This window comes from Microcaecilia unicolor, chromosome 11, assembly GCF_901765095.1.
Source record: "Microcaecilia unicolor chromosome 11, aMicUni1.1, whole genome shotgun sequence".
NCBI lineage: Eukaryota > Metazoa > Chordata > Amphibia > Gymnophiona > Siphonopidae > Microcaecilia > Microcaecilia unicolor.
Genome location: NC_044041.1, coordinates 76,309,249 through 76,445,444, shown reverse-complemented (window position 1 = coordinate 76,445,444; position 136,196 = coordinate 76,309,249). Strand labels below are relative to the sequence as shown.

The 136,196-nt window shown below is 45.5% G+C and overlaps 2 protein-coding genes across 6 annotated transcripts; one reads left to right on the top strand and one right to left on the bottom strand.

Moving 5' to 3' along the window:
* Positions 1–17,380: 17,380 nt before the first annotated feature.
* On the bottom strand, positions 17,381–93,900 carry SUGP2 (SURP and G-patch domain containing 2). 3 transcript variants are annotated; one of them, XM_030220103.1, is made up of 11 exons: positions 93,823–93,900; positions 93,125–93,257; positions 85,780–87,111; positions 85,111–85,219; positions 77,478–77,977; positions 60,126–60,237; positions 45,230–45,573; positions 44,748–44,815; positions 44,405–44,541; positions 42,881–42,996; positions 17,381–17,674 (listed from the first exon to the last, which is right to left on the bottom strand). In XM_030220103.1, the coding sequence occupies exons 2-10, from the start codon at positions 93,255–93,257 to the stop codon at positions 42,885–42,887; spliced, it is 2,847 nt and encodes a 948-aa protein (XP_030075963.1). In that variant the 5' UTR covers positions 93,823–93,900; the 3' UTR covers positions 17,381–17,674; positions 42,881–42,884. The 3 variants fall into 3 exon arrangements, with proteins under 3 accessions (XP_030075963.1, XP_030075964.1, XP_030075965.1); XM_030220104.1 differs by lacking the exon at positions 93,823–93,900 and adding an exon at positions 93,732–93,819; XM_030220105.1 differs by lacking the exon at positions 42,881–42,996.
* Positions 93,199–126,922, top strand: ARMC6 (armadillo repeat containing 6). 3 transcript variants are annotated; one of them, XM_030220107.1, is made up of 8 exons: positions 93,199–93,278; positions 109,238–109,388; positions 113,023–113,102; positions 115,812–116,382; positions 118,930–119,075; positions 119,628–119,759; positions 120,640–120,777; positions 125,648–126,922. In XM_030220107.1, exons 2-8 carry the CDS (start codon positions 109,268–109,270, stop codon positions 125,858–125,860), a joined length of 1,401 nt encoding a protein of 466 aa, XP_030075967.1. In that variant the 5' UTR covers positions 93,199–93,278; positions 109,238–109,267; the 3' UTR covers positions 125,861–126,922. The 3 variants fall into 3 exon arrangements, with proteins under 3 accessions (XP_030075967.1, XP_030075968.1, XP_030075966.1); XM_030220108.1 differs by lacking the exon at positions 93,199–93,278 and adding an exon at positions 93,931–94,131 and having other exon boundaries at positions 120,640–120,750; XM_030220106.1 differs by lacking the exon at positions 93,199–93,278 and adding an exon at positions 93,931–94,131.
* Positions 126,923–136,196: the final 9,274 nt, after the last annotated feature.

The following is a 136,196-nucleotide window of genomic DNA, read 5'->3' as shown; positions in this document are numbered from 1 at the left end:
TGGGTGTTGCGCCAAGGGGGGGGCACTGACAGCTGTTTCCCAGGCAGGGGACTCCTCCCCTTGCCTTGGAATCAGCTGTCAGTGACATCACTGACGTCAGTGCATTCTAAACTACCTAGCAGACCACCTCCGAGGGAGCCACAGTCCCAGGCACATTAGAATGTTGGCGGTGAGAATTATTATATAGGATATGCCATAGACAATCTGGACATGGTGGCACCCACAATTATCACTATCATCCGCCATGCAGTTTTCACCACTTCAACACCCTGATCTTGGAATACTGTACTGACTCACATAAATCTATCATTATGGGTGATTTTAACATCCATTTGAAAGCTCCTACTACTCCTAAGGATTTCTTTACGATGGCCAAAGACCTGTTCCATTCTCTGCCCCCCACACATATCTTAGACACAATCTTGTATAACTCTTCTGAAATTAGGTCCGACTGTTTTATCATCCAACCCATAATGTGGTCCAATCATGCACTTATTGGACTTGGCTGTCCTGTACCTCCTCCCAAAGATAAGCCCCCCCCCCCCCCGGAAACTTCTATTCAGAGACCTTAGCAAGATTACCCCTCAGTCAGTGCAGACTACTATAGCCCCACTGACTGCCCACTTTACCCCTCTCCCTGTGGACGAACAGGCCCATCTCTGGGATGATTCCCTCAGTCAGGTGCACAACACATTAGGACCTCTAACCACCCGCATTACCCAGGCCACACAGATTAAGAACCTTGGTATATAGTAGACCTTCACTTGCTCAGGAGTCAATTGAGACGCTCAGAGCAGCACTGGAGAAAGATTTGTACAGATCAGGCACTTTTTTTTTTAATTACAAGTATGTTTGTAAATATAAGGCAGCTACTATACTAGCTAAGTGTCAGTATTACTCCAAGCAAATTTCTATAGCATCTCATTCCTCAGCCCTTTACAAAATTCTACACTTGCTGACTGCACCATCAGGTGCCTTAAAAGACTATAAATCTCCATCAGCTCAGGCTCTTGTCAGTACCTTCCATGATAAAATAACCATGCTTCAGACTGCAGTCAGCCTCCCTATTGCAAACCCACCTTTTCCCCTTACTGGCACAATTAGGCAAGACCAGATTACAGATCCTTTTAATGTTTCTATTCCAGATATTGTGGTCATCTCTGAAACTGTCTACTGTGAACACCACCACTGACCCCCATGATCCCATTCCTTCACTTTTGGCCAAATGCTATCTAGCCCATTCCATGGTTGCAGCAAGCCTTCAAACAAGTCAAGCACCTACCTTATGGAAGATCACCCACATTATGCCAAACATTAAACATTTAAAGGACCACACCTACCTGCCAATTATCGGCCTATTGCAAATCTTCTTTGTTTCCAAGATTACAGAAAGAATTGTTTTTTTCTCAACTGCAAGCCTTTGCTGAGAACTGTTGTTCTTCTTTCGCACCAAACAGGTTTCTGACCATATCATAACATAGAAACTACTTTACTAGGAATTGCTACCTTCGTTCTCCACAATCTACATCAGGGCCACACAGTTCTCGTTCTTTCCCTGGATCTCACATCAGCATTTGATTTAGTCGATCATCCTCTTCTTTTGCATCATTTTAGTGCCATAGGGTGCCAGGGAAAAGCAGTGACCTGGTTTCACTCCTATCTTGAGAATAGAATTCGTGTAGTGGATTGATACGATAACCTTCCTTAGAAAGCTGTATTGTCCCTGTGACAAAACAGTGGGTTTTAAGCCTGTAAAATGTATTATTTCTTGAAGTGTATTTCCCTAGTTTGGCCAGCAGGTGGTGTATATTTATGTTTAAAGCTGTTACAGAGAAATGACTGTTTTTTCTTTAGTCGAACACAGATAAGAAGTAAGATAAAGTATACTATTGAAAACTTGCAGTTCTGGGTTCTGATTGGCCCAGGAACTCAATTCATCTAGGCCGTACTGGCTTTTTCCTCCAGTCTTAGCCAGGGAGATGAGAGAGAAAGATCTTTGTAGGGCCCTGTGAACAGTTATATTTGATATCCTGTGGGCAGATATTATGTCCTGATCTTCCCAGGTACTATTTGGATAGTAAACAATACTTAGGTTTATAAGTAATCCTATTTAAGTTACTTGTTACTGTTTGCAGGAAGGGGGGGGGGGGGGGGCGGTCCGCCCCAGGTACACGCGCTCAGGGCGTGCCGGCCCCGCTGGTTCCCTGCTCCCTCTGCCCCAGAACAGGTTACTTCCTGTTCCAAGGCAGAGAGAGCAGGGAACCAGCAGGCCCGACGCAGCTCCGAGTGACGTGCACTCGGGGCGGATCGGCCCTCCCGCAGGTAAGAATGCGGTCCGGGGGGGGGGGGGTTGTGCCGTGCTGCACCGGGGGGGGGGGGGGTGCGCAGTGGCAACCCGCCCCGGGTGTCATTAGCCCTCGCTACGGCACTGGTTTGCACCTTTTCTGTTCATTCTAATTTTTCATGACAATAAACATTTTTAGCATTGCCTCTGCTTGTCTGTACTGAATAAGAATCCTGGTGGTTTCTGTGTTGGGTCTGTGAGTGCTTTCTAGGAACTGTTGGACCACTGGGAGTGTGGCCCCAGAAACCTAGAAATCACTGGGGATTCACCCAGAAGTGGTTAGGATCCAGTCAGTGGGTTGAGGGTGCTAGTGTAGACTACAAGTGGCTGGTGCAGGCGAACCTGAGCTGTGCTGGGGATAGACCCTCTAAGTGGCCACAGGGTAGCCCCAGGCAGGTGGATAGGCATTTCATGACAGACCTCACTTCTTTTTAGTATGTTCTTGGCGCCGTTACTGATCCTAATACAGTTTCAAGGTCTGACATCATTTGTATATGCTGACATTCAGATAGTTACTAGTTTTGATCCTACCAGCATTACTGCAGTCCAAGCTATTAACAATAAGCTTGATCTCATAGCCTCGTAGTTATCTGCCAATAAAATGGCCCTGAACCCATCAAAAAGTAAGGATCTTCTGATTTCTCACCATGGTCCTTCCACCTTAAGCTCACAATTTCCACTCTAAATATATTAGGTGCCATCCTCGATAATCACTTCAATTTTCAGGCACAAATCACAGCTGTAGTTCAGCGTTGTTTTTATAGATTAAGTCAAATTAGATCTGTAAGACATTTATTGTCAGCTCTGGAAAACGTGTCCATGCTTTCATAATTAGCAACCTTGATTATTGTAGCATCCTCTATTAGGGCCTTAGGATCACAGACATTCGCTGCCTTCAAACTTTCAATATGTAGCTATTAAGCTCATCAGGGGCGCACGGAAATATGACAATGTAACTGCTTACCACTCATGCATCAGATTTCTTTCAAAATTCTGCTTCTGGTCCATAAGATCTTACATGCTAATCTTTCCCTCTTTCTATCTCAATTACTTCAATTTTATTCCCATTGCAAGCTCTTCGGTTTAGTTCTCAGAACCTTCTTGCAGTGCCAACCTTTAGACATAAAATTTTAGTACATCAGAAAACAGATTTTCAGTGAGGCCGGCCTCAGTCTTTGGAATGCCCTGCCCTTATCCCTATAATTACAAGAATCTTTACCTATATGTAAAGCAGAACTGAAAGCTTACCCTATTCAAGGAAGTTTTCCCATAAGTCCTCCCTATGGTGGTGGTAGTGCGATGTGGGGTGCCCTGGAGGGCACTGCAGCTCTGATATACTATTCTCTTCTTTTCTATCTGAATGAAATTCTATTTCATATTCCTTTTGTCTGATTATTTATATTATTATACTTGTAAACTGCTCAGATAATTTGATGGGCACATATAAAGTAATAAATAAACTTGAATGAAGCCCCTACATTTATTGCTGCACTACTAAAAAGTAATTGGTTCATCCTGAATGCTAAGATCACAGAATCAGTTTTATTGGACATACCATTTTGATTGGTTAGCAACTCAGTCTTGTGTATTCAGCCTTATGAAATCCTTTGCTAGTAGAATTGAGATTGAGTAATGTTGCAATATTCTGGAAACAGCTTACTGCATACTTATTTAGACAGTCCTTTTCATAGTGTAGACATTATACAGGAACTCTCTACACAGCAGTATGTTTAAACTTGCTTTTATTTTAGGGCTGCATTTTGATTAAAATTCTTAATCGTGATTAATTGCGCAAATATAGCCCCTCCCCCCACGTCAGTGCCTGAGGGCCTCTCTCAATTTCCTCCCCGTGCACAGTGTCCGAGGTCCTCTCTCAATCCCCCCCCCCCACCCATGCACGGTGCCTGTAGTTCTCTCTGTTCCCCCCTCCGACTGCCTCTCCATGCATGGTCTGTCATCTCTACCTCCCCTTTTCGCCCTGGCTATAACAATTGCCATACTGGGCCAGACCAATGGTCCATCCAGCCCAGTACCCTGCTTCCAGCAGTGGCCAATCCAAGTCATAAGCACATGGCAGAAATCCAATTAGTAGCAACATTCCACGTTACCAATTCCAGGGAACGCTGTGGCTTCCTCCACGTCCATCTCAATAACAGACTATGAATTTTTCTCCAAGAACTTGTCCAAGCCTTTTTTAAACCCAGATGTTTACCACTTCCTCCCACGAGTTCCAGAGCTTAACTATTCTTTGACTGCTCGCAGTTCTCTCTCAATTCCCTCCACCCACATGGTGTCGGTGGTTCTCTCTCAATTCTCTCCTTTCCTCCCCCCCCCCCCCCGCATGGTCCTGCATTTCTCCTTCCCCTTTTGGCCTTGCCCACGGTTCTCTCAATCCCCCCCCCCCTCCACAGGTGGACGTGGTTCTCGCTCAATTTCCTCTGCCACATGATGCCTGAGCTTCTCTCAATGCCCTCTCCCTCCATGATGTCTGCAATTAAGTTCATAAGTATTGCCATACTGGGATAGACTGAAGGTCCATGAAGCCTAGCATCCCGTTTCCAACAGTGGCCAATCCAGGTCACACATACCTGGCAATATCCCAGAAAACTCAATACATTTTATGCTGCTTATCCCAGAAATAAGCAGTGGTTTTTTCCCAAGTCCATTTTAATAATGGCATCCAAACCTTTTTTAAACCCCGCTAACTGCTTTTACTACATTTTCTGGCAATGAATTCCAGAGTTTAATTACACGTTGAGTGAATAAAACATTTTTCAGATTTGTTTAAAATTTACTACTTTGTAGCTTCATCGCATGCCCCCTACTCCTAGTAATTTTGGAAAGAGTAAACAAGCGATTTACGTCTACCCGTTCCACGTCACTCGTTATTTTATAGACCTCTATCATATCTCTCCTCAGTTGTCTTTTCTCCAAGCTGAAGAGCCCTAGTCACTTCAGCCTTTCCTCAAAGAGAAGTCGTCCCATCCCCTTTATCATTTTCATTGCCCTTCTCTGTACCTTTTCTAATTCCATTATATCTTTTTTGAGATGCGGAGACTAGAATTGAACACAATATTCGAGGTGCGGTTGCACCATGGAGTGATACAAAGGCATTATAACATCCTCATTTTTGTTTTCCATTCCTTTCCTAATAATAGCTAACATTCTACTTGCTTTCTTAGCTGCTGCCTCACACTGAGCAGAGGGTTTCAACGTATCATCAATAGGGCCGCCTAGATCCCTTTCCTGGTCGGTGACTCCTAACGTGGAACCTTGCATGAAATAGCTATAATTCAGGTTCCTCTTTCCCACATGCATCACTTTGCACTTGCTCACATTAAACATCATCAGCCATTTAAATGCCCAGTCTCGCAAGGTCCTCTTGTAATTTTTCACAATCCTCTTGCGATTTAACAACTTTGAATAACTGTGTCGTCAGCACATTTAATTACCTCACTAGTTAGTCCCATCTCTAGATCATTTATAAATGTTAAAAAGCAGCGGTCCCAGCACAGACCCCTGGGGAACCCCACTATCTACCTTTCTCCATTGAGAATACTGACCATTTAACCGTACTCTAGGTTTTCTATCTTTTAACCAGTTTTTAATCCATAATAGGACAATACCTCCTATCCCATGACTTTTCAGTTTTCTCTGGAGTCTCTTTCCTGAGGTACTTTGTGAAATGCCTTTTGAAAATCCAGATACACAATATCGACCTGCTGCGGACTGCACTGGGCCTTTCCCTCTGACCCGGCTTGCCCTTTCTGAAAACAGGAAATTGTGTCAAGAACGGGCAGGCCGGGACAGAGAGAAAGGTCCTGTGTAGGCTGCAGGCAGCCTTTGAGTATAGCTACTGCTGGGCCAAAACTTTGCTGTTTAAAAAGGTACACCAGGTGTTGGTGGGGAAGGGAGCAATGCCGGACCATGCACAGTGGGGGGAGATACAGGAAGGAGGCACAAGGCAGGCAGCACACAATTATTAATCACAATTTTTAATCCTGATTAATAATTAACATGTTAATCACAGCATTAACCACAATTAACATGCAGCCCTATTTTGTAGGCAGAATAGTCTAGCAATGGAACTACAAGAGATGTTGGAGGGTGTATCTGGGAACACCTTGTTGTGAATGTATTTTAAATTATAAAGTTATATTATAAATTGTAACCGGCCTAAATGTTTAGACAGGGCAGGCTAGAAATTCTTTACATAAATAGAACGGTTAGAACTATCCCCGTACTATGAATGAAAGCACCAGAATCCTGACCGACAAAAATCCTAAATAAAGTATACGTGGTAGATCAGAGTGAATTACATCAAATCCCCTTTCTCTATCAGTTTTGAAAGAAATGGCACATTTGTGCCAGCAACAATTCTCCAGCCAGTGTTATCCAAACTTGATTTTTTTCAACAGATGCCAACTGTCACATTTCTTAAAGGTAGAAAACCCCCAAAAGTATTTACTAGTTAATATTCGGCCTGTGGCAGTCACTGACCCAATAAGCTGAATACTGACTAGTAAATGCCTGACTGACTTGTGGTGTTTTCCTACTTCATGTAGAAGCAGGTTTCCTCACCCTGATTCCCCCCACCCCCCCAAAAGGCAATAAGCCCCAGATGAGGCACCCCTCCCACCTCCAAGGTCTACCTTTTCTCATCTAAGGGGCTCCTACAGGCAGGAGCGATACCCACTCACTCCTGCCTGTCATAGCTCCTTTTTCAAAGTGGCCACCACAACCTTTAGCAAGTACTGTGAGGATTGCTGCTAAGGGTTGCAATTGACATTTTGAGAAAGGAGCCACAATAGGCTGGAGTGAGCAGGCATCACTCCTGCTTGTAGGATCCCCCTAGATCACCAGGGACAGAAAAGGTAGGCTCTTTTTTTTTTTTTTGGGGGGGGGGGGGGTCCTGGTTTGGAGCTTGCTATCTTGGGATGAGGGGCACCAGGTATCTCTTAGACCTCTACCTGGGAGTAAACTGGGCAACAGCTGATATCCAGACCAGTACCCAATTAGCTCTATGGTTAAAATTAGCCTTTTTGCTCACCTAAATTTAAAGTAGCAGTGTGAATATCATCACTAACGGTTTAGTACCAGCTCTGCCCACAGACCCACCCTAACACTAACATGGACAGTACAGTTGTGGTTAGAGCTGATATTCAGTGGTTACGGTCCAGTTAAGCGCCACTGAGTATCAGCAGATAGGAAGGTTCAGGTGTTTTTAACTGGGCAGGAAGCTCTCCCACACGGTTTAAATCACTTTGAATATTGGGCATATTGAAGTGTCAGAGGATAATGATGCCAGCAAATCAAAATCAATCATGAATGGCAGGAGTCTAATACTGAAATTATAGACTGCAATGCAGCCATAATCTCCACCTCTTCTAAAGATTTCCCTAAATCCAGTAAACAGGAGTTTTTTCCCCAAATGAACAGCCTAACCCTGGGTTGCAACCCAGGGTCATCTGATCCAAAGTTCCCCATTAATCTTGAGTTTTCTCATAAAAATACTTAGCCAGAAATCATGAATCTTATCTCAAACTATCTGTAATAACTTATGAGCCACCCTAAAAACCCCTACACAGTGGTTTCCCATCCCTGTTTGTTTAAAATTCACTCAGGAACCTATGCCAGGTTGGTGCAGCAAGATGGAAGGTGCAACCTTGGGAGCTGGTGATGAAACAAAACAGTATAGATAAGAACAAAACTTGGAAACAGCCAAGGGAATAAATAATGGCACTGGAGCCACACAGGTTAATAATTTATTAATTACCTGACACAGCCAAACCAGTTCCAGTTGAGTCATCAATGAATTCATATTTCCTTAGATTATACCAGAGACTGTCACCTATCAATTGAGAGAGGCCCACCTCCTGAGAATGTATATGTTGGACATATTTAAATGTTTATCATGTATAAATATTTCTTCTTGGGTGTATATAAAGACCACTCACCATTATAGTAGCTGCCCTCTGGCCCAATTCCAGCCTGTTTATTTCTTTTTGAAGGTGCAGACTCCAGAATAAAGGTGTGAACATACCCAATGAAATGCCTTACAGCAGTAATTCTAAAGAACTGTGGTGGAAGAGGAGGGGACCTTGCAAGGTGAGGGTCATGGTAATGTTTAATAGTCTATTAGCACCTCTTTTCTTTTTGTATTTTGTTTCTTATAGTATTTACACGTGTGTTGAAGGCTTCTTAAAGAAGTTTCATGTGGTCTGCTGACGGTAGTGGCAACAGGCACATGCTTGGAGAGAGGGGTTGGTAGGGTAGGATGGATTTCTCTGCTCCCGCTGCCTCAATGACATTCATAGTATGAAGCAAGATGGAATATCTTATATACTGATAAAGTACCATGCAATTAACAAGGGTGCTCAGCAAGGTGACAAAGAGGCAGATGCCACAAGAAGGTAAAATTATGTCTTACCTGATAATTTTCTTTTCTTGAACGCAGCAGATGAATCCAGGAACTTAGTGGGTTAAGTCCGCCTACCAGCAGGTGGAGATAGAGATAGACAAACAAAAGGCAGTGATGCCAGACGGCCACCTCCTTCCTCAGTTAGTATGTCATTCGTAAGCATTTGCTAAGGCCAAAAATATGAAACCAATAACAACCAGAAACAATCCTCACTATGAAAAATAGAGAACCAAATAAGAACTTTGAAATAACTGCAACTTGATCCAGAAATTGGAATCCTTTCTGTGTTCCCATATCTGTCTGAACTCTGTAAAGAGAACCCGGAAGGAAAAATAGCCACACTGCGTGGAAAATGAAAAAAACATCGGCTGAACTAGGGTGGGATCCTGGATTCATCTGCTGCGTTAAAGGAAAGAAAATTATCAGGTAAGACATAATTTTACCTTCCTTGTCACTTGCAGCAGATGAATCCAGGAATTAATGGGATGTACCAAAGCATTCCTTAATTAGGGTGGGAAGCCGACGCTCCCCGCACCAACACTCCCGCCCCAAAACTCGCAACCTCCCGAGCAGACACGTCTAGCTTCACAAAAGTATGACGGGACACCCAAGTAGCTGCTCAACAAATCTCTTCCAGAGATAAGGCCGACGCCTCCGCCCAAGTAGAATGCACCTTCAGGGCCACTGGAGACGCTCGCCCTTGTAGCAGATACGCTGCTCCAATGGATTCCCTAATCCAGTGAGCAATGGAAGCCTTAGAAGCCGCCTCACCTCTTTTCGATCCCCGACAAGAGCACAAAGAGATGATCTGAGCGTCGAAACTCGTTAGAGATCTGCAAGTACCGAAACAAGGCTCTCTGCACGCCCAGGAAACGTAGTGAGGCAAATTCCCCCGATAATCCTCTCTTCGAAAGACGGAAGATAAACCTGCCTGATTGACATGGAAAGCTGAACCAGATTAGGTAGAAATGACGGCACCGTCTGAATCGACACCCCTGCTTCAGAAAACTGCAAAAAAAGCATCTCAGGAAGTAACGCCTGCATTTGAGAAATCCTCCTACCTGAAGCAATGGCCCACCAAAACACACTGTCTTAAGTGTTAGATCCTTCTCAGAAACCTTATTCAACTGCTCAAATGGTGGGGACTGGAGGGCTCGCAGTACCACATTCAATGCCACGCCGGGCACGGCTGCCGAAGAGGAGGCTGAAGCCGAAGAGCCCCGCACAGGAAACGGACCACATCAGAGTGAGCTGCTAAAGAGGAACCGTCCAGTTTGCCCCTAAACAATCTAGTGCGGCCACCTGCACTATAAGGAAATTATATGCCAATCCCTTTTGAAGACCATCCTGAAGGAACTCCAGAATAACCGGAATGTCCGCCTGAAAGGGCGATTCATCACGCAAAGCACACCACGCCGAGAAAAACTTTACACACTCGTGCGTACGCTGCTAAAGTAGACTGCTTCCGGCCCCCAAAAGGAGTGGTAATGACTGGTCCTGAAAATCCCTTCTTCCTCAGCTGCTGCCTCTCAATAGCCAGGCCGTAAGACCAAAGCGGGAGGGATTTTCCATCTGAACTGGCCATTGATGCAGCAGATTGGGAGTCACCGGAAGTCGCAAGGGTGGCTCTGAGACTGCTCGAACGAGATCCGCATACCACGGCCATTGGGGCCAGTAGAACAACCGGCCCCCGATGCCGCCCTATGCGGCAAAGAACTCTCCCTATCAGAGGCCACGGAGGAAAAACATACAGTAGCTGTTGTTCCGGCCATGGCTGGAGAAGAGTGTCCAATCCTGCAGATCCTGGCTGCCGTTTGCGGCTGAAGAAATGGGGAACTTTGGCATTGCAAGCCATGGCCATGAGATCCATTACTGCTCTTCCCCAACGTTGACAGATCAGCCGAAAAGCCAACAGCGTCCATCCGCTGCGTCCAAAAGAGTCCAACTGAGAAAATCAGCTTGAACATTGTCTTGACCTGCAATGTGCGCTGCCGACAGACTCCAACATGTGCTTCCGCCCATACTAGAAGACGAGATGCTTCCACTGCCAAGGGAAAGACTGCGAGTGCCCCCTGCCGATTGATGTAGGCCACAGTCCCGTGGTGTTGTCTGAGAATACACGAACCGCCTGCCCCTGCAGAAGGTCCTGAAAACTCCACAGCTCATTCACGACTGCTCGCAACTCCATCGAATTTATCGGCCAAGGTGCTTCGAGAGGGGGTCCACGATCCCTGGGCTACTCGATGAAGACAATGGGTCCCCGGCATGCAAGGCTGGCATCCGTTCGACTACCACCCCAATTGGGAGACGCCAGTAGAAACACCCTTCTGCAAATTGGCAGGACCAGAGCCACCACGCGAAGGACTGTCCCCGGCCCGGCTTGACCAAGAAAGGCGTCTGTTGATAATCCAGCGACGTCGGCAACCATCTGCTCAAAGAAAATTCTGAAGAGGCCGCATGTGAGCCCTTGCCCATTGAATGACCTCCAAGGTCGCCGTCATGGAACCAAGGAGCTGAACATAGTCCCAAACTCGGGGAGCGCGACGACTCAATAAGGTCCATACCTGAGAAAGCAATTTGATCCTTCACCCCTCGGGGAGAAACACCTTCCCCCGCTTCGTATCGAATTGCACTCCAAGATACTCCAGACTCTGAGTAGGAACCAGATGACTCTTGTCCAACAGCGCAATCACTCGGTCGATGACCACTCGACTCTCCTCTGCTTTCGTCGCCCCGAATCGCTAGTCATCGAGATATGAATGCACTTGAATCCCCTCCTTCCGCCCACCACCACCATGACCTTGGAAAAGTGCATGGGCAGTGGCCATGTCCGAAATGAAGGGCCCGAAACGGGAAGTGCTGACCCAAATCTGAGAAATCACCTTTTTGATGCTGCTTTTAACTCCTAACTCTTGTTCACTTGTTCAGAACCCTTATTTTATCATCCTCACTTTAATATTCCCTTATCTCGTTTGTCCTGTTTGTCTGTCCTAATTAGATTGTAAGCTCTGTTGAGCAGGGACTGTCTCTTCATGCTCAAGTGTACAGCGCTGCGTACGTCTAGTAGCGCTACAGAAATGATTAGTAGTAGTAGTATGGGGCTGCCAAATGGGAATGTGCAGGTAAGTTCCCTCAAATTGAGAGCCGTCAAAAACTTGCCTGGTTGAACAGCAGCAATAACTGCCCTTAATGTCTCCATGCGGAAGGTGACGAACCCGCAAAAAACTGGTTTACGAGATCAAGAATAGGCCAAAAAGCCCCTCCCTTCTTTGGAACCACAAAGAAGATGGAGTACTGACCTGTGCGCCTTTCGAGAGGAGGAAGAGGCACGATAGCCCCTATCCTTAGCAGGTCTCGCAAACACTGCAGAACCGCTGTCCTCTTGGCCCACGATCCACAGCGGGACTCCAGAAAAAGTCTGTGACGGGAGAGAAGAATTCTAGCTTGTAACCTTCTCGCACCACATCAAGGACCCACTGATCCAAAGTAATTCCTGGCCCACTCTGAAGAAACAGAGAAAGCCGACCACCGATCTGCTCTCCTCCCGAGTGGACCTGCACCCCATCATTGGGAGGCCCAAGAAGGAGCCCCCTGACGAGAGGGGGGTCCAGCCGGACGCTTCTCGTTGCGAAAGGAAGAACGCTGCCCAAAACAAGGACGCTGAAAGGCTGCGTTGGACCACCCTGGGCGACACCGGTGCGACTCTCTGAAACGTGACCTCGAAGCTCCTTTCTAGGTCTTCCCCAAAAAGCAATTTCCCTCGGAAAGGCAATTTAATGAGCCGTTGCTTAAAGATCATATCTGCGGCACAATGACAGAGCCACAGAAGACGCCGAGAGGAAACGGTCAAGGCCATGAGTTTGGCCGAAGCACGGACCAAATCATACAAGGCATCCGCCAAGTACGCCAGCCCAATATCCACCAGCGCCATCTGAGGAGTTCCCGGCATATCAGACTCTGAAATCGAATCCATGACAGAATGTAGCCAACTGAGAAGCTCTAGCCGCATAAGAACTACAAACAGAAGCTTGAAGTGTTGTGATAAGGAAGAGGCTATCCTACCCTGGTTAGGCCCCTAGAGGGCGCTGTTCCCCTAAAATGTCCAGGGAGAAGGGCTGGGTGAGTCACTAAAGGAGCCAGTAAGGGGATGTATAGCTGGAGGTAGCTAGGACTGAGGAGAGTCCTGGGGATAGAAACAGGTGCAGCAGGTTATGGGCTGGGTCCTGTTTGGTCATTAACCACTTAATACCCCTCCTGAGTGTGAGGGAGGAGGAGAGCTAGCAGCTGAAGAAGAGAGCTGGTAACTGAAGCAGGAGGATCCCCATGAGAAGTACTGGCTGAGCCCTTTGGACTGGTGGTGAACTGTGTGCAAAGCAAGGAAGCTGGCTGGGGTAAGAAGGCCCTAGAGATTGTCAGGTATAAGAACTGTGTGTTACAAGGAAGGGCTGTGTGTCCAGGTTACAAGGAAGGACTGGGTGTCCATGTTACAAGGAAGGACTGAGTGTCCAGGGTCTTAAGCTGGAAGATTGAACTGACTAGGAAGAAATGTTTAAGCTGGAAGGACTGTTTAAGCTTGTAAAAGTGTTTTAAGCTGGAAGAAGTGTGCCCCAGGAAGGGGGAATAAAAGATTTGTATGAGAAATATCCTGTTGGTGAGACCTGACTGTGTTTGCCTTTTGAGAAGCAGGTCACCCTGAGCAGAAAGGGGTAGTAGAATAATTTGCATAAAATCTGCATACTGTGAACCAGCTCACCCTGAGTGAAAGAGGGACCTGGGATCCTGAGGTGGGAGCTTCACTTCACAATAGCCTCATCTTCACAGTGTCAAAGTGGTCACCTCAAAGGCACGTTTTAAAGAGGCCTCTAGCCGTCCGTCTTGCATATCCTTAAATGCCACACCACCTTCCACTGGAAGAGTAGTCTTCTAAGTGACCGCTGTCACCAGGGCATCCACCCTAGGTAGAGCAAACTGCTCTAAATGGTCCGCTGAAACCAGATACAGCCTGGCCATAGCCATGGCCATTTTCAGCCCCCCATCAGGATCCCCCCACTGGGCCGAAATCTTCAATAGCTTCATGCACCGGAAAGGCCTTAGAAGGTCGTCTGGTACTAGCCATCTTGGGGTTGACTGCCTGAGAAGCCGCAACCTCAGGGTCCTCTATATTCAGGGCTTCCAGCGCCTGAGAGATAAAGGAGGACAACTCCACCTTATGGAAAATCCTCATGGCGGAAGAGTCCTCTGGTTGGTCAGTGAGGACACAGTCCTCCACGTCTTCTATCCCCGACTGCTCCGAGAGAGCCACCACGGAGGGAGCTGCAGGTGACTGTATGCAGGACCCCTCCTCAGACCCCCCAAAAAGCCTAGGCTTTTTAAGGGAGGAGAAATCCTCTGGGGAAAACCCCAAAATCTCTTGGTTACCCCCAGATCCCCTGAGAGGATCAAAGGCTGAAGCTGTCGCAGCCGCATGAGGGAGGGGGGGCAAGGCCCTTTTCAACAAAAACGCCTGATGGAGTAGCAAAATAAACTCTGGCAAAAATCCCTGCCCCGCAATGGAGGAGGTTGCAGCCATGGCACCTGCACCACCGCCCACAGTGCTTGACCCCCCCCGACTCCCCTACCAGAAGCAGCAGCTTTGCCCAAAACCGCTACTGGAGCCGGCTCCGTGACCTATCGTAAAATGGTGCAAGAATCACCAGGCTCCGGGCACGAAAGCACACTCTCGGGAGGCCACTGGTCCGTCGAGTCCCACCAAATCAGTGCACCCCGCACTGCAAAAGCCCGCCGCAGAATGTCATTTCCCGCACTGGGAACAGCGTTTTACCGCCTCCGCTGTCATCGCCCGCCCCCGAAGAGGAACCCAGCGGGACTTACCCCGGACCAGGAAAATGCGGGAACTGACAGCTGAGCCGAAGAAAAAAACTCCACTTCGAGGCAGGCTCAGACAAGTAGGCAACAGAAAACAGGACTCGGACAGCAGGAACACAAACCTGCTCTCAGCAAAAACACACTTCCCTGTGCTTCTGTTTCTCTTTTAAACAAATTCTATGGTTCTCTTTTTTTTTTTTTTTTTTAGTAAGAAGGCAGAAACAAATAGGGAAGGAAAGGAACAGGAAAAGCCTGTTCAGAGGGAATTTGAGGTGCAGCAGGGACCCAGCAACTGCATATGCTGCCAAAGGGGACACCACCAGTCCGCCACCCCCGGCTCAAACTGGCCACCGGCCCAGGCGCACCCTCAGAGGTTTAGGGCCCAGGAGCTGAAGAAAAAGCCGTCCACCACCTGCTGAGATAGAGACATACTAACTGAGGAAGGAGCTGGCCGTCTGACATCACTGCCTTTAGTTTATCTCTATCTCCACCTGCTGGTAGGCGGACTTAACCCACTAGTTCCTGGATTCATCTGCTGCAAGTGACATGGGGAGGGGGGGTTAGAAGAAAGTTGAGGGAACCAAAACTGACTATACTACTGAAATATTTGAACTGTAAACTTGTATCATTCTTCATGGACACTCTCTGCCTATCTTAGGAATGGTTCAACATTGTGCCAGTCACTTATTTCTGAAATTATTAAAAATAGCACGCAACCCTCTTTTTTCATGGAAATAACATTTATCAATTGCTTTTCTACCTAAGTCATTTTTTTTTGCACCTTCACACTTAGAATCCCACTAAGGAACTGCTGAGGAGCACTAGGATAAGAGGGGTGTACCTTCTCTTCATAGTGGCACTTTTTCACAAATACCATGCAGTCTGAGTGAGAGCATCCTATCAAATTCATGATGGCATTCAAGTTCCTTGTGTTCTGAATGTGGCAGGTCCACACTGAATGCATGGTGTTTGTAAGAAAGTGCTGTCAGGACAGAAGAGATGATGCCCTTTTCAATACAGTGCAGCTTTGGAGAAAACAACACCAATAGCTTCTGCAGAAAGTCCTCCACAATTTTTTTTTTTAAAGAAGAGATGTTTCCCGAACCCAATTCCTGCACTTAATTTTGCTGTTTATTTTTTATAGTACTGGATGTATGCAGCACTTTATATGTGTCTGCCTCTCCTTTGGCAAATCACTCTCTCATTGTCAAGTATCACAAACGGCACTCTCGTCTCTCCATTACCTTCATTTAGATTCCTTTGCTCCAAATTTCTAACCTTGTCTTCCAATATGCTAATTTGTTATTTGACTTCATCTAGTTTTTCACCAAATCTTTTTGAGTTCTACCAGCCCAGCCCCATGGGTTTTGTTCCTTTACTAGCAGATGCAGATAAAGGAAACTGGTGTCATTATCCCCTATAAATTGGGCACCATGCAGTTTGCAACTCCTCAGTATATCTATATCTAAAACCCTCCCTGATATATCCCCCCCAAAAAGAGTGGAATTATGATCCCATCAGCCAAGAACCAGACCAGCAAGCCAACCAACCAGCAAGACATCATCAACCTCAAAGAGAAAGATGATCAAAGGTAGTATGCTGGACCTCTCATTTTGAAGTATATGTTTCATAAGAGTGTGCAGAAACAATGTAGCCCTCCCTTTGACAAAAATGCCCACCCAATTGGACCACAGGAACTGTGGCCATCTGACTTTCTGAGTCAGACTTCACTCTGATGAACCAATCATCCAAATCTGCTGGTAAGAGTGCATAATCCATCTGTGATGGTCTAGAGGGGCGCTATGGAATTTGCTTTTTATTGTTGTTGTTGCTGCTGTTTTTACATAGAACAAAGATAAGGCTCACCTCCCAGGCACTCAAGCCCACAAAACAGCACCAGGAGCCAAGGTACAAAAAGGATTTCCAGAAAGAACCCCTCAGGGCCAAGGAACTAGAAGGTATAGGAAGGGAAGGGGGAGGGACCGGGCCACTGGGGTTCGACACCCCCGAGGCACAATGTGATCTCCATGAGCCATAGCTCCAGCCAAAAGCCAAGGAGCCTTCGGAGAGAAGCAGAAAAATTAGGAACCAGAATGAATTACAAAAACACCGCTGACACCAGTAACTCCCCCCCTCTCCGGGCTCAGAATCCTCATATCTACCAGACCAGTCGAGATTGCACAGGCTCGCAACTCAATCACCTGCTGAGAGACTGAGAAATACTGACTCTGGAAGGCACTGCACAACTAACTTATAGGCTCTACCAGAATGCTGTCCCATCTATCTAGGCCAGTCTGCAGGGACACTAAGGAATACAGTATTGCTTTTATATGCTGTCCCTCAAATCTTTGCACTTTATACATACAGCTTTGCATATCAAAATAGTGATACTTGAATTTTATGTTTTTATTTAAAGTATGGGATGTTGAGGATAAGAGAGGGAAAACAATGGAGTTAGATGAAGAGTAACATCCTACAAGTGGGCAAGCTTATGTCTGACAGCTGGGAGAAAGTGCAAGGTACAAATGTAATAATAATAATAATAGATGGAAACTAGGCAGACTGGATGGGCCCATAGGTCCTTATGTATTCTCATGTGATAGGAATGTGGAATAACCTATTTTACAAACTGTACTATTTGTGATATTTTTAAGCTCTTATATTTCATAAGATAACAAATTATAGAACTTGGAATTTTCTCCAACTCAAGGACAAATAAATTGTTTCAATTAAGAAATAAAACTTGTGTGTTTCCATTGATCAGTTTATTAGAGGATATTAAAGATTACAACAACTTGTACAGTTCTACATGTTTACATTTAAAAAAAAAAAAAAAGCAGCAGTGCACTAAGCAACAATACCAGATTGAACAGCAACCATCTGGGATTATTTCTAACGGTATTGCCAAGTTATGCTAAACAAAGGAATAAAACTCACACTAAAAGTTTTGATCATAAAATGAAGCAATTGTAAAGCACGAGCACGGAAGTAACGTTTACATTTTTCATGGATGCCTGTAGTCTTCATGGAACAGATCCTGCAAACTAAAATGACAGAAAAGAAGCTAGTGACTCGGTTACAAAGGCAGCGCACTGGCATAATGTTTCACGTATGTACAGGCACTTCATTTTCAAAGTACAGTCCCTGTGCTGCCAAGCAGACGACCAGGGAACATCTTCATACTAACATGAGCAAAGTCATGTGTTAAATCCACTTGAAAATCAGAATGGTCTCAGCACCAGAAAAGTAACTGTGCAGGTGCCTTGTCCCAAATTAAAAGCTGGGTACAAGGAAGCTCAGTCACACTATTAACTGCCCAATGCAGCACCTTAAGGATCCTTCAGGGATCTTGCAGGGGAAGTTGTGTGTCTTAAAAACTGCTTTCAAATTTCCTATCACCTCCTGGGGAACTTTAAAGCTTTTTCTTTCTGCTTAAGCAGGTTTAATGAGCCCTGATGTGGCACAGAGTCCAACACCACCCAAGCAAAACCAAATGCAGGTCCAGCAGCCAGTGGCTGAGTATGGAAATTCCAAGACTAAAGTTGGAAGCCACACCTCCTGCCATGTTTTACTTTAAAAAATTGCTATCACAGTACGCCTACAAAATGGCAAGAGAAGAGCTAAGGAAGGAAGGACATGAACAAGTAACATTGTCACAATGACTGTTTCATGAAATTCCTTTCAAAGTAAATCTTTAACACCCTGGTTAATGGGCAGTAGAACTAAGTCCCCATGCTCAGCCCTAGCAAAATTTTCATTTCATGGCATGTCACAGAACAATAAGCCATGGATTTCAAACTACTAAGTTTAAAGGAAATTTTAAGCATTCATCCAACAGCATGGGATGCCAGGCAAGTGAACAGAGTGTATATGCAAAGAACAGAATACGTACTAATACGGGCACTGAAAACTAACTTTACTGAGGCAGAAAATGTTGGGCATAAGCAACTTTGAACCCCCTCATATGCAGATTAGGCATTTGCACTAGAACATAAGAACTGTTAAACTGGGTCAGAACAAAAGTCCATCTAACCTGGCATCCTATCTGACTATATAAAAAGCACAGGCTTACAGGAAGTAGCTAAGAAAACAGGGCATGTGTAACATGGTCCATCCCCTCATATACCTTCCACTTTCCAGCAGTCATGCTTTAGGGATGTACTGGATTCACAGCAACATCCCCGTTACTGTACATTCAATAGCCTGTGACTTGTCTTGCATAAACATGCCTAGTCCTTTCTGATTCTAGTTATGCTATTAACCTCCACAAAGCCCTGTCTCATCGAGATTGGAACTTGGCGATATCAATATCAAGAAAAATAGAACTAGTGTGTTAAGACTAGCTTGTTGTCATAGGAAACAACATTACAGAACATAAAACTGTCCAATTGGAAAGGGAACTACTATCCTTGAGACAAATATTAGAATTCTGATCATTCTCTACAAAATGTTATTTGTGTAAAAAATTGTCTTTCCTGGCTAAAAAAAAATTAGTATATCCAAAAGAAAACTGCTTTACAAAGAAATGCAAAAGCATACACAGAATGTACACTATAACACAAAGGAGGTTATGGTATGGCATTAAAAAGACAGCCCATCTAACCTAGAAAGTTAGGTTGTAAGCTTGCTGAAGATAAGGGAATCCCTACTTGACCCGTATATAAATGGCCTTGAGTTACCACATGAACTAAATCTAAAGAAAGAGATCTGTTCCTACTGCAGAACTATGTGCCAGGAAAGCAAGATCGCCAAACAATGTGTGACAAATTCTAGCAGGAGCGAGGATGCATGAGAAAATTCATCTTACTAGAGAATGTGTGTTTTTTAATGGATTATTTCTTCATCTAACAAAAGGGTAAACATTTTTCAAATAGTATGTGAAACAGAGGAAATAGGGTTTCCTTCACATTTTTTATTTCTGGTGCTAGGATGAACAAAAGTTTTCTGCTGAAGCAATGGTGGAGAAGAAAGGTGCTCTGTGGTTATATGAAATGGAGCTGCTCTATCCTCCATCTCACAACTGAAATGCAGTCCCACCCTATCCCTCTCCTCTTAATAGAACGATTCTTAAATGTGCCCCTTGACAAAAAACCAACTATATTCAGAGGCAAGATGACAGTGTGAGAGAAAAGTCCCTGAAATATAGGGAAGGAGGAAGATACTCGGATTTGTGTTCAGAGCTTCATCTTTCCCTTATAAAGCAGTTGTATTAGCTTAGAAGTAATACCAAGGCCATGGAATAAGGACATAGCAAGACTACATCAAGACAATGCACTTTGCAGAGGAACACTAAATTTAAACATGCAAGGAAGATTGAGGCAAGAGGAAGAAATTCCTAGTCAGAGCCCAAAATTAGAAAACTGTTGCTTTTCACTGAAGCTTCATGTTTTTAAAACATTTTCTTGTGTAGAAAAAAAAATATAGAATATTTCTTCCCTTTCCTTTCTCCAGTGTAAAACTGTTTAGTGCAAGTGTTTGGATGGATGACAGCTACATGAATGACTTATATCCAGGAAATGAGGGTGGGATGGGGCAACATCAGGCACGCTGAAGAATTATACCCCCCCCCCTTGTTTCTTTGTGGGAACAAGAAAAAAAAAAAAACTACTAAAACTCCTACTTCATAATTATCTGGTCAGGTTTCCTACCCCTAGACTGTATTTCAGAAATGTGAACAGTGGACTACAACAGATACAATATACTGGAAATGACTGTTCTACTGAAACAGACCGAACGCCCATCCTCTGAATCCTGTGTTGCAAAACTAAAAGCACCCCACTTATGGAGCTTAAGGGATCAAAGAATTAATTATCGGTGGATGGAAATAAAGGAACAATTGCTATGAATTAACTGGACTAGCACTCGTTTCTTTTTCAATTAATAATGTTATTACATTTTCATTTGATAACTTTACAAGCAAGCCCCATCTGGGGGAGAAAAAGTCTTAGGAAAGCAGAGGTGAAAGGATGTAGCGGAAACACATTTCAGAAGAATGTATCCGAAGACACCTCTAACTCCCTTCTGAAATGCCATGACTGTACATCTCTCCACAGTTTAAAAAAAAAAAATTAACAAAAAAAAAAACGACATCATAAATTCTTCACCTTGAATGTACTAGGTTTGACAAACATTTTATATCTTAGAACCTGGCTGCCAAAAGGTCAGAGATTATTTTTGTTTTATTGGGATAAAATAATGGATCTGTCTGAAGGAGAAATTATGGCTGATAATTTTTCCTTTAATCTCAAAAGGTCAGTCCAGACTAGTGGGAATGTTGTGTATGCCGACCAACAAATGGAAACAAAGAAATAAAACAGATCCTGTGATTCACCTCTTTAAGGGCTTCGTGCAAGCAACGATGTTTAGTATTTGAACTGATAAAGCAGTGTACCACCATCACCAGAGGAAATATCACCATGAATGTATAAGTAGCCATTGCTGATCAAATCCTATAGCAGGACACGTTAGAAGTTAACAGCAGATCCACAGAGCACTGCAATCAAAGTCTTCAAGCAGGCGCAAGAAAATGTTGGAAGGAATACAGCAGGAGCAACATCCTCCACGGAAGCAATGACGACAAAGATCCTGTTGTGTGAAAAATTCCCAGGACACCATGAAGAAATCCTTCAAAAGGACAAAGGTAGGATTTACAGTATATATTCGAATATTGATCTCATATATAAGTTGAGGGCAGTTTGGGGACTAAAAATGGCCCAAATTGGTGTGACCCGTGTATAAGTTGAGTATGTACAGTAACCATTTGATTACCTATTTTGACCTTCCTCCCCAGCCAACAGGTCTTTTCTCCTTCAAACACATACACAAATTTGCCCCCCTCCCCACATCCAACAGGTCTTTCTCCCTGACTCACACACACACACACACACTCCTCCCTGACTCACACACACACACAAACTCCTCCCTGACTCACACACACACACTTTTCCCTGACTCACACACACATACACACTTCTCCCCGACTCACACACATACACACTTCTCCCCGACTCACACACATACACACTTCTCCCCGACTCACACACATACACACTTCTCCCCGACTCACTCACATACACACTTCTCCCTCACTCACATTCCACCATCCAGATCCAGCATGGTCTCTCTGCTGCACCCCCATCAAGATCTAGCATGGTCTCTTTGCTGTCCCCACCCCACCACCGCCTCTGCTTTTTTGGTAACTCCCAAGCCCCACCGTCACCATGTACTTTCAATGCTCAAAAGTCTTCAATACAGCACTGGCACTGCAGCATACACTGTCCAGCTCCAGAGTGCACCCTCTGACTCATCCCACCCCCTTTGACTCAACTTCCTGTTTCAGAAGGATCAGAGGATACGCTTTGGAGCAGAACCAGGGCAGTTTATGCTGCAGTGCTGGTGCTGTATATAAGACTTTTGAGCACAGGAGATACATGGCCAGCCAGCAAGTGAATGAGAAGGGAGGGGTGCAATTACTGCTTTTTTTTTTTTTTTAAGTATCTATGGGTATTACCTGTAGAAAAGACAAACCGTCTTTTTGCGGGAATTTTTGTCTAAATTTCTCAACTTATGTCGAGTACATACAGTACCTGAAATCCTCTAATGCAACCCTTAAGTAAAAATAGAGTAAGAGTAACACACATGAAACGGCAGACATCTGTTGGGATTATAGGGAATTGGGATTATAGCAGGGGCGTAGCCACAGGTGGGCCTGGACGGGCCCAGGCCCAGTCACTTTTGCTCCAGGCCCGCCCAGTCTCTTCAGCCCGCTCTCCTTCCAGCACCGGCGATTCCCATAGCCAGACTTCTGCCAGCACGCGTCGTCGGGGCCTCTTCTCAGGCACGTCTCGCCTACGCTGCAACTTCCTGCGTCCCACCTTTGCGGAAAACAGGAAGTTGCAGAGTAGGCGGGACACACCCGAGAAGAGGCTCCGACGTGTCGACACGCGCTGGCAGAAGGCTGGCTATGGGAATCGCCGGTGCTGGAGGGAGAACAGCGCTTCAGGTCCGTAAAAATGACCAGAACTGACCATGTGCCGGGGGGGGGGGGGGGGGGGGTAGCAGGTGGAGAGGAAATGCGAGGCCTATGCTCACCCAGTCCACCTCCAGGCCCATCTAAAAATTAAACTCTGGCTACAAAAAAAAATATCAGATAAGATAATTTCTCCTTCCTTTTCATCCCACATCAGTCCAGACTATCCCACTAGTCTAGTAGCAAAGCAGTACCCCTTGAGGGTGGGATTTAAGGTCTATAACCACAGAGGCTGAACTGCAACACAGAGAGGAGCTGTGTGCATTAGAGAAACAAATTAAGGTAAAAAAAATACTGCTTACAAAAAAGCAGATACAGTGAATAAGCAAATTCCCTAGAAGACCAGACTCTCTGAGGAAAGAGTAGTCAACCATAGAACCACCTCAGGGGCACATGGAGAGCAACCAATCTCGGTATACCCATGAGAAGACACACCAATGAATGTTCAGAAATTGCCCATGCCATCCAACTGCGAAGGAACAGAAAGGCCAATTGTCTCACTCTACCCACAGTAACAAAGACTGTGGAAAGAGAATGTCGAAGGCTGAAAGCCAATAAATAGGAGAAACGCTGTGGTCCACATGCACAGGGATCTGGCATGTGTTTCACATGCAACTGCCATGTTCACAGTAACAAAAAGGACCTGGCGACCTACCATGCAGGGATAACTGGCCCCAGGCTTTGTTAGATGTGCAAACCAAAGCTAGCCTCAAAGTTAGTTGCCGAATGTCTCACCCCAGGATCACCTACACAGTAAAAGGCAGGAACAGAAAAGGATTATAAAGTCCCCAGCTATACTAAAATAACAAAGAGGCTGGATTGGCATGACATACCATGAGAGTGGGAGCTGCTGAAATCACAGAAAGTTTGTCAAAAGGTCAAGTGAAGTAGAATGCACTGAATTTTACCCATCCTTCTGCCCTTAGATCCAGTGAATACAACAGCACTCTGAAGATGAAGGACATGTGCAATGCGAGACGGAAGCAGAGCTCTCAAACCGCTGTATCCTTTCCCAGGTAAAGAAACTATGATGGAGAACCACCTGTGGCCCACTAGGGAAGTCAAACACCTTCCAGGCGAAGCCATCTCCATAGTCATAGAGCAGAAATAAGAGGAAGAAGGGGGAGGACCTAGAACGCCCTGCAAAGGTGCCAGTAAAATTACATCAAAAAGACTACTACTACTACTCACAAAGAGCCTGACGCTAGACAATGACTTCACAATAAAATGCTCAAGTGAGATGCAGAAAAGCAACATGGGAAGGAGGAACCTGAGAGCTCCCAGGAAAAGAAACTGTAGAGAGAAGTGGAATGTTAGAATGGGAAAAAAATCCATTCTGGAAAACAGACAGCAGCAAAGTATGTTTTATGAGAAAGAATAAGACGGCAGCATGGGAAGAACAAATAGTGGACACCCCAAGGGATGAGGTCTATAGGGCTGCAGAGACAAGAAAAGTAAGGGAGACCAAGAAGAGGAGGAAAGTTCTTCCAAAGCCAAACCCCCAGCTACATAGATATTGCGAAAAGCAGCAGGGTACACCAGAGAGAGAGGACAGGTATTTAAAGAAACCCTGTGTTCAACAGAAAGAACACTAGCCATGTAGGCAGACTCTACTGACAGCGGTGAAGCAGAGCAGTGATGAAGAAAAGCTTCAGAACCAAGATTCCAAAGAAACAATCACTAACTATAGGGAGATCATTCCACATTGTCAGAAAAAGCTGAAGGTAGTGGAGTTTATCTGAAAAGGCCTACAGCTATTAGCACTGTGACCCTAGATTTAAAAAGCTATCCAGGCAGAAGACAAAGCAGAACTTTAATAGAGAAAGATAATAAGCAAGCAAGCATACTATGCACTTTGTCATACATTGGCACAAAAGAATTTCTTCATAAAGCTGGTTAATGACACTCAATAAATCAAGATTTAAGATACTCTCCAGACAGAGAACTCACTGGCCATTGAGGCAGATACTTGAACTGGCATAATTCAGAGACAGAACAGCTAACTTTACTGTGCTTCCACATGAAAAGTCAGCGTTTAAGGAGGCTGCTTGGGAGGAAGGGAAACCCATCACAAAATGAACCTTCAGGCAGCCACCGATAAAAGTAGTGGGGAGCAGCATAAAATACTACAAATGTTAAACTACTCTGGGAGCTAATGCTAACCACATTGAAAAACGAGCAATATAAAGGAGAAATTAGGCGTTACCTGCTAATTTGCTTTCCTTTAGTCTCTCTGGACCTCCCCAGCAAGTGACTGATGGGTTGTGAACCTTCCAGCAGGTGGAGACTGAGAATTCTGACTCATAGAGAGAGCCAACAAGAACCCTTGCCAGGAATAGAAAGATTCAGTATCTCTTAACAAAGCAGAAAAAGAAAACCTCATTCTCTGCACTCGGGAGTTCGAGAAGCCATCAACACAGAATAAAACCAAGCCTGTGACTTTTCAGCAATGTACCTTCCCCAAACAGGCACACAGATAAAGCATAAGATGCTCAAAGGTATATCTAACCTTTCGTGAGCGACTTTTTCTTTTTTGTATAAACCGGTAACCAGGAACCATAAACAGACAACGCAGCTCTCCTGAAAAAAACTCCACGGAACAAACCAACCGATAGAGAATACCGGGGGGGGGGGGGGGGGGGGGGGGGTTCTAGGCCGGTCCGGAGGGACTAAAGGAAAGCAAATTAGCAGGTAAGGCCTAATTTCGCCTTCCTTAACATCCTTCTGGACCAGCCCAGCAAGTAACTAATGGGAAGTAACAAAGCAGTAAAATCACAGGCAGGACCCCAGCTAAACCTGCTGTGAGAACACCCCCCCCCCCCCCCCCAAAAAAAAAAAAAACCACATCCTGACGACTCTGCATATCCAATCTGTAATGTTTCAAAAAGGAATGCAAAGAAGACCCAGTTGCTGCCCTGCAGATCTCCAAAAGCGGGACCAAACACCGCTCAGCCCATGAAGCCACTTGCCCTCCGGTAGAGTGAGCTTTCACCTCGGGAATCGGTTTGCCTGTCAGGAGGTAAGCGGATGCAATCATCTCTTTTTAAGGGTTTTTTTTCTTTGTTTTACTTCTACCTCGAGAGTTCCAAAGATTATCCGGCCAGGAATGGCCACTGACCGGTTAACTTTTGTATGCGGCTATCTGGTCATTTTTAACGGTGCTGAAAATGACCAGTTAGCATTGAAGTGGACTAAGGGGCGTTCCACGGACATTTCAGGGGCGGAGTTCGGTTATCTCCCAATATTCACAGATAAGCAGTCTTGTTTGTTTGTCTCATTTCTATCCCACATTTTCCCACCTATTTGCCGGCTCAATGTGGCTTACATAATACCGTAAAGGTATTCGCCTAGTCCGGTAGAGAAACAAATGCAAGGTGATAAAGTCAATTAAAGATACATCCTGTTCAGAAGAAATGGATCCTCAGGAGCTTAGCCGAGATTGGATAACAGAACCGGTAGTGGGAGGCGGGGCTGGTGGTTGGGAGGCGGGGATAGTGCTGGGCAGACTTATACAGTCTGTGCCAGAGCCGATGGTGGGAGGCAAGGATAGTGCTGGGCACACTTGTACGGTCTGTGCCCTGAAAAAGACAGGTACAAATCAAGGTAAGGTATACACAAAAAAGTGGCACATTTCTTGGGCAGACTGGATGGACCATGCAGGTCTTTTTCTGCCGTCATCTACTATGTTACTATGTTAAACCACCTAGACAAAGTGGGCTTAGACGCCGCCAATCCTTTCTAAGGTCCCCTGATGAGCAAAAACTCTCTGCCTGCCTAAAGTCTGCCAAAGCCTTAAAATATTTAAGTGTCCACTTAATATCCAGACACTTGAGACGATGTTGTTCATTGACCCGAGAACTGGCAAAATGATGGACTGAGACACATGAAAACAAGACAAGACTTTAGGGAGAAAGGATGGAACTGGCCGCAACACTGCACGGTCGTTTGCAAACTCCAAAAATGGCAGCTTACACGATAGCACCTGCAACTCCAAGACTCTCCTGGCCAAAGCAATAGTGACTACAAACAGTATCTTGAGAGTCAGATCTTTCAAAGTACAGGATGTCAAAGGCTCAAATGGAGAATGAGACAGGGCCACTAGAACCAGATTAAGATCCCACAAGGGAAAAATTACCCGAGTGGGTGGCTGCCTAAGCCCCGCTCCTCGTATAAACCTACGCACACAGGGATGAGAAGCCAGGAACTTGCCCTGCACCCGACCCCTAAAGCAGGAGGGCCGCCAGCTGTACCTTAAGAGAGAATAAAGCTAAACCTTTTTCCAAGCCCTGTTATAAAAATTCCAGAATGTGCGCTACAGAGGCCCAAAAAGGAAAGATATTGAAATCATACCACGCCTCAAACTCTCTCCAGGTCCTAACATAATTGAGAGAAGCGGAACGACGCTGAGACCGCAGCACAGAAGACACTACATTGGCCGAGTACCCTCTCTTAGACAACCTCGCCCGCTCAACAGCAAGGTTGTAAGTCAAAACCGAACGGGTTCCGGATGTGCCACTAGATCCTGGACCAACAGCCTGGGATCCTCCTGAAATTTGAGAGAGGGCTTGAGAAGATGACTTTGAAGATCAGCGTACCAAAGCCTGCGAGGCCAGTCCAGAGCAATCACAATCACTCGACCCCTGTGAGTCTCTATCTTTTAAATTAGATGGCCCAACAGGGGCCACGGAGAAAAGGCATACAGCAGACCTTCTGGCCAAGGTTGAAGAAGGGCATCGATTCCTACAGCTTTTGAGCATTCCGGTGACTGAAAAACCTAGGTACCTTTGTGCTGGACGCCAAGGTGAACAGATCCATGACTGGAAACACCCAGCGATGCACCACTGACTGGAACGCAGAGTCACCGAGAGCCCACTCCCCAAAATCTAGAGTGGTGTGACTGAGGAAAACTGCCTGAACATTTTCTACTCCCGCTACATGAGCCGCCGAGAGGGCCTCAAGATGCAACTCTGCCCAGCTCATGAGCTGTGCTGTCTCCTGCTCCAACCTGAGACTTCTTGTTCCCCCTTGATGTATGCCATTGCCATAGCATTGTCTGACATTATGCGCACTGATCGGACTTCTAATAGAGGGCGAAACACTAGGAGTGCCAAACGAATAGCTATGGTCTCCAATACATTGAATAGACCGTCTCCTCCCACTACCACAGGCCCTGTGCATACTTTCCCTGACAGTGGGCCCCCCAGCCCTTCAGAATGGCATCCGTCATGAGTACTAGCCATTGCAGAGCATCTAGAGGTATTCCCTTGGTCAGGTTGGGCATCCAAAGCCACCACCAAAGACCACTGCGCTCCTGCGCCTAAAGTGGCAACCTCCGCAGAAGAGGATCCCTCTGCGGTGACCATCTGGAGAGAAGGACCCTCTCTAACAACCTCATGTGAGCCCTGGCCCAAGGAACTGCCTCTATCGTCACAGCCATGGAACCCAGGACTTGGAGATGGTGCTTTGCCGACAATACAGAGGTCTGGAGGAACTGACGGATCAGAGTCTGCAACTTGAGGATACAAGCCTGAGTAAGAAACACCCGGCCCTTCCGAGTGTCGAAGCACACTCCTAGATAGTCCAAGGCTGAGATGGTTGCAGATGACTCTTTAGTGCACTGACCACCCAAGCAAGGGACTCTAGAAACTGGACCACGCGCTTCATATTCTATACGCTCTCCTGGAAGGACTTTGCTCGGATGAGCCAATCGTCCAGATACGAGTGGACCAAGATCCCTTTCTCTTCAAAGAACCGCCACCACTACCACCATTATCTCGGTGAAGGTCCGAGGAGCCATTGCCAGGCCAAAGGGAAGCGCTTCGAAAATGGAAATGCTGACCCAGAATTGCAAAGCAGAAAAATCACTGATGCAGAGGATGAATCGGTATACGCAGGTAGGCTTCCATAAGATCTAGGGGCGTCAAAAATTCCCCCGGGCCATATCACCACTATGACCGATCGAAGGGTCGCCATACGGAAGGTAGAGACTTTGAGGGCCTGATTGACAGCTTAGAGGCCCAGAATTGACCTGAAAGAACCTTCTTTCTTGGGAACAACAAAGTAAATGACATGGAGAGACAGAAGCCTTTCCAGAGTATCCCTGATGATAGTTGCCTTGACGCGAGACTGGCAGGGAGACTCCAGAAATGTATCCGGAAGTAGACGTGCGAATTCTAAGGTGTATCCATCTCGAATAACCTCTACTACCCATTGGTCAGAGATAATCTGGGTCCACCTCTGGAAAACCTGCGCCAAACGCGCTCCCACGGGAACCAGAGGTTGGGCCCCGACACCCTCATTGAGAGGGGGACTGGAACAAGGCTCCAGTGTCTTTGTTTCCTCCACAGGCCCCACGAAAGGGCTAATCCTTTGGAAAACAAAACCACGAGAACATTGCTCCGGAGTCACCTTACCCGACCAGAAGCGACGAAAATCGTAATCACAACCCCGGTTTGATGACGCTCCACGGCCCAAAGCTCTAGGCCGATCTTCTGGAAGCCTGGGAACCTTGGTTTCCCCAAGACTGCGAACCAGCTTTTCCAGGTCCTCGCCAAACAGCAGTGAGCCCTGAAAAGGAAGCTGGCTGAGCCTCGACTTAGAAGCAGCATCTGCAGACCAATCTCTAAGCCAAAGAGATCTCCTAGCAGCCACCCCCAAGGCCATAGATTTGACCGAGGCCTGTAGCAAATCTTATAATGCGTCTGCTATAAAGGCAGAACCCATCTCCAGTTTAGCCACCTCAGCATCCTCGGAGGCCAGATCGTCTGAAGACCTATCCATAACTCTTTCCAACCATCTAAAGCAAGTCCTAGCCACGAGAGAACCACAAATGGCTGCCTGCACTGCCAAGGCGGAAACATCAAAGCTACTCTTCAGCAATCACTCCAAACGGCGATCATAAACATTCTTAAGAGCAGTGCCTCCATCTACCAGCACTGTATTGCGCTTTGTGACTGCCGAGACCACTGCATCCACTACAGGGGGCTTCAGAAGGATTCTTATCAGCCTCCAGAACCGGATAAAGTCGAATCATTGACATGGTGAGTCTAAAAACTGAATCCAGAGCATCCCACTGCGCATGGATAACGTCCCTGATATCTTGATGCATGGGAGAAGTCTTACCCGATTTACAGACTTCCTTGAAATGAAAGACCCACCTTGCAAGGAACCTCTGCAACTGTAGATTCTTCCTCCTAGAAAAGCAATGTAGATGATACCAAGGAACCTTAAAAAAAAGTTTTGGACGGGATCTGGGAAATTATAGACCGGTGAGCTTGATGTCGGTGCTGGGCAAAATGGTAGAGACTATCATAAAGAACAAGATTACAGACTTTATTCAAAAGCATGAATTAATGAGGGAAATCTTGCCTCACCAATCTATTACATTTCTTTGAAGGGGTGAACAAATATGTAGATAAAGACGAGCCATTTTCAAAAGGCGTTTGACAAAGTACCTCATGAAAGACTCCAGAAGAAACTGGAGAGTCATGGGAGGTAGTGTCCTATTGTGGATTCAAAACTGGCTAAAGGATAGAAAACAGAGAGTAGGGTTAAATGGTCAGTATTCTCAATGGAGAAGGGTAGATAGTGGGATTCCTCAGAAGTCTGTGCTGGGACCACTGCTTTTTAACATGTTTATAAATGATCTAGAGATGGGAGTAACTAGTGAGGTAATTAAATTTGCTGACAATACAAAGTTATTCAAAGTTGTTAAATCGCGAGAGGATTGTGAAAAATTACAAAAGGACCTTACAAGATTGGGAGACCGGGTGTCTAAATGGCAGATTACGTTTAATGTGAACAAGTGCAAAGTGATGCATGTGGGAAAGAGGAACACGAACTATAGCTACGTAATGCAAAGATCCACGTTAGGAGTCACTGACCAAGAAAGGAATCTCGGCGTTGTTGTTGATGATACGTTGAAACCCTCTGCTCAGTGTGTTGCGGTGGCTAAGAAAGCAAAGGAGAAATTAGATCTTACCTGCTAATTTGCTTTCCTTTAGTCCCTCCGGACTGGACCAGGATTGGACTGATGGGTTGTGTACGCCTACCAGCAGGTGGCGACTGAGAAAATTCTAAGACTAGAGAGCCAATGATTGCCCTGGCCATATGACCAGTATTTGACTAACAAAGCAGGGAAGAAATGAAGAAAGACCACCCTTCTGTGCCTCATGGAATCAAAGCAGCCACAAAGCACTCATTAAATGTGCTTAAACAACGGCAATGCCGTGTATAAGAGCTCACCAGCAACTCTCACCATTGAAGTGGTATGGCCCACGTAAAGTTTTATATATATATATATATATATATATATATACCAGTATCTGAGCTCACCAGCGACTCTCACCAGAGAAGTGGTATGGCCCACGTAAAGTTTAATATATATATATATATATATATATATATATATATATATATATATATATATATATATATATATATATACCAGTATCTGAGCTCACCAGCGACTCTCACCAGAGACGTGGTATGGCCCACCTAAATTTTTATATACATATAGCAGCATTTATTTTTTTTATTAATTTATTTTTTTTAATTTTATTTATTTAATTACTCCGTGTGTGGAAAAGAAAGGAACTCACTTCCAAACCTAAGAAAGAAATCTGAATAGTTAAGCAAACATGGGAGGGGCCTGGTCCGGTCCGGAGGGACTAAAGGAAAGCAAATTAGCAGGTAAGCTCTAATTTCTCCTTCCTTAGCGTCCCTCCAGACTGGACCAGGATTGGACTGATGGGAAGTACCAAAGCAGTAATCTTAAGGGAGAGACCCGATGAAACCTGCTGAGAATACTTGAGTTGCAAAGACCGCATCCTGGCGACAATGAACATGTAGTCTGTATTAATCAGACAACAAATGAAGCTAAGCCCATGATACCACTTTACAAATGTGCGTCGAGGGCACTAAAAATAGGTCAGCCAAAGAACAAAACACTTCTCAAGATGTGCAATATGGTTTAAAAGACTCTGGAACTGCTCTCCCGGAGAGAAGACCAATAGAAGATCTCATTTCCTTAATCCATGGAGATATAGTGGGTCAGAAATGAGCAAACCCTTACGCCGACTAGCTAGAAGGACAAAAAGAGTATCAGAGCGCCGAAAATGCTCAATAGCTGCCAACTAGCATGTAACAGCTCTCTTAACATGTAAGAGCTCTCTTAATATTTAAAGAATTAATTTCCAGTGATCTTCCACGCCCGAAGACCGTAGACCCGGAAGAAAAAACTGATTAGGAAAGATGAAAACGTGAAATTACGGTAGACAGAAAAGAAAGAACCAGATGTAGAAGTACTCCAGACATAGACCTACTTGCTCCTTGGAAAAAATTCCAAAAAGAAAAAACAGAGACCTGCATGAAAGAAACTTGCAGCTCCGAAGCAATGGCTACTAAAAACACTGTGTCAAGAGAGAAAACCTTAATGGAAGAGAATAGCCCAAAAGGAGAATAAGATTGAGATTTCAAGATGAAAAAAGTTTCGCTCGGAATGTCAGGAGAAAGAGACTAAGTCCCTTGAGGAAAACGAGAGACCTCTAAAAAGACGGGACAAAAAGTTTCCCGTATCCGACCTGAGAAACAGGAAAGAACTGCAACCTGCAGGAGAAGACAAAAGAGAGAAATGCTTTATGAAAACCAGCATGTGAACAACAAGCTTCAAAAAAACAAAAAAAAAACACCAAGAACAAATATGAGAGAGAGAGAGAGAGAGATGGCTTGACGACGGAACTGCAGCATAGTAACAATTAGTGAAGCGGAAAATGCTCTCTTAGTTAATAAAGCCCTTAGAAGAGCTAAACCATAAGACAAAAAGAAGCCTGGTAAGGATGAAAGATCGGACCTATGGATAGAAGGTCCCTGCGAACAGTAAGATGTAGAGGAGACGCTGAGGAAGACGCTGAAGATCTGCGTACCACGGCAGTCAGGGCCCATTTGAAGCTACCAGGACTACCAGACCCCCATGTTTCTCGATCTTATGTAAAAAATGACCCAAGAGAAGCTATGGAGGAAACACCTAGAGAAGCAGGGAAAACCACTGCTTTAAGAGGACATCTACCTCTGCCACTGTCGAGTCTTTTCAGCAACAGAAGAAGCGAGGAACCTGTGAGGAGAGAGAGAGCAAAAAAGTTCTAGAACTGGAGTGCCCCAGAGTCAAATCCCCCAGATCTAGGGAGATAAGAGAGAAAAATGCGCTTTGGAAAGCTGAAAATGGCAGTAGGGTGAATGTTTACCCATGCCAAGAAACTCGCCGTCTGTCGTCTGAAGAGAAGACTCTTCATCTCTGTTTGACGGACGACATAGGCCTCTGCCATGGAACTGTCCGAGAGAACTCTTACCTCCTAGCTAGCTCCTAGGGAACGAAACTCCTCCAGAGCTAAACAAATTGCTCTGAATTCCAAGAAATCGAAGGAGTGGAAAGTTGCCCAAGGACATCACAGAACATGCGGTAGCCTGCCTAAATAAAACTGTCTCCTATACATAACCTAAGAGTATACCTGCAGTGAGATTTGCCAACCTTAACCACCAGAAGAGACTGCTGTGCTGCTGGGAATGCAGAAACCACCTCCACTGAAGGGATTCCGTCCAAGAAGAATATCTGGATAGGAGAGAAAATTTGAAAGACCTCCGGAAAGGTGTGGCCCAGGAAATTACCTCTATAGTCGCTGCCATGAGACCGAAGCTGAATATAATGTGGGACAAAGAATGCGACCTAGAAGTAATCCTTGAAACTGAGATCGCAGCTGGAGAACAGTGCCCTGGGGAAGAAAAGACCCACGACCGCACTCCATGTGAAAGGTAACCCCTAAATAATCTAGAGACTGCAAAGTAATCAGATGGCTCTTGACCACTTTTACTAGCCAACAGGGTGCCACTTGGTCTGAGACCTGCCAAGTCTCTTGATAAGAAGTTTCCCTGAATAGCCAGTCCTCTAGATACGGGAAACTAAAATTCCCTCTTTCCTGAGAACTACTGCCCCCAGTACCAAAACTTTGGTGAAAGTGGGAGGGGCTGCTGCGAAACCAAACGGTAGAGGCTGAAACCGAAAAGTGGTGTCCCAGAACCGCAAACCGCACAAGAGATTTGGAGACCAGTCCTATGCAGATAAACTGCCTTCAGATCGAAGACCGTTAAAACAGTGTCCTGCACGAACCGCCTCTACGACCCTTGAGACTTTGAAAGCATGATTGACGGCCTTGCTATCTAAAATAAGACAAAGGAACCTTCTCCTTCCTGGGAACTACAAGACCCAAGGCATAACGTCCGTGCCCGAACTGTAAAGAAGAGAGTGGGCAAATAGCTTGAAAATCGAAGAGCCTATGTCAATTGTCTCCTACTGTGTCTGCAGTGCCGTGATAGCGACAGGTAGCCTGTAAACAGACGTGTGAATGAAACTTGACAAAGTGTAAGGCATAGCCTCCCCACTGGACAGAGGAAACAGAGCCCTTCCTGAGCTGCAGAAAGCGTAAAAACAGGAGTCCTAAACTACAAAAACCTCACATGATCCAGATAGGTCCTAGGCCATTGGCCACATATGGGCAGACAGCGAAGTATGCAAAGGGTGCCATCCACATATTACTTCCTCCCCTGAAGCCAGAGAGGTGAGAACAGAAAATTAAACATGAACCCAAAGAAAACATGTCATACCCGAGAAGGAATAGAATTGTCAGAAATGGCTATAGTCCCTTGATAAAATACCAGCCGCTGTAGTTGCACAATATAGTTATTTATACTATTGAAACAACTATGTTATGAGAAGAAATATATAACCAAAGCACAGACAAAAAAGAGAAAGAGCATAGGTGTGCAGCTCATAAGACTGCAAAAAGCAATTCCCAAGGGAAAACCTTGCAACTAGGTTTAAAGAAAAAAAAACAATCGTTCTGTCCCTGAGATGTGACCCAGTCAAAAATGAAGTCACATCCTTACAGACAAAGGATAATCAGATGAAAGAACCTGCAGAGGGTATTGTAATGCAGAAAGGATGCAAGATCACTCAGTACGATGAAAGACTACAGTGGAATGTGAAACCGGAGAAAGCCAGCAAACCGGCATGTCTGCAGGAGAAAAACACGTTAATGAGGGCATCGAAAATTTAATGCAAATGTCCCAATGAGATTCAGAACTCATCCAGAATGCTAAAATAAAATGTGAATGGTAACCAGAAAAACTAGCTCTCCCGGAGGCAACAAGAAGCAAATAAGCAATACTGACACTAGTCTGGCCATGCACAAAGCAGAATGCAGGAAACAGCAGAAAGCTAGCTCTCCCGGAGACAAGAAGAAACAAATCGCCACTTCCGACACTAGTCTGGGCAAGCCTGGTCATGCACGAACCAGAACGCAAGAAATAGCAAAACTGCAAGATAGAACGACTACCACAAGTGTTGCCTTGAACTCGGAAATACAAAACCCAGTTTGCTACTGCTCCGGTACAAAAACCTGAGATGCAGATAATAGAGAAAACGCAGGCAGACTCAGAAAGGACCTGCTAGAATGTGTGCTCTGGTTTTTTTTTTTACAAAACAGTGTGAAGAGCGGATCTCACCCGACGCCTGCTAAGGCAAGCAAGGCACTGAAAGAAAATTGTAATGGCGGCTGCCCACAAAGTTTCCCGCCTAAGAGAATTTGCTGAGTAAGCAGCAAAACGGGACTCCAACAAAAAAAGAAATCCATAGAAATGAAATTCAAAATTAAGGGAAGCAACACCCCCAAAAGTGCAAAAACGAGTAACAGAAGCTTAATTAATCTCTGCACAACAATAATTGTACCTGACATCCAGGATTAACTGTGTTAACAAAACTATGTAAGCCACTTTGAGCCTGCAAATAGGTGGGAAAATGTGGGATACAAATGCAATAAATAAATAGGGTAGTGACGCTCCAGCGCTAAGAAAAAAACCAACAGGTAAGTCTAACCGCCATAGCGGAGCTCCTTCTGCCCTGAAAAAAAACAAAAACAAAAAAAATCACGGCTTCGTGCCTTTTTTTTTTAAACTACCCCCGCTGCCAAAACGCGAGGAAACAGATCAAATGTGAAACCGCTCACTGGAACCATGGACACTGAAATAATTAATTACTTCTGTTCTTGCAGTCCACAAGAGATCGTTAAAACTGTGGGGAAAGCAAAAAGGGGCATTTCCATTTAATGCTCTTTATTTCCTATATTACTTTTTAAGTAAGAATGGCTGCCTCTCCCAAAGGCAGTACACCTTTCCAACTAAGCAAGGGAGATGGGGAGGAAAGGGGAGGGACTCGGGACACCAGAGTTTAACACCCCAGAGGCTGTGAAAGAACAGAAAAGAAAAGAAACCCTATCTGCCAAGCCTCTAATTGAGATTCCCCAGGCACAGAAGAAATATTCTGAATATCTCTAATATCTTAAAGAGAGAGAGAGAGAGAGAGAGAGAGACTGACTGACTAATGGGCTCACCTCCTGCCTGCTGGAGACTGAGAAAATACTGGGGCTAGGGTCATATGGCCAAGGCTCTCATCGGCTCTCTAGTCTTAGAACTTTCTCAGTCTCCACCTGGGACATACCAAAGCAGTAAACACATCTAAGGGTGGGACCTGTGAAGCCCAGAGGACAGGACTGCAGCTCCAAAACTGGCATCCTCCCTTGCCTGTACATCCACTCTGTAATGTTTGACAAAAGAATGCAAGGAGGACCACACCGCCGCTCTACAAATGTCCACCGGTGGAACAAAACTACTGTCTGCCCAAGAAGCTGCTATCCCCCTAGTGTAATGTGCCTTGAGCCCCACCGGCACCGTACGGCCAAGCAATATGTAAGCCGAAGAGATGGCATCCTTCAACCACCGAGCTATAGATGCCTTAGAAGCAGCCGCTCCCTTCTTGGGTCCCCCATGAAGGACAAATAACCTGTCCGAAGACCTGAATTCCTCCGACCTGCGCAAGTAAACCTTCAACACTCTGCGCACATCCAATTTCGCCAAACGACGCTGAGAAGCGTCCCCCGTCCGGTCCCCCAAGACCGGCAATGAAATCACCTGATTGACATGAAAGGAGGATACCACCTTAGGCAAAACGAAGGGACTGGATGTAGCGAAACCTTTTCCTTAGAAAACCACAGGAACGGATGCCTACATGAAAGAGCCTGAAGTTCCGAAATCCTGCGAGCCGACGATATAGCTACCAAAAAGACCACCTTCATAGTAAGGTCTTTTATCGAACAAGACTCCAAAGGCTCAAAAGGAGAACCCGCCAAAGAGTCAAGAACTATATTAAGATCCCACTGAGGAACTACCGGCTACTGAGGAGGACGAAGCAACTTCACCCCCCCCTCAAAAAACAGACCACATCCGGGGAAGACGCAACCGACCTGCCCTGCACCTTACCCCGAAAACACGCCAAAGCAGCCAGCTGCACCTTCAAAGATGACAATGAAAGGCCCTTCTCAAAACCATCCTGCAAGAAATCTAAAATGCACGACACAGAAGCTGTCGAAGGGATACACGCCCAGGCCCCACACACGCACATAGGCCAAAGACGTCGAACGTTTGCGAGACTGCAGCATCGTCTGAATCACCTGAGGAGAAAACCCTTTCCTTCTCAACCGTTCCCTCTCAAGGGCCACACCGTAAGAGAGAACCGAGCCGGATCCGGCAAGACAATTGGACCCTGACACAACAGCACCAAGCCCCCCAGCCGCAGAGGCTCGCCTTCTAACAGGCGCATCAGATCCCCGAACCACGGCCGACGTGGCCAATTCGGAGCCACCAACAACACCGGACCCGCATGACATTCTACCCTCTGTAGGACTCGACCTATCAAGGGCCACGGGGGAAACACGTACAGCAACACCCGCTGAGGCCACGGAAGGACCAACGCATCGATCCCTTCTGCTCGCGGATCCCGACGCCGACAAATACCGAGGAACCTGAGCATTTTGTGCCGACGCCATGAGATCCACTACTGGCATTCCCCACTTTAGAACTATCTGGTCGAACACCGACCGGTGCAGAGACCATTCTCCGGGGTCCAACATGTGTCTGCTTAGAAAATCCGCGTTCACCCTGGCCATGTGCGCCGCCGAAATCTGCACTAGATGCCTTTCCGCCCAACTCATGAGCAGAGCCGACTCGATTGCCAACTGCGGACTCTTTGAACCGCCCTGCCGGTTGACATACGCTACCGCTGTCGTGTTGTCGGACATGACTCTTACCGCTTTTCCGACCACACTCGAGCAAAACACCAACAGCGCTAGCTGAATCACCCTAGTTTCCAAACGGTTGATAGACCACTGAGCTTCCTCAGTCGACCACCGCCCCTGCATGGACCGACCGAGACACTGAGCTCCCCAGCCCAGCAGACTGGCATCCGTTACCAGAATCACCCACTGAGGAGGTTCCAACGGCATGCCCTTTTTCAGATGGGCCAAGCACAGCCACCACTGGAGACTGCGCCGAGGAGCCCCCCTCAATGGCAACCGGAACTCCAAACTGTGTACCTGGGGAGACCACCGGGACAACAGAGCCGACAGAAGCTGACTCATATGCGCCCTGGCCCATGGTACTACCTCTATTGTCGCTGCCATGAGGCCCGAAGGTACATTCAAACCGTCGGACTCTGAACGGACATTAACAGCCGGACCTGCTGCTGAAGACAGGCGATCCGAGAATCCGGCAGAAAAACACTACCCACTGCCGTGTCGAACCGCACTCCCAAGCACTCCAGACTCTGCGATGGGACCAACTGACTTTTGACTACATTCTCTACCCATCCGAGCGATTCCAGAAACGCGACCACCTGAGCCATCGCCGCAACACTGTGAGCCAAAGACTTCGCCTGGATCAACCAGTCGTCCACATAAGGATGCACCAGAATTCCCTGCCTCCGCAAAGCCGCTGCTACCACCACCATTATCTTGGAGAAGGTGCATGGAGCCGTTGCCAGACCAAAAGGCAGAGCACAGAACTGAAAGTGCCTCCCTAAAACAGCAAAACGAAGGAAACGCTGATGGGCCTTTCAAATCGGCACGTGCAGATACGCTTCCGTGAGATCCAGTGACGTGAGAAATTCTCCCTGACGAACAGCCACTATGACCGAGCGCAGAGTCTCCATGCGGAAGGATGGCACCTTGAGTGCCCCATTGACCCTCTTGAGATCTAAAATGGGTCGAAACTGGTCCTCCTTCTTCGGCACCAGAAAGTAAGTGGAATAATAACCCATTCTCTGCTCGTGCCAAGGAATGGGTACCACAGCTCCCAACTGGATTAAGCGACCCAGAGTCTCTTGAATAGCCTTTAACTTGACTCGAGAGTGACAAGGAAAGGGAAGAAAAAGATCCGGCAGCAGGTGCTCGACCTCCAGCACCCACTGATCTGAAGTAATTTGGGTTCACCCCTGATAAAACAGACTAAGTCGCGCCCCGACCTTCACCAGAGGCTGGACCCGTACACCTTCATAAGGAGGACTTATTACCATTTCTGGCACCTCCGGAGGAGTCCCGACCTCGACGACCCCCTCGAAAGGACTGCGTCCGCCGGAAAAACCGGCTTTTAGAAGGAGATACAAATCTGCCCGGCCTGTACCGCCTCGCGTCCTTAAACTGACCTCTAGCCGAACCACCTCGACTAGCCGACTTAGGCCGTAACTCCGGCAACCGTGAGACCTTGGTATCCCCAAGACCACTCATCAGATTATCCAAGTCCTCTCCAAACAACATAGAACCTTTCAAAGGTAGAGAACACAACTTTGCTTTAGAGGCCGCATCTGCCACCCAGCCCCTAAGCCAAAGAGCCCTGCGAGCCGTCACCGCCAGAGCAATATTCTTAGCTGAAGCCCTTAGCAAATCATAAAGGGTGTCCTCCAAAAACAAAGACCCCATCTACAATTTGGCCAGCTCCTGAACCAAACCATTCCTATCTAACGCAGGATCATCCAAGAGCTTCTCCGCCCGGCTACCAAGCCCCCACACACAGAGGCTTGCAAGGCCAAAGCCAACAAATCAAAAAAAAATAAAAAAAAGGTCACCTATTGAAAAGGTAGAGCTCTATATGTTTGGTTCTTGCAAAAATTATTCTTGTGCCACTATTAGCCGAAAAGGCAATGTTTTTCAATAAGCAGGGGGATTCAGACTTCAAAACCAGCACTGGATGGTTTAGAAATTTCAAGCACAGCCATAGAATAAGGCAAATTGAAATCCATGGTGAGAAACTTTCTGCAAATTCTTCAATTTAATGACATTATCAAGAACTATGACCCTGATTGTGCTTACAATGCAAACGAAACAGATCTGAATTGGAAATCACTCCCCAGTAAATCACTGGTCTTAGTCATAAGTTGGAGTTATTGGAGTTGCGAGGTTTTCCTTGACTGGTACGACATTTGCTTCATACCGGAGGTGAAAATATTTCAGCTTTGTACAGGAATACAAGGAGATGTCATTTTATTGTTGGACAATGCACCTTCACATCCTACAGCTGAAAGCTTAGAGCGAGTGGAAGGTAGATTCAAAGTGCTTTTTTTTTTGCCACCAAATGTGACATCTTTAATGCAGCCAATGGATCAAGGAGTTATTGTTTCACTGAAACAACTATACAGGAAACAACTGCTAAAAAAAACTTATTCCAGCTGACAGAGAAACTGAAAGTGGCATGATCCAATTCATAAGAGAACTGAACATAAAAGATTGTTCCTACATGGTTGTTGACACTTGGAATCATGTTAAAAAAGAAACCCTGAAAAACACGTGGAACATAATTCTAAACAATAAAGAAACACCTGAGAGGGAGAAGTTGATGATGTCCTTGAAAACATTGCCAGAGATCTAGAGGTTCCTGGTTGCTCTGATTGTGATGTTGAGAATGTCAGCAAATGGATATGCAGTGATGAAAATGATACAGGGTATCTATCGGATTAGAACAGATAATGAAATTGTGGAATCAGTACAGGACAAGAAACATGAAGAATCAGAAACTGATAATGATCACCAGGTTGATGATAATGCAAGACCGACACATGCAGAAGCCTTTGAATGTTTAAATACAGCGATGGCTTGGCAGGAAGAAAGCAGTGCAATCCAGCTCCTTTTTTTGAAAATACTATGTGATCTTGCGGCACAGAAAGGAAAATTGGCCTTGAAGCAATTAATTGCTTCCTTTTTTAGTATACAGTGGTGTATATACTGTATGTACAAGAAATAAAGCACTGCACTTTACTTTTAAAAACAGTACTTTTTGATTAGAACTACTTTTTTCTGCAAACATATTGATGAAAATGAAACTAATGCTTAATATGCAATGCTTGTTGTAATCTTGTTTTCTTTACATAAATTTGATATGTTCACTTATCCAGATTTATGATTATCCGGACCACCCTCTGCAGAGAATAGTCTGGATAATCAATGTTCTACAGTATATATAGCCACAGTGTATTAAAATTTGTTGTATCACACATTGTGCGGCTGTACTGGGCTCTGTGTTGTACATAAAGCCACTAGTTTTTAGCAAACCGTGGAGTAAAAGACAGAGAATATGCAGTAATATACCAGTCTCTAACACACACATAAACCCATTGAGGCAATAAGTTGTTAGCTAACTGGGAAGAAGAGAGAGCTCAGCAGAGAACACTCATTCTTCCAAAACCACTAACAGGGCTAAGAATTCAAAGTGATGCTTACTTCTGAAAACTGAGAGGCAACTTGGAGTGCAATCCCTTTCACAGAGTCCGGGAATGCAGGAATGCTTCAAAAGTTACCCAACTGGCAGATGCATTTCTAAGTGCTGTAAAATTCAGTAATGCCACTTCCCAGGCTGTTGCAGGATTGTTATGCAAAATCCACATGACAGCCTCAACTGGGAAGAATAACAGAGTAGAAAGGACACCTCCAAGTGTGTCTCTGAATGCCTTTGCTTACATACAGAGACACTCTGCTCTGGAATCAGTCTCTCTTCCATTAAAAGCTCTTAACTTCTGCTTCAGAAACACTGAAACAAAGTCCCAAGGAGGTAGCACAGTATCCAGTCTGCCTTATCTGAAAATAGTAATGCTGCAGGTCACAGAACACTACCATTGCTCAAAGGCACCTCAACCCCAAAGCACCTCTGTTGGGGCGAACAAGGGAGAGACACAGGGAAGGGATATGCCACCACAAAGTATTCTCTAAGAAGTTTCCTGACATCAGCTTCTTCCAGAAATAAGAAAGGAAATAAACCAGAAAAGAGTGGCTAAGGAGCCTGAATGCCCTGTCCTGTACATAACTTGCACGGTGAAGCGCTATCCAATAGAGATAAAAATACTAAACATCACTGCCTGCACGGTGTTCTTAAAGAGGTAAATCACAGGAACTATTTTATTTCTTTGTCTCCATCTGCTAGTTGGTTTACACAACATTCCCACTAGTCTGGACTAATCTGTGGTATGAAAAAGAATGAATGAATCCTAATACCCTGGAACATGAATAGCGTAAGTGACCAAAACCTTTGTTCAAGTTACAGGGAAGAAAGAAGTTTCTAAAAGAGAAACCTAAAGGAAGCCCTTCCTCTTCCAGTCTGCAAATATTTAACTAATTCCTGGCTCTATTATAGACAAGTAAAAAAAAAATGAAAAGAAAAAGTAGAATCCTAGGACCATTGTCAAATTATTCTCCTTGTTTTTCCAATGTGTTTTTTGCTTCTTAAAAGAAAACACTGAGATCCCTTCTTAGCAACCCCTGCCACTAGATTGATAATCAGAAATTTCTTGCAATTCACAGTATAGAAAACATCATGAGCAACTGAGGGATAACCTCAAGGAGTCTTGCTTCTTTCACATAGAGGGTTCTAGAAACCTCAAAGACATTTGGAGGGGGGGAAAGGAACGAATAGGACTAAGGGGACACATTTTTATGTGCAGGAACTTAGGCAGCACTGCTCTGCCAATGCAGTGTCAGGCAAAGAAGACATTCTCTTTTCTGAAACCCGAGAAACGGTGGCAGATCACTGTAAGATCCTTCTGCTCTCTTACGTTTTCAAGAGTAAGGCGTTTTATTATACAAAAACCTACAGGGCCCATAGTTGATCCCCCCCTCCCCCCTGTTTCAGATGTATTTGCTAGCAAGTAGCTTCTTCTTTCAGGATACCTGGAGAATAAAAAATTTGATTTCACAATAAAACAAACATGACAATAAAAGGAGAGAGAGAGACCATGAAAAAATGCTTTGTGTGTCAGAATGTCCAGAAAGCCATAGGGCAAGCTGTCCCATGAACCTACCTACTTATTTGGGCTTTTTTTGTTTGTACATTTGCATCATCCACTGACGGAAAACGTCAAACGTATCTTCCTTATTCTGTTCAACACCTAAGCCCTCCCCTCCAGAGGTTGCACCCCTGCGAAGTAAAATCCAGAATTAGCATGGAAAAAAAAAAACAAAAACAAAAAAAACCTGGAAGGAATAGATGAAAGATGAACACGCAACTGAAAAGGTTTATAAAAAATCAATGTAAAACACACGGTGAAGTCTAATTAGAAAAGGTACTGTAAGTTAAAAAGCAAAATACAGCCTCAGTGAAAATAAGGAAACAAAAATAACCTTACCTTTTGATATAGCTTAGTAGAAAAAAAAAAAAAAAGAATAGTGTCAAAATGGTAGCATTAATGATGTAGAAAAACTGATCAGTAAAGATGAGCTTGAAGCAGAATACTGGTAGTATTGCTAGCTCACATTCTTCAGCCAGATGTAGGTAGCCAAGTCTAAAATATCAGTATTGAACTTGGATGGGCACACAGGGATGCAACACCCTTCTTGGATAGTCAACTGCAGTCAATACTAAGGAAGGGCATTCTTGGGAACTGATACCACCAACCACAATGATCCTAACTACCATATTTGGCACAGATGAGGATGGGCGTAGGGGGGAGGCCAGGGAGGACCTTTAACCCATCAGTCTCTTCTTTCAGCTCGGTTAGAACAAACCTTTATTGGACAATGGCACTATGAGCATTTTCTCCTATTTTATACCCCTCCTCCTCCCCAACCCAGCTCAGCTACTGTGGCTGCTGTGCCAAATCTGCACCCTAAGTCCAGCTAGTAGGTATCTCTGCTGTGAAATATCACACTCTCACCTAGGAGAGGTTCTGAATGCCAACTCTGCAGAATCTCAGCCAGCTAAGGATGGGACAGTAGCGGCTAGATCTGAGAAATGAAACCAGGTGCTGTGCATGGCAGAACATAGTGCTACCACCGAATCAACAACTTGGACAGGGATGGGTTACCAGTGGCCCAAAGGCCAAATGCAGCCCCAAGACCATAGGAAGTATACACAGAAAAGTCATTAACCAGAGTTTTGGCAATTTTAAATACTGTATTTTGCAAATATTTTCAGAATAGCTGCTCTAGTAATTTGTTTCTGTCATTTTTAGTCAAGTTTTTGCTTAACTATTACAGAAGGTCTATGGAGCTTTGTGCATTTCTGGTTCTGACATTATGTAATGTTGTGGCCCACTAGGGGTAATACTGACATTCATGCAGCCCCTCTGTGTATAAAGGCTGCCTCTCCTGGGCTAGGACACAAGTTCAAGCAACTGCTGGGAAGTCATTAGGTATAACTGCAGCTGAATTGCCTCAAACACTAGTATGGTGTTCATCAGTATAGACACCATTAATAACAGCTGGCAATATACAAAGGGGTCAGGGAAAACAAATCAAAAACATCAAAACAAATTCATAAGCATTTATGCCCACGAGGAATAATAAGAGAAGGGTCAGCATTATAGAAAGAAGGTGCTGTTACATACACTTTCACTGGATCTTTAATTCCTGCCCCTGAAGAGCCAAGACCTTGTCCTTCCTTCCAGCCCATCTTCCTGAGCATCTGAAACCCCACATTCTGGTCTGTCAGCTTTTTATTAGCAAATTCTAAATCCTTTGGTTTCTGTAAGGAGGTGGAAGATGAAAATAGCATAGCAGCATTAGTCTGAATCACCTGATTTTAGTGGTTATCAAGCATAGCCTATAATGTGCAGGACCCTGTTAATCAGTAATTAAAAGGCCCGAGTTCATTTTGCATAAATGCCTCCTGTAAGTTGATGCATACCCAAATTACCAAATACACCAAACAGGCTGTGCTTCTCTACTTACTTGTTTGACCTTTCTAACCGCTGGTCTTCCACGTGGTCTGTCATAACCAATTCTGACAGGGTCATGAACTGAAAAGATTTTTCAAAAAATCCACAAATTAATTGTTCACATATTTTCACTTTTTAAAATACTTCCTACCCAATCTACAAAGCTATATACAACTATTAATGCAGGGTTATTTGAGGGAATGTTAAAAAAAAATAGAATAAATTGGTGTTTCTGCACTGCAGGTATTATTGGTTGCTACCTTTTAGAGTGGAATCAAATATGCACATATGTGTCACTTAGGTATCATCTGCACAGAAAAGGCAAAAAAACTGAGCAAAGGATACAAGACAAGACAAGTTGGGAAGGGATGAAAGAGTACTAGAAGAGGTGTTTTTCTGGTTTATCCAATACATGCCTTTTTTTTTTTTGTACTGGTCTTTTAAGCGTTCAATGATTAAAATGTAACACCAGAAACTCTGCATATAACTACTGACCTTTTGGTTCCTCTACAAGACACACTCTCTTCTTGGGGAGTATGCCAACTTTCAGAGAAGTAACTCTCTTCCGTGGAAGGGGAGCCCGGGCAGGAGGAGCAACTCCACCTGGCAAGCCACCCTCATTAGGGGCCTCTGCTGCTTCACACTCCATATCTGTTTCAGTCTTGTCTGGTGAAGATGCCCCTGCTTTGACCTCAGCCTTTACACGCCCCACTGCAGAAGCTTCAGGGGCTCCTTGTTTGGAAGTGCCCAAATCTTTAGATTTGTCCATGGTTTGACGAAATTCAGCTACTTTCATCCGATAGAATCTGTAAGCTGGGCTTTTCGGCTCATGCAAAAACCTAAAAATTGAAAGTTTACTCAGTCTTCTCAATTGTGCTGCAAAACCAATCAGCAGCTACAGATAAAACAACAAAAACACAAAACAAGAATTCCCCAGGTTTTGGAATAAACCTGCTTTTTTATTTTTTAATGTAAAAGCTTTGTCTAAGGACAAGCAGGTGCCAATACTATGACGAGTGAAGTCACCAATAGAGCCCTGGCACGGAAACACTCCCCAGCATTCTTCATTTTCTAGCAGCCTTTTGAAGCAGCTTGCCACGCATATACACATTTTTCTGCCTGGTGTCGTGTGGGGCCAGGTCGGTCTATCTTTTTCCACAGAGCACTGAAGACACGTTTTTCCTCTAGTCTCCCCTCAGCTCACTTCTGTTGGTGATTCGCCCTCCTATTACATTTATGGTTCAATAATTTTTATTGATGATATTATACGGATAACAGTACCCAGAAAAACATAATGGAAACTCTGATAATAAACACATTCACAGCTCAAAAACCTAACATAGAACATTATCATCAATGTTTTGGTTTAGAACCCCCCTCCCCCCCCCCTGCCAGCACATTAAAACAGTCTACTTTGAACTCATATGTTCCCCCAACCCATATCAACTTCCACCACTCTCGAAATCTAGTAAGGAACAAAAATATTATCAAAAATTAGAACAGTAAAAACAAACAGTAGAATCCTTCCCTCCCCCCGCTAAGAGATATCCAGACTCCCAACTTCTTACAACAAAGGATGGCCCCACCTCAATGTGTATCTAAAGCGAGTTCACCACTAAACTTCGCCCTTTAGGAGACAGGCTGTGAATATATGGCCCCCAAATATCTAGAAACCGCCTCCACCGCCCAGGGGAGCTGCCCACACCTCTCCTCTCAAACAACATAAACTCATGTAATTTGTTTCGCCAGTGCCACCTCCTATTACATTTAATTTCTGTTAAGTTTTGTGCAGGGCTACAGCCCTTTCTCCTTTACCTTCTTAGGTTTTTGGCAATTTTTTTTTTTTTTACAGTTTCCCTTCTTTCTCATGGCTCACCGAGCCCTTAGACTTACAGCTCCCCAGCTGGGTTTATCCTTCTTTTTCAAGATGCAAGCTGCTATTTCACCTCAGCCATTTATTTTAGACATGTCCTGTAGGGGTATTTCCCTGTGATCTAGCCTGAGCTGGTCTTGGCCTATACAAGCCTATGACATCTTGGTATAATAAGATGGCTGCTGCAACCCTCTGACCTGCTCATCTCTGTGTCAGCAAGATCCAGCTCCAGCTTGTGGAAAATCACTGACAGGCTTGCTGAAGCCAAGGCCCTTCTATCTCTGAGACACTGGGAAGGGAGTCATACTCATGGCACCAGAAGTTACCATCTCCAAGGTCACAAAACAAAGAACTCTTCTTGCCCATGCACTGGACTGTACGAGAGATGAATTGGTCCAGGCTATCACCCGAGAGAGAGGTCTGGAAGAACGCGGGGAGAGGGGGAAGAAGTTAGTCGGAGACCCTCAGAGGAGGAGTACCTGTGAAGGACCTGAGAAATCCAGCAAGGCTCGGGGTGAGCTAGAGACTGTATGATACCAACCTTGTGACCTGCAAAACTGGTGCAAATACCTGTGGCAGAGATTTTGGCTCTGATAACCAACAGAGAGATGGGAACCTGCTTGTTTGCTGAGAAAGACCTGCACTACATAAGACACAGACAGCTGAGTTAGCGTCTGGGGAGATTCTGCTCCGGTCTTATCTGAAGCCATATCAGGACAGCGTGGTAAGATCACAGTGATATATTTCCTAGTCTGGGGTTAGGCAGTGGTTTTATCTAAGTACGACTGGTTTATGTCAGCTCTCAGTCAGGGACAGCTGCTAATGTGTATTTTGCATAAGATGTGATAAGTTTTCATAAGGATCATTAGGATATCATTTGTACTGTTCTAATCATTACTGTACGTAGTCTCAGGATAATCAGAGTGTAGTTAGACAATATATTTTGTTAGTGTGCATATCAGTAAGAGATATTATATTGCATATAAGCTATTGCAGAGTGTCTATTTTTCTACCTGTAATAAAATAGAATAATTATCATCTGTGACGTGGCTTTGGTTCTTTGGCGGGGAACAAAACACTGGCAGGGTGCCAGCAACAAGGTTCCTTTATAATATTTCCCCTAGGCTGAGCGGGAACCTTGTAATAAGTATTATCAGAGAATAATTATTGCCCTAATTACTTATTTTCATCCTACAGTCCCTTAAAACTCCGTGTGGTTCCTCACAGATACGGATAGTTTGTGCCTGAAATGTCTGGTGCCTGCCTGTATTCCCCTTTTTTTGTCAACTCTATTCACAGATGTCAAAGAAAGGGATTAGTGGTGAAGAGAAACAGCATAAAGGAGAAATTTTTTTATTTTTTGTTACATTTGTACCCCGCGCTTTCCCACTCATGGCAGGCTCAATGCGACTTACATGGGGCAATGGAGGGTTAAGTGACTTGCCCAGAGTCACAAGGAGCTGCCTGTGCCGGGAATTGAACTCAGTTCCTCAGTTTCCCAGGACCAAAGTCCACCACCCTAACCACTAGGCCACTCCAAATTAGATCTTACCTGCTAATTTGCTTTCCTTTAGTCCCTCCGGACCGGACCAGGATTGGACTGATGGGTTGTGCTCGCCTACCAGCAGGTGGAGACTGAGAAAAACTCTGACTCTAGAGAGCCAATAGGAGCCCTGGCCATGTGACCTTAGCCTCAGGATTTGAATAACAAAGCAGGAAAGAAAGAAAGAAAGAAAGAAAGACCTTCTGTGCCGTATGGAATCCTAGCAGCCACAAAGCACTCGGCAATGCCAAGTATCAGAGCTCACCAGCAACTCTCACCAGAGAAATGGTATGGCTCGATTTGTATTACAGCTCACCAGCAACTCTCACCAGAGAAGTGGTATGGCTCGATTTGTATTACAGCTCACCAGCAACTCTCACCAGAGAAGTGGTATGGCTCACTTGTACTATAGCTCACCAGCAACTCTCACCAGAGAAGTGGTATGGCCACTTAAGATTTTATATATATTCCATCAACTGAGCTCACCAGCAACTCTCACCAGAAAAGTGGTAAGTCATATTTAAGGTTTTATAGATATTCAAGCAACTGAGCTCAGCCACAACTCTCACCAGAGAAGTGGTATGGCGTATTTAAGGTTTTATATATAGATTCCAGCAACTGAGCTCACCAGCAACCACCAGAGAAGTGGTATGGACCACGTAAAGTTTTGTATATATATAGTATTGTTCCACGAATCGTAAAGGAATGAATACACTTCTTACTTAATAAAAAAAGCTAAAAAGTTGAGAGGGGCCTGGTCCGGTCCGGAGGGACTAAAGGAAAGCAAATTAGCAGGTAAGATCTAATTTCTCCTTCCTTAGCGTCCCTCCGGACCGGACCAGGATTGGAGTAATCTGAAGGGAGGGACCCTATGAAAACTGCAGAGAAATGTTCATGCTGCATAGGCCACCTGGCGACAACTAACATGTAGTGTGTCCCAATGAGCAAAATAAAATGAAACTAAGACTAAGTTGCCACCTTACCAATGTGCACCGAGAGCACCAAAAATCGCTGTAGTAAGAATGAGCCCGCTTCTGAAGTTGTGGAATATGTTGTAATATGCTGTGGAACTGCCCTCTCAGTGAGAAGAGAAGGGAAAATTAGGTTCTTACCTTGGTAATTTTCTTTCCTTTAGTCATAGCAGATGAAGCCATTACGTACGGGTTATGTCCATCAACCAGCAGGGGAGATAGAGAGCACTCAAACTTTCACAGTGCCCTCTTGGCCAGCTAGCTCCACTGCCTCTTCAGTATTTGAAGCTTCCAAAGCAGTATGGCAAACCGCAATGGGAATCACAAGAGCTTTCCTCACAGCGAACGATGGCCCATCACAAGGGCATGAACTCAAAGGAGGGAATGCACATCCTCCTGGAGGGAATAAACTCATCCTCCTTATTGTATAAGTGGAGGGGAACACACGCGCCTCCTGGAGGAATCACACATCCTCCCAACACACTGGAGGGAATGAACTCATCCTCCTATTTATAGAACTGGAGGGGAACACACGCGCCTCCTGGAGAGAATCAACACATCCTCCAAAAAAACATGCTGGAGGGAATGAACACATCCTCCTAAATTTAAACTGAACATGAATCCTGAAGATTGTTTTCCAACTTTCTCCCAAGGAAGGAACTTCAGGAAATTAGAACAGAACCTGAAAAACAGATTCACAGCATACAGACAATCATACAGGGAGGGCTCATGGCTTCATCTGTTATGACTAAAGGAAAGAAAATTACCGAGGTAAGAACCTAATTTTCCCTTCCTTGTCATCAAGCAGATGAAGCCATTATGTATGGGATGTAACAAAGCAATCCCTAGATAGGGTGGGAACAAGCCACACCACGCGCTAGCACTTGTGCACCAAAACGCGCATCCCTTCTGGCAGCCACATCCAGCCTGTAATGTCGGGCAAAGGAGAGCTTAGAAGCCCATGTTGCTGCACTGCATATCTCTTGAAGAGAGAGTGCTCCAGTTTCAGCCCAAGAGGAAGAAATCGCTCTAGTACAATGTGCCTTAAAGGCTACAAGCGGAACCCTGCCGGCCAGCAGATAAGCTGAAAAGATAGTTTCTTTGAGCCAGCGGGCAATAGTGGCTTTAGACACTGGAGACCCTCTGCGAGAACCGGATAGCAAAACAAACAGATGATCAGAAGTCCTGAAAGAGTTAGTAACTCGCAGATACTGCAGCAGAGTCCTGCGCACATCCAAAAGGTGCAGCTGCCCAAAAGATTCTGGAAACTCTTCCTCTGAAAAAGAGTGCAAGAAAATAGGCTGGTTTAGGTGAAAGGCTGAAACCACCTTAGGCATAAAGGAAGGCACGGTCCGAACCGTGACTCCGGACTCTGAAAATTGCAGAAATGGGTCTCTACAGGACAGCGCCTGGAGCTCTGACACCCGTCTCGCCGAGGTAATGGCCACCAGAAAAACGGCCTTCAGTGTCAAATCTTTCTCCGATGCTCGCTGAAGCGGCTCAAAAGGAGATGCCTGCAGGGTTTTCAAAACTAGCCCCAGGTTCCAAGCTGGACAGGGTGCTCGCACTGGAGGTCGGAGCCGAAGCACCCCTCTAAGAAACCGTGCCACATCTGGGTGAGCAGCCAAAGACACGTCTTCCACCTTACCACGAAGGGAGGCCAACGCTGCCACCTGCACCCGCAGGGAATTATAGGCCAAGCCTTTTTGTACACCTTCCTGCAAAAAGTCCAGAATCGGCGAGACAGGAGCCCGCATTGGAACAATGGCTCTGGAAGCACACCAAGACTCAAACAGGCACCAAATCCTGGCATAAGCCACGGAAGTGGACCGCTTGCGGGCTTGCAGGAGAGTGGAAATAACTTTATTGGAATAACCTTTATCCTTCAATTGCGCCCTCTCAATAGCCATGCCGTAAGACCAAAGCGGCCGGCGTCCTCCATGGCTACCGGTCCCTGAGTCAACAGGTTCGGTACCAGAGGTAACGGCAGAGGAGCCTCCAGGAGCATCTGTCGGAGGTCTGCATACCAAGGTCTCCTTGGCCAATCCGGGGCGATGAGGACCACTTCTCCTGGGTGCAGCCGAATCCGCAAGAGCAGGCGCCCTATCAAGGGCCATGGGGGAAACACAAAGTAGACCCGGAGGCCAGGGTTGAGCCAAGGCATCCAACCCCGCCGAGCGAGGATCTCTCCGTCTGCTGAAGCACGGGACTTTGGTATTGGCACTTGTCGCCATTAGATCCATCACGGGCTTGCCCCATTTGGCACAGATCTGCAGGAATACTTCGTCTGCCAGATTCCATTCTGCTGGATCGATCTGATGCCTGCTCAGATAATCGGCCTGCACATTCCTCTGACCTGCAATATGAGCTGCCGACAGACACTAAAGATGCAGCTCGGCCCAGTGGCAAATCAGTTCGGCCTGCGCGGCTAGTGCTCTGCACCTTGTTCCGCCTTGTCAATTTATATAGGCCACCGTTGTCGTGTTGTCCGACATCACTCTGACAGCCAATCCTTCCAGGGTCACTTGAAAGGCCAGAAGCGCCTGAAACACCGCTTTCAACTCTAGGTGGTTGATGGACCACTCCGACTCCTCGGGTGTCCATAGACCCTGGGCATGCTTCCCCTTGCAGTGTGCGCCCCAGCCCTTCAGGCTGGCATCTGTTACCACTAGGCACCAAACGGGGAGCGTCAGCGGCATTCCTCGCCGCAGCATGCTGTCAGAGAGCCACCACTCCATGCTGAGACGGGCCGCAGGGAGCCAAGTAAGTCTGCATTGGTAATCCTGAGAAATAGGAGACCATCTCCGGAGTAGGGAATACTGTAGAGGTCTCAGGTGCGCTCTCGCCCAGGGTACCACTTCCATCGTGGCTGTCATCGATCCCAGCAGCTGGACAATGTCCCAAGCTCGCGGGTGGGGCATCCTCAGGAGCAGACGGACCTGATTCTGAAGCTTGCACCGCCTTAGCTCGGGTAGGAACACATAGCCCGAGACTGTGTCGAACCTGGCCCCCAAAAACTCTAGAGATTGTGAAGGGGACAGGTGACTTTTGGCCATATTGACGACCCAGCCTAGAGATTGCAGTACTGAGACCACTCTGGCTGTAGCTTGTAAGCTCTCTGTTGCAGAGTCTGCTCTGATGAGCCAGTCGTCTAGGTACGGGTGAACCCTGATACCTTCTCGCCTGAGAAAAGCAGCTACTACCACCATTACCTTCGAAAAGGTTCGGGGAGCTGTGGCGAGGCCAAAAGGCAAGGCCCTGAACTGGAAATGTTTTCCCAACACCGCAAACCTCAGAAACTTCTGGTGCGGGGGCCAAATCGGTATGTGCAAGTAAGCTTCTTTCAGGTCTAGAGACGTGAGAAACTCTCCTGGCTGTACCGCCGCAATGACGGAGCGCAGGGATTCCATGTGGAAATGCCGCACTCTCAGGGACTTGTTCACTTCTTTTAAGTCCAGAATAGGGCGAAAGGACCCACCTTTTCGCGGCACCACAAAGTAGATGGAGTATCGGCCGCAGCCTTGCTCGGCGGGAGGCACCGGGGTCACTGCCCCTAACTGAAATCAGATCTTGTAAAGTCTCCTCCACCGCCGCCCGTTTGACGGCAGAACCGCATCGGGACTCCACAAACACGTCTCTTACTGGGGCGTTGAATTCTATTCTGTATCCATCTCTGAAATTGGGTGGCGGACCAGTTGGGGGGAAGAGGGGGTGGTGGTTGGGAGGCAAGGATAGGGGAGGGCAGACTTATACGGTCTGTACCAGAGCCGGTGTTGGGAGGCGGGACTGGTGGTTGGGAGGCGAGAAATACTGCTGGGCAGACTTATGTGGTCTGTGCCCTGAAAAGGACAGGTACAAATTCAAGGTAAGGTAAACACATATGAGTTTGTCATGGGCAGACTGGATGGACCATGCAGGTCTTTATCTGCCGTCATCTACTATGTTACTATGTTACTATGATCAGGTCCAGAACCCACTGATCTGAGGAAATCTTGGCCCACTCCTCGACAAAGAGGGAAAGCCGTCCTCCGATGACAGGCATCGAGGAGAGGGCCGGCGCACCATCATTGAGAGGGTCGCCCCTGAACTCCTGGTCTTGAGCCACCGGCTGCGGAACGCTTGTCCGAGCGAAAGGAGTTCCTCTGCTGACCACGGGCACGTGAAGTGAACCCAGCAGAACGCCCCGGGCGGTACCTTCTAGCTTCACGGAAGCGAGGTCTGTACGAGGAGTGGACCGCCTGGCCCTTAGAGGAAGGCCTCTGCCTATCTTCGGGCAAGCGCTGGGGTTTTGGATCACTCAGGCCTTTCACAATTTTCTCTAACTCCTCACCAAATAGGAGAAGTCCTTGAAAAGGCAACTTCACCAACCTTTGCTTAGAGGCCACGTCCGCTGCCCAGTGTCGTAGCCACAGACGACGGCGAGCTGCCACTGCTACTGCCATTTGTTTAGCCGAAGCTCTGACAAGGTCATAAAGGGCATCAGCCAGAAAGGACAAGGCCACCTCCATCCGCGGAGCCACATCCAAGAAGGGCTCCGCTCCATCTCCGGGCTGAGCCACTGCCTGTTGCAGCCAAGCTAGGCAGGCTCTCACAGCATAACAGCTGCATGCAGATGCCTGAACAGTGAGACCTGCAATTTCAAAGGACCGTTTCAACGCTGTTTCCAGCCTACGGTCTTGAACATCCTTCAGGGCAACATCTCCTTCAACAGGGAAGGTAGTTCTCTTTGTCACCGCAGTGACTAGGGCATCCACTGTAGGCATTTGAAAACGAGCCATATGTCCCTCACGCAGAGGGTATATGCCCCATAGCCCTGGAAACTCTCAAAGGTCCCTCGGGGTCAGCCAACTGAGCCGAAACAAGCTCTAGGATGGAGTCATGCAAAGGGAAGGCCCGAGCAGCTTTCTTGGTACTAGCCATCCTGGGATTACCCGAGGAGGCCATGCCACTGTCAGGATCTTCAATCGAGAGGGCCTGCAGGGTATCTGAAATAAGCGCTGGCAGCTCATCACGGTGGAAAATCCTAACCGCGGAGGGATCATCCAGATCCTGTGGTAAATCCGCACCTTACTCTGGTTCCTCAGACCAAGAACGTCTGTCAGAGTTCTCCGAATCCTCACACCCCGACCACGGGGGGGGGGGGGGGGGGGGGGGGGGGGGGGGGAAGGTGCACCACAATCTGAAGGGGAATTAACCCTTCTGCGCTTATCTTTAGGCCAAGCATCCGGGAAAAAAGCCTCACTGGGCAGTCCCAGGCCAGAATCCATCGGGGGGGGGGGGGGGGGGGGGGGGCAATCAGAGGAGCCTCAGGCGACCCTTGAGGAAGGGCTCTTTTCATCATGTATGCTTTATGCAGCAAAAGCACAAAATCCGGGGAGAAAATCTCACCCTGGGCACCCAAATCCTGTCCAGTGCTAGCCACTCCTGAAATAACCTCATCTCGAGGTGCCCCACCCGGCTCAGGTCTCTCCGTGTCCACGGAGGCCGCGCCATGCGGTGTAAGCAAAATGGCGCCCGCTGCCAGCTCAGAGCGGGAAGAAACATCGCTCGCCATGCTCGGGCCGGCTCCTACGCCAACACAGCACGATTTACAGAGCCCTGCTGCTGATTTGCGCTTGCCACAAGTGGAACAGCGCTTTACATTGTCCGCAGCCATCGCCGAAAAACGGCAGTAAAATCCAAAATGGCGGTTTCGCGCCAAAATCGCCCCGATCGCAGGCCCACCCCGGAGGAGTTGGAAAACACTCTTACCTCAAAGGATCTAGTGTACAACTACGATCCTGCTGAAAATCAGGTCAAAAACCTCTGTTCCAGCGTCTCTGCGTTTAAAAACGCGATGCGACTTTTTTTTTTTTTTAACCTGTGAGGAAAGCAGAGGTATTGAAGACTCCGGAGGCTCAGATGAGTGGGAAAGGCAGGGAAAGGGCGAACCTATATGCCTGCATCTACTGTTGGTGGGTAAGGACAGGGAAAGCAAGGCAATATGTCCACATCCACAGAGGTATGGGTAAGGCAGGGAAAGGGCTAACCTATGTGTGCCTTTAAAGTGAAGCTGCTATAGCCTCCAACACCCCGGTTAACAACTGGCAAGCCAGGAACCACCTCCCGGCAGATTTTTCTGGAGCTCGAACAAGCTGCAGCCACTCTGCTAGGGGAGATAGAGAATACTGAAAAGGCAGTGGAGCTAGCTGGCCAAGAGGGCACTGTGAAAGTTTGAGTGCTCTCTATCTCCCCTGCTGGTTGATGGACATAACCCATACGTAATGGCTTCATCTGCTTGATGACAAGGAATTCCTTCTTGGGAACTAGAAAGTAAAATTGCATTCTGCAGAATAGAGCGAGGAAATGGCCGAAGGCCCAAGGTCACCAAGAAAAATATAAACTGGGATGTTTGCAGAGGAGACAAAAGACTCTGTGCCAACCTGACTAAACAAAGAGAAAATTAGAGATATCTGATGAGAGATCAAATGAGAGGCCTGGCTACAATCACCACCCAACCTAGAGACTGTAAGAAATGCAACACCCGGTGCGTGACCTGAGAACTCTGCTGATAAGACTTTCTCCAATTAGGCAGTCGTCTAGGTAAGGATGAAATGACCCTGAGAGTGCAATGAACATCCTCTTAGATCTATAATAGAACGGAAGAGAGAGTACTGCTGAAAATGACCGGTTAATGCATAAGCAAAAAACTAGCCATTCTCTGGGTCCTGAGGAGAAGAGGAAGGGTGACCAAGGACACCAGTTAAATAGGGCTACAAACCCCAGCCCTATCTCTGTGGCGTTCCATAGTTGGGTAAGTTCCGAATACAGGAGTCCACCAGCTATGGTAGTACGCTCTGGACAGAAACAAATTGTCCCAGCATAAACGTCTGATTCACCGGCCTGTAATTTCTTGGATCTCCCTAATCCACATACCACGGTCATGCCTCCTCCCTCACTGAGATGTACCAGACTCACACCCAATAGATATGAATGTTGAGCTTGTTTCAGGTTAAAACACAGAACCTAGGCCCAGGGTCCCCGGTGTTCCTAGTGGTGATCAGCCATGGCAAATATTGTATGTGTTAGTTTGCAGAATTACTGCAAAGCCTTGCTTTTGGAGCAGAGGTTTTTGTTCGACACTCTCGTGAGAGTTTTTTTTTTTTTTTAAATGCTGTTCTGATTGTAGAAAGGTGGACATTTGAGCTTTCCCAGTATGGCAAAACTTATGTACCTATGCCCATTAGATATGAATGCTGGACTTGATGGACTTTAGGCCTTTCCCAGCATAAACATACTTATGTACCTATGGCATAAATACACAGGAAGTGAGTGAATCCCCTTCCAATTGAAAGAAAACTCTGGAGTGAAGGCGCATAGAATGAAAATGAAAAAAAGGACAAACTTGGAAAATACCTGTAACGAAAAAAGTGAAGTTGTGCCACAGCCACTTGGTGAAGGCAGTGTAGACAAGACTGTATCTGAATTCAAGAAAGCTTGAGACAACATAAGGTCTCTAAGGAAGAGGAAGAGATAGCAGATGGTATGTATAGGCATACTGGACCAAACCAGGATGTTTATAATCTGCCAATGCTGAACTGATAGAGTAGAGACAAATACAAGTAGATGGTTTGAGGACCTTCCACTATCTTTAAGTGGGAAATATGCAAAATGAAAGGATGACCTTATTCTCTAAGTGACCATATGTCCTGTAAGTACCAGAAGAAAGCTAAAATGAAATATGAGAGGCTTCAAGGCAGTTGGAAAAGAAGGGAAGACATGAATAAAGCATGCCTGCTAAGGCAGCTGAGTGATTGGGAGCTTGGTAGACAGGACTGTCCCTCAGAGAATATGAGAGAGCTGATATATCCCCATGGCATCTGAACAATCTACTGTATGCCTATAGAGAAGGCTTCTTAAAGTCTGAAAAAGAAAACACTGTATAACACTACAGCCATTGAGAGTGATTGTTGAAAGGAATGAAGTTGTTATGGCAAGATTTGTAGAGTCCCAGTCAATTGACTATTAAAGACAATGCTGCACTTTGCACCAGGTAATGAAAAGGACACAAAAAACGAAACAACCTTAAAATTGTGTACTAAGAATACCAGAGCTAATAGCCAAGTTATAAATCTAAAACCTAAAGCCAGAAAACCGTGAGAGATATCTATATATGAAAGGGACCCTTTAATCCAAATATTGCCTGCTTATATGATGTGGGTGTTAGAGTCCTGTTTACCTCACACACATGTAGAGACAGATGATTAGGAAAAACAGTTTGAAGGTGAGCTACACTTTGATGTGCAGCATAGCCTGCAACAGAGATCAAAGTTCTGGACTGAGAAAAAAAAAATGGAGGGTGAATAAAAATGGGCGCCATTCGCGCCACTTACACAGTGGCGGTTCCCGACACCTCCACAACAAGCGGAGTAGGGCGGAACGTCAAGAAAGGAAAAATAAAAAACAGCCAGCAAACTATGCCGCGAAAAACCGGAGAAAACAGAGAATCCGAATAAAACAGAACTCCGTAATAGAGAAACTGCAGCTGCAGCCTAAAAAGGCGGCCTTCCGCGCCAAAACTAAAAGAACAAAATTGCTGACAGCGCCAAATGAAGAAACTCGAAAGACACAGGTATCCGCAGAAAACTTGAAGGAGTCGAGAGCGTTTACAGTCCGGCGCTGCGAAAAAACCGGCTGCAGCCTACCAACTGGCGATACTCTCACCACCCGAAAAAAATCAACTTGTCGCGCCCCAATTTTTTTTTTTAAGCCTGCGCCCGCTGTCCAAACGCGAGGGAACGGAGGGAGAAATTCTGAGAAAGTGGCTCGTTAAAGGCCCAGTCAACATTATTTTCTTCCATTTCCTCCCCCTCTTGTTGTTTTTTTTTTTTACACAGCTAAATTAGCAAAGAAAAAACACTCAAGAACAAAAGAATAACCCAGCGCTGTCTGCCCAGTAGAAAACTGGGGATTGTCTTTTTTTTTTTGTTTGTTTGTTTAAACAGCTAAGCCTGCTCGTTAAAAAGCTGGGGAAGAAAATACTTGAAACCTCCTAAAATGGCTGCCTCTCCCAAAGACCATACACCTTGCTAACCAAAGGGTAGTCCTTCCCAGCTAAGTATGGGAGATGGGGAGGATAGGGGGGAGGGACTCGGGGCACCCGAGTGTAACACCCCCAGAGGCTGTAAAAGAAAAGAAAACCTTATCTGTCCAGCGTCTAATAGAGAATTCCTAGGCACAGAAGGAGAAGTAGCAATATTGTTTTTATTATTAGCCTCTAAAAGAGAGAAAGAGAAAAAAAGAGACTAAAGGGCTCGCTTCCTACCTGCTGGGAGACTGAGAAAATACTGAGGCTAAGGTCACATGGCCAGGGCTCCTATTGGCTCTCTCGAGTCAGAGTTTTTCTCAGTCTCCACCTGCTGGTAGGCGAGCACAACCCATCAGTCCAATCCTGGTCCGGTCCGGAGGGACGCTAAGGAAAGGATTTTTGGCAAAGACAAATCCAGTTCACCGATTTCAGTATCGGAGCCATAGGTCTCAATGGCTCCGAGAGCTGCATCGGACACGGGGAACACAGCATCAAGGAGGTCTCCGTCTCCATCTCCCTCAACACTGAATATCAGTAACGACCAGTGGGATCAGCCATTCTCTGATCCAACCCCAAGAAAGGATTCACCTTAGTTCTTGGTCGACACTGAGGGACCCCAATGCCATGTGGAGGCCAAGAGGCACTGGTCCCCCTCAACACAAGGTGTCAAGACACCGAGGCATTAAAATCATCAATGCCCCCTAAGTGCCCCTGACACAAGCTCATCTTTCCGGAATCACAAAAGGCACAACAGACTCCACTGAGCCAAGACCAGGTCAGTAATTTGACCCCAATGTCTAATGACGTGACCGAACTGGCTCTACCCCTTTACCGATGGTGGTCTTTGATCAGCCTCCATAGAGGAGAAGATTTCCAAAGTTGCTATGTGGGCTTCTGTCCACACATTCACATCTTATTGAACAGAATTCCCGACACAATAGCCGAATTGATTTGAAATCTAGAATCCAGCTCCACACCCTAGGCCCATTTGTTTCAATTTTAGGCTGTCCTAAATAAAATAAAAAATTAAAAAAAAAAAAACACCAGCAATTTTATAAAAATTAGATATACTTCCTGTTATTGTTAGGAATTGCCTGTTGCGGGCCATCTCTCCTTCTCCATTGACAGCAGCATGCTTATTCTGCCTGCCCCATCCATCTCCCCTTGAAGGGAATGCACCAAAAAGGCAAGAGTTTGACATGCTGAGAATTTAAAAAATGAAACACACCCAACAAACCTCTGTGCTCCACAGAAAATGATACTGTTGGTCATGCACTTGAGTGTCAGGCGGGAAGGCACCGCCTCAAAGTTTAAAAGTTAGAGTGCACTTGGCAATGTGAGCACTGGGCTCCATGGATTATGTCATTCACATGTGAGAATATTATGCCTGCTTGTCCTCAGAAAATCCATTGTTTACTTTTTCAAAAAGGACAGACTAGTAGGCATGCCAGGAAGTTACACAGTAATACATTTCTAACAAACAAAATATCTTTGCACAACACATAACTAAGCTTTTGAATTAATTATTGGAGTATGTAGTAAAGTAGTTAGTGTAGCTGGGTTAAAAAACTTTAGACTGATTCCTGAAGGAAAAGCACATACTGCTAATAAAAACTTGGGGAGAAAGCCACATGAAATGTAACTATTTTGGGGGATTGGGCAGGAACTTGTTATCTGGATTACCAAACTGTTGGAAACCAGATTCTGGGCCTGAAGTGTTTCATATGTTCATATGGCTACAACTGGATGGAAACCTTCACCGTTAACTGGGAGACATAAATAACCTAAAACAATATTACTAAAATTTCTCCTGTAGCTATTTATACTGGGGAAACACTCAGACCTGTATAAATCAAGGGTTTTTTAAATTTTTCAAAAGACTGTGAAAGCTTTTTAGCACAACAAGTCCCTCAATATTTGAGTAGCAACAGACTCACCCAAACTCAGGATTTGATGCACTATTTTCCATGCTGAATTTTTCTATTTCTGGTCCCACCTGTGCAACAAACTGAGCCAGTTTTTCAGCAGTATCCTTTGTTTTAGCATCAACTAGGAACAATAAAAACAAGAACCATGCTCACACCAGTCACCTATTTGCAATGTTTATAGTTAAACATATTCACATAACTATGAAGACACTTGCAAAGCAGCTACAAATTGTAGAACATAATTAAGGAAAGAAAAAAAAACACAACCCCAAACAGAATCAAAACACCATTAATACATTGGAGCTTCTGACACCAACATTCACCTATTAAGCAAGGAATGGGATAAATACTGTAAAAACAGCTATGATTCCATACTAAGTGTGTACAGTTTAGTAAATACATTTCTGTGCCCTCTGAAGAAGCCCTCGGATGGATGGACAGAAAAATCAAGCTCCAGAAAGGGGATATAAATGTCTAATGATTTTAACATCAGCATGCATGCAAAACAGACAAATTAACTCCCTGGATTCTACTGCTCATTGTTTTTTTTTTTTTGTTTTTTTTTTTTTTGGGGGGGGGGGGGGGGGGGGGTTCTGTGGCTGCTGCTAAAGCAAATCTTTTCAATTTTAGGAAATAGGTAAGGAAGTGGTCCACAACAGTCCATAACATGTAGTTTTATTTTTGTCAACCAGTAGATGGAGACAGAGACTGAAGAACTGTGCAACCCGTCCTATATTAACTAGTGCATAGTCCCAGCTCTCCAGTATAACTTCAAAGCAAACAAGAACCTGCTTATCTAGCTACTTATGATGAGGAATTTCCAGTCTCCAATAGAATACCTCCTCTAAAGATGATGGGTGGGGGAAGGTATATGAATTGGTCTGATTGGGCTCAAAGAAAATTTACAGGTACAACCAAAATTCTTCCATCCATCCTACCAGATCAGTCATAACACGTGGGACCTAGCATGATTTAAGAAGAAAATACTCCTACAGTGAGAATGCCTACCCCAAAGGCTGCATCTGCTCTGGCCTAAATTTTAACCTGTAGTACTTTGCAAAGGAATATAAGGTCGACCAGGTGGAAGCCCTGAAAGTCTCCAAGACCAAGATATCCTGAAGTTCTGTCCAAGAGGGTGCCATCCTCTGGTCAAATGGGCCTGAAGGCCCTGTGGTAGATTTTGTTCCTTAATCACATAAACTGACACAATCCCTTCCTTTAGTCATCTAGCTATAGAAACCTTGGTGGCTGCTTCATCTTTTCTAACACCAGCAAACAGCATGAAAGGTCAATCTGACCTACGAAACTGTTACCTGCAAATAACACTTAAGGACCCATGAGACATCCAGGCACCTCTCGAACAGTGAAACTCTTCCTGCCAATCCTCTCATCAAGAAGATAAGAAAATTGACTATGAGGAGAAAGTGATGTCACTTGGAAAAGCCATCAAGCTCCTCCAAGCCCTGCTATAATATACTATGATTTGCACACCTGAAAACCGTAACGATCGAGAAAGCAGGATAAGAAATACCTAACTTGAAAGTTTATGCTTATGACCCAGCAGAACTGACAGAGCAGACAGGCTCCAAGATGCTTTATGTACTTAAAGTCTGGGGAACACTCTAGCAAACAGCTTAAACATGTGAACGCCGATAATTGGCAGACTTGAAATCAGCAATTGTAAGCATTAAACAGGAGTTACATGCTGATGTAGAAGGCTTTTTCTTAACAATGGAGAAGATGGAAGAGTGTCTAAATCAGTGCTCCCCAATCTTTTTGTGGCCGTAATCCGATGATTGTGACCAAATAAAGTTGTGACCACTTGGAGATGCAGAATAATCATGCACCTATGGAGAGCCCACCTAGATCATGACCCCAAAATGCAGGCTTTGTGATCCAATTTGGGGTCCCAACCTATAGTTTGGGAAGCTCTGGTCTAAATGATTTTGAAGAGAAAGAAATTGAGCATGATATGGATGTGGTTGGTCTACAAAAGAGATGCATGGATTTGGAAAATAAAACAAAAGAATTTCCCCTGAGATTGGATGATGGTGAAAATCAGGCACACAGAAATAATTTAAGGGTTTGAGGTGTTCCAGAGGTGCTGAAAGAGCAGAATACTGCACAACTGATGCAAAATATACACCAATTTTTATTTTCTGGAAGTCAGCAGATCCTTGGAAACAACTCCAGGGTTGCTGAAAGGATGCAAATTCTATACTCTCAACATCCAAGCCATGAGGGCCAGGGATTGCAGGTTGGGATGTAGAAGAATCCTTGTTTTGTGTGAAGGTTGGAAAGCACTCCAATCTTGAAGGCTCTTTGGAGGCCAACTTCACAATAAGAGGTAAGCATATTTGTCTCAGCAAGAAGGCATGAGGAGAATCATGGCTTCTCGGTCTTGCTTGAGTTTCGTCTTCCTGACCAGAGAAATGGGCGGATAAGCATACAGTAGATCCCTTCTCAATCAATGCTGACCATATGACCTGAGTCTGGAGCAATATTGAGGGACTTTTTTGTTGAGATGGATGGCAAAAAAGTCCGAGGGAGTGCCCCACTCTTGGAGATCTTGCAGGCAATACCACAGAGATCCCACATGTGTGGTTGCATCACCCTGCTCAGTCTGTCCGCTAGACTTTGTCTTTGCCCGCTGGGTATGTGGCCTTGAGTACCATGCCATGGCTGGAGGCCCACTGCCCCATTTTGACTGTTTCCTGAAAAATAGGTAGAATCCCGTACCTCCCCACTTGTTTACATAGTATATGACAACCTGATCTATTTGATTAGTGTAATTTGGTTCGATAGTCTATCTCTGAAAGCATTTACAGAGTTCCAAATTGCCCACAGTTCCAGGAGATTGATGTGGAGCTGGGTCTCCTGACTGAACCAGTATCCCTGGGTATGAAGACCATGAACATGAGCACCCCATTCCAGGTTGGATGCAACTGTGGTCAGAATTTTTGGGGAAGAAGAATTTGGAACGAAATTCCAATAGTCAAATTGCTCCCAATTGTGCACCAGAGAAGCGAGTAACTCTGGAGTGATCAAGATGACATCCGATAGATTCCCTGTAGCTTGAACCAATGAGAAGCTAGGGTCTACCGGGCACTTCGCACATGGAGGTGTGCCATAGGCACGATGTACCATGGAAGATATGTGGCTTACCTCAACATCTGTAGAGCTGTGACCTGCTGACTGTGCTAATCCTAGAGAACAATGCAAACGAGGGCATCTGCTCTTACCTAAGACTGAACTGTGTCTAGCAGGGCTCCAATGAATTTCAAATGTTGAGCTGGGCGGTGTGACTTCAGGTAGTTGATAACAAACCTTAGTAACTCCAACACCCAAATAGTTCTACAAACCTTAGTAACTCCAACACCCAAATAGTTCTCCACATTGATTCCTGAGCACCTCCCCTTGATATGCTCTTTTAACAGCCAATCCACACGCAATCTCTGGGAGCGAACACGAGACTAAATTGCAGAAAGTGGTACTGGTGTTTCCCTACTCAAATCTGAGACATGCCCCAGTCACAGGCGGTATCTGTATGTGGGCATAAATATCCTTTAAATACAGAGTCATTTGCCTGAATCATGGAAAGAAGGGTGCCTAGGGAGCCCATTCTGAACTTTTCTGACCAGATATTTGTTCAGGGCCTAAGGTCTAGGATGGGATAAAATCTACCCATCTTTTTGGGCAAAAGGAAGTATTTGGAATAGAATCCCATCCCTTCATCCACTGGTGGAACACTCAACCATATGGGCCTTCAGAAGGGAGGAGCTCTTCTGCAAGTACTACCTGATGCTGAAAGCTGAATTGTGATGCTTTCAGTGGGTAATTTGGAGGTTAATGCCAATGAAGGGAGTAACCCTCCCAGACTATTTGAAGAACCCACCAGTCTGAGGTTACAAGGGGCCCCTTGCTTGGAAAAATTCAGCCTTCCTCCAACTGATAGGCCATCCAGGACGGGCACTTTTATGGTGGCTAAGCTCTTCTAGATCCAGCCAAAAGCTCATCTCTTGCTTAGATTGGGGAGGTGGTTGGGACATTTGGGCTCAATGCTGCCTAGGGTGGGAGCGTGAGTCCAGGAACAGAAACCTACACCTCTAAGTAGTAAAAACACTTCCAATTAGAACCCAAAAAATTCTGGAGGCGGCCATAGGAGTGGGCTGAGACAAGGACTTAGTGGTATCAAATTGTTTCCTGAAGGGATCAGTGACCTCCTCCACCTTGTCTCCAAAAAAGTTGTCTCCTCAGAAAGGGACATCCGCCAGTTCTAGGTTTGAGACAGCCATGAGCCTGCCAGTCCCTAAAGTGAAAACTCTAGACGTCACGTCAAAAGCATCATAGGTTGCCCAGGCCATGTACTTTCGACACTCCTTCTGATTGGCTACAAGCTGGCAATGTTCTGCAGCCTTTTCTGGAGGAAGAGAGTGTCTGCAAACTCAGACACACTACGCACCAAATTCTTCAAGTAAATGCTCATGTAAAGCTAGTAGGACTGGATGTGGGAGATAAGCAGAGAGCCCTGAAAAATCTTCCTCTCAAAAAATTCCAGACTACAGTCCAAGCATCCCCTTGGATGGCCTTGAGGGTGGATTTGATCATCATAGAATGTTTAGGAAGCTGCTGCTTCTCGAATCTGTGAATCTTCTGGACACTATGAGTCTACCTTCTTCATAGAGGCTGCACAGCAGTGGCATAGCTATGGTGGGGCCATGGGGACCTGGGCCCCCAACACCTTAGACTCCCAGAAGTGGTCTGCATCAGACTCAGCAAAGTCATAAGACGTCTGAGTCTTGCCTGCCTCAGGAGTGGAGGAGTGGCCTAGTGGTTAGGGTGGTGGACTTTGGTCCTGGGGAACTGAGTTTGATTCCCACTTCAAGCACAGGCAGCTCCTTGTGACTCTGGGCAAGTCACTTAACCCTCCATTGCCCCATGTAAGCCGCATTGAGCCTGCCATGAGTGGGAAAGCGTGGGGTACAAATGTAACAAAAAAAAAAATCAATGGATAGACAACCAGGCTCTGGGTAATAGTGCTGAGGTACAAGTCCTCTCCTGGACTCCAGTGTTGCTTCCTCCCCTGATGGACAGGAAAGAATCGGATCAGCTAATGCAGGCTCTGATGAACCGCTGACAGGCAGAGTGCGGGTCTCCAAGATGGGCTGGGGCAGCACCATAGTTAATGCCCTCTATGCCTCAGCATCATAACAAGCCAGGATGCACTCCAACTCCTCTTGTAACGTGACCCAGAACTGCTCCTTGGTAAAGGTGGGGCCAGCACTGGCACGGGGACAGTCTGCGAAGTTGGAGCTGAATCAGAGACGGGGTCCCAGTGTAAGGGAGACTGATGGGGAGCGTCCCTCTTGGCACAGACAATTCTCAGGTACCAGCAGTGTCTCAGAGTTCCTGGCACTGCGCTTCAAGGAGGACCGATGATATGCATCAAGCAGCGGCAAAGCAGCACTATCAGGATTCCTTGGTGCTGATGAAGGACGACGTGCAATCCTCACAGGTTCCTCTGTGTCAGGTCCGACGATGCTTGTCCCAAAGGGCGCTACCTCTGACTCGATACTGGGCATCAGGAGACCTGCTCAATGCCAGTGCATCCCTGGTGCAGTTCTTGATGCCACTGGGACCAATGCCGATGTTTCTCATGCAGGGCCTCTCGACTTTGCTCTTTTCTGCATTTGAGAACAGAGCTTACAGTGAGAGGACTTATGATTAGGGCCCAGTAGTTACTAGTTATGGAGGATCAGTCACAGACATGGAGCACTTCTTTAACCCACTGGGAGGCTTCAGGGACATGGTCAAAAAATGGCTGAAGAAAAATCAAAATGGCTCAATGTTTTGGGTTGCTGGTTTTTTTTTTTTTTTTTTTTTTTGGGGGGGGGGGGGGGGGGGGGGGGTAGCAACGTCCCGACTGGGAGCTCAAGCCTATCGGGGCTGCAAGCTGCAGAAAAATAAAGGAAATTGAAAAGTGCCATACAACTATAAAATAAAAGAGAAGAGCTATTAAAAATAAAACATGGTCCTGCACTACTCACATGAAAGACAGGAAGGCTGAGGGGGGTAGGGGGAATTTCAGAGACAAAGATGTGCAAGTGATGAAAAGACATCTTCTCTGTTTTGCAGTGAAAACTGCAGGTCCCGCGCTAATCAAGCAGGTGGGAAGGCACAAGTGCATGCATGGTTGGGCCTGCCAAAAGATAGAACGCTGGATAGCATCCGCACTAGGGCTGTATGAGTGATGTCACCCATCTGCAGTAAGCTGATATCCTGCTTGTCCTCAGAGAATTAACGGTACACACTTGTTACCACATTTTTGAACCAGAGGAGGTGGTGTGCAGAAATGAAAGACATTGTTCAGAGTTTCTTATTCCTGTATAATAATAATAGGGTATCTGCCTAACAGACCAATCCTATCTACAATTGTGCCCATGAAGCTACCAATTTTTTGGTAATTTGTTTTCCTGCCAAGTGCTCAGCAACCATTTAAGGACTGAGATCTGAACTCTGCCACATTCAAACAATGTTTTTTTAGAGGTGCTTCCAAATAATTTTAGAAGTGTTGAAATGCTGCAGCATTCTGCAAAGTGAATCTGCAAAGTGATAGTTATTCATGTTGTGACCACTGTCATGACAGCATGCACTGTAGGTCCTCAAAATTGCTGCCACAATAAGGTAAGAGCTGTCCAGAGCCCAGCTGAACTGAGATCCACTTTCAAGGAGAACTTCATTCAGCGGCAACTATGATCTGGATGGCGAGGTGTCTAGGAATGATCTGAGAGGCTTTCAACATCTCTCTACCTGTATGATAGGAGAAGAAATCATGGAAGGCTTGAAATGACTGACAAAACCAAAGCTGGAAGCATATCCTTATGGAACATTTGCTGTATTGCCGAGCGTATACTCTTTTGCACCAGGAGTTTTCACTCCTCTAGAGAGCCTCCTAGAAGGCAGCGCCAGGAGACTTAAGAACTGCATCCGATATGAGGAAAGTGTAGACCATCCAGGCTCCAGCCCCCACCTTGTTGTTCCGGCTTGAAAGCTTAAGTGCAGAACATTTTGAGGCAGCAGCCAAGTGTACTGCAACATGAAGAAATAGGACAGTTGCACCAAGTCTATTCCATGCACCACAACAAGAACAAAGTCTGCTTTACAATTAGTAGGAGCTATGGTAATGGCATTCAACTGTGAAGGAATAGAAAGAAGAGTAAACTGTCCCACTTAAACCACAAGAAGATTTTGGAAAGAGTCCAAGCAACTAAGAATGTGGAAGGCTGAAAATCAATAAACAGAACACACACTGTGGCTCACTAATACAGGAGATAGGGGCCTGGCATGTGTTTGCCATCAACTGCCATGCTCATGGTTAAGAAGCTGGTGAATCAAGGGGAAAAAAAAAACATAAGTACCAACTAGGACAAAAGGATCCCATGATTTAGTAGTGGAGATCCTGTGCAGACAAGCAAACCAAAAGGTAGCCCCAAAGTCCCAGCTAATAGGAATGACCTAGTTGCATCATTTCTCACCCCACAGTCAGCTAGCGAATGAACAGTAGAAATAAAACACTGACAACTGAATTGGTAAGAATTACTATCAGATTGTGAGCTTCCTGAAACCACAGGCTAGGCAGAAGGAATAAGGAAAGTGGATGCCCTGTCATGGTAGATTTTTTTACATGCCTACTGCCTGCTCACCCCTAGGCCGGATGATTCTGGAGACACTACTGTGAAGATGAAGGACAGTGGAACTTCAAACCGCCACCTTCTTTTTCATGGAAAAGAGCTATGATGGATAACCACAGGGAAGACAGGTATCTTGCAGGAGAAGCCAATTCAACCGTCAGAGAACGGGGGAAAAAAAAAAAAAAAAAAGGAGGATAAAGGAAGGAAAGAAGGGAGATCTTTACAAAAGTGCCAGTGCAACTGCATCAGAAAAACCCACAAAAGGTCCAACGTAAGATAGGGTCATTCCATGCCAAGTGGTCTGATGTCAGAGAAGTGCCCTGCTCGACCATCAAGGATTTCAATGAAATTTTCTGTGAACATTCATACATGTCCCCAATGAACATTGGTAAAATTTTACGTTCGCCGATGCAATACTTGCTGAGATATAGTAATCTGTTTGACCCCATACTGCAGCCTTCTATGGTATGACTCCGAGATTTTGGCAACTTTGAGACACTGTATCTCCGGCAATATTTTGTTGAGAGAAACAAAACTTGGCCATCTTGTACAACTTTTTGCACTCTATTAAACAAAATAATAAAAATATCTTCATGAGCGATTTCCATGAAGAAAACTTAGAGCAAACTTGGTCTGAAAAATTTGCGGCACAAAAAAATTGTAAAATTTGGCTTTTTATAACTCTGGAATTAAAGGTATGATAAACGTGAAACTTTGCACACAACAACTTATCAACATAAGGTTTTCGAATATAAGGGAAAATTAGGTTCTTACCATGATAATTTTCTTTCCTTTAGTCATAGCAGATGAAGCCATTACGTATGGGTTGTGTCCATCAACCAGCAGGGGAGATAGAGAGCACTCAACTTTTCTCAGTGCCTCATGGCCAGCTAGCTCCACTGCCTCTTCAGTATTTGAAGCTTCCAAAACAGTATGGCAAACCGCAATGGGAATAACATGAACTTTCCTCACAGCGAACGATGGCCCCTTAACAAGGGCATGAACTCAAAAAAGGAGGGAATGAACTCATCCTCCTGAAGGGAATAAACTCGTCCTCCACTTTGTATAAACGGAGGGAATACTTGCATCCTCCTGGAGGGAATAAACTCATCCTCCCAAAACATGAACTGGAGGGAATGAACTCATCCTCCTATCACTGTAACAAGAATCCCGAAGACTGTTTTCCGACTCCCCAAGGAAGGAATATAACTTCAGGAAACAAGAACAGCACCTAAAATCAGAATCACTGCAATACAGACAATCATACAGGGAGGGCTCATGGCTTCATCTGTTATGAGTAAAGGAAAGAAAATTATCATGGTAAGAACCTAATTTTCCCTTCCTTGTCATCAAGCAGATGAAGCCATTATGTATGGGATGTAACAAAGCAATCCCTAAATAGGGTGGGAACAAGCCACGTCACGCGCTAGCACCTGTGCTCCAAAACGCGCATCCCTCCTGGCAGCCACATCCAGCCTGTAATGTCGGGCGAAAGAGAGCTTAGAAGCCCATGTTGCAGCACTGCAAATCTCATGAAGAGATAGTGCTCCAGTTTCCGCCCAGGAAGAGGAAATCGCTCTTGTGAAATGTGCCTTAAAGGCTTCAGGCAGAGCCCGGCCAGACAGCAGATATGCTGAAAAGATAGCTTCTTTGAGCCAACGGGCAATAGTGGCTTTAGACGCTGAAGACCCTCTGCGAGGACCTGCAAACAGCAAAAAGATGATCAAAGGTCCTGAAAGAATTTGTAATTCGCAGATCCTGCAACAGAGTCCTGCGCACATCCAAATGAACCTGGAAACTCCTCCTCAACAAAGGGGGGAAGAAAAACAGGCTGGTTTAGGTGAAATGCTGAAACCACCTTAGGCATGAAGGAAGGCACGGTCCGAACCATGACCCCTGACTCTGAGAATTGCAGAAAAGGGTCTCTACAGGACAGCGCCTGGAGCTCTGACACCCGTCTCGCCGAGGTAATGGCCACTAAAAAGACGGCCTTCAGTGTCAAATCTTTCTCTGAAGCACGCCGAAGCGGTTCAAAGGGAGCCCCCTGAAGGGCCTTCAATACTATCCCCAGGTTCCAAGCTGGACAAGGTGCCCGCACGGGAGGACGGAGCCGAAGCACCCCTCTAAGACACCGTGCCACATCTGGATGAGCAGCTAAGGACACGACTTCAACCTTGCCACGCATGGAGGCCAATGCTGCCACTTGCACCCGCAGGGAATTATAGGCCAAGCCTTTGTGTACACCATCCTACAAAAAATCCAGAATCGGCGAGACAGGAGCCCGCAACGGAGAAAGCGCTCTTGAAACACACAGACTTCAAACTGGCGCCAAATCCATGCGTTGTATCGCTCCATGGTGCGACCGCACCTTGAGTATTGTGTTCAATTCTGGTCGCCGCGAAGGGCGACTAAAATGATAGCGGGGATGGGACGACTTCCCTATGAAGAAAGATAAGGAGGTTAGGGCTATTCAGCTTGGAGAAGAGACGGCTGAGGGGAGACATGATAAAGGTATATAAAATAATGAGTGGAGTGGAACAGGTGGATGTGAAGCATCTGTTCACGCTTTCCAAAAATACTAGGACTAGGGGGCATGCGATGAAACTACAGTGTAGTAAATTTAAAACAAATCGGAGAAAATATTTCTTCACCCAACGTATAATTAAACTCTGGAATTCGTTGCCGGAGAAAGTGGTGAAGGCGGTTAGCTTAGCAGAGTTTAAAAAGGGGTCGGACGGTTTCCTAAAGGACAAGTCCATAAACCGCTACTAAATGGACTTGGGAAAAATCCACAATTCCGGGAATAACATGTATAGAATGTTTGTACGTTGGAAGCTTGCCAGGTGCCCTTGGCCTGGATTGGCCGCTGTCGTGGACAGGATGCTGGGCTCGATGGACCCTTGGTCTTTTCCCAGTATGGCATTACTTATGTACATAAGCCACGGAAGTGGAGAGTGGAAATTACCTTATTTGAGTAGCCTTTATCTCTCAAATTGTGCCCTCTCAATCGCCATGCCATAAGACCAAAGCGGCAGGCGTCCTCCATGGCCACCGGACCCTATGACAACAGGTGCGGAACCAGAGGTAACGAAAAGGGAGCCTCCAACAGCATCTGTCGGAGGTCCGCATATCAAGGCCTCCTGGGCCAATCCGGGGCGATGAGCACCACTTCTCCTGGATGCAGCCGAATCCGCAGGAGCACTCGCCCTATCAAGGGCCACGGAGGAAAGACATACAGCAAGCCCAGGGGCCAGGGTTGAGCCAAGGCATCCAACCCGGCAAAGCGAGGATCCCTCCGTCTGCTGAAGAAGAACGGGACTTTGGCATTGGAACTGGTCGCCATAAGATCCATCACTGGCTTGCCCCATTTGGCACATATCTGCAGAAATACATCGTCTGCTAGTTCCCACTCCGCTGGATCGATCTAATGCCTGCTTAGTCTGCTTGCACGTTGCTCTGACCTGCAATGTGAGCTGCTGACAGGGACTGTAGATGCAGCTCGGCCCAGTGGCAAATTTGTTCGGCCTGCGCGGCTAGAGCTCTGCACTGAGTGCCGCCTTGTCGATTTATGTAGGCCACTGCTGTAGTGTTGTCTGACATCACTCGGACAGCCAATCCTTCCAGGGTCACTTGAAAGGCCAAAAGAGCCAGAAACACCGCTTTCAACTCCAGGCGGTTGATAGACCACTCCGACTCGTCGGGCGTCCACAGACCCTGGGCATGCTTCCCCTGGCAATGTGCGCCCCAGCCCTTCAGGCTGGCATCTGTCACTACTAGACACCAATCGGGGAGCGCCAGCGGCATTCCTCGCCGCAACATGCTGTCCGAGAGCCACCACTCCAAACTGAGGCGGGCCGCAGGGAGCCAAGAAAGTCTGCACTGATAATCCTGAGATACTGGAGACCATCGTTGAAGTAGAGAATACTGTAGAGATCTCAGGTGCACTCTCGCCCAGGGCACCACTTCCAAGGTGGCCGTCATCGATCCCAACAGCTGGACAATGTCCTAAGCTCATGGGCGGGGCATCCTCAGGAGCAGGCGGACCTGATTCTGAAGCTTGCACTGCCTTAGTTCGGGAAGAACTGTAGAGGTCTCAGGTGCGCTCTCGCCCAGGGTACCACTTCCATCGTGCCTGTCATCGATCCCAGCAGCTGGACAATGTCCCAAGCTCGCGGGTGGGGCATCCTCAGGAGCAGACGGACCTGATTCTGAAGCTTGCACAGCCTTAGTTCGGGAAGAAACACATAGCCCGAGGCTGTGTCGAACCTGGCCCCCAAATATTCTAGAGATTGCGAGGGGGTCAGGTAACTTTTGGCCATATTGACAACCCAGCCCAGAGACTGAAGGACTGAAACCACTCTGGCTGTAGCTAGATGACTCTCTTTTTCTGAGTCTGCTCTCATGAGCCAGTCGTCTAGGTACAGGTGAACCCGGATACCCTCTCGCCTGAGAAAGGCAGCTACTACCACAATTACCTTGGAGAAGGTTCGGGGAGCTGTGGCGAGGCCAAAAGGCAAGGCCCGGAACTGGAAATGCTTTCCCATCACTGCAAACCTCAGAAACTTCTGGTGCGGGGGCCAAATTGGTATGTGCAAGTAAGCTTCTTTCAGGTCCAGAGACGTGAGAAACTCTCCTGGCTGTACTGCCGCAATGATGGAGCGCAGGGTTTCCATGTGAAAATGCCGCACTCTTAAGGACTTGTTTAGCTCTTTTAAGTCCAGGATCAGGCGAAAAGACCCGCCTTTTCGTGGCACACAAAGTAAATGGAGTAGCGGCCTAAACCTTGTTCGGCGGGAGGCACCGGGGTCACAGCCCCTATCAGGCACAGACTGTGCAGAGTCTCCTCTACTGCCGCACGTTTGGCAGCAGAACCGCATCAGGACTCCACAAACACGTCTCTCACCGGGGCATCGATTTCTATTCGGTATCCGTCTCTGATCAGGTCCAAGACCCACTGATCTGCGGAGATTTTGGCCCACTCCTCGAAAAAGAGGGAAAGCCTTTCTCCGATGACAGGAAACGAGGAGAGGGCCGGCGCACCATCGAGAGGGTCGCCCCTGAACTCCAGGCCTTGAACCAGCAGCTGCGGAACGTTTGCCTGAAAGAAAGGAGTTTCTCTGCTGAAAGCGGGCACGCGAAGTGAACTCAGTAGCACGCCCCGGGCAGTACCTCCTAGCTTCACGGAAGCGAGGTCTGTAAGAGGAGCGGACCGCCTGACCCTTAGAGGAAGGCTTCGGCCTATCTTCGGGCAAGCGCTGAGGTTTGGAATCCCCCAGGCCTTTAACAATGTTTTCCAGCTCCTCACCAAACAGAAGAAGGCCTTGAAAGGGCAACTTCACCAACCTTTGCTTAGAGGCCATGTCCGCCGCCCAATGTCGTAGCCAAAGAGTGCGGCGAGCCGCCACTGCTACAGCCATTTGCTTAGCCGAAGCTCTGACCCTATCATAAAGGGCGTCAGCCAACAAGGACAAGGCCGACTCCATCCACGGAGCCACTTCAGATAAGGTCTCTGCTCCATCACCAGGCTGTTCCACTGCCTGCTGTAACCAAGCCAGGCAGGCTCTAGCAGCATAACAACTGCATGCAGACGCCCGAATAGTGAGACCTGCCAAATCAAAGGACCGCTTCAGAGCTGAATCAAGCCTGCAGTCTTGAATATCCTTCAGGGCAACACCTCCTTCAACAGGGAGGGTAGTTCTCTTTGTCACAGCCGTGACCAGGGCATCCACTTTAGGCATTGCAAAGCGAGCCAAATGTTCCTCACTCAGAGGGTATAATTGCCCCATAGCCCTGGCAACCTTCAAAGGTCCCTCAGGGTCAGTCCATTGAGCCGAAATAAGCTCTTGGATGGAGTCATGCCAAGGAAAGGCTTGAGCAGGCTTTCTGGTACTAGCCATCCTTGGATCAACCGAGGAGGCTGTGCCACTCCCAGGATCTTCAATCGAGAGGGCTTGTAAGGCATCTGAAATAAGCGCTGGCAGCTCATCGCGGTGGAAAATCCTCACCGCATACGGATCATCAAGCTCCTGAGGCAATTCTGCACCTGACTCTGGCTCCTCAGCCTAAGAAGTTCTGCCAGACCCCTCGGAATCCTCATAGCCCGACCACGGGGGGGAGAGAGGGTAGGCAGAGGGTCCGAAGATCCCTGTGGAAGAGCTCTTTTAAGTATGTATGTCCTATGCAGCATTAAAACAAAATCAGGGGAGAAAACCGCTCCCTGACCGCTCGGATCCCGCCCAGGGCTATCAGTTCTATTATTAGCCTCACTCAGAGGACCCCCCTCCGGATTCAGGGCTCTCCGTCGCAAAGGAGGCCACGCCATGTGGAAAATCCAAAATGGCATCCGCTGCCAGCTCAGAGCGCAAAAGATCGCCGCTCGCCATGCTCGGGCCGGCTCTACCGTCTGTACAGCACGAATTACAGAGCCCCGCTGCTGATTTGCACTTGCCATATTTAGAACAGCGCTTTACAGTCTCCGCAGCCATCGCCGAAAATGGCGGTAAAATTCAAAAATGGCGGTTCACGCCAAAAACGTCCCGATCGCGGGCCCACCCCAGAGGAGTAAGAAAACACTCTTACCTCACTAGACCGAGTATCACAGCTCCGGTCCTGCAGAAGAATCACAAGAAAAAAAACCTCTTTTCCAAGATCACTGCGCTAAAGCGCGACGCGACTTTAATTAATTAATTATTTATTTTAACGCTGTGAGGAAAGCAGAGGCAAAAGAGGTAAATAAAAACACTCCGGAGGCTCAGATAAGTGGGAAAGGCAGGGAAAGGCGAACCAATGTGCCTGCATCCATTGAGTGGGAAAGGACAGGGAAAAGCAAGCTAATATGTCCACATCCACGGGGGCATGGGTAAGGCAGGGAAAGGGCTGACCTATGTGCCTTCAAAGTGAAGCTGCTACAGCTTCTAACACCCCGGCTAACAACTGGCAAGCCAGGAGCCACTCCCAGGCAGATTTTGATGGAGCTCGAAGAAACTGCAGCCACACTGCTTGGGGAGATAGAGAATACTTGAGAGGCAGTGGAGCTAGCTGGCCATGAGGCGTGGAGAAAAGTTGAGTGCTATCTCCCCCTGCTGGTTGATGGACACAATCCATACGTAATGGCTTCATATGCTTGATGACAAGGAAAATTTCATTCTCCTAATATTTTCCATTAGTTCACAAATTGAGTGTAAAGTTGATGATTTTTGCAAAAACGCCAAAAATAGGGTACATTTTAGCCCACTTTTACAAAAAAAGACCTTCTGGAAACTTTTTAATCATTTTCATTAGAAAGAGCATGTTTCAAACCCCTTAAAAAAGTAGGGTTGGTTTTTCATCGCTGGCACATAAGGCCCTAGAAATAGGGACCCAACCTCGAAGCTAAAGAGCCCGACGAGCTCCCACAACCAATGCCATATTTTTTTGCCGATGCTCGCAGCAAATCATAAACAGCATCCGCTAAGAAAGAAGAGCCCATCTCCAGCTTGACTAGTTCCTGCACCCAGGAAGATCTATCCACCGCCGGATCATCTAAGAGTTTTTCAGCCCAGCGGAAGCAAGCACGAGCTACTAAACCTCCACACACAGAGGCCTGCAGCAACAAGGCAGACAGATCAAAACTACGCCTAATAAAGGATTCCTATCTTGAGGATCAATGAGAGCAGCCCCCCCCATAAACAGGAATAGCTGTGGCTTTAGTGACCGCCGTCACCACCGCGTGTACTGTAGGAGACTTTAAGGAGTCCCTATCCTCTTGCGGAAGAGGATAAAGCCTCGCCATAGCTCTAGCCACCCTACAAGCAGAATCTGGGGAAGACCAATCCTGCATGACCATATCTCTGAGGTCTTTATTCATGGGAAAAGAACGGGAAGACCGGCGAATACCCTTAACCAACGGGTCTACCTGCTTTACCTCCGCCACTGTGGTCTCAGGAGAATCAAATTTAAGTGTAACAACCACCTGATCAATCAATTCAGCCAGCTCATCTCTATGAAAGTTCCTCACTATCGAGGGATCTTCACCTGGCAAGGACCCCTCCTACTCAGGACAGGCATCCAAAAGAACGTCATCTCTAAGATCACTGCACTCCTCTTTTGAGTGCTGTAAGGACAAAAACTCAGGGTCTTCTGACCACTCCAGATGAGGGCGCTTGGCAACTAAGGGACCTAACCCCTGCTGGGATCCTGACTTCCACGCCTGGAACATCGACCAAATAAAATCAGGTGGGAATTCCATGCCCCCTGAGCACTCAGGAGACCAGCCTACGTTCTGCCCCTGAAAATCCTGCAACGTATGAGGCGAAACCGCAGGGCCGGAGGAATCCAAGATGGCGGCGGTTCCCGCCAAAATCAGAACCGCTGCTACAGCATCCAGGAGCAAGGATGTATCAACAGAGCCCAAGCCGACCCCGGAAACCTCTGCGGACAATACTGGAGGCAAAGAAAGAGGTGGTTTTGGCTCCCCACAGAGCCTGCATTGTGCCCCCGGCGCGTCCACACCTCGGCGTGCACAATACCGGCAACGGCACGGTTTACCCGCCGACATCCCTCAGAGAAGAAAGGAGGTAAGCAACCCAACAGGCAGCAGCACCCAGACTCACTCTCTCTCACAAAAGCACTGCAGCTCTCCCGGTCAGCCCCAAAACAAACAAGCATAGCTTTTTTTTTATTCCCCAACTGGCTTCTTACCTCCCAGCCTGGTTGCTAAAAGCTGACAAGGGCTATGGCTCTCAAGGTTCCTGCAATCACACAGGAGCCGAGGCACAGGGCTGACTGCTCAGAAGAGCACAGCAGGGGGAAGGACCCGAACACCGAGTGTGACACCCCAGGGGAAAAACGGAGCCCCACCGGACCCACTTCCCCGAAGCACGCAGATTCTAAGTACAGGGTGCTAACCAACAAAAGGCCTAAAACAAATCCCAGGCCTACCAGACCAGACTGACTGCTCAGGCTGCACATCTACCCTCTGCTGGAGACTGAGATTTACTGGCTGCTTGGGGGTTGGCAAGTGGCTTATACATTGTTACAGTTTTAGTGTTCTCAGTCTCTCTGCTGGTAGGAGTGCATAACCCAAGCGTCTTGACCGGTCTGGAGGGTCGCTGAGGAAGGATGCTTTTTTTTTTTTTTTTTTTTGCAAACACTAAACATCTCTATGCCTTACTGAAGGAGGGCCAACTTAATTAGGTAGAGTAAGCAGTCACCTAGGGCGGCAAAGAGCAAATATAGTCAAAGGAAAACAACAGATCCTGGCAATCAAATTTTTTTACAAGCGAGAGTGCGCGTGTGCACGCACACACATACAATATTCACACTAATCATAGATTACTTTGAATCTATTATATGCTTGCTGTTCTATCCTATCAGATAATGGAGTTCTATTGCCTGCTTTATTATCAAACCATTTTGACACTTCCTGTCAGGAAAAGTGGTATAGCAAATCCAAACCATATATACACAGATAAACAGAAATGTAGAAAAGTTTAATTATACATTTCTTGGAATTGAGGGGTGGTGACTTTGCTGAGTTTAAATTATCAAAACTTCAGGAAGGAGGGTAAAATTTAGTGGCCTGAAAGTTAATTCAGATTGGGGAGCAAGGATGAAGGTTCACTTAGGGTACCCAATACCTTTTAACCCCATACAAAAGATGTAAGGCCAGAAAAACACAAATATCACCTACTTTGCAAAATCTCCGCCTCCGATAGTGCTTCACTCTGGTCAATGGGTTCGGATTTAACCTCTTTCACTGTAGAGCCCTCATTTTTTGTTGGACTAGGAGCAGATCCAGTGGGTCTTGATGGAGAGTACCTCTCTGAAGTGGAACCTTCAGCAGCAGACTTCTCTGAAGAGGATGCTGTCTCCCGGGTGGACGTTTGTGCCTTCCTGGCCTGCATCTTTATCATCACTGATGAGGAGAGGACGGTCTGTGTTGCTGCTGTTACCCGTTTTATCTTCCGCCTTCTTGACAGTGCAGTATTTCTGAAAAGTTTTCTCTTCAGCTGAGTTACTTTCCGAGCATATAACATTGCTCTGACCGACTCTGTTGCCAGTTCTTCTGGTGTTCTTCTAGAGGATTTCGTCTGCGCACCTACGTCTAGCGTGGACTCTCTCGAAGTCTGTATCTCAGCCAACTTCAGGCGATAATACTTATATTCCAAGCTGTTCTCCTCAAACAAAAACCTACACATAAAGGAAGATTCAAGTTTAAGTGATCCATGCTAAAAGATAACAGCTTGGTGTATATACCTAAGCAACCCACAGACTTCACTTCTCAGCCATAAAAGAAAACAGGGGTCTCCCCAATTTTAACAACTGACACACAGGGGAACAAGGTTCTATGTTTATGACAGGGTTATATTTGTTCTAATTTATTATATACATGCCTGCAAAACTGTAAGCCATTGAAGTAGTGTCTATTCATCTATAGTGAACAAAGTAGCTTACCTGTAACAGAGGTCCTCCATAGACAGAAGGGGAATGCAGCCACACTCAAAGGTGATGTCACTGGATGGAGCCTTGCATGCTAAGTACTCTAACTCAGAGAAATCAATTTTGACTTCTCTGAGCACGTGCGGGGGTTCCTACGCAGCCTCGATCTCCCTCCTCCCGCTCAGTCTATTAGAAGGCTATATAACTTGAAGAGAAACACTAGAGCACAGAATGCATAGAATACAATAATAATTTTTTTTTTTTAAGTTAAAAGGGAGAAATGAGAGAGACTGAAGGGCTCACCTCCTTCCACATGCTAGAAGGCGTGCACAACCCCATCAGTCACATTCTGGGCCGGTCTGGAGGGACGCTAAGAAAGCAACTTTTTCTCCTCTGCAGACAGTGCATGGGAATGCAGGCACATTCAAAAGCGAGTCTGAAGCTAAGAGCCACAATGTTTCTGAGATACTCTAGTTTCTCTTCTTGTTTGTGCATTACTTTTAATTGTAAAAGCGCCTCTTCGGTTTCAGTTACTGCATCTTGCTTGGTGCTTAAACGCTGCTCAAACTCAATCATATGTCCTCCAAAGTCCAGCATCGTTTGGGACGTAGAAGTAAATTGATCAGCAAGCTTTTCAAATTTAACATCTAGAGCGCATACCGCTGCTGCTATTTGCCGGATCAGCATCACATTGCTAGTCTGCTCTGTAATTATGGGATGATCAGTCACAGACAGTCTAATTTTCTCTCTTTCCCCTCATTTTCAGAGCTATCACAGCTGCAGTTTTGCTTATATATATATGTCCATGCCCCACCAGCATTATGATGTTATAGGAGAATGAAGAATTGCTGAAGATTACATGTACATAAGTGCATAATTATTGCCATACTGGGAAAGAGCAAAGGTTCATAAGCCCAGCATCCTGTTTCAACAGCGGCCAATCCAGGTCACAAATATCTGGCAAGATCCCCAAAAAGTACAAAACATTTTATACTGCTTATCCCAGAAATAGTGGATTTTCCCAAGTCCATTTAATAATGGTCTATGGACTTTTCCTTTAGGAAGCTGCCCAAACCTTTTTTAAACTCCGCTAAGCTAACCGCCTTTACCACATTCTCCGGCAATGAATTCCAGATAATTACACGTTGAGTGAAGAAACATTTTCTGAGATTCGTTTTAAATTTACTACATTGTAGCTTCATCGCATGCCCCCTAGTCCTAGTATTTTTGGAAAGCATAAACAGACACTTCACATCTACCCGTTCAACTCCACTCATTATTTTATAGATCTCAATCATATCTCCCACTCAGCCATCTCTTTTCAAAGCTGAAGAGCCCCATCCTTTTAGTCTTTCCTCATACGAGAGGATCCCATCCTCTTTATCATTTTGGTCGCTCTCCTTTGAACCTTTTTTAATTCCGCTTGCACCATGCAGTGATACAGAGGCATTATTATATTCTTTGTCTTAGTTACCATCCCTTTCATAATAATTCCTAGCATCCTGTTTGCTTTGCCACCACAAACTGGGCAAAAGATTTCAACATATTGTCTACAATGACACCTAGATCTTTTCTTGGGTGTCAACTCCCAAGGTAAACCCTAACATCAGGTAACTTATGATTTGGATTATTCTTCCCAATGTGCATCACTTTGCATTTGTCTACATTAAATTTCATCTGCAATTTGGATGCCCAGTCTTCTAATTTCCTTTTCACAGTCCACATGTGTTAACTTTGAATAGTTTTGTGTCATCTGTAAATTTAACCACCTCATTTGCCATTCTGATTTTCAGATCATTTATAAATACACCGGTCCGAGTACATATACCCTCAACCATCCACTATTCACCCTCCTCCATTGAAGAAAAAAAAAAAAAAAAAAGAGCCATTTAAACCTAGCCTCTGTTTTCTGTCCAATAACCAATTCCTAATCCACAACAGAACATTGCCTCCTATCCCATGACTTTTTAATTTTCTCAGGAACTTCATGAGGAACTTTTGTCAAAAGCTCATCTTTATTCACACCTTCAAAGAAATTAAGCAAATGGTGAGGCAAGACTTCCCTTGGCTCAATCCATGCTGACTCTGTCCCATTATACTACGTTTGTCTATGTGCTCCATAATTTTATTCTTTATAATAGTTTCCACAATTTTGCCCGGCACCAAAGTCAGGCTTCCGGTCTGTAATTTCCTGGATTACCCCAGGACCCTTTTTAAAAATCAGTGTCACATTGGCCACTCTCCAATCTTCAGATACTATGGACAATTTTAACGATGGGTTACAGATGAACAGCAGACCAGAAATTTCATGTTTGAGTTCTTTCAGTACCCTAGGATGCATGTCATCCAGTACGGGAAAATTAGGTTCTTACCTTGGTAATTTTCTTTCCTTTAGTCATAGCAGATGAAGCCATTACGTATGGGTTGTGTCCATCAACCAGCAGGGGGAGATAGAGAGCACTTAATTTTTCTCAGTGCCTCATGGCCAGCCAGCTCCACTGCCTCTTCAGTATTTGAAGCTTCCAAAGCAGTATGGCAAACCGCAATGGGAATAACATGAACTTTCCTCACAGCGAACGATGGCCCCTTAACAAGGGCATGAACTCAAAAGGAGGGAATGAACACATCCTCCTGGAGGGAATAAACTCGTCCTCCTTATTGTATAACAGGAGGGGATACACGCAACCTCTTGGAGGGAATAAACTCATCCTCCAAAACATAAACTGGAGGGAATGGACTCATCCTCCTATAAGTGAACATGAATCCTGAAGACTGTTTTCCAACTTTCTGAAACAGATTAACAGCATACAGACAATCATACAGGGAAGGCTCATGGCTTCATCTGCTATGACTAAATGAAAGAAAATTACCAAGGTAAGAACCTAATTTTCCCTTCCTTGTCATCAAGCAGATGAAGCCATTACGTATGGGATGTAACAAAGCAATCCCTATATAGGGTGGGAACAGGTCACACCACGCGCTAGCACTTGTGCTCCAAAACGCGCATCCCTCCTGGCAGCCACATCCAGCCTGTAATGTCGGGCAAAAGAGAGCTTAGAAGCCCATGTTGCTGCACTGCATATCTCTTGATGAGAGAGTGCTCCAGTTTCAGCCCAAGAGGAAGAAATTGCTCTGGTAGAATGCACCTTAAAGGCTACAGGCGGAGACCGGCCGGCAAGCAGATAAGCTGAAAAGATACTTTCTTTGAGCCAGCGGGCAATAGTGGCTTTAGACGCTGGAGACCCTCTGCGAGGACCTGACAGCAAAACAAACAGATGATCATAGATCCTGCAAGAGATAGTAACTCGCAGATACTGCAGCAGAGTCCTGCGCACATCCAACAGGTGCAACTGCCCAAAAGATTCTGGAAACTCCTCCTTATCAAAGGAGGTCAAGAAAACAGGCTGGTTTAGGTGAAACGCTGAAACCATCTTAGGCAAGAAGGAAGGCACGGTCCGAACCGTGACCCCGGACTCTGAGAATTGCAGAAATGGGTCTCTACAGGACAGCACCTGGAGCTCTGATACCCGTCTCGCCGAAATAATGGCCACAAGAAAAACAGCCTTTAGTGTCAAATCTTTCTCCGATGCTCGCTGAAGCGGCTCAAAAGGAGAAGCCTGCAGGGCCTTCAAAACTAGCCCTAGGTTCCAAGCTGGACAGGGTGCTCGCACGGAAGGCCGAAGCCGAAGCACCCCACTAAGAAACCGTGCCACATCTGGATGAGCAGCTAAAGACACGCCTTCAACTTTACCACGAAGGGAGGCCAACGCTGCCACTTGCACCCGCAGGGAATTATAGGCCAAGCCTATTTGTACACCATCCTGCAAAAAGTCCAGAATTGGCGAGACAGGAGCCCGCATGGGTGTGATCGATTTTGAAGCACACCAAGACTCAAACTGGCGCCAAATCCTGGCATAAGCCACGGAAGTGGAACGCTTGCGGGCCTGCAGGAGAGTGAAAATGACTGTGTTTGAATAGCCTTTGTCCCTCAATTGCGCCCTCTCAATCGCCATGCCATAAGACCAAAGCGGCAGGCGTCCTCCATGGCTACCTGGCCCTGTGACAACAGGTTCGGTACCAGAGGTAAAGGAAGGGGAGCCTCTACTAACATCTGTCGGAGGTCCGCATACCAAGGCCTCCTGGGCCAATCCGGGGCGATGAGGACCATTTCTCCTGGGTGCAGCCGAATCCGCAGGAGCATGCACCCTATCAAGGGCCACGGAGGGAACACATATAGTAGGCCCGGAGGCCAGGGCTGAGTCAAGGCATCCAACCCTGCTGAGAGAGGATCTCTCCGTCTGCTGAAAAAGCACGGGACTTTGGCATTTGAACTTGTCGCCATAAGATCCATCACGGGCTTGCCCCATTTGGCACATATCTGCAGGAATACTTTGTCTGCTAGTTCCCATTCTGCTGGATCGATCTGATGCCTGCTTAGATAATCAGCTTGCACGTTGCTCTGACCTGCAATGTGAGGTGCACCACAATCTGAAGGGGAATTAGCCCTTCTACGCTTTTCTTTATGCCAATTATCAGGGAAACTAACCTCACGGGCAGTCCCAGGCCAGAATCCACCGGGGGGGGGGGGGGGGGGGGGGGGGGGAGACAATAGAAGGGGCCTCAGACGACCCTTGAGGGAGAGCTCTTTTCAGCATGTATGCTTTATGCAATAACACAAAATCAGGGGAGAAAAACTCGCCCTGGGCACCCAGATCCCGTCCGGGGCTAGCCGCTCCCTGAATAGCCTCAATTCGAGGTCCCCCCCCCCCCCCCCCGGGGCTCAGGGCTCTCCGTCTCTACGGAGGCCGCACCATGCAGAGAATTCAAAATGGCATCCGCTGCCAGCTCTGAGCGGGAAGAATCATCGCTCGCCATGCTCGGGCCGACTCTTACACCTGTACAGCATGATTTACAGAGCCCTGCTGCTGATTTGCGCTTGCCACACTGGGAACAGCTCTTTACATTCTCTGCAGCCATCGCCGAAAATGGCAGGAAAATTCAAAATGGCGGTTTCGTGCCAAAAACGATCGCGGGCCCACCACGGAGGAGTTAGTAAACACTCTTACCTCACCGGACCGAGTATTACAGCTCCGGTCCCATAGAAGAATCAACGGAAAACCTCTGTTCCATTTTTTTTTAACGTTGTGAGGAAAGCAGAGGTAATAAGAACTCCTGAGGCTCAGATGAGTGGGAAAGGCAGGGAAAGGCGAACCAATGTGCCTGCATCCACTGAGTGGGAAAGGACAGGGAAAAGCAAGCTAATATGTCCATATCCATGGGGGCATGGGTAAGGCAGGGGAAAGGGCTAACCTATGTGCCTTCAAAGTGAAGCTGCTATAGCCTTTAACACCCCGGCTAACAACTGGCAAGCCAGGGGCCACCCCCAGGCAGATTTTTGATGGAGCTCAAAGAAGCTGCAGCCACCCTGCTTGGGGAGATAGAGAATACTGGAGAGGCAGTGGAGCTGTCTGGCCATGAGGCACTGTGAAAAGTTGAGTGCTCTCTATCTCCCCCTGCTGGTTGATGGACACAACCCATACGTAATGGCTTCATCTGCTTAATGACAAGGAAAGGTGATTTTCTACTCTTATTTGTCAATTTGGCTCAGTATATCTGCCAGGTTCACCAAAATTTCTTTCAGTTCCTTATCTTACATCTTCTTCCATAAAGACCGAAGCAAAGAATTCATTCAGACTCTCTGCTATGGCCTTGTCCTCCAAGTACCCTTTTTGCTCCTTTATGATCTAACGGTTCCACAAATTCCCTCACAGGCTTTCTGCTTCTGATGAACCTGAAAAAGTTGTTACTGTGAGTTTTTGTCTCTACAGCAAGTTTCTCTTCATTTTCTCTTTTAGTCTTCATCATTGATTTGCATCTAACTCACCAGTGCTTATGTTGCTTCTTATTTTCTTCATTAGGATCCTTTTTCCATTCTTTGAAGGATGTTCTTTTGGCTCAGCCTCTTTCACTTCACCTTTTAATCATGCTGGCTGCTCTTCTTTCCACCTTTGTAAATACGTGGAAAACATCTGGTCTGGGCTTCGAAGATGGTATTTTTAAAGAATGCTTGATTTGAAGTCCTAACCTTTGCAGCCAATCCTGTAAGCTTCTTTTTAACCATTTTTCTCTGTGTAGAAGTTCACTTCCATCTCCTCTTCCCATGTGACCCCTGCAGGGGATGCACCATGGGAGAAACAGAGCAAGGTGAGATTATATCATGGGGGTGCAGGCAGAAAAAGCTGAGGGGTAGGTCAAACCTGAAGATGTGCCATGGGGGAGAGATACAATGTTAGCTGGGAAAAGGAAGAGAAAAAAATGGGGGTACTGCATGCAGGAGAAGATTCTGGGGCAGAACTGCAGTCGGAACTAGGGAGACTGGAGCCTGAGAAGGGAAAGGTAGGAGGATATTTCAGGCCTTAAGATGGGGAACTTCTGTGCAAAAGAAACTATTCAGAATTTTCAAGTTTATTTATAACTTGCTATCCCATCTGTCAGCAATGCCATTTATGGGGATTATAAACAATGGAGAGACAGAAGGAAAGAGACTGAAGATAAAAACGCAGACAGGATAAAGAAGGCAGGGGGGAGAACGAAAATCATTATGATAGGATTGCAGGGGGAGAAATTCCCTCAGGTGTAAACTTCCTTTTACTTAAAGCGGGAAGCAGAAGAGATTTCTTCCAATAACTTGTCAATTTGCAGTCTCAAAAATCCTCCCCCACACCATGTCCAGTTTTTTCAGTTATAACTCTGTTCCTACTCCAAGAAACTTGGTCAGATGTCAACCTTATCATTGAATCACCGCACTGGCTGCCAAGACATGCCTTTAAAATAAATAAGTACAACCATTTCTGCAAGGAAAACAAAAATAGCTACTGACTCACCAAAAAGGCGGCTTCTCTTTCTCGTCAGCTTTTTCTTTCTCATTTTTGTTTGTATACTCCACTAACTGATCAATGGCCTCAATGACTTTAGGATCTGCAGGTTGTACACCTGAATGAAAATGACAAGATGGCACCCTGATTATTTCTATTTCCTTGGAAGTTAATAATTCAGCTTTAGGAGAGAAAAACAGTCCAAAAATAAGAGCGTCATGTCAACAAAACAGTGGCTGCTTTATAAACACAAGGTGGAAACCACCACACATTGCTAGACTTAGTATAGGTAGGATCACCTTAAGGTAGAAATGGTGGTTTTATTCTTGAAGTGTTAAGTTGCCTTGGATTTTCTGAATAAAGTGACAGAAATGTAAACAAAACACTACAGAGATTTGTTCAAGCATACAGTTAAGCACAACAAACCAAATGATGCAATCAGCAAATGACAACCAACTGCACTGTGAAATGCATACACACAAAACCACATTAAATATACATGGTAATGTAAATTCTAAACAAGTAGTAAGCTTTTAGAAGCACACTTACAGTTCCCATTCCCTAATTTAATTAAGAGAATATTATAGTGTTCTCTTAATTGCATTAGGGAATGGGAACAGTAAGTGTGCTTCTAAAAGCTTACTCCTTGTCTGATAGTTTGTCAATTTGTTAACTTACCTAGAACATCAGCCTGAGATTTAGCCTTTAGTTTTAACCCTGCTTTGTTCTCTCCAAGCCGCTGATACTGTTTCTGCAACTGTATCGGATAACCACTTTTCTCCAGCCAACGTTTAAGATATGCCATATACTCTCTTCCAAACAAAAAGCAGTCGTCAAGGTTTGGAAAGCCTGTAGGATTTGGAGCCATTTCTTGAAGGCCCACAGCTTCCAGGATTTTTTCTTGCCTGTAAGAAGACGCTACAGAGAAAGTCTGGCCAAGAAGCACCAAGGACTTACGACACAGCGATATGCTTTTTTCCAGGGCATTGGACAATTCCACTGCACTGACAAGACCACCTGCTTTGACGTCCACCTCATATGCATTACAGGCCATTAGCAAAGGGATTACACTCTTCAGAAGGCGTTCCTGAATGTTCATCAGGTATTTGTCAAACGGTTTGATTATTTCAAAGAAACAGTTCTTAGTTTTTATAATGCCTTTGTCTATGAGCAGGTTGAGAAACTCATTATCTAGTTTGGGACCCTTTAATGCTGGGTGATTTAAATTCTGAACACAGAAGAAAATGTAATCACGATGTCCTTGTTTAAGGGCACATTTGAAGGAGGCTAGCATTTTGGCGCAAGCCTCTGTTTCTGCTTGAAAGAGTGCATCACGTTGTTCCATAAAAATATCATCATCTTTGATTGTGTCAAATCCAGCCCATTTGACAATTTGATTGCTAAATTTTGAGAACACATCCGATTCATCCAACAACAGAAGTTGAGGCCCCTTCTGTGACACTTTTTTAGGTACAGGTGCAGGTTTTTTTGGCTTCCATGCTACAGCACCTCTTGTCAGGCCTTGAAGTTTCCCTGGTTTTACAGCTGGATGTACCCTTGGAGGGACCACCACTTTAGCTTCTCGACCTCTGAATTTGGACGGTGGCACTGGATGCTCCAAGTAATCAGGATCGTAATCTTGCAAGTCATCATACACTTCAGACGAGCCAAACTCATCAAGTTCCAAGTGGTCAAAATCACCCTTTCGAGACCAGGAGGGATCACGAGACCGCGGGTGGACAAAGCCAAGATCTCGGTCCCGAGACCTCGGGTGCCCAGCCCCTTCATAGTAACGCTCATCGCCTCTAAAAGGGCTGCGAGCTCGTCTGCGCTCTGCCCATTCCACATCATACTCTCTTGAGCCAAAGGAAGGTCCTGGGAATTCTTCTCTCAAGTCATCCCTCCATTTTCTGCTGGCACCACGTGGGTGGCTGTCATATCTACCATCGTCTTCAAATTCCTCTTCGTACGTTTCCAGTGGTGGTCGTGGAGCTGGCCTGGGTGGAGGCACTAATTTATTTAAAACAAAAAGAGAAGGAAAAAAAATTGTTATTTGAGGCTACAAGTGATTTACAGAATTCCCACCTATCTCTTTTGCTATTGCTTTAGTCTTAAAGTGACTACCAAAAGTTAATAAAGTACATGAAACATTTAGAAACATATTCAATATGCCAATACATGTGTTCAGATCCCCTATTCAGCAGGGCTAGTGAGGCCTGGCTGTGCCACAGAGGTGGTGCAGGAATGCAAAAAAGTTTTCTCTGCTATACCAGCCCCTGGTGGCCTTTACGCAATGTTGTGGGTGTGCCCTTCCACTATAAGAATTCCCTGAACCACTTGGGCATACTCCTTTGGAGAGAAGGGCAAAAGAAATAATTGGAAGAAAAAGAAAGTCAGGCATTTGCATTTTTACATATAAGTGACCAGAAAAGAGAACATGCCCAAAGTCTCTACACAAATATCCATCCAACAATTCAGCCCTGAACATGTAGCTTATTAAGTAATGCCTCCCAATGTCAATTCTTTAATTACTCCTGAAAATGCAGAAGACTAAGTTATCAAGTTGTACAAGCCTCCATGTCTTTCCCCCTAATTTTGTCATCCTTCCTTTCCCTAAGTCCCTTTTCAAAAAGGTTCCAGAGGAGATCCAGGAAATTATAGACCAGTGAGGCTGACGTCAGTGCCGGGCAAAATGGGAGAGACTATCATTAAGAACAAAATTACAGAGCATATTCAAAAGCATGAATTAATGAGAGAAAGTCAACATGGATTTAGTGAAGGGAAATCTTGCCTCACCAATCTACTACATTTCTTTGAAGGGATGAACAAACATGTGAATAAAGGGGAGCTGGCTTATATTGTGTATCTAGATTTTATTTATTGCATTTGTATCCCACATTTTCCCACCTCTTTGCAGGCTCAATGTGGCTTACAATACATCATGAATAGTGGAAATATAAAAGAAAGTAGACATTTAGTATTACAGAAGAATTTTGAGTAACATGATAATGAAAAAGCATGATGGTAGTATAACAGCAAATATTTTCAGAAGGCGTTTGACAAAGTACCTCATGAAAGACTCCAGAGGAAATTGGAGAGTCATGGGATAGGAGGTAGTGTTCTATTGTGGATTAAAAACTGGTTAAAAGATAGAAAACAGAGAGTAAGGTTAAATGGTCAGTATTCTCAATGGAGAAGGGTAGTTAGTGGGTTCCCTAGGGCTCTGTGCTGGGACCGCTGCTTTTTAACATATTTATAAATGACCTAGAGATGGGAGTAGCTAGTCAGGTAATTAAATTTGCTGATGACACAAAGTTATTCAAAGTCGTTAAATTGCGGGAGGATTGTGAAAAATTACAAGAGGACCTTATGAGAACTGGGCTTCAAAATGGCAGATGACATTTAATGTGAGCAACTGCAAAGTGATGCATGTGGGAAAGAGGTACCCGAATTATAGCTACATCATGCAAGGTTCCACGTTAGGAGTCACGAACCAAGAAAGGGATCTAGGTGTCGTCATTGATGATACGCTGAAACCTTCTGCTCAGTGTGCTGCTGCGGCTAAAAAAGCAAATAGAATGTTAGGTAATATTAGGAAAGGAATGGAAAACAAAAATGAGGATGTTATAATGCCTTTGTATCGTTCCATGGTGCGACCGCACCTCAAATATTGTGTTCAATTCTGGTCACCGCATCTCAAAAAAGATATAGTGGAATTAGAAAAGGTGCAGAGAAGGGCGACAAAAATGATAAAGGGGATGGGACGACTTCCCTATGAGGAAAGGCTAAAGCGGCTAGGGCTCTTCAGGTTGGAAAAAAGGCGGCTAAGGGGAGATATGATAGAGGTCTATAAAATAATGAGTGGAGTTGAACAGGTAGATGTGAAGCATCTGTTCACGTTTTCCAAAAATACTAGGACTAGGGGGCACGCGATGAAGCTACAATGTAGTAAATTTAAAACGAATCAGAGAAAATTTTTCTTCACTCAACGTGTAGTTAAACTCTGGAATTCGTTGCCAGAGAATGTGGCAAAGGCAGTTAGCTTAGCGGAGTTTAAAAAAGGTTTGGCCGGCTTCCTAGAGGAAAAGTCCATAGACCATTATTAAATGGACTTGGGGAAAATCCACTATTTCTGGGAAAAGCAGTATAAAATGTTTTGTACATTTTTGGGATCTTGCCGGGTATTTGTGACCTGGATTGGCCACTGTTGGAAACAGGATGCTGGGCTCGATGGACCTTTGGTCTTTCCCAGTATGGCAATACTTAAATACTTAAGTCTCTATCTTAAGAAAGAGCACTCAATTATCATTAATTTATAATGGAAGCTTTAATCCTCCCATTTCAGGGTGGGGTGAAGATGGGGCACAGCATTAACCTCTACCCTTGGATAGTCTCAGCCTAATGGCCGGTATGGAAATATCATCACTTAATGATAGACCTTAGGTTTGATCTTGACCAAAAAGGATCTAAAAATAAGGCAACAAATCTTTGTCAGACTAACATTCAAATTTTTTTAAACCAGGCTGAGAAATGATTTTAAGAATATCCTTGCTTTTCTTTCCATTAGGTAATTGTTCAACCAGTATGCCCTTATTAGCATTAACTACCCTCTGGCCATAAGATCTGGCATATCATCCACAGCACTGATATCAAACACTGAATTTTAAGCATATCTAATAAGGAAAAAATGAAACTATTATGGTTACATCGTTTTGGCACATCTATTTCTCCAAATATTTCATTGGGAAATGGTTTGACTTTTGAGTTAGAGAGTGTTTCCAAAGTTTCAGGAGTATAAATTAATTTGGGGAACAAAGAGATAGCGAAGCTGTGGTTAAATTAGTTTTTTTTTTTTTTTTAAAAGCTTCACCAATTAACAAACGTTCATGTTTTTTATCTGGAAGACATTTTGCAGTTCTGGTTCAGTCATTAACTTTGTCTCAAGATTATTGTAATACTAAAAACAACAAAAAAGCCAAAGTAAGCTCTTCGCAAAACTAAACAAGGAAAAACAAAACGAAAAGGGGAACAACCAAAAGAAGTGCCGACCAAGGGATATTTATTAAAAATGTCACAAAGATCAACTAAAAAAAGCATACAGTCCACAGGACTTGTAAATACCTTCTACTGTATAAAGACAGATATAAACATACCACCACCACACAGTCTCCCATTCTGTTGGGCTGTGACTGCAAAATGGAACCAGCTGCTACAGCCAGCACAGCTGATTTAATTTTGCTGTCACAGCCCAACAGACTGGTGGGCTGTTTGATGATGTTGTAAATCCCTTGTATTGTTTAAAGACAGATATAAACACAAGTCCATCTGAAGTTGAGACTCCTGAGGCAAGCGTACTGCAAGTCTTGATCCCGATCCCTATGGACTCTTATGTTTTTTTTAGTTGATCTTTATGGCGTTTTTAATAAATATCCCTTGGTTGGAACTTCTTTGGTCATTCCCCTTTTCATTTTTTCCTCCTATACTGTTTACTGTCATCTACTTTCTTGTCTAGGCTGCAGGTTCTTCAAAATGCAGTCACTAAGTTAATTTTTCATTTTAAAAATCTCTGTTTCTTATAAAACTGCATTGACTTCCATCAGCTATGATGATATCACAGTTATGGTCCCCAACACTTACTGCAAAACATCTTAAATGAAATAGAACACTGGATGCTAAATCATAAGCTCACATTAAATTCAGACAAAACAAAATTTATGTTAATCAGCTGCAGCTTTGATATGAAGATAGTATTATGATAAATAAGACTCAGCATCAGTTTTCTCCATCAAGACGTTGGGATATGGTCGGATAATAAATTATCCTTAGAAACACAAATTAACATCCTTACACAAAGATCTTTCTGTTCCGTAATGTGCAACAAATTTCGGAAATATCTCGATCATCATTTTCAACTAATCGTCCAGATTTTAAGTTTGTTTGATTATTGTAACATTGTCTATTTGGGAGCTTCTAAACAGATATTAAAGAAACTTCTCACTATACAAAATGTAGAATTATGCTTAATCTTCTCTTTAAAAAAAGGTTTGACAGTGTATCCTGCTGTTCTGTGAAGCTTCATTGGCTCTCTGTGCAAGCTCAGGTCCTGTTAAAATTTTCTTGTGTATAAAATTATATACAGTCTATCCCCACTTTACTTATTGAACCATCTTGTTTTCTAGTTACCTAAACATAAGAATATTTTTACCTTTCCTTCTCTAAAAAAAAAAAAAATATATATATATATATAAGAACTATATTAATAGACACTTTTTTTCATTTTGCTTGGACAAGGCTATTAAAAATCTCGATGTCCAAAATCAGATCAAAACTAACTTATTTTAAAAAATTGTGTCAATTTCATGCTGAACAGAATATGTAGTTTAGGGATATTTTGTCTCTGTTAGGTTATATTTTGTTATTCCTAGAAATGTCCAGTCTTCGTTGATATGTGATCCGCATTGAACTGCAAGGTATGTAGCGATATATAAATGTGTTAATGTTAAACGACTATGCGGATTTCCTTTAAGATTACATTCTTGATTTATAAAGTATTCAAGGGCTCCAATCTAGAATACTTAGTTAATTTGTTTTCATTCCCTCGGTCACTGTTATCTTCTAGAGCATAGACATCTCGTCTTCTCTATTTTCCAACATTTGTGGGGGTTAAAAAAGATATCTAGAATTATTTTTTCATTATTAGAAATAATTCTTCATATTGGTCTTTCCATAAAAGACCTATCGTTTTCAAAAAGCTTATAATTAAGTTTTGTTGTTATATTTGTTTTTCTGTTTTCCTTATTTTTAGAATATTGCAACCCACTTTGAAACATTATTTGGGAGTTGGTATAAGACCCATATAATATATCTCTAACTTGCAAGATCTTGCTCCATCAGTTGGGTAGAGAAGCTTTTTAATAACTTTCCTTTGAGGGCTATAAGACCCATATCATATCTCTAACTTGCAAGATCTTGGTCCATCAGCTGGGTAGAGAAGCTTTTTAATAGCTTTCGGCACATAACCACTTACCTCTATCCAGAAAACCTACACTGCCCATTTGATTGACTATATACTTGTCCTTTAGATTGTAAGCTCTTTTGAGCAGGGACTGTCCTTCCTCGTTTAAAATTGTACAGCGCTGCGTAACCCTGGTAGCGCTTTAGAAATGTTAAGTAGTAGTAGGTATGAAAACACAAATAATGCATGCTGGCACAGTATTACTATTGTTAACAGGAATGGGGGGGGGGGGGGATCCACACCCTCCACAGAAACGCAAACACAGCAGACCAAGGGTGGAAGAAAACCAAATCCAAATGATATTGTAATAATTGTTTAAATTTGTAATGATATTATACCGTGTCAAGTCCCAATAAACTTTCTTGACATTTCGTTCTTTAGATTGTAAGCTCCTTTGAGCAGGGACTGTCCTTTGTTAAACTGTACAGCGCAGCGTAACCTAGTAGCGCTCTAGAAATGTTAAGTAGTAGTAGTAAGCTCTTACCCCCTTGTTTTGGCTGGTCATTTGGATTTGGTTTTCTTCCACCCTTGGTCTGGTATGATAGTATTACTATTTTCATCTAATTTTCGAGTTTGAAAATAACAGCATATTTTTTTTTACTGTACAACTATTTGGAAGTGTTTCAGAAACATGAGGGCCTCCACAATTTCTTTGTTCCAGCTTAACTGGCTTATTCGGGACCTTCATTTGCATGCAACTAATTTTTATACTCCATCCAACCCCAAGTTCAACCACAGCAGCAAGCCCTTGCCAGAGACTAAGAACTGCACAACTCACATAACATGAATCATTAAAGTGGACATTAGGTGTCACCCTTGAGCAGCAGCCGATGTTTCCTCCCCCAGTTATTGCTTCGGAATTACAGTACACCCACACACCTATTTTGCGCGCTAGTGCCTGGCTGCAGCTCGTGGATCTAGATTAGGCCTGCAAATTATTTTTATACAGCACTGCTATCTGCGTTTGTGAGCTCGGAACAACACTTAACTCCTCTCCTCGACTGTTACCTTGCAACTGGAATTGCTCTATGGTCTCGTCAATAGCGTCATCCCGATTCATGCGATATTTCTTCATTTTTTCTTGAACCACTGCATCGAAGGTCTCACGCGTGATTCTTCTAGCCGCTGCCATCTTTCTCATCTATTGTCCGTAAGAGCATTGGTAAGTATTGGGAGGCGCAAGGAAATGCTTTTTTTTGTTTACCCCCCCCCCCTCAAAAAAACAAGCAAATTCTCTGCGCCCCGCATGCAAGAGCTTCTCTCTCGTCCTCCCATGTAAACACGCCGCATGCAAGCTTTTCTCAATGCTCCCCATTCTATATTAATTCCATCATTTTCGACATGCAATCTGTAACCGTCCACGCAGCCCTAAGTAACCCCGTGTTAGCTGCCACCACTCAAATGTTACCTGGGTAACCACGCCTTACCCCTAACGCTTAAGAATTTACCCAATTTGTACCGTTTTGTTTCATATCGTTCCTCCCGCTCCCCGCTAAAGAAAAGGCCACGCGGTGCCGCGGCCTAGGCCTCATCTCCAGGCCTACCCTGAGAGCGGTTTTCACTTCTCGCTGTACTCTTCCCTAACCCTCCGACTTTCTCTCTCTGCTTCTCTTACCCATCACGCTCCCTCCCTCAAACCTTCACGGCCACATTTCCTTGATTTTTGTTTTGGTTTTTTTCTGCGCCTCCTACCATGGCGCACCTACCTCGAACACCCGCTCGGTGAAAGAGCGAGAGACTGAGAGTGGACTGGGACCGGAAACGCAGAGTTGACGTCATTTCCGATAAGGCAGGTTTGTTGCTGGAGACGGGAAAGGAACGAGGGTAGGAAACACACAGGTTCCACGCCACGCGAGGCACCACAGGGGGATAGAGGTTCCTATCTGCTCAGCTATAAAGAGAGTGGCTCCTTCCACCCTCACTGTTCTTCGATTCAGATTTTGGGTCACTTGCCACAACATGGACCGGATGCACTAGCTTTGGTCTTCACTTAAGTTACCGCCAGGCGCTAGCAGGTCAGGTTTTTGGGCTATTCCTAATGATTCTGAATATGCATAAGAGAGATTTGTGTGCAGTGGAAACAGTAGGCGTGTAGGTATCATGTGTATTTATTTATTGCATTTGTATCCCACATTCCCCCACCTATTTGCAGACTCAATGTGGCTTACATAGATTTGATAACATTGTCATAGCAGTATATCGGATACAGTTAGTAATGTGTAGCGATTAAGGAAGGGGAGAGGGAAGAAGGAAGAGAGTTGTTAGGGTAGTTATGGAAGGTGTGTGTTCATAGTTGAGTGGACTTAGTGAGGTTATATTCTCATTGTAGGCCTTGTTGAAGAAGAATGTTTTCAGAGATTTTCTTCCCTTGGTTCATTAATCTCATCCCATGGCTTTTCCTACCATCTCTATGCTGATGACTCCCAAATCTACCTTTCTACCCCTGATATCTCACCTTGCATCCAAACCAAAGTTTCAGCGTGCTTGTCTGACATTGCTGTCTGGATGTCTCAACGCCACCTGAAATTAAATATGACCAAAACCGAGCTTCTCATTTCCCTCCCCCCCCCCCCCAAACCCACCTCCCCGCTCCCCCCGTTTTCTATTTCTGTTGATGGCTCTCTCATTCTCCCTGTCTCCTCAGCTCGAAACCTTGGGGTCATCTTTGACTCTTCTCTCTCCTTCTCTGCTCATATCCAGCAGATAGCCAAGACCTGTCGTTTCTATCTTTACAACATCCGTAAAATCCGCCCCTTTCTTTCCGAGCACTCTACCAAAACCCTCATCCACACCCTTGTCACCTCTCGTTTAGACTACTGCAATCTGCTTTTTGCTGGCCTCCCACTTATTCACCTCTCCCCTCTCCAGTCAGTTCAAAACTCTGCTGCCCGTCTCATCTTCCGCCAGGGTCGCTTTACTCATACTACCCCTCTCCTCAAGACCCTTCACTGGCTCCCTATCCGTTTTCGCATCCTGTTCAAACTTCTTCTACTAACCTATAAATGTACTCACTCTGCTGCTCCCCAGTATCTCTCCACACTCGTCCTTCCCTACACCCCTTCCCGTGCACTCCGCTCCATGGATAAATCCTTCTTATCTGTTCCCTTCTCCACTACTGCCAACTCCAGACTTCGCGCCTTCTGTCTCGCTGCACCCTACGCCTGGAATAAACTTCCTGAGCCCCTACGTCTTGCCCCATCCTTGGCCACCTTTAAATCTAGACTGAAAGCCCACCTCTTTAACATTGCTTTTGACTCGTAACCACTCGCCTCCACCTACCCTCCTCTCTTCCTTCCCGTTCACATTAATTGATTTGATTTGCTTACTTTATTTATTTTTTATCTATTAGATTGTAAGCTCTTTGAGCAGGGACTGTCTTTCTTCTATGTTTGTGCAGCGCTGCGTATGCCTTGTAGCGCTATAGAAATGCTAAATAGTAGTAGTAGTAGTACTCATTGTAGGCCTTGTTGAAGAAGAATGTTTTCAGAGATTTTCGAAAGATAGATGTTTCTTTGATTGCTTTCAGGTCTGTAGGTAATGCATTTCATATCTGTGTGCTCTTGTAAGAGAAAGTAGTAGCGAGCATCAGCTTGTATTTAAGTCCTTTGCAGCTGGGGAGTGCAGGTTGAGAAATTTGCGGGATGATCTTGTGGCATTTCTGGGAGGTAGGTCCACAAGGTTTAGCATGTAGTTTGGGGCGTCTGCATTAATGATTTTGTATACAATCGTGCAGATCTTGAATGCAATGCGTTCCTTAAGTGGAAGCCAGTGAAGTTTCTCTCTTAGGGGTTTTGCACTTTCATATTTGGTTTTTCCAAATATGAGTCTGGCGGCTGTATACTGGGCGGTTTGGGGTTTTTTGATTGTTTGTTCTTTGCACCCGGCGTATAGTGCATTGCAGTAGTCCAGATGGCTTATTACCATTGACTGTACCAGGGTACGGAAGATGTATCTTGGGAAGAAAGGTTTGACTTTTTTAAGTTTCCACATGGTGTAGAACATCTTTTTCGTCATGTTTTATTTGGGATATCCAGAAAAAGTGACCCGTTGGTAGCCCTCGAGAATTAAGAACTGGAACGTGAAGATCCTTTAGAAACTTTTTTTTCTTTTCTTTTTTTGTTTGCAGGCATGGGGTGGCAATTTATTTTGTTGTTGTTTTTGTTTGAGGCCCCTTGGTATCTTTCAGTGACAAAAGTTCAGATGTCACCTCAGAAGACATAGGCCCTTATAAATGGGCCACTTGCTGCAGGAGCTGCTTGGGTATAAGTTACTTCTGTAATCTGCACTCACCGTCGTACTGCCTCTTCTAGTTGTGCTAGCCGGATATAAGGAAGGTATTTGGGGGCTGCTCTGTGCAATTTGCTGTTTCTTGGGTTTTATCAGAACTTGTTTTGAAGTTGACTAGTAGTGTCTGTTCCTTTGAAAAGTCTTACAGCAGGAAGTTGCAAGCAGTTTTGCTACTAACTTATTCCTAACAAATAGTTCTGATAGATGCAGAAGGGATACACACTGCCTTTCTGTGGTACAACCAAAACCAAGTTTATATGTTGGTATTCAGGTAGTTTCTCAGTCCCTAGTGGGCTCACAATCTAAGTTTTTGTACCTCTTGTACTGTGCTGTACAAAAATGTATTACAAAGACCATGATGTGGATCTTGTAAAAATTACTGGAAGATGATGAGAGCCTGAGATAGTCTACCAGAGAAGATGATGAGGGTCAGTTAAAATCAACTAGTCAAATGGCTTTTTAGACCCTTTAAGCTGAGGTTGTCAAAGTGCAATATACTGAAAGGCCACAAATCAGTCAGGTCTTTAGGCTATCCCTAATGAATATTCAAGAAATATATTTGTGTGCACTTTCTCCGGTGTATGTATATGTATGTCTTGCATATTCATTAGGCATATCCTAAAAACAGGGAGTGCACTTTGACACCCCTGCGTTAACCATACTAAATAAAGTAGGGCAAATGGATTTTGGGGCCTAGTAACTAGTGTTTGCTTTTTAATTAAAATATAGAATTTATCAATAAATCCACAATCTCTCTTCTATCCGGAATTTCCAAGCAAAGTAATGTTAACTTGCCTGCAGAGGCTTTGTCTGTTCTTTGTACTCCCTCAGAGGGATGGATTAATTAAACTTTGTGCCATCATTTACATAGTAACATAGTAGATGACAGCAGAAAAAGACCTGTATGGTCCATCCAGTCTGCCCAACAAGATAAACTCATATGTGCTACTTTTTGTGTATACCAGACCTTGATTTGTTTCTGCCATTTTCAGGGCACAGACCGTAGAAGTCTGCCCAGCACTTGCCCCGCCTCCCACCACCGGCTCTGCCACCCAATCTCGGCTGAGCTGCTGAGGATCCATTCCTTCGGAACAGGATTCCTTTATGTTTATCCCACGCATTTTTGAATTACTACTACTACTACTTAGCATTTCTATAGCGCTATTCCGTTACCGTTTTCATCTCCACCCCCCCACCCCCCCCCACGGGAGGGCATTCCAAGTATTCACCACTCTCTCCGTGAAAAAATACTTCCTGACATTTTTCTTGAGTCTGCTCCCCTTCAATCTCATTTCATGTCCTCTAGTTCTACCGCCTTCCCATCTACAGAAAATGTTCATTTGTGGATTAATACCTTTCAAATATTTGAACGTCTATATCATATCACCCCTGTTTCTCCTTTCCTCCAGGATATACATGTTCAGGTCAGCAAGTCTCTCCTCATAAGTCTTGTACATCAGAATTCCATTCTAGCTATGCCCCTGGAAGGCATATGTGCAAATTGGGGTGTGCCTAGGTTTTCATGGGCATACTCAATTCAGTTTTATAAGAGCCATTTTCAATGTGTGACATAGACTTTGTTTGGAAAAATGATTTATAAATCACTCCCTTTACTATATTTCTGCTGTTTTATTTGTTTTATATGTAGCTACTGCCTTTTCAGTATCAAGCATCAACTTTATTTAGTATACAGCTAAAACAGACTATCTAAATGGTTTACAATGTATGATCAAAACAAACAAAAAAAAGAAGCAGACCATAATAGGGGGCCTACATTACAAAGTCAATTCAAAACATTTAAATCTACAAAAACAGACTAAGTTCTGCAAGTAGGGTTAGACTACTGCACCACAGTAAAGTAATACATTTATGTTGATGGGAATGCCAGGTTAAAATAGTAGGTTTTAAGTGCTCTGAATTTCTGGAATGACAGTTCCAGGCAGATATCCAGAGGTGGGAATGAGTACAATAAAAGAGGAGTACCTGGTAATATCCAGACAAATGTGTCAAAATGATGGGATGACCAGTAGGTTCTGGCTAGATGAATGAACTATAGCTACCAGGGCAGGTCTTAGGGCGAGGCGACCACATAGGGCCCCACGCAACGCGCCTGAAGTTGCCCCGCCCGCTGCTCCCACCCCGACGGTCGACCGCTGCTCCCACACCCTGTCCTGTCTTTAAAAAAAATTTTGCGAAGTGCCAGAGTGGCAGGCAGCGCCTCGCGTCTGCCCTGCTAGTAAAAATCTCCTCGACGTCATCGGGCCTTCCCACATTAAGTCCCGCCCTCCTCTGAGGTAACTTCCTATTACCGTGAGGGTGGGCGGGACTCAGTGTGGGAAGGCCCGACGACGTCGAAGAGATTTTTACTAGCAGGGAGGGCAGACGCAAGGTTCTGCCTGCCACTCTGGCGCTTCGCAAATTTTTTTTTAAAGGCAGTGGGTGGCAGCAGGAGAATGGAGCTGGTAGGTGGGTCGGGGGGACTCAGATGGGGGAAGGGTGTGGGGTGGGGGTTCTCAGATGGGGGAGGGAGTAAGGGGGACTCAGATGGGAGAAGGGTGTGGGGTGGGGGTTCTCAGATGAGGGGAGGGGGTTTTCGGATGGCAGGAGCCAGGGACTGGGGTGGGGAGGCGAGGGGGTTCTCGAATGGGAGGAGGGGAGGGGGCTGTCAGATGGGAGAAGGGGGCTGGAACTGGGGTTTGAGAAGGGGCCATATGGGAAAATGGGGGCCATGCCTGGGGCTGGTGGGAAAATGGGGCAAGCGTGGGTCAGGTGGGAGAATGGTTCTGGGACTGAAAAGGGGGGAGGGCCCTAATACAAGGCATGTGGATACTGGGGGCGAAAAGGAGGGTAGGTGGGATAAGGGGGCTAGTACTGGGGCTGGAGGCTGAAAAGGGGCAGGAGCTGAAACTATGGGTACTGGGGGCTGAAAAGGGAGATAGGGAGAAGTGGCTGGGGCTGAAGCTTGGGAGTGGTGAGAGAAAAGGGCTGGGGACTGGGGTTGAAACTGGGGGCTGAAAAGGGGACAGGGAGAAGTGGCTGGGGGCTGAAGCTCGGGACTGGTGGGAGAAAAGGGCTGGGGCTGAAAAGGGGACAGGGAGAAGTGGCTGGGGGGCTGAAGCTCGGGGCGTGGGAGAAATTGGCTGGGGCTGAAATGGGGGACTGGTGGGATAGTGGGGCTGAAAAAAGGGGTAAAGAGAGGGGCAGATCCTGGATGGAAGGGGGAGCGAGAGGGAGAGCAGACCCTGGATGGATGGGAGAGGGAGGGCAAATGGTGGATTAAAGGGGCAGAGAGAAAGGGCAGACAGTGGATGGAAGGGATAGAAAGGGCAGACAGTGAATGGAAGAGGGAGAGGGCAGACAGGGGCAGATGGTGGATGGAAGAGGCAGGGAGAGAGGGCAGACATTGGATGGAGGGGACAGCAGAGAGGGCAGACACTGGATAGCAGAGAGAGACCGAAGACAGATGCTGGATGGAAGGAAGACAGTGAAAAGAAGATGAGGAAAGCAGAAACCAGAGACAACAAACTAAATAAAATATATATTTTTATTTTTTTCCTTTAGGATAAAGTAGTATTGTAGCTGTGTTAATAATAAACTAGTAAAAAAGCCCCGTTTCTGATGCAAATGAAACGGGGGCTAGCAATGTTTTCTTCTGTGTGCATGTGGGAGTGTGTGTGTCCCTGCCCTCTGGCCTCTCTCCCCTCCCCCCCTCTCTCCCCTCCCCCCTCTGAGTCCTTCACTGTTACAGAGCCAGCGATTTGATTTCGTGCTCTGCTGTTTTCCTTCACTGACTGTGTTACAGAGAGGGTGGGGCAGACACTCATAGGGAAACCGGATATCTCGCCCCCTTCACGCTTCCGGCTGGAGGCTTCATAGAACGTTGGTGTTGCCTTTTATATAGAGAGATGTTTGTAACAGAACATGTAAACAAGGTCATCTTTTTATTGGACTCATTTTAATACATTTTGGCTAACTTTCGGAGAACAAAACCCCCTTCCTCAGGTCAGGATAGGATACTGTAACAGTACTATACTGTATTGACCTGAGGAAGGATGTTTTGGCCTCTGAAAGCTAAATGTATTAGTCTAATAAAATTGTATTATTTTATTTTCTATATTTGTTTTATTTTTCTTTGTTAATTTGTAAAGTGGTGATTGGTATTTGTTAGTTTTTTTTCAAATTTACATCTGCTGTCTTTATATTTTGCACAGTACTAGGGGACGTTTTCTGTTTCTGTGGTGTTGCATTGTATGCAGAGTCTGGCATCCTGGGGGTTCAGTTTAATTTTTGTCTAAATAGAAAGTTTATTATTACTTATTCTATAGTGGATTAGGGTGTATCTGTGTTTGTGAAAAAGACATGGCTTTCAGTTAACATTGACTGTGGAGGATCGACAAGCCCTGGAGCTGGGGGCCTTGGAGCGCGGAGGGAGGGGTGGCCAGTCCTGGAGCTAGGGTGGGGGGGCGGAGTTAGGGTGGGGTGGGGCTAGGGTGGGGCCCCATCAAATTGGTCTGCATAGGGCCCTGCACTTGCTAAGACCGGCCCTGATAGCTACGTAATTCAAGGTTCCACATTAGGAATCACCGACCAAGAAACGGATGTTTGCGTCATTGTTGATGGTACGTTGAAGTCCTCTGTTCAGTGTGCTGCAGTGGCTAAGAAAGTAAATAGAATGTTAGGTATTATTGGGAAAGGAATGGAAAACAAAAGTGAGGATGTTTTAATGCCTTTCTATCGGTACATGGTGCAACTGCACTCGAATATTGTGTTCAATTCTGGTCGCTGCATCCCCCCAAAAATATAGTGGAATTAGAAAAGGTACAGAGAAGGGCGACGAAAATGATAAAAGGGGAAGGGTCGACTTCCCTATGAGGAAAGGCTGAAACATCTAGGGCTCTTCAGCTTGGAGAAGAGACAGCTGAGGGGAGATATGATAGAGGTTTATAAAATAATGAGTGGAGTGGAACAGGTAGATGTGAATCATTTGTTTACTCTTTCCAAAAATACTAAGACTAGGGGGCGTGCGATGAAGCTACATTATTTAATACAAATTGGAGAAAATGTTTCTTCACTCAACGTGTAATGAAACTCTGGAATTCGTTGCCAGAGAACTTGGTAAAGGCGGTTAGCTTAGCAGGGTTTCAAAAGGGTCTGGACGGCTTCCTAACGGAAAATTGACTTGGGGAAAATCCACTGCTTATTTCTGGGATGTATTGAGTTTGTTTGGGATCTTGCCAGGTATTTGTGACCTGGATTGGCCACAGGATGCTGAGCTGGATGGACCTTTGGTCTGTCCCAGTGTGGCAATACTTATGTACTAATTTATTTATTACATTTGTATCCCACATTTTCTCGCATAGCAGTAGGCTTAATGTGGCTTACAGGTTCCAGAGAGGAGAGTACCAACTCCGGGAATATATACAGAATGAACAATAGAGTAACAGTAGGTGCAAGGAAGATGATAAGGTTCCAGAAAAGAGAATACAACTCTGGGACGAATATATAGTAGCATATAGAGAGAAGTAATCCCAATGAGGCTGATAAGTCTCTGGGGATGGGACTACAGCGTCTAGTGAGCAATGCAGAGTAGGATAAGGCTGCTTGGATGTCCAACCGCCACCTGAAACTGAACATGGCCAAGACCGAGCTTATCGTCTTTCCACCAAAACCCACTTCTCCTCTTCCCCCGCTTTCAATCTCAGTTGATAACACTCTCATCCTCCCCGTCTCATCCGCCCGCAACTTCGGAGTCATCTTCGACTCCTCCCTCTCCTTCTCGGCGCACATCCAGCAAACCGCCAAGACCTGTCGCTTCTTCCTCTTTAACATCAACAAAATTCGCCCCTTCCTCTCTGAGCACACCACCCAAACTCTCATCCACGCTCTCATTACCTCTCGCCCGGTGATGGAGCGGAGCCCTTTTCAGATGTGACTCCGCAGATGGAGTCGGCCTTGTCCTTTCTTGCTGACGCCCTTTATGATATTGTCAGAGCTTCGGCTAAACACATGGCAGTAGCAGTGGCGGCTCGCCGTCTTCTTTGGCTACGGCATTGGGCGGTGGACATGGCCTCTAAGCAAAAGTTGGTGAAGTTGCCCTTTCAAGGCCTTCTCCTGTTTGGTGAGGAGTTGGAGAAAATTGTGAAGGGCCTGGGTGAGGCTAAACCCCAGCGCTTGCCCGAAGATAGGCCTCGGCCTTCCTCTAAGGGTGCGGCGGTCCACTCCTCTTACAGACCTCGCTTCCGTGAAGCTCGAAGGTACCGCCCGGGGCGTTCTGCTGGGTTCACTTCTCGTGCCCGTTTTCAGCAGAGGAACTCCTTTCGCTCGGACAAACGTTCTGCCACCGCTGGCTCAAGGCCTGGAGTTCAGGGGCGACCCTCTCAATGATGGTGCGCCGGCCCTCTCCTCGAGTCCTGTCATCGGAGGACGTCTTTCCCTCTTTGCCGAGGAGTGGGCCAACATTTCCTCAGATCAGTGGGTCTTGGACCTGATCAGAAACGGTTACAGAATAGAATTCCACGCCCCTGTAAGAGACGTGTTTGTGGAGTCCCGATGCGGTTCTGCCGCCAAACGGGCTGCGGTAGAGGAGACTTTGCAAGGTCTGATTCAGATAGGGGCCGTGTCCCCGGTACCTCCCACCGAACACGGCTGTGGCCGCTACTCCATCTACTTTGTGGTGCCATGAAAAGGAGGGTCTTTTCGCTCTATTCTGGACTTAAAAGAATTAAGTCCCTGAGAGTGCGGCATTTTCACATGGAAACCCTGCGCCCCGTCATTGCGGCGGTACAGCCAGGAGAGTTTCTCAAGTCTCTGGACCTGAAAGAAGCTTACTTGCACATACCAATTTGGCCCCCGCACCAGAAGTTTCTGAGGTTTGCGGTGATGGGAAAGCATTTCCAGTACCGGGGCTTGCCTTTTGGCCTCGCCATAGCTCCCCGCACCTTTTCGAAGGTTATGGTGATAGTAGCTGCCTTTCTAAGGCGAGAGGGTACCTGAACGACTGACTCATTCGAGCAAACTTTGCTGCAGAGAGTCAGCATGTCACAGCCAGAGTGGTCTCAGTACTTCAGTCTCTGGGCTGGGTCGTCAATTTGGCCAAAAGTCACCTGACCTCCTCGCATTCTCTAGAATATTTGGGGGCCAGGTTCGACACAGCCTCGGGGTATGTGTACCTACCCGAGCAAAGGCGGTGCAAGCTTCAGAATCAGGTCCGTCTGCTCCTGAGGATGCCCCGCCCGCGAGCTTGGGACATTGTCCAGCTGCATGAATCGATGATGGCCACCATGGAACTGGTGCCCTGGGCAAGAACGCACCTGAGACCTCTACAGTATGCTCTACTCCAAAGATGGTCTCCAGTATCTCAGGATTATCAATGCAGACTCTCTTGGCTCCCTGCGGCCCGACTCAGCATGGAGTGGTGGCTCTCAAACAGCATGCTGCGACGAGGAATGCCGCTGGCGCTCCCCGATTGGTGCCTAGTGTTGACAGATGCCAGCCTGAAAGGCTGGGGCGCACATTGCAAGGGGAAGCATGCCCAGGGTCTATGGACACCCGAGGAGTCGGAGTGGTCCATCAACCGCCTAGAGTTGAAAGCGGTGTTTCAGGCGCTTCTGGCCTTTCAAGTGACCCTGGAAGGATAGGCTGTCAGAGTGATGTCGGACAGCACAACAGCAGTGGCCTACATAAATCAACAAGGCGGCACTCAGTGCAGAGCTCTAGCCGCGCAGGCCGAACAAATTTGCCACTGGGCCGAGCTGCATCTACAGTTTCTGTCGGCAGGTCAGAGCAACGTGCAAGCCGATTATCTAAGCAGGCATCAGATTGATCCAGCGGAGTGGGAACTTGCAGACGAAGTGTTCCTGCAGATATGTGCCAAGTGGGGCAAGCCCGTGATGGATCTAATGGCGACAAGCACCAATGCCAAAGTCCCGTGCTTTTTCAGCAGACGGAGAGATCTTCGCTCGGCGGGGTTGGATGCCTTGGCTCAACCCTGGCCTCCGGGCCTACTGTATGTGTTCCCTCCGTGGCCCTTGATAGGGCGAGTGCTCCTGCGGATTCGGCTGCATCCCGGAGAAGTGGTTCTCATCGCCCCGGATTGGCCCAGGAGGCCTTGGTATGCGGACCTCCGACAGATGCTCGTAGAGGATCCCCTTCAGTTACCTCTGGTTCCCAACCTGTTGTCACAGGGTCCGGTGACCATGAAGGACGCCGGCCGATTTGGTCTTATGGCCTGGCGATTGAGAGGGCGGAATTGAGAGACAAAGGCTATTCCAATAAAGTAATTACCACTCTCCTGCAAGCCCGCAAGCGTTCCACTTCCGTAGCTTATGCCAGGATTTGGCGCCAGTTTGAAGTCTGGTGTGCTTCTAAAGAGGTCACACCCCTGCGGGCTCCTGTCTCGCCGATTCTGGACTTTTTGCAGGATGGTGTAAAAAAAAAAGGCTTGGCCTATAATTCCCTGCGGGTGCAAGTGGCAGCATTGGCCTCCCGGCGTGTCTTTAGCTGCTCATCCAGATGTGGCACGGTTTCTTAGAGGGGTGCTTCGGCTCCGTCCTCCCGTGCGTGCACCTTGTCCAGCGTGGAACCTGGGGCTAGTGCTGAAAGCCCTTCAGGGTGCTCCCTTTGAACCGCTTCGGCGTGCTTCAGAGAAAGATTTGACACTGAAGGCCGTCTTTTTAGTGGCCATTACTTCAGTGAGACGGGTGTCAGAGCTCCAGGCGCTGTCCTGTAGAGACCCTTTTCTGCAGTTTTCGGAGTCCGGGGTCACGGTTCGGACCGTGCCTTCCTTCTTGCCTAAGGTGGTTTCAGCGTTTCACCTAAACCAACCTATTTTCTTGCCCTCCTTTGTAGAGGAGGAGTTTCCAGACTCCTTTGGGCAATTGCACCTGTTGGACGTGCGCAGGACTCTACTGCAGTATCTGCGAGTTACTAACTCTTTCAGGACCTCTGATCATCTGTTTGTTTTGCTATCAGGGCCTCGCAGAGGGTCTCCAGCGTCTAAAGCCACTATTACCCGCTGGCTTAAAGAATCTATCTTTTCAGCTTATTTGCTTGCCGGCCGGCCTCCGCCTGATGCCTTTAAGGCGCATTCCACTATAGGAATTTCCTCTTCTTGGGCTGAAACTGGAGCACTCTCTCTTCAAGAGATTTGTAGTGCAGCAACATGGGCTTCTAAGCTATCTTTTGCCCAACATTACAGGCTGGATGTGGCTGCCAGGAGGGACGCACATTTTGGAGCGCAAGTGCTGGCGCATGGTGTGGCTTGTTCCCACCCTATCTAGGGATTACTTTGATACATCCCATCTGTAATGGCTGCATCTGCTTGATGACAAGGAAGGGAAAATTAGGTTCTTACCTTGGTAATTTTCTTTCCTTTAGTCATAGCAGATGCAGCCATGATCCCTCCCTGTCTGATTGCTATCTGCTGTAAATCTATTTCAGGTTCTGTTCATGTTTCCTGGAGATTCCGTCCTTGGGAGAAAGTCGGAAAACAGTCTTCAGGATTCTTGTTCAATTAAAGGAGGATGACTTAATTCCCTCCAGTTTCATGTTTTGGAGGATGAGTTTATTCCCTCTGGGAGGATGAGTTTATTCCCTCCAGTTATGTCTCAGTGGAGGATGAGTTTATGCCCTCCGGGAGGATGTTTCATTCCCTCCATTCTGAGTTAATGCCCTTTGTTGTAGGGCCATCGTTCGCTGTGAGGAAAGCTCATGTTATTCCCATTGCGGTTTGCCATACTGCTTTGGAAGCTTCAATTACTGAAGGAGAGGCAGTGGAGCAAGCTGGTATGAGGCACTGAAAAAAGTGTGCTCTCTATCTCCCTCTGCTGGTTGATGGACACAACCCATCTGTAATGGCTGCATCTGCTATGACTAAAGGAAAGAAAATTATCACGGTAAGAACCTAATTTTCCCATAAAGTACCTCTCACAGGATTATGTAACTGAAGATATTAGCTCATGTCAACTCGGTTAACATTAGCTGTGAGATCAAGGAAGAATTTTAGAACTTCTGTGCTGCTTTTGAGACTCACCTGAATATAATTGACTAAGGAAAGAAGGGAATGAGATGAAAGCCTGTCTGCCAAGGGTGAAGCCCATTAGTCTGGTTGAGATAAGAGGATAACTAAGAGGCCACAATTTTGAAATAAATGGTGGATTGGAAATAGGTTAATAATGTGATGGTACCGCAGGGTCCTCTTTAGGATCCTTGAGTTGTGGAGAATGATAGCTTCTTTCCAGTCTAAAAGGAACCTCTTTAAACTAGTGGAGACAATATGGTGCTGATAAGGAAGCTGAGATAGTAGCTGCTTAAGCCTAAAGAGAGAGATAGGGTCTATGACTGAAATAGAGGAGGTGAAAAAAGTTGTGCTGTCTATAAATTCAAGACCTGACAGGAGTCGAAAGTTGGAAAGCTTGTTGCAGAGAGAGGAAGCGCATGAAGGGAGAGAGCAGGGCAGGTCAGTAGGTACAAGAGCGGAAGTAGTACTAGGAAGAGAGGCATATAAATTGTTGATTTTTCTCTAAGAAGTCTATTAAATCTACTGGAAACAAGTTGCAATCTTTACCTTCCTATGATTTTTATTTTATCAATCCTTTATTTCAAGGAGGAAAAGGCTTCAGATGCTCGGCAAATTTTTTGCCAGGCGGGCTTCCTCATCAGCCTTAAAACCCTCCAGGAAGAGAATCTTTTTATTTTTTTATTTTTCTTTTCTATTTTCTTAGTCCTTATTCACTATATATATTTCTTTGATCTTCTTTTCAAATGTTTAACAATAAGTTTCTTAAGGGCGTCATAGGTACTTATCTTTATAGATGTGCTGTTTGCTAGGTTTGCTCAGCAGAGCACCTCCATTTAGTTACTTCTTCAGGAAACAAGTTGTGCCACACAATTTCTTCTGTGTCCCTCGTTAATATCATCACCCTGTGCGTCTTGTGCCTGGTAAGAAGGTTATTGCAATTCTTACCATTGTCGAGCAGTAAGAATGAGCGATGGGGAGGGAACAGGAAGGATTTAGTAAATTGTCAGGCTTGGAAGAAGAAATATTATGGTTTATCATGGCAAAATAGTAGTCTCAACCTGAACAATAGAGTCTTTACAGGTTAGTGCATTGTTCCTATAGGTTATTAAACCATCATGAATGTCTTTAATGTATTTTAACAAGTGTAAACGATGTTGGTACCAAGACTGGGATAATCTATGAGTAGTGGAGTAATGTGTGCACAAATCGGCTGCCTCATCTAGGCTGGAGTAGAGAATAGCATCCCATATGTGTGCCAGAGTATGGTAGAAACAAAATCCTTTGGAAATGGTTTACAGTGGAACATAAAGGTCTCATACTTTGAGATTTCCAGGGAGAGTTACAAGAATGAGTTTATAGAGAGGCTTTTGAATGCCAGCTGAAGGTGATCAGAGAACAGATATAACTTGGAGATCACTAACTGCAATTACATCAGATGCCCAGGCGATGAGAAGATCCAGTGTATGGCCAATACAGTGAGTTGATAATACAATTTGCTGAAGATCACAGTCTTGTAAAAATGAAAATCTATTTTCAAATGATATTAAATAATAGTGGGGACATTTTCTAATAAATATGGAGAAAGTTGTAGTAGTACAAGGTGGTTTACTTAAAAGTAGGGTATTTCCCTGTCCTCAGAGGGCTTACAATCTAATTTTTATCTGTGGAGAAAGAATGCTTAATATATAAATGCCCTAAGTTTGTACCCAAGGCAACAGAAGTTGAAGTGACTTGCCCAGAATCACAAGGAACATAGGTGGCTTTTTCCCAGCCGACTGTTCTATCAAAAAAAATTGTTACCATATTAATCCCAGGAAAGAGACATTGGAATGGATTTTTTTGACTTCTTGATAGATAACTTCCAGAAGTGTAGCCATATTAGAGTGGAGTAACAAAAATGACAGAGGCTGGTGGCACTTTATAGACAACGCATTTGAAGTATAAGCTCTCAAGGACAGAGGGATGCAGCAGACTTCTCAGGCAGTCAATTAGATGTTGGCAATTGCTTCATACCATATTTTCAATTGAAACTTGAAGACTCATATATTTTCAGATTTGGATATTGATTTCTGATATGTTTTAAGTGTACCATTCTTGGGATTCAACCAGTACCAGTTTCCGATCTGACGAAGAAGGGCAACCTTCGAAAGCTTTTCAAAAAATGTATTAAGTTATGTCCAATAAAAAAGGTATCATCTTGTTTTCTTTTTCATGTTTTGTTTTGTTTTATTTCTGTTGCTTACCTTTAAAAGTAGACTAACATGGCTACCACACCTCTCTAACCAGTACCATGTTATTCCATCCGTTTTGGATGTTTTTCTATTTTCTAATCTGCGATGAATCTATATCGAGATATTGCGGAATATAAATCATGTGTAGTGTAGTATTTACAGTTGTAATTTTGTTTTAGCATATATGGAATACTCCTTTGTCCTGGTTTGAAAAAGGATCTGGATTATTGCTCACTGGGATGGAAATACTTTTCAAAACTGTTAAGAGCCAGGAAAAATGTGATTTTATCATTCATTTTTGTTGTTGTTCCTCTGGCTGAAGTTGGCCTAGATGCCCTCCTCTACCCCCTCCCCATGTTTCTCTTTCCTTTCCTTCTTGACTGTGGCCCTGCAGTGGCAACCTCTTGGCCCAACTCTGATTGTTCAGCCCTGGCTGAAGAAGGGGCTGTTTGTCCTCTGTACCACAATGTTGGCTCCTGGCAGCAGCTTCTTGGTTCTGAATGGTGGTTCTGATTTGTGAGTGAGTAGTGACCTGGCTTACACACGTTTTCCATCCCTGATTACTTAACTCTCTTCTCATACCAGGTGAAAGACCATCCCACTCAAAAAGCAGTCATGGCTTCTAGACAAATCACTCAAGATACATTTGATGCTGTGGTGCAGGAAAATATTACAGAATTTGACATGGATCCAGATGAGGCTGTGAGCGAGGCTGTTCAGCAGTTTGAATCTCAAGGTAACTGAAATCGTGCAACATACAAAAACTTCATAAATGACGAGATCATGTTAAAAAAAACCATGCTTACTACATGATACCACTCTTCAGCTCTGCTGCTGACATTTCTTAGGATTTAAGTAAGGGGGGAGGGATAGTTATTAAGGTGCTTTATGGTCATGCATGTTATTTACCCTTTAACTTGCATTAAACATCAGTAACGTATGTAATATTACCATAATGCAGACTAATATAAGCGACCACAGATATATAGTAACAAGATGCAAATGAATGCTAAACACCTTATTACTATGTAAATTGGATGCTACAGTTTGTGGTGCAAGGTCATGGATTTGATACACTGCCTTTCTGTGATAACAAGCAAAGCGGTTTACATTTATTGTATAGAGCCCCCCTACCCAGTGGCCTAGCTATGGGGGGCCAGCCCCCCCCCCATTCCAGCCTCAGGCCCCCCAACCCTGATGACCAGTCAAGTGCCTGTGTTTTAGGTACTACTGACTGCTCTCCCGCTTCCTGCACCGCTGCCCTTCACTGTTCCTTGCACCGCTCCCTTTCAATTTTCTGGGCTGCTGGCAGCGTCGGTAAGGTAAAAACACTGCCTTCAGTAACCCAGAAGCTTTCCCTCTGCTACAATTTCTTGTCCTGTCTAGGCAGGATGCTGCAACAGAGGGAGAGCTTCCGGGACTGCCGAAGACAATGTGTTTACTTCACTGACGCTGCTGGCGGCCCAGAAAATTGAAGAACAGCAACAGTGAAGGACAGCGGTGCAGGGAGCCGGAACAGGAGACATTAAAAAGATGAAGCCAATTTAGTTGACTTCCCTTTCCCTCTCCTGCGCGCAGCTGTCGGTCATCCCCATTCACCCCCCCCCCCCCCCCCAAAAAAAAAAAAAAAAAAAACAAGCAAACCTATAAGCTGCTCTATCCATGTTGTCATCCTGTACACAGGGGAAGTATTGAGTAATTAGCTCTAAATTGTAAATAATTGTTTCATATGGAGGGGCTGGTTATAGGGACCACTTGTATTCATGCAGAGATATTTTCACCTAGTAAAGGGCCACCAAAACAGACATCATGTTATGAAAATCAGGTGCTTAACAATCAACTGTTGGCAATATGTTTTTCATAAAAGTAGTCCCCCACCCCAACCTTTGCTACTCTGTAGGAGATTAAATTTGTACTTGTTTCTCATGTTTTTGATTCTTTTTCATTTGAATCTCAACATAGGGAGCAAAATACAGCACAATTGAAAATCAAATGTTTTGTTCTGTTACTTTCTAGTTTGTGTTTTAAAGCCAGAACACTAGTGATTTGGATTTAACCAGGGACATAGCTTCGGGTGGGCCTGGTGGGTTCAGGCCCCCGGTTTGTACTGATAGGCGCCAGTTGAGACCTGGGAGTATTTAACATCTTTTTTTACTGTACCTACATCAAAAGAAAAAGATGGCATGTGAGAACTTGCTCCTTTTGTTTTGAGGATTGCAGTGGTATATTATGAAAATGCACTTGCCCTTTTTTATTACTACTTTTTCACAGAGAGTTATTGGGCTTCCTTAATGCAGAAGTTCTGTCCAGAGTCAGTCTGAATGTGGCAGCACTGTAAGCTACCAAGTTCATGCAAAGTTAATTATGTTAAGAGGAAAATAAATCTGTTGGCTCAGTCTAGTCTGAGTGGACGTGCACAGCTTTGCCATGGCTCAGCCATGTGTATTTAGTCAGCCGGCAGCAAAACAGCAGCTCTCCAGTCCTCCACTTTAGTGCAGGTCCACTCCAGATTGGAAAGTCAGCCGCTGCTGCCGCAGTATTATGGTTTGCTGCTCTCAAGCCAATCATCTGTCGGCCCTGTCTCACTCTCAGGGCCCTGCCTTGCCTTGTCTGGCCCCCAAGTGTCCCTGTGGCATGCATACTGGTGCTGTAGTGCCGTGGCTCCTCCACTGTGCCAGCAGTAGCTGGAGAAGATGTTAGCTCTCGCTGGATCAGCCTTTAGTTCAGCCCCCCCCCCCCCCCCCCCCCACCGGCCTCAGCACTCTCCTGAGGCCCGCAGCCCCATAACATGCACAGGAGTCAGCATGTGGAGCACAGTCTGCAGTGCTCTCTGAGTCTGCACCTGCCACCATATGCACACAAATTTGGGAAACTCAAGCTTAGCTGCCCAGGTAAAAATAAATATATTTTTTAACACATACAGTGTAATGCTGACGGTGAGCTTCTGGGTGGGAATAGTCTCTGCAGTGCCCAGGTTAAAATAATTTTTTAAAAAAGTTTTATACTTAATGTAGACAGGTTTCTGGGTGGAGGTAGGCTCTGCAGTGCCCAGGTCATTAAAAAATAAAAGGTTTTCTATTTAATGCTGGTGTGCTTTGGGAGGGGAGGAGGGAGATGCCAGATTATGGGGGGATGGGTAGGGGGTAGGCCAGGGCTGATGCTGAGCTATGGGGATGGATGGGTGGGGGTAGGTTAGAGAACGAAAGGGCTGATGCTGGGCTATGGGGATGGTTGGGGGGAGTTTAGGTTAGAGAAGAGAAAGGCTAGTGCCAGGCTACAGGGATGGATTGGGGGGGGGGGTTAGGGGAAGGGCTGATGCCAGGCTGTGGGGATGGAAGAGGGGAGGGTAGGGAATGGCTGATGCTGGCTACGGGGATGGATGAAGTGTAGGGGAGGGAGAGGAAGTGGGAAAGGCGAGACATGAGAAGGGTGGGTAGGTAGGGAGGAGTGAGAAGGGGAAGAAGTGGAGAGGAAATAAAGGAAAGAGTGGCATGGAAGAGCGAAGAGCAAGGAGGTAGAGATAGAGGAAGAGAAGGGAATTAGGTGGTGAAAGGTGAGTAAGTAGAGTGGAAGAATGTGTGCAAGAAGGAGCAAAGGGGGGGGGGGTGTCGGAGCAGAAAGAGAGCAAGAGGAGAATGGAAGAGTGTAAGTAGGATATTTTGAGTTGGAGGCAGGGAGGGGGGTGGAGAGCAGAGGGAGAGAAAAAAGTTAGATGTCTGGCTACGCCACTGGATTTAACTAGTTACCTTTCCAACAGATCAGGAGTTAGTAAGGTCCCTGCCCCAGGGGGGCTTTTAATTTAAATTCCTGATGCAGCGGAAAATGAAATGACTTGCCCATGGTCAGAAGGAGCAATAGTGAGAGAAGCAGGATCTGAACCCTGGTTCTTAGGCCCTGCCCTAACTACTGCTCCACTGTAAGCCCCCTGCAGTACTGTATTCCCCTGAGCTTTCTTCTCTATCTTTAGGAAAGCTCCGTGGTGATTAGGATTTGGTGCTCTGCAGCCCAAGTTTGTTAAGTATGGCACAAGTGCAGGGGATTTCTAAGGGAGGAGGAAGAGTAACAGAGATTAGTTGTTAGTATGGTGGGTCATTTTATATGTCTTTTGGGGGTAACACAAAGAACAATGGGAGCAGAATGCCATATTTGTTTTATGGCAGTAGTACTGTGTTCTGTGGCATAGGATGCCCAAGCCTCAGGTCTGTATTGAAAGGATGGCTAAAACAATTTAAAGTGAGCTATAGATTTGTATATTTTTGCTTTATAATTGCACTTATTTTTTAAACATCTCATTTTTTAAACAGGCTAAACCCTACATGCTTTTTACAGTTTTGATATCTTACCATATTTTTCTCTTTCCTGTCTCTTAGGAGTTGATTTGAGCAATATTATTAAAGCCCCACGGAAACCTAGCAGTGACCAGAATGATCAGATCCATGAGATTCTGCAGGTATGGTAGGATTAGAGACCCAAAACTAAAACCATTCTGAAAGAAAAGCACTGAAAAATGTCCTCTAGTACAAGAAGTTGGTGCAGAGGAGATGTGCAAGAAATGGGGCAGTAAAGAAGTAAGTGGCAAGAACATTCCTGCTTCATTTCTGAATATTAGGGGAAAATATCAGCCTATCAGAATGCGATCAGGGCTCTCTAGTTGCTATTGTACAGGTTTGGGCATTAGTGGATATTCTAATAACTTACTTATGACTGGATGAGAACAGGGGCGTGGGAGGGGGGTCCAGAGCCCGAGGTGAGGGGACACATTTTAGTGTCCCGCCCCCGCCTACCTTTGCTGGCGGGGGACCAATCCCGCGCAAGGCTTCTTTCTAGTCTGACAACGTGCAGGACGTCAGACTCGCAGAAACAGAACGAAGCCTTGCAAGATGGCTTCGTTCTGTTTCTGTGAGTCTGATGTCCTGCACGTACAATGTGCAGGACGTCAGACTAGAACGAAGCCTTGCGCGGGATTGGGAAGAAGAGGACCTCGGCTCGGCTGGAGGGGTTTGGGGTCCCCCGCCAGCAAAGGTAGGCGGCGGCGGGAGGGGGGGGGTCGTCAGGTTGTCGGCAGGAGGGTCCAGGGGCAAATCTACAGGGGCCCAGGCTCCCGTGGCCCCATACTGGCTACGCCCCTGGATGAGAATCTCCTCTGATTACCTGCATTGTTAACTTTATTTCCCTTGAGCAGTAGTCATGACCAGTACAATTTCCTAGCTGAATTCATCACATTTAGCTTCCAGACCATTTAACAAATCTCCTGGTCTTGACAACATTAACTAGCATACAAAAACTTAACACTTTCTATTGGGTGTGTGCTTTGAAGAGGTTAGTGTAATAACAACTATTTGGCTCTGTGGGCAGATGTCCTGATATTCAGTTCTACTTAACCGGTCAGGAACAGCTCCTGGCTGGTTAAATAGCACTTAACCAGCTATAAGCGAATATTCAGCAGGAGATATCTGGTTATTCCCGGTCAGTGCCTAGTGGCTCACCGGTTATATCGTGCAATATAACTGGCTATCTACTAATATTCAGCGCATCGCCTGCTATGTTTGGTGGCCAAATAGGCCTGTGTTTGGCCGCTGTAAACTTAACCAGCCAGTGCTGAATATTGACTTGGCTGGTTAAGTTTAAACTGGCCAAAAATTAGCTGGGTATTCAGTGTTGGTCACCGGAAATGGCCCACCATTGAATATCCAGGGTCACCGTCGACTGCGGGAGTTAGCTGGGCTGCCTCCCGTGGTCTGAATATTGACCCCAGAGAATCTAAGAAACCCTTTTGAAATGCGATCACGCACAGGGTAATGTGTCCACATTAGTTAGCTTTGCAACTTACTCATAAGTCATGATGAGGGCAGTTCTGTGACTGGGCGCCCTAGGAGCCTAGATTATGTTATAGAATACTAGCCTGGAACCGACTTATCAACATGCCTACCATTTAGGTGCTTGCACTTATGCCAGCCATAGAGCTGGTGTAAGGTCATGTGCCTCAGTGTTGCATAGAGGAATGCAATTTACAGTATTCTATAAGTTACATGCTTGGCTCCGCCCCTGTGTACACCCCCTTGCAAATACATGCCATATACAGTATGTGGGTATTTGCAGAATAGCATTTAGGCACTATCCCCTGGATCTTATATAGCACGCCTAGCGTTCCACACCGAATCCAAGCGTATTCTGTAAACAGCACTGGTAATTTAATTGGCTTAACAAGCCAATCAGCACTGTTAACAGCACTGAAGAAATAATAATTAGAACTAATTGGCAATAATTCGAATTTTTTTTTTTTTTAGTTACATTTGTACCCCGCGCTTTCCCACTCATGGCAGGCTCAATGCGGCTTACATGGGGCGATGGAGGGTTAAGTGACTTGCCCAGAGTCGCAAGGAGCTGTGCCTGAAGTGAGAATCGAACTCAGTTCCCCAGGACCAGAGTCCACCACCCTAACCACTAGGCCACTCCTCCACTCACACAACTCCCTAAGCGTATTTTCTAATGCACTGCACCTCAATTTTAATGCATGCAGGCAAAAAGGGGTGCAGTTGTGGGCAGGGAAATGGGCGTTCCAAAATTTACACACGTTGTCATAGGTTTAGTTACAGAGGGCTATATTTTATGTGCCAAGATTTATTCCACATTTTCGTTGGTGTAAATGGATGCGCATAGTTTTAGGTGCTAGGATATCGATTAAAGCGTATTCTACATACCGCGCCTAAATCTAGGTACCGCTTCTAGAATATGCTTAGGCAGAAATGTTTTCCGCGTGGATTTTTTAAGCGCCTTATATAGAATCTGGCTCTATGCTTGCATTTACATGTATAGATGCAGAACTATGCTTGTAAATGTTAGTATTCTAAATATTTATGCATATGTAAATGCGACTGTCTCTGGGAAAACATGACTAAAGTCTGGTGACTTTAGTTGTGTTTCCCAGTGGCGATCACAAATGTTAGGGCTTAGGTTGTAGAATTGCCCTCAATATGTTGTATATAATCTCTGGCTCCCAAATGTATTGTTGTCCATCTCAACACTTTTGTGCCATAACATGCTGCTTCTTGGAGTTTATAAGGTGTTGTTTGACAGCGTTAGCACAGTTTTTTCTTACAAAGCAGCTGTAAACTCAGTGATTCCCTTTCTTTATTTGTGGTGTCTTTATATATTATAGATATTGGAGTTGCTTCGGAAATGTGTAGATTCGTCAGCTCTTGGTGAAATGGGGGACCTTCTCTTGCACTTCAGTGAGCAGTGCAAGCAAGGATTGGCTTACCGATTTCAGTCTGCACAAAAATGTGCCTATCCTGTCTTGCTTTCTGCCTGGAAGCTCAGTCTAGGAGACCGAGACCTCACACTGAAAGCTCTTCATGCCATGTCTTCCTTGACAGATGGCCAGCCAGACCTTTTTGAGCCTGTGGGACAGCAACTCCTGGTCAAAACTCTTGAGGAGAACACAAATGATGCCGATGCAACTTTAATTGGCATTCAGCTTGTCCGGCACATTTGTCTAAAGCACGAACAGAACCGCCAGGATCTGGTGAAAGCCGGGATCCTCCCACTACTGACTGGGGCAATAGTAAAACATGGGACAGATGCTGAGCTAGTCAGAAAGGCCTGCTTGGCTCTGAAGATCATGACTTTTGATGATGATGTTCGAGTGCCTTTTGGCCATGCCCATGACCATGCTAAGAAGATAGTGCTGGAAAATAATGGGTTAAAGGTGATAATAAATGCTGCCAAAGGTAGGTTTAAGGAAAATAGGAACCAGAGTTCTGCTTTATGTTCTATTGTCTTAAATGTCTGCATTTAAAGATACTAATTTGAATTTATAAGTAAGAGAGAGGTCTATGGAATATATTTTGAAGAATTTGTGACTCTGTCCTCAGTGCTGGTGGATCTTTGCACATTTTGACAGAGGGTGTGTTGGAATTTATTTCAGAGGAACTGGGGAAAGATGTTCCAATGTTGACTATAGTTCATTTGTACAGTACGGGCTGACAGTTGTCCATTACGAGCACGTACTCTAGTGAGACCAGTAACAGAACAGTTCATTTGTAACTGTTTGATTTTTCTTGAGCATGCCCCAAGGGATGTTTTAAAATGTGCATATACTAAAGCTTGAACGTATTGGGGTAGAAGGTGAACAAGCAGTATTTTTCTATATAATTACCTCTAGGGCTTAGGTCTTTTCATTTTTGGCTTCCTTTGTTTTCTGATTGTGCTGAGCGCATTTGCAAGCCCACTGACCTCTGGAAAGTGAAACTCCTCGAGTCACAGAACTTTCCAGGTGGTATATGTCTGAAATTTCCAGGTAGCGTATGTTCAGAGATTTCAGTAGGTCCATATCTCTACTTTAATAAAAAGCACCTCCAATGTTCTGAAGCTGACTCTGTGGCTTCACTGAAGTGAAGGGTTCGTAAGGTTCATCAGATTTGACAGTCTGTCACCATCTCTCTCGGCCCCGCTCTCGCGTCAAAATGTGATGACATCGAGGGTGTCGGACCTATCAGAGGCACGAGGGCGGGGCCGAGAGAGATGGTGACAGACTGACGAATCTGACGAACCTTACGAACCCTTCACGTTAGTGAAGCCACAGAGTCAGCTTCACAACATTACAGGTGCTTTTTATTACACTACGCAGCTCCCTAATTTTGCAGTTAAACATCGCAGGGTGGCTGGAGAGGGGGGGGCAACAACCCTGGAACTGGGAGGGAGGGGGGGCAACGACCCTGGAACTGGGAGGGGGGGGCGGACCCAGGAACTGGGAGGGAGGGAGGGGGGGTGACCCTGAAACTGGGAGGAAGGGGCAGAGGGCCGACCCTGCAACTGGGAGGGAGGGAGGGGGTGGGGCCACCCTGGAACTGGGAGGGAGGGGGGGCCCCTGGCATACACTCTCATTCTCACACACACACTCTCGCACCCAGTCTCACTCTCTCTGTCACACACACTCACACATTCACTCTCTCTCTGTCACAAACATTCACTCTCTCTCTATCACACACACTCTGTAAAACACACACACTCCGAGGAAAACCTTGCTAGTGCCTGTTTCATTTGTGTCAGAAACGGGCCATTTTTCCTAGTATATAATAACTACTTCACATGCTGTTACCCGTCATTCACCGGTAGTGCTCGTCTTCGAGAGTATCTACTCTCTTCATGAACGGTCTTTTTCAAGACCTCTATCAGTAACTGAATCCTTAAAGATAGGCTCTTTTTTTTTTTTTTATAATTTGTTTATTAAATTTTATAATAACAACACTCCTTATATCTGCATATCAATACAATAACAGCCTTCAATCATTTTCTTCTTATCAATCTTGCCTAAACATACATGTTGAAACCTTCTCCCTCCCCTCCCTCCAGCTTATGGTGATGGTATTAAACTGTCTCTCGGGTGTTCATATGGTTGCCATATTTTCTGAAATATTTGAAGATGACCTTTTCGCATGGCCGTCAGCTTCGACATCTGGTATAGGTAGTCTAGTTTGCAAACTACAGTCCACATCTGTGGAGCATCTAATTGTTTCCATGCCCTTGCTAGTGCCATCCTCCACAGCCTCCTCTCCCATTGTCGCCATGCGGTTCTTGCTCGCGTTGCCTGTAAATGTGAATTGCGAGAGATCGGCTTGTTCTTGCACGTTTTTCCATTCCCTCTCTGGAACGCCAGCACTCAGGGGATCTCCGCTGCCCTAACTTGGCTCGTCCTGATCGCTGTGTACTGGGGGAATGCTACAACTCCACCATGGGTGATCGGGAGCTCGGCGCTTAGGCAGCCATCTTCCCCCCGTGACGTCACTTCCTCCAAGATAGGCTCATTTTTGACTGCCATTTTTACAACAGAAGACATATTTATTTGTGGCTGTCATTTTCACAATACGTTTAAGGGACTCCTGAGGCAGGCATGTTTGTGCCGAAACATGGATCCATGTTGAGTCATCATCTAAAGTCATCAAAGTTTGAAATTTATATCCAATGTTCCTTGAATTCTGTATAAGTGCCTGGATCCGTTTCCCACTCCTGTTCCCTGCGCTGAGATTTCAGTAGCCAGGGGCACAGCGGTCACAGTGCAAGCAGTTTCACTGCATAAAACATTTCCAGAGTGAAGTCTCAGTCTTTTAGTTTTAAAATGTTCTAGTTATGCATGGCAGAAAAGGAGTAAGTCTGGGTTGACAACTGTCCCCCAAAATCTGAATTGAAGAAGAGATGAACTTAATGATGCACACTGCTGACCTTCAGTTCTCTGGGAGGTTTTTTGGCGCTGATTTCCCCACCTTTTTCCCTTCTAGGTTTCATGGATAATTCCACTGTCCTTAGTGAGCTGTGCAGTACCCTGGCACAATTGTCTGTTCGGAATGAGTTCTGTCAGGAAATTGTTGACCTTGGAGGCTTAAACTTCATGGTGGCGCTATTGGCAGATTGCATCGATCACCAGGTACAGCACATAGCTCTGCAGACAGCATGTTGTGGTACAATTTAATTGTAGTGACTTAGGGCCAAATATACTAAATGGTTAAGTGGTGTTGCTTTTATTACAGATTAAAGCCCTAATATTTTCAAAAGTAAGCATAATAGTCACTTGATTGTTATTTATACCATTATATTGGAGAACTGTTCAAAAAATCTTTGCTATTTTGGGACAAAACCTTTATTTTTTGATCCTGTAAATGGTAGCATGACTTTTCTCTAGTACCAAAACAATTTCTATAAACCTGTACAAGTTGAAGAATTCCATGGCTGTTTTGAGCCATTTAAATTAAAAATGGACAGTATGCACCCTCAAAGGCTGAAAAATGAGGCCTTCTTTTCAGGATAATTGTAACTGTACAAGTTAAATTTACCAGTCCTTGCTTACCAGTATGTACTTTGACTACGTAGCATGTATACCTCAAAAACTTGGATGTTTTGCAGGGCCTGAGCGGGAAAGTTGGCTATTCCTGATACAAACTGCTTCCTACCTGGGCATTCTCATTCTGTCCCTTTGTAGGACCTTGTAAAGCAAGTCCTGAACACTATCCGGGCAATTGCAGGGAACGACGACGTAAAAGACGCCATCGTGAACACGGGAGGAACTGATCTCATTGTGCTTGCCATGAACCGACATCTATCAAGCTCCCAGGTATAGTGTAATGGCATTTGGCGATAGAAAAGGTGTAGTCTTGAATGTTCCAGGTAACAAAAGAGATGGTCAGAAGTACACATGTAACAGTGACATCAGAAAAGCACAACAGAGCCTTTAAGACTGGAACAAACAGCAGTCCTTTATTTAATAGACCTGACACGGGCCCTATTTGACTGACTGTACATTTGTCCTTTATATTGTAATCTTGAGCAGGGTCTGTCCTTCTATGTTAAACTGTACAGCGCTGCGTAACCCTAGTAGCGCTTTAGAAATGTTAAGTAGTAGTAGTGTTTCGGCGTATCTATGCCTGCATCAGGGGTCTGACAAAGATAAATATAAATCAAGGTAAATGATAAATAGAAACCTGTATCAATTATACAGTTATAGGAACATAAATATAGATCTAGTGTCCATGAAAAAATTATATATGTACATAGAACTAAAAATAAAAGGAATACACAATTTAAAAAAAAAGTGTATGAGAACATAAGAGTAGCCATACTGGGTCAGACCAGTGGTCTATCCAGCCCAGTGTCCTGTTTCTAACAGTGGCCAAGCCAGGTCACAAGTACCTGGTAGAAACCCAAATTGTGGCAACATTCCATGCTACAAATCCCAGGACAAGCAGTTGTTTCCTCACGTCTGTCTCAATAGCAGACTATGGACTTTTCCTAAGGGAACTTTCCAAACCTTTTTTTTAAACCCAGATACGCTAACTGCTGTTACTACATCCTCCAGCAAAGAGTTCCAGCATAAGGTGATTAAAGATTATGGTAGCAACAGTTGTTGAAACCCACTTGTATAGTGGTAATATGGAGTGACGTTGCTTGTAAACACGGTGAATTGGAGAGTGAGCTGTGTTCGTTTATGTCCACAGATTTGTGAGCAGGGATGTGCAGCCTTGTGCATGCTAGCACTGAGAAAACCTGACAACTGTAAAGTGATTATGGAAGGTGGTGGAGCACTGGCAGCACTCCAGGCCATGAAGGTACACCCAAAACAGTTGAACGTCCAGGTACTAGACTGCGGTCTCTCTATTCAGCATGCTAAAAGAATCTGGAATTTTCTCATCCTAAAAGCACGTATTCTCATTCACAAACCCTTTTTCCTTAGCATCCCTCCAGACCATTCCAAATGTTTGGGGTATGTGCACTCCTGCCAGAAGATGGAGACTAAGAATTCTGGCTTCAAAATGATTCTGTAAGAGTCCTGTGTAGTCCACAGCCAGCGAATGTTTCTCAGCCTCCAGTAGATGGTAGACGTGCTATCCCTATGCAGTCCGGTTAGCTTGGGGTGGCGGGGGGTGCTTTTGACACATTTAGGAGAGCAGTTTATTTAAAAAAAATAACAATCGATCAACTGTGGAATTCCTTATAAGGCAGGGTCTTTGAAACCCGACTACTTGCCTTGGGGTGTTACACCTAGGTGGCTAGGTCCCTCCCCTACTCCACCCCCCTCATTTAGCCTGCTGGAAGTGAATTGGTCTCGGGCAGAGGAGGAAGTGAGTGGGTGCTTTGGCTTACCCTATCTTGGTGGGGAGAACCTTGTGCCTGGCCAGGAACCGTCCGTAGCAGACAAAGCATGAAAAATAAATCTATTTTCCTCTTTACAGTGCTGAAGTGGTTTTTGGCTTCAGTAACAAGGAAAACTGGTTCTGGCAGTCTACTAAAAGTTCCTCCACAGCTGGTTAGTAATTCAGTCATCATGTGGGGGGAAGGGGTTGGGGAGGAATGTTTGCTGCAGCACTCTTGTGAGTCAGGCCATGGGTCTCAATCATGGCAAGCAGTGAGAACCCTTGGCACTGTCGCTCCTGTGGCTGGTGTGGGGTGGAAGTGCCTGGAGGCAGTTGCTGAGTATGTTGTTGTTAGCGGGGAGATGAAGCTTTGGCAGCTGATTCCACGGCTGTGGACAGGGACCAGGGTACAACAGAGTGCCAGGATGAGGACGTGGGCCAGATCTGTAAGATTATTATTATTAGCATTTGTATAGCGCTACCAGACGCACGCAGCGCTGAACACCTGACACAGAAAGACAGTCCCTGCTCCCTAGAGCTTACAATCTAAAGATGATGGCAGACCCAATTTTGGGGGAACTGCTGTCATCTAAGACATGGCCAGCATGTCTGAGTCCCTGCTGTACCTGGAAGCCATGCCTATGGAACGAGGCAGCAGCAGAGAGGAAAAGTCATCCTCTTGTTGTGCAAGGCCACTTGTTTGAGGAAGGCTGGTGGTCAAGTGGCCCCGATACACAAGGACCCTGGAAGTGGCCGAAAAGTTCCAAAAAAGAGCAAAGGCTTGATTGGACAAAGATTTGGAGGATGAAGGCTTGATTCCCACTTCAGGCACAGGCAGCTCCTTGTGACTCTGGGCAAGTCACTTAACCCTCCATAGCCCCATGTAAGCCGCATTGAGCCTGCCATGAGTGGGAAAGCGCGGGGTACAAATGTAACAAAAAAAACAAATATGCTCTTCAATTTCTTTATGGCTTCTTTGGGTAAAATTGGGTTGAACATTCTACTGTTATTACCAGTTTCTGAAAATATGCCAGATATTTCACAAAGAGTGAATTGTTGTATGAAGAGGATTCGATGTTAAGCCTTAGATATCATGCTAAAACTTAATTCCAACAAAACTAAGATCTTATGGTTCAAAAATCCTGGTGTTGTTATGCCTAATTCTATAAATCTAGATGCGACTGTTATCTTGGCAGTTGAGGAAAAGTCCAGAGTTATGGGCATTATTTTGGATTCTTCTTTATCTTTGGTGCCACAAATCATTTGTAGAGAAAAACATTTTTCAGACTGAGTCTGTTAAGACAGATTTGTTCTTATTTTGAGCAAGGTGCCTTTGCTTTACAGGTACAAGTTACTAATATTACCTCGATTACTGCAATCTTCTCTATTTGGGATTAGCTTCAAGGCTTGAGAAAAAGTTACAACTGATTCAGAACACTTCGGCTAGATTAATATTTAAACTTACAAAGTTTAGTAGCACCTCTTCTCATATAGCCAATTTGTATTGGCTTCCTGTTCAGGAAAGAATTTTATGTAAATCTGCTTGTCTGATTCAGATTTTACATGGGGTTGTGTCAGAATTATTGATAAATTTGGTTGTCGCCCCTTTGACTCACTTTTCTGTAAAGTTATACCGTTCATTTGTGCTTAGGCCTTTTTGTTTTAAAGGTGTATGTTTTCATAGGGTTCATCTTTAGCAGTTTCTTTCTGGAATTCTTTTCCTTCTTTCATTAGGACTAAGATTAAATATTATGCATTGTAGAAAACTAAAACCTTTTTTGTTTGGTAGATTGAGATTTTCAAATTGAATGTTATTCATGTGGTTGTAATTTTGCTATTAATCTGTAAACTGCTTTGGTAGATTGTGATTTTTAAATCGAACATTAATTAATTTTTATTTATTTTCGTGTTTCTATCCCGCCTTAGTCCAAGGTGGGTGACAAAGCATATATAAAATCTTATAAACAAGCAATGAGACAAATCACAAAAACAGACTTCATCATCATAAAATTGTTACTGACAATCACTTAAGCATTTGAAAATATTTCATTCCTCCAAAAAGGCCTTTAAAAAATGATGTTAAGGACTATCTCATAATTTCAGGTGGCCTGGAAGGGGCCATCCCACAGGACTGGTCAAGCATAATGATAATTCATAGGAGGACGGTAGACACAGTTGCTTTGATCTCTCAAAACGCAAAGAACGATTAGGACGATACAGTTTCAAAACAGAAGTAGAGAGGTGTGGTAGCCGTGTTAGTCCACTTTTAAAGGTAATCAATAGAAATAAAATAAAACATGGAAAAGAAAATAAGATGATACCTTTTTTATTGGACATAATACATTTCTTGATTAGCTTTCGAAGGTTGCTCTTCTTCGTCAGATCGGAAATAAGCAAATGTTGGTAGACAGGAGGGTGACAATGTACTGCTTTGTTTGTCTCCCTCCTGTCTCCATGCATATCTCCCTGTCTCTCACCTATCCACCCCCATCTTGTTAGACTGCCACTGAAATGCTTTGATGTTTCACTTATATATACTGTCATCTACCAACATTTGCTTATTTCCGATCTGACGAAGAAGAACAGAAGTAAAATATGCAGGAACAGTTGCATAAACCTGCTGATGAATTAATGCAAGAGCTTTAAACTTAACACAGTACATAACAGGCAACCAATGCAGACATTTTAAAACAGGGGCGATATGTGTTGATTTCAATACTCTGGTAATTAACCGCACTGCTGCATTTTGGACAACCTGCAGAGGCTGGAATCTAGCAGATGACATCCATAAATACAAAAAATTACAATAATCAATTTTCACTAGAACCATGCTCTGCGCGATTGTCCTGAAATTCAAAGGCAGAATCATCCCCTTCAATTTACTCAGTACTAGAGAATGGCACTGGGACAAAGTTTGTCCCCGCCCCATCCCCTTGGGCTCCATCATCTGCAGAAGCCTCGAACACTTATGATCTTATATTTAAATCTTTGGATTAAAGTATAAAATGGAACAATATGCTGTGCAACTGTTAGTAAATCACAAATAGAAAACACTAATAACAACGAGCAATTATAATAACCCCCCACCACCACCACCCTCTACCCTTCCAGCCCCAACAATAGCTGACTTCTACTGCCCCAAGGAATCCTAATCCACCCTGTTAATATGTCCAGGGGTACAAAATACAACCCGCTCTGTATGCCGTACCGGGCAGAAATATGCCTGATGAAGCACTATTATGATTTTTGTAATCTCTGGATGTGTATTGTCATCAACAATCTCAGGATTCAGTCTAGCTCTCCTGTCTTCCACAATCCTTCCTGCAATAGAAGATGTCTTCTTAGAAGATGTGCTGGTAGCAGGAATGTACAGGATCCCACATGCAAATTTTGCTAGTTGTGGCCAGCATGTTTACTTTTTCCAAAAAATCAAAATATTGTCGTCTGCATCACTCAAACGTACATAACTGTCTAGTTCATTAACAGGCTTCAAAATAGAAACTTTGTCCCCGTGTCATTCTTTACTTAGTACCCGCAATTGGAAAATAACAGATAAAATGACATTATCAACTTGGTTTTGCATAGAAAGATTTTCATCTAGGGACACTCTTAAACTTCAAATAGAAGTCTTAATAGTCAATTTGACCTCATGATATTCTACCATTGTAAGCAAACGCAGATCCAAAGTTCAACCAACACACATGATCTCTGTATGGTTGTAGTTTTGCTTTTAATCTGTAATAAATAGAAATAAATCAAAACATAGAAAAGAAAAGAAAATGATACCTTTTTTATTGGACTAATTTAATATATTTTTTGATTACCTTTTGAAGGTAACCCCCTCTTCTTCAGATTGGAAGTAAGCAAATGTTGACAAATATCAGAATATATAAGTCAACCTGTTGTCAACATTTGCTTATTCATTATGCATATTCATTGTGGCTATCTGGAAAACCTAATTGGCTAGGTGTGTCCCGAGGACTAGGTTGACAAGCCCTGGTCTGGAGGGACCGAAAGAAAGAAAATGAACAGGTAAGGCCTAATTTCTCTTTCCCCTCGGCTTGTATCTAATCGTTATCCACTGAAGATGTTTCTTTTTGAAAAGTGGCATTCTGGTTTAAAACTATTCTCTGGATTGAGTCCTTTTTGTCGATAACACTTCACATATCCAACTCATCAAATATATCTGACAAGAGACCAGATGTTTTGCATGCTTAACCCTCTCAGCCTTTATAATAGATAAAATCGTGCAGGAAGGTCCCACTGAATGGTTCATGAAAATCATTTGCCCTTGTCTGAGTAGGAGCTGATCCTGTCGATATCAGTTGCACTGATGTTTGTTTATTTCCTCTCCTCCCTTCTCCCCCAACAGAAACAGGCATGCATGTTGATCCGTAACCTCGTCTCTCGAATGCGGGACTTCTCTCAGCCCATTTTGGAGATGGGAGCCGAGACCTTGATACTGGAAGCCCAGGCTGCACACAGAGACTGTGATGATGTGGCGAAAGCGGCCCTGAGAGATCTGGGCTGTAAAGTGGAGCTTCGGGAGCTCTGGACGGGACAGAAAGGGAGCCTGGCTCAGTGAGCTATTTATGATGGTCAGGGTTCAGGGCTAATGAATCTGAAAATACAGTGACACACTAGAAAAAGTTTAACACAAGGCTCAAATGAAACACAGCCAGCAAATGCTGGCCTGGGAGTGACAGGTCTTGTTATTGGTAAATTATTGTGAAATGCATGGATAAACAAATGCAGTTTGCTATTGTGCTTGCTACTGGACAAGTAGAGATGTCAGAGTTCCCCCAAAAAACAAAAACATCTATGTTTATATATATATACATATTCATATATATATATATATATGTCTGTCTATAGATACATTAATAGATAGAGATATAATGCATGTGTGTGTTGTAATATTGGTTTAAAAAATTAAATAAAAAGACGAGTTTGTAAAAAGAAAATCAGCCCAGGAATTAATCTGGAGGTCTCTTAGACAGTCCAATTAATTTTATTCCAAAATATTTTGCAATCACTGTGATGGACACAAAATCAGACAGAACTGACTTTTTTGGCCAAAGTCTCAGGTGCAGAATGAATGCACAGAATGCATACAAGGCTGTTTGCGTACTTAAGAGATGTGGGACTAGTGCCCTAGATCATACGCAGAAGCATTTGACGCATGTCATTTGTGCAGACTTTGGAGATGAGAATTAGAAATGTCAGATGGGATCTGACTCTTATGATGAGTTGGAGCTATGTGGAAATACACTAAGCATAGGGTCAGACTGGCAATAAAATCCTTCAAATCGGTCAGTTTGCACAATGTTTCTCCCAAGAATTTAGCTTCCTGCCTTTTGTAGAAAAAAAAAATACCTGTAAATTAAAAAAAAAAAAAAAAAGTTCATGTATTTTTTTCTGTGAAATCTTTTAGTTTCAGGAAACCAAATTACTGGACAGAAGAAAAAAAGGCTGTTTAAAACTGGAAGCAAAATGACTCGTAGGCATTTTTGCCCCATTTGTTTGCTTGTCCTCTGGAATGCCTTTGAGAGAAAGAGGAGCAGAGTTGTGGGCACAAGTGCCAAAGTTGACCTTGTTTCTACATAGGTACATAAGTGTTGCCATACTAGGAAAGACTGAAGATCCATCAAGCCCAGCATCCTGTTTCCAATAGTGGCCAATGCAGGTTCCTCAGCAACCCTCCAGACCGGTCAAGACGCTTGGGTTATGCACGCCTACCAGCAGAGGGAGACTGAGAACACTAACTTTGAACTGTGTACATATAACCTGTGCTTAGCCACATATATCCAGTATATCTCAGTCTCCAGCAGAGGGTAGACATGCAACCTGTGCAGCTTGTCCGGTCTGGTAGGATTTAGAATTTTTTTCCCAGGGAAGTCAGTTTAATTGTTTTCTTTTGATATTTCTTCCCTACTACATAAGATAAAGGAAATCCCTGTACCTGGTCCCTTGAGTGTGCTTGGGGCTGGTGGGTCCGGTGGGGCCCTCCGTCGTCCCCTCTGGGGTGTCACACCCGGGTGGCCGGGTCCCTCCCCCTAGCTCGCTCTCCCTTTTGAGCAGCATTGTGCCTCAGCTGCCGTGGTACAGCGGCAGCCTTGAGTACCTAGTAGTTTATAGCAGCGGGGCTCAAATAAAGTTTTATTTTAAAAAAAAAAAAGGAGCTACAGGAGCTGCTCTCCGGTTTTGTTCCGGAGCTATTCTGTCTGCCTGGAAGACCTGAGCGTGCAGTGAGTCTGGGAAGTGGGTTTTACTGTATTTTCACTTCTTGGGCTGTGTTTTTTTCCCCGTGGTTGGTGATATCGGGGAAACACCTCCGCTGCCACTTTTGTGCATGTTGCAGTTTAGACACGTTGGGGGGACTGCCGGTTTTGTGGAGAACCTAAGCCCCCTTCTTCCGGGCCTCCATTATTGGCGGCAGAGGTTCCCGCCGCCGGCTCAGGTGGGTCTGAGGCGCCTCCGGCGGGTGTTTCTCTGGCGGTGATTCAGTGCACGCGGGTGTTTCACCGGCGGTCCCGATTTTGGCGAGAACCGCCGTCATTTTGGATTCGTCCTGCGCGGGAGCGAACCCGCTGCTTTCTTCACAGGGACTTTCGGTTTCGGGTCAACCTGCGGGGGTAGAAGCCTCCGGAGGCATGGGATTTCCTCCGGAGTTTATTTGTGCCATGTTTCAAGCCTGGAAGGCGGGCCCGTCTCTCGAGGAGCCCCCTGGTCAGGGGATGGGGGGGGGGGGTGTTGCCTAAGAGACTGCGTGTGGAGTGGTCTGAGGACATGGAGATATTTTCTGGATTCTGGGGGCGATTTTAGTGCGCTGGAGGAGGAAGAGGTGTCTCAAGTCAGGATAAAGAGATTTCTTTACCAGGAGAGGACCCTTCGGTTGTTCGGATTTTTCACAGGGATGAGTTATCAGAGCTTATTGAGCAGGTATCCGTTACCTTAAAATTTGATCCTGCGGAAGTCCCGCTGGGGGATGGGAAGCAGGTGGATCCGTTGGTTAAAGGGATTCGGTGAGTCTCTCTTTTCCGATGAACGCAGACCTGAGAGACATGATAGCGCAGGAGTGGGCTTCCCCAGAGGCACCATGTAAGGTGGCTCGGGCCATGGCTAAGCTCTACCCTCTCCCCTAGGAGGATAGAGATTCTTTCAAGCCCCCTGCCGTAGATGCTGTGGTGACGGCAGTAACTAAGGCTACTGCTGTCCCGGTGGATGGTGGTATGCGTTACGAGATCCTCAGGATAGGAAGTTGGAATCCTTTCTGAAACGGAGTTTCGATTTGTCTGCTTTGCCATTGCAAGCTTCGGTTTGTGGAGGTCTGGTAGCTCGGGTGTGTTTTCGCTGGGCTGAGAGGCTACTGGATAGCCCGGAGTCTGATAGGGCTTCCTGGGTTCAGGATTTGGCAGTTAGAGATGGGGTCATCCTTTTTGGTGGATGCGCTATACGATTTGTTGCGGGCGTCTGCAAAGAACACGACCCTAGTAATTGCAGCTCGTCTGGCCCTGTGGTTGTGGGGCTGGGTTGCGAATGCGGCTTCTAAGTCCAAGCTTTGTTCGCTCCCATTTAAAGGTTCTATGCTTTTTGGGGAGGAGTTAGATAAATTGGTGCAAGGACTTGGTGAGGCTAAGGTTCCACGTCTTCCGAAGCTTCGTCCTAAGTCAAGCTCCAGGGGGGCTTTAGTGCGCGGACGTTTTCGAGAAGCAAGGCGTTATAGGCCTGGTAGGTCTTCTGGTGCGGCTAGGGGTCGTTTTTTCCAGAGGACTCAGCCCTTTCGGGGGGGGGGGGGGGGGGACATCGTGGAGGCCGGGATTCCTCTGCAGGAGCTTCTGGTACAGTCCGTGCTTCTCAATGATGGTGTGGGGGCCCGGCCTCTGGTTCACGTCGGAGCTCAGTTACGCTTGTTTTACCAGAGGTGGGCCCAGGTTACGTCAGATCAGTGGGTGCTGCAGGTAGTTCACTACGGGTACGTGCTCGAGTTCGAAGGTCCTCTTTCAGATTTCTTCCTTGTGTCTCCTTGTCAGTCGACACGCAAGGCACATGCTGTACAGGATACTCTGTTGCGTCTGATCGACTTAAGAGCAGTGGTGCCCGTCCCTCAAAGGGAAAGGGGAACAGGCTGTTATTCCATTTACTTCATGGTGCCCAAAAAGGAGGGCTCATTTCGTCCCATTTTAGACCTCAAGAGAGTCAATGGAGCCCTGAAAGTCTCCTCTTTTCGGATGGAAACTTTAGGATCAATCAGTAATTGTAACGGTACAGAAAGGAGAGTTTCTCACTTCATTGGACCTGACAGAGGCTTACTTGCACATTCCAATTCAGACAGCCCATCAACGTTTTCTTAGTTTTGCGATCTTAGGAAAGCATTTCCAATTTTGTGCGCTTCCCTTCGGTCTGGCGATGGCTCCTCGCACTTTTTCCAGGGTCATGGTGGTGGTGGCGGCAGCTCTGTGGAAGCAGGGCATTTTGGTTCATCCTTACCTCGACGATTGGTTGATCCGAGCCAAATCAAGGTCGGAAAGCGAGGAGGTAACCGCATGTGTGGTTTCCTTTTTATAGTCGCTGGGCTGGGTGGTGAATCTGGCCAAGAGTCATCTAGTGCCTTCTCAAACCCTGGAGTATCTGGGGGTGCGATTCGACATGGAGAAAGGCTGAGTATTTCTGACGGCTTCTCGCATTTCCAAGTTGCAGGGTCAGATTCGCCACCTCTGTGCGCAGAGGGCTCCCTCGGCCAGGGATTGTCTTCAGGTGCTGGGTCTGATGGCGGCAGCGATAGAGGTGGTTCCTTGGGCCAGGGCCCATATGCGTCTTTTGCATGGAGCTTTGTTGAGTCGATGGTCTCCTCAGTCTCAGCAGTTGGAGGAGAGACTTCTTCTGTCGCAGCCTATGCTGGTGGCTTCACACTCCGAATCTAGTGAAAGGCATGCCGCTGGACACTCCGGACTGGGTGGTGCTCACCACGGATGCGAGTCTGAGAGGCTGGGGAGGTCATTGTCTGGGTCAGGTGGCCCAGGGTTGTTGGACATTGGAGGAAGCTTGTTGGTCCATCAATTGTCTGGAGATGCGAGCAATTCGGTTGGCTCTTCAGTCCTTTCAGTTCCTTCTCGACGGCAGGGCGGTCAGAATTCTTTCAGACAACGCCACGGCCGTCGCGTATGTAAATCGGCAGGGGGCACGCGGAGTCAACCGCTGGCTGTAGAAGCGGCAGAGTTAGTGAATTGGGCGGAAAGGCATCTGCTAGCTCTCTTGGCAGTACACGTGGCAGGAGTAGACAACGTGAGTGCAGACTTTCTCAGCAGGCACACGTTGGATCCCGGAGAGTGGTCTCTTCATCCATCAGTCTTCGATCGCATAGTGTTGAAGTTGTCTGGTGTTGGATCTCATGGCGTCGGCCGACAATGCCCAGGTTCTGTGCTTTTACAGTCGGAGACGGGATCAGTGGGCAGAAGGCATCGACGCGTTGGTTCTTCCGTGGCCGGTTCAACAGTTGCTCTGTGTTCCCTCTGTGGCCATTGGTGGGGCATGTAGTGCAGCGCATCGAGCGACATTCGGGTCTAGTGATTCTGGTGGCTCCCAATTGGCTACGCTGTCCTTGGTACGGAGATATAGTACGCTTGACAGTCCAGGAGCCATTCCCGTTGGGGCCCGAGGTGAGATTAGTACAGGGACTGATCGAGATGGCCGACCTCTCTCCATTCTCGCTTATGGCTTGGCTCTTGAGCGGCACAAATTGAAGAAGAAAGGGTTTTCCCTAAGGGTCATTGACACTATGTTGCGTTCTCATAAGAGATCTACTTCTTTGGCTTATGTGTGTGTGTGGCGGATTTTTGGGAACTGGTGTCAAGAGTGGACTTATATTCCCTTGTGTGTTTCAATTCTGGAGGTTTTGGAGTTTTTTCAGGACGGGTTAGACAGAGGTCTTTCGCTGTCTTCCCTGAAAGTGCAGGTGGCAGCCTTGTCCTGCTTCAGGGGTAAAGTTCATGGGGTATCCTTGCCGGCCTCCCCGGACGTGGTACGTTTTTTAAAGGGCGTGAAGTTGATCCGTCCGCCTCATCATCCGGTGGTTCCTCCTTGGGACTTGAACCTAGTTTTGGAGGTGCTGGTAGGTCCTCCGTTTGAGCTTTTGGCTTCCAGTACCTGTAAGGATCTTACTCTGAAGACAGCTTTCCTGGTGGCCATCTCTTCGGCGCGTAGAATTTCGGAGCTTCAGGCTTTGTCTTGTAGGGAGCCTTTCTTGTCTTTTTCTAGAGAGAAGGTTACCTTGCAGACAGAGCCTTCCTTCGTGCCCAAGGTGGTGTCCTCTTTTCATGTGAATCAGGTGATTTTGTTGCCAGTGTTGGGTAATCGTTCGGGTGATCATTCTCAACGTCGCTTGGCCTACTTGGATGTGAAACGCATTTTGCAGTCTTATTTGAGCAGGACACAGGGTTTTCGGACCTCGGATAGGTTGTTTGTTTTGTTTGGTGGTCCTAAGAAAGGTGAGGTGGCCTCCAAGGCAACACTTGCTTGGTGGTTGAAGGAGGCTATTGCTTCAGCTTATTTGTTAAGGAGGCGTCCGGTGCCATCAGTGCTTAAGGCACATTCTATCCGGGGGGGGGGGGGGGGTAGCTGCTTCCTGGGCGGAGAGTAGTTTTATTCCTCCACAGGACATTTGTAAGGCAGCGGCTTGGTCTTCAATTCATTCTTTTGTGAGGCATTATAGAATTGACGTTCAAGCTAAGGAGGATGCTGGTTTTGGTGCTGCTGTGTTGTCTTCTGGGTTTCGCAGGTCCCGCCCTTAATCTTCTACTACTTTGGTACTTCCCAAGTGTCTTGACCGGTCTGGAGGGTTGCTGAGGAAGCTGAAATTAGGCTTTACCTGCTAATTTTCTTTCCTTTAGACCCTCCAGACTGGGCAGGAGCCCGCCCGTCTTGTCAGGTATCGTTTGTTTTGTTTTTTTAGCCTGTGGTCTGCTATGGCTACTTCTTTACTGTTTCCTTGAATTTGGAATGTTGCAGAAAGGCGCTCCTTGCGTTCAGTCTGCTTTCGCACACTTTGGTTTGTCACTTGGGTTTTCAGGTGCAGGGATTTGGGGGTTGAATTTTGTTCTCTGCTTTGCTAGGCGTATACTGAGTGGAGGAGTGGCCTATTGGTTAGGGTGGTGGACTTTGGTCCTGGGGAACTGAGGAACTAAGTTCGATTCCCACTTCAGGCACAGGCAGCTCCTTGTGACTCTGGGCAAGTCACTTAACCGTCCATTGCCCCATGTAAGCTGCATTGAGCCTGCCATGAGTGGGAAAGTGCGGGGTACAAATGTAACAAAAAATAAAAAAAATACTGGATGTATGTGGCTAAGCACAGGTTATATGTACACAGTGTTAGTGTTCTCCCTCTGCTGGTAGGCGTGCATAACCCAAGCGTCTTGACCGGTCTGGAGGGTCTAGAGGAAAGAAAATTAGCAGGTAAAGCCTAATTTCACCTTACAAGTACCTGGCAACAGCTCAAAACAGTATAATACACTTTATCCTGCTTATTCTAGAAATATGCAGTGGATTTTCCCCCTCCATCTTAGTAATGGCCTATGGACGTTCCTTTTAGGAAGCTATCCAAACCTTTTTTTAAACCAAGTCATAGAACCTACAAACATGTCATCTCCATGGCTATCGGAATGCGGAGTGCCACAGGGATCTCCGCTTTCTCCAATATTTTTTAACTTAATGATAATTCCTCTGGCCAGATCTCTAGCCAAATATGGCCTTAATCCCTTCATTTACGCAGATGATGTCACCATATTCATCCCTTTTAAATCTGATCTCTCTGAAATCTCCGATAAAATAAACACAGGTATGACCACTTTAACCTCTTGGGCTGATGCTTTCAAGATGAAATTAAATAAAGAGAAAACACAGTGTTTAGTTCTATCTTCTCATCACTCTCCACTCCTCCCAACTACTCTTAGCACCCCAGAGGTTAAACTTCCCATATCAGACAGCTTGAAAATCCTCGGAGTAACGATTGATAGTCATTTATCATTTGAAAACCATGCTAAAGTCATCAACAAAAAGATGTTTAACATAATGTGGATTTTGAAACGAGTGAAATCATATCTTCCCTTGGACACCTTCCAGAACCTAGTACAGTCCACTGTACTCACGCACGCAGATTACTGCAACAGCGGTTTTTTTAGGTTGTAAGTCCCTAATATTGAAAAAGCTCCAGACTTCCCAAAACACGGCAACCAGACTTATTTTTGGCAAGTCAAGATTCAATAGCACAACACCTCTTTGAGAGAAGCTTCACTGGCTCCCATCAGAGAAAGAATTAACTTTAAATCCACACAATGATTTACAAGATATTACACAGAGAAGCCCCCACCTACATTAATCACCTTATCGACCTCCCAACCAGGAATAGTTTGGCATCCTCCCGTACTTACCTTAACCTACACCTCCCCAACTGCAAAGGTATTAAGTACAAATCCTTCTATGCATCCAATTTTTCCTTTTCAGGTAGCCAGTTTTGGAATGCTTTACCAAGACCCATCCGTACCATCGACAGCCTTCTGCCCTTCAGAAAAGCACTGAAGACCCATCTCTTCAAGATAGCCTACCCTAACGATTCAACCTAACCAAAGCCTGCCCACATGATTCTTATTGACGATTGTTATACATTGACCATGTTTCCCATTATCCTTATTGCTACCCCATATCCATTCCTCTCCATCCTTCTACGCCTACCTCCTAACGCTCATTTCCTTCTGCACCCAATTCCTCCTATGTTCAATTTACTTATCCGTTAACCCCATTAGTATTGCGTTTACTACATATTGCTTACTCTTTTTACGACTTTGTAATTCTTTATACTGTTACTATGTAAGCCGCATTCAGCCTGCCATGTGTGGGAAAGCGCGGGGTACAAATGTAATAAATAATAATAATAATAAACCCCGCTAAGCTAACTGCTTTTATCACATTCTCTGGTAACGAATTCCAGAGCTTAATTACACATTGAGTGAAGAAATTCTCCGATTTGTTTATATTTACTACTTCGTACCTTTGTTGCATGCCTCCTAGTCCTAGTGTTTTTGGAAAGAGTAAACAAGCAATTCACATCTACCCGTTCTACTGCATACGTTATTTTATAGACCTTTATCATATCTCCCCTCATCCGTCTTTTTTCCAAGCTGAAGAGCCCTAACCGCTTTAGCCTTTCCTCATAGGGAAATCGTCCCATCCCCATTATCACTATCATCGCCTTTCTCTGTACCTTTTGTAATTCCACTATATCTTTTTTGAGATGAGGTGAACAGAATTACACCCAGTATTTGAGGTGTAGTTGCACCATGGAGCGATACAAAGGCATTATTACATCCTCATTTTTGTTTTCCATTCCTTTCCTAATACCTAACATTTTATTTGCTTTCTTATCCTCCGCCGCACACTGAGCAGAGGGTTTCAACATATCATCAATTATGATGCCTAGATCCCTTTCCTGGTTGGTAACTCATAATGTGGACACTTGCATCACGTAACTATAGTTCGGGTTCCTCTTTCCCACTTGCATCACTTTGCACTTGCTCGCATTAAACATCATCTGCCATTTAGATGCCCAGTCTCGTAAGGTCCTCTTGTAATTTTTCACAATCCTCTTGTGATTTAACAACTTTGAATAGCTTTGTGTCATTGGCAAATTTAGTTACCTCACTAGGGGTATAACCAGCAGGAGGTGTTGATGCCCCTCTACAAGTCGTTGGTGAGTCCCGACTTGGAGTACTGTGTTGAGTTTTGGAGGCTGTATCTTGCTAAAGATGTAAAGAGACTGGAAGTGGTGCAAAGAAAAGCTACAAAAATGGTATGGGATTTGCGTTGCAAACCGTACGAGGAGAGACTTGCCAACCTGAAAATATATACCTTTGAGGAAAGGAGAAACAGGGGTGACGTGATACAGACGTTCAAATCCGCAAACTAACCTTTTTCGGAGATGGGAAGGGAACTAGAGGACATGAATTGAGGTTGAAGGGGGGTAGACTCAGGAGTAATGTCAGGAAGTATTTTTTCACAGAGAGGGTGGTGGATATGTGGAATTCCCTCCTGCGGGAGGTGGTGGGAGATGAAAACGGTAATGGAATTAAAACGTGTGTGGGATAAACACAAAGGAATCCTGATTAGAAGGAATGGATCCGTGGAATCTTAGAGGAAATTAGGTGGTGACGCTGGTAATTGGGAAGCGAAACCGGTGCTGGGCAGACTTCTATGGTCTGATCGTGACTGGATAGGGATGGGCTGGAGTGTAAATTTTAAGGGGTTTCAACGTTAGCTTCAGAGCTTAGTACAAGAACAGTGCTGGGCAGACTTCTATGGTCTGTGCCCTGAGAATGGCAAGGAAAAATCAGACTCTGGTATAAAGTATCACATACCATGTAAAATGAGTTTATCTTGTTGGGCAGACTGGATGGACCATACAGGTCTTTATCTGCCGTCATTTACTATGTTACTACGAGGCATATGTTCAAAGCACTTAGCCTTACATATTTGCTGCTTTTTGTGTATACTTTGATTTGTACCTGTGCTCTTCAGGGCACAGACCGTATAAGTCTGCCCAGCACTATCCCCGCCTCCCAACCACCAGCCCCTCCTCCCAACCACCGGCTCTGGCACAGACCGTATAAGTCTGCCCAGCACTAGCCTCACCTCCCAACCACCAGCCCCGCCTTCGGCACAGGATTCCTTTATGCTTATCCCACGCATGTTTGAATTCCGTTACCGTTTTCATTTCCACCACCTCTTGCGGGAGGGCATTCCAAGCATCCACTACTCTCTCCGTGGAAAAAATACTTCCTGACATTTTTCTTGAGTCTGCCCCCCTTCAATCTCATTTCATGTCCTCTCGTTCTACCACCTTCCCATCTCCGGAAAAGGTTCGTTTGCCGATT

What these genes read in the sequence shown, in the direction of transcription:
- ARMC6 (XM_030220107.1), top strand. Translation starts at nt 109,268, where the DNA reads ATGGCTTCTAGACAAATCACTCAAGATACATTTGATGCTGTGGTGCAG. An exon ending in CAGATTGCATCGATCACCAG is followed by an intron (nt 119,076 to 119,627) that starts GTACAGCACATA and finishes GTCCCTTTGTAG; the next exon opens with GACCTTGTAAAGCAAGTCCT. An exon ending in CAAAACAGTTGAACGTCCAG is followed by an intron (nt 120,778 to 125,647) that starts GTACTAGACTGC and finishes CTCCCCCAACAG; the next exon opens with AAACAGGCATGCATGTTGAT.
- SUGP2 (XM_030220103.1), bottom strand. Translation starts at nt 93,257, where the DNA reads ATGAGAAAGATGGCAGCGGCTAGAAGAATCACGCGTGAGACCTTCGAT. An exon ending in GCATCAAATCCTGAGTTTGG is followed by an intron (nt 45,574 to 60,125) that starts GTGAGTCTGTTG and finishes TTCAATTTTTAG; the next exon opens with GTTTTTGCATGAGCCGAAAA. An exon ending in TCTTGTAGAGGAACCAAAAG is followed by an intron (nt 44,816 to 45,229) that starts GTCAGTAGTTAT and finishes AAATCTTTTCAG; the next exon opens with TTCATGACCCTGTCAGAATT.